This window comes from Hyaena hyaena, unplaced genomic scaffold, assembly GCF_003009895.1.
Source record: "Hyaena hyaena isolate Hyena2069 unplaced genomic scaffold, ASM300989v1 scaffold_926, whole genome shotgun sequence".
Lineage (NCBI taxonomy): Eukaryota > Metazoa > Chordata > Mammalia > Carnivora > Hyaenidae > Hyaena > Hyaena hyaena.
The window spans coordinates 612,241-756,419 of NW_024081559.1; the positions used below are offsets into that span (position 1 = coordinate 612,241).

At 40.4% G+C, this 144,179-nt stretch overlaps 1 protein-coding gene and 1 pseudogene across 7 annotated transcripts; both read right to left on the reverse strand.

Annotated features, from left to right (window-relative positions):
* Positions 1-56,151: 56,151 nt before the first annotated feature.
* LOC120222926 lies at positions 56,152-56,249 on the reverse strand (annotated as a pseudogene).
* Positions 56,250-87,312: 31,063 nt separating this feature from the next.
* Positions 87,313-118,830, reverse strand: ZWINT (ZW10 interacting kinetochore protein). 7 transcript variants are annotated; one of them, XM_039220952.1, is made up of 9 exons: positions 118,664-118,824; positions 117,892-117,982; positions 117,678-117,801; positions 117,386-117,552; positions 117,233-117,289; positions 116,578-116,720; positions 116,344-116,503; positions 116,150-116,253; positions 88,208-88,278 (listed from the first exon to the last, which is right to left on the reverse strand). In XM_039220952.1, exons 1-8 carry the CDS (start codon positions 118,702-118,704, stop codon positions 116,176-116,178), a joined length of 861 nt encoding a protein of 286 aa, XP_039076883.1. In that variant the 5' UTR covers positions 118,705-118,824; the 3' UTR covers positions 88,208-88,278; positions 116,150-116,175. The 7 variants fall into 7 exon arrangements, with proteins under 7 accessions (XP_039076879.1, XP_039076880.1, XP_039076883.1 ...); XM_039220953.1 differs by lacking the exon at positions 88,208-88,278 and adding an exon at positions 90,446-90,607; XM_039220951.1 differs by lacking the exon at positions 88,208-88,278 and adding an exon at positions 99,541-100,004.
* Positions 118,831-144,179: the final 25,349 nt, after the last annotated feature.

Sequence of the window (144,179 nt, forward strand, 5' to 3'; positions counted from 1 at the left end):
GGTAATAATATTAAAAATCATACAATTTGGTCTAAAAACTGGTATAGTCAGAATGGAGAAAAGCTAGCTAAACAATAGTTAATATGAAAAGGTTAAAAATTAAATTTATGCAACATGATTCAGAAGCATGATAAATCCAAGCAATGGTTGTCTTAATTTACATTCCACAAGAGATGTGATCATCCTATTATATACCAGACAGAAAGGCCATTCACAAGATTTTGTATTTCCTTCTGGATAGTACTTAGCAGGACACAATCTACAGCACGTTTATATTAAGGTAACAAAAACAATAAAATGAGAAACTAAAAGACTTGTTTACTTGTAAAAAAAATGCTGATGAATAAGAAGATATAATAATTGTGACAATCAAGTATTTCATAAGCCTTCAGAAGAAGAGTAACAATGATAAATGACATCGATTTTGCACAAAGAATCTAGGCTGAAGCAAGAAAGATTTCATCTCAATGACTGCGTGGATTTTTATTATGGAATCACTTGCAGGTGTTGCAGCATTAAAGGTGCAACTTTTCAATCAAGCAAATAATCAGTAAGACGTGGTTCTGTCACTTAATGAATGTGTGACCGTATAAAACTGAGGCAACTGTCCAAGCTTCAAATCACCTCCCCGAGAGACCCAGCAAAAAAAGAGAACTACAGGCCAATATCCTTGATGAATACAGATGCAAAATCCTCAACAAGATACTTGCAAATCGAATTCAACAGCACATAAAAGAATTATCCACCATGATCAAGTGGGATTCATTCCTGGGTTACAAGGCTGGTTCAACATTCGCAAATCAATCAATGTGATACATCACATCAACAAAAGAAAAGATAAAAATCATATGATCCTGTCAATAGATGCAGAAAAAGCATTTGACAAAATACAGCATCCCTTCTTAATAAAGACCCTCAAGAAAGTCGGGATAGAAGGAACTTACTTAAACATCATAAAAGCCATCTATGAGAAGTCCTCAGCTAACATCATCCTCAACGGGGAAAAACTGAGAGCTTTCCCCCTGAGATCAGGAACACGACAGGGATGTCTACTCTCACCAGTGTTGTTTAACATAGTGCTGGAAGTCCTAGCATCAGCCATCAGACAACAAAAGGAAATCAAGGCATCACAATTGGCAAAGAAGAAGTCAAACTTTCACTATTTGCAGATGACATGACACTCTACATAGAAAACCCGACAGACTCCACCAAGAGCCTACTAGAACTGATCCATGAATTCAGCAAAGTTGCAGGGAACATAATCAACTTACAGAAATCAGTTGCATTTTTATACACCAACAATGAAGCAAGAGAAAGAGAAATCAAGAAACTGATCCCATTCACAAATGCACAAAAAACCATAAAATACCTAGGAATAAACCTAACCAAGGATAAAAGAGATCTCTATGATGAAAACTATGGAAAACTTATGAAGGAAATTGAAGAAGACACAAAGAAATGGAAAAACATTCAATGCTCATGGATAAGAAGAATAAATATAGTTAAAATGTCATTACTACCCAAAGCAATCTACACATTCAAAGCAATCCCAATCAAAATTTCACCAGCATACTTCTCAAAACTAGAACAAACTATCCTAAAATTTGTATGGAACCACAAAAGACCCCAAATAGCCAAAGTAATATTGAAGAAGAAAACCAAAACAGGAGGCATCACCATCCTGGACTTTAGCCTCTACTACAAAGCTGTCATCATCAAGTCAGTATGGTATTGGCACAAAAACAGACAGATAGACCCATGGAATAGAACTGAGAACTCAGAATTGGACCCAAAAGTATACAGCCAACTAATCTTTGACAAAGCAGGCAAGAGTATCCAATGGAAAAAAGACAGCCTCTTAAACAAATGGTGCTGGGAGAACTGGACAACAACATGAAGAAGAATGAAACTAGATCATTATCTCACACTATACACAAAACCAAACTCCAAATGGATAAAGGACCTGAACATGAGACAGGAAACCATCAAAACCCTAGAGGAGAAATCAGGAAACAACCTCCTTGACCTCAAACGCAGCAATTTCTTACCTGACACATCCCCAAAAGCAAAAGAATCAAGAGCAAAAATAAACTACTGGGACCTCATCAAGATTAAAAGCTTCTGCACGGCAAAGGAAACAATCCATAAAACTAACAGGGAACCAACGGAATGGGAAAAAGATAGTTGCAAATGACATATTAGATAAAGGGCTAGTATCCAAAATCTATAAGGAACTCACCAAACTCCACACCTGAAAAACAAACAATCCAGTGAAGAAATGGGAAGAAGACATGAACAGACACTTCTCCAAAGAGGACATCCAGATGGCCAACAGACACATGAAATGATGCTCAGCATACCTCCTCATCAGGGAAATACAAATCAAAACCACACTGAGATATCACCTCACGCCAGTCAGAGTGGCTAAAACGAGCAAATCAGAGAATTCTAGATGCTGGTGAGGATGTGGAGAAACGGGCACCCTCCTACACTGTTGGTGGGAATGTAAACTGGTGCCACCCTTCTGGAAAATTGTGTGGAGGTTCCTCAAAAAATTAACAAGAGAACTCCCCTAGGACCCAGCAATAGCACTGCTAGGAATTTACCCAAGGGCTACAGAAATGCTGACGCATAGGAGCACATGTACCCCAATGTTCATAGCAGCACTCTCAACAATAGCCAAAACATGGAAAGAGCTTAAGTGTCCATCAACATACGAATGCATCAAGAAGATGTGGTTTATCTATATGATGGAATACTACTTGGCAATGAAAAAGAATGAAATCTGGCCATGTGTAGCAACATGGATGGACCTTGAGGGTGTTATGCTGAGTGAAATAAGTCAGGCTGAGAAGGACAAATACCATATGTTTGCACGTATAGGAGGATTAGGAGGAACTTAACGGAGGACCGTGGTGGGGGGAGAAGGAGGGGTGAAATAGTGGGGGAGAGGGAGAGAGGCAAACCACGAGAGACTCTTGAATGCTGAGAACAAACTGAGGGCTGATGGGCATGGGGGGAGGGGGGAGATGGACATGGAGGAGGGCACTTATGGGGATGAGCACTGGGTGTTATATGGAAACCAACTTGACAATAAACTATTTGTAAAAATAAATAAATAAATAAAAACAAATCCACCTCTGTTAAAGGTGGACAACAGTATGTCTACAGAAGTATCAGGGGGATCAAATAGTAGCGTGGATAAAATAGCACTGTGCCTGTTACAACAGAGAACACTCAATGCATGGTGACTATTTTATAGCTGATGTAATTCAACAAATGTGCCCCACCAGTCAGAATTTCCGGTAGCAACAACAGCAACGTATGGACACTATTAGCTAGAATGAAGTCCGGCTACAAGTGACAACAAAATACAAATTCTAAAATCCCAGCTGCTTCGAGGTGTAACCCGCTAAACAGAGCCGTTTATTGGCTACTGTCACCCACTTTTATCACTTTTGCATCACTTATCAGCTTCCAAATAAATAGTAGACTGACACACATAAACTTATGTCAGAGTCTCTTACTGGGGGAATCCACCTTACCACAAGTCATACCAGAATTGATCCTAAGAATCAGAACCCTCCCATGGATTTAATGAAATCTGATGAAACCCTTGCATGGATCACCCTCTGAGCAGACAGTAACCAGGACCTCATGCTTCTGATGGTGTGATGGTAAATACAAAGAAGCCTGATTTTAAAGGCTTTACAAGTGTCCCCAGAGGTAGGGAAGAAGGGGGACCTTACAACCTAGGATGGGCTATTTGGTTGAATGTTTTGAGGAGTGCAAACCCCCAAATTTACCTGAGCAATCTGTGATAACATAAAAAAAAGAGAGGGAGGCAACCCATTAGAGACCCTTAAATACAGAGAACTAAGGGTTGTTGGTGGGGTGCTGGGTGGGGGATGGGCTAGAGGGGTGAGGAGCATTAAGGAGGGCACTTGTTGGGATGAGCACTGGGTGTCATACGTAAGTGATGAACCACTAAATTCTATTCCTGAAGTCCTTATTACACTATATGTTAACTAACTTGTATATAAATAAATAAATAAATAAATAAATAAATAAATGCTTATGTTCTTTATTCTTCTTTAAGGAGGTAGGGGAAGGAAAAGAAATTCTCACTTCTTGTGCTATAAGAAGCTGCTTCCTCTGGCGTGGAGACAACATAGAACTTCAGATGGTGACACCAGGACAAGACGGTGTTTATCCCCCTCGAGATCTGCCCTCCTCTCCCCCAGACACCTTTAGTCTGTGACTGATAGTCCAGTGTGTGCAGATAGCCTGATAAAAGAAGTGCTGTCCCTCCTTGAGAGGAAAGACATCGAGAAGCACAGTGGGCCACAGCTAATCTGTATCATCCGGATCTAGAACCGTATGCACAGGAGAGGGTGTTTGAGCCCACTGGAGCCAGGTCCCTGCGGCTCACTGGGGAGACACCAAATACAAACACCCCCCAACTAAGACCACCACCATGGACTCTGCATGACTTATAAATAGGTCTTATATCACTGTTATCCCCACCTTGATTATCTCACAACTAATATAAAGAGAATCTATGACTTAAACATACAGGTGACTCTAACACCATGGATTTGAACTGCGAGGGTCCCCTTACACTCGTTTTTTATAAGCACAGTGCAGTACTGTAAAAGTGTTTTCCTTAGGCATTCAATAACATTTTCCTCTCTATAGTTATTCTGCGAATACAATATATAATACATATAACATACAAAATATGGGTTGTTCCACTATTTCTTTTTTTTTTTTTTTTTTAATATTTTTATTTATTTCTAGGAGAGAGAGAGAGAGAGAGATAGTGTGAGCAGGGGAAGGTCAGAGAGAGAGGGAGTCACAGACTGAAACAGGCTCCAGGCTCTGAGCTGGCAGTCAGCACAGAGCCCGACGCGGGGCTCGAACCCACGAACCGCGAGATCATGACCTAAGCGAAAGCCGGACGCTTAACCGACTAAGCCACCCAGGCGCCCCTGTTCCACTATTTCTGCTATCGATAAAGCTTCTAGTGAAAAGTTAGTAGTTAGGTTTGTGGGGATTCAAAGTTACAGGCAGATTTTGGGCTGCAGGAGTAGAAGGGTACTCTAACCCCACGTCGTTCAAGGGTTAACTGTATACTGTCCTAAGCAAAGACTTGCAAGTTCATGGCTTGTGCAAATCTTCAGTGTTAAGAAGATACTGTCAACTGATTTAAAATAGTAAATGAAAATGCACCTAATTTGGTCATGCTCTGTTGAGATCATATACCCAGCACGATCTCCAACAATCGTTTATCTGTATTTTGCAGGTTTTATTTAGCTATAAAATTCCTGAAGATAGTTGAGACTCTGATCCTCTTTCTCATGTTTGAAATTATTTTCTCTGTCTTTTATGCACAGGTACTAAATATTTCCAAAATAAATACTCACAAATCATTCCTGAACTTCACACTGCTTAGCATAGATATGTGCTTCATAAATGTTCATTTGATAATGAGTATGTTTACAATTCCATCTAAGTTATGTTTCAATTATAGTATACTTTGATTATCTATTACAGAGGATATAAATATTCTGCACAGGAACCAGAAAACCATTACATTTTTTTTTCCATTCCTGAATACTGTTTTATCCCTTTTTTTTCCCTCCTTTTTGTACCTTTTATTTATTTATTTTCATTTAAGAGTGATCAAATAGAAAGCATTTGATGGTTTCGTACTGTTTTCATATCTGTGTTTCTTTCACTTATAAGAATTTAAGTTCCATGTGAGCAAATATTTTGGACCATGTCATTCACTCTATTTCCTTGGAGCCTAGAACAGTGCTTGGAACACAGCCAGTGGTTGATAAGCGTCTGTTCAATCAATAAGAGAAATGTAAACTGACATGGGGACAGGAGAATGATATCAGAATTCAAGATTACACTGGCAACACCGCATTCCTGTAGTCGTGAAGCTGTCATGGTGGAACCAGAGGATTAACTGTCCCAATCTCTCTTACTTATGTCAAGTAGTTATGCCAAATGTGGCCACAGCATGCTGCCAACAAACTGTATAAATCTAAAGAGCAACGTTTGATCAACTCGACGTATGGCCACACCTGTGAAACCACTGCTACACCGAGATAATAAACATATTCATCACTCTGCAAAGTACCTCATGTCCTTTGCTACCCTCCCTCCTGCTCCCTCCTCTCTACCCACCACTAACCTACCTCCTATGTCCAACCAGTGATTTCTCATCCATCACAAAGATTCATCTGCACTCAGTAGGATTAGCTAGCATGTATTGCCAGCAGTAAGCATTTATTTGGCTCACAACTCTGCGGGCTATTGAAGGGTTGACTGGTCTAGGATAGGCCAGTATCTGCTCCACACATCATGCATACTCCTAAGAAGACAAGGCAGCCCAGGTAGGTTGCCCCTGGTGGTGGCAGTGGCAGAAAGGTAGAATCCCAAATCCGCAAGCAACTTTCAACCTCTTAGTCAAATCACACCCAGTAACATTCCATTGGCCACAGCAAATCTTTTTTTTTTTTTTTTTTTGCTTTTTATTTTATTTTATTTATTTTTTTTATTTTATTTATTTATTTATTTATTTTTACAAATAGTTTATTGTCAAATTAGTTTCTACATAACACTCAGTGCTCATCCCCAAAGTGCCCTCCTTCATGCCCATCCCCCCCTCCCCCCCACATCCATCAGTCCTCAGTTTTTGTCAGCATTCAAGAGTCTCTCATGGTTTGCCTCTCTCCCTTTCCCCCACCATTTCCGCCCTTCTTCTCCCCCTTGGTCCTCCGTCAAGTTCCTCCTAATCCTCCTATACGTGCAAACATATGGTATTTGTCCTTCTCTGCCTGACTTATTTCGCTCAGCATAACACCCTCAAGGTCCATCCACTGGTACGGCCACAGCAAATCTTACAGGCAATCCAAAGTCAAAGGGTGGGAACAACTGCTTTTCCTCTTTAGTGGAAGAAGCTGTGAAACCACTCGGCAGAGGATGTTGATTCAGAGAAGGCAGAGGTTTGGCAAGTGAGGAAATGTGATGTTAATACAATAAGCCACACCAGGAGACAGACTGGCTTACTCAATTTTGCGAATTCCTGTACCTTCCACAAAATGTTCTTCCTTGTTTTTTTAAGAAATTTTTTAATGTTTATTTTTGAGAGACAGTATGAGTGAGTGAGGGGCAGAGAGGGAGACACAAAATTCAAGCAGGCTCCAGGCTCTGAGTTGTCAGCACAGAGCCCGACGCAGGACTCAAACCCATAAATCATGAGATCATGACCTGAGCTGAAGTTGGACGTTTAACCGACTTGGCCACCCAGGCGCCCAAGAATGTTCTTCTTAACTTATCCTAGTGATCTAGTAGTTCTTTGTGCTGAACAGAGTCTACAGAGACTTTCCAAACTAAAATAAATTACCAAAAGGTTTTGTTCTTCTATAACAAGCAAGACTATCCAACTTTCTTCCCAGTAATATTCCATAAATTTAGTTGATTTACTTTTAAGTCTCTAATTCCCCCAGAACATGTTTTAACACATAACAATGAAAGACAAAGCAGTAACATGTGATGAATAAATGAAAGGACATGAGCTAGCTTTCATTCATTTTTTAAATTTTTTTTAACATTTATTTATTTTTGAGACAGAGAGAGACAGAGCGTGAATGGGGGAGAGACAGAGAGAGAGGGAGACACAGAATCTGAAGCAGGCTCCAGGTTCCAAGCTGTCAGCTCAGAGCCCAACATGGGGCTCAAACCCACAAACTGTGAGATCATGACCTGAGCTAAAGTTGGAGACTTAACCGACTAAGCCACCCAGGTACCCCTAGCTCTTACTATCTTATTTCTTCATAAGCATTTTAATAATCTGTGACTCTAAGTAAATTTACTAATTCCAATTATGACTTGCCATGATTATCATGTCTTTTGGTGCCAGAAATAATCTTCCGTGCCTATGTTACCTGTTTTTCACTTTAAATTGTGCTTCCATTAGTATTTTTTAAGTCGTCTTAATTTTCTTCCAGTAAGCCAACCAAAGTATACTTGCTTATACAGATTACCTTGCATATCAATGTACAAAATGGCCATATGTAAAATTTAAAGAACAACTACTGAAATATACAAAAATGTCATGTAAGTAGGTGCTGGTCATCATGTATCAGACACATTAGACCAGTTTAAGAGTTAAAAAGCACATACTTTATATTTACATTTTGGAAAGTATTTCAAAATATTTTAATCTCCAAAAGTCAACAGTCTAAACTTCATTGAACTTTTGCTATTACATAAACTTAACATCCAAACTCATCACTGTTTAATATTGTTTTTTTAGAGTTCTCATAACTCTATGGGTAACTACTTAATTATAGTCTTTTACATAATAACAAAAGGTGACTTCTAGAATAGCAACCCAAAACTTGCCTTTCAAAATAAAGCTAACAGGAGTCTTTAAAACTCAGCATTATACCTACTCATATCACACATAGGACAGATTATGATTCCAGTTAAATTAAATATTGGCCACTATGTGTAGTATTTAACTTGAATGAGGAGCAGAGACAAGAAGAGAATGGAGTTCAAAGGAAGGGCTGGTATTCAGAGAAGTTGAATTTCTTGTAAACCAAGGAATCTTTTCTGGAGGGCTGAGCCCAAATATGCAAGGGGTGTGTGTGTGTGGGAGTGTGTGTGTGTGTGCGCGCGCACATGCATGCACGTGTGTGCTACACAAAGCATGCCACAGTTTCAGGTAATACTGTGATCACAGAATTTCTTAGAACATACTAGATTTCACTGCTTTGCCTCACAGTCTGCAGCTGCTCTCTCCAACCAGTGACCACCAGACACACATGGCTACTGACACTGAAGCTGTGGGCAGTGTGAATGACATGGACTGTAAGGGTTAAACATAGTGTCTATTTGAAAGCCTAGTGCTAAAAAATAAGGCACAATATTGCACTAATAATTTTATACTGCTAATGTGTTCGAATAATAATATTTTAGATAAATAATTAATTTCTAATATTAACACAAGCAAATACATGTATGGTTGGTATTTTATATATATACATATATATATATATATATATTTTTTTTACCAATAGTTCATTGTCAAATTGGTTTCCATATAACACCCAGTGCTCATCCCCACAAGTGCCCTCCTCCATGTCCATCTCCCCCCTCCCCCCCACATCCATCAGTCTTCAGTTTGTTTCTCAGCATTCAAGAGTCTCTCATGGTTTGCCTCTCTCCCTTTCCCCCACCACTTCCCCCCTTCTTCTCCCCCATGGTCCTCCGTTAAGTTCCTCCTAATCCTCCTATATGTGCAAACATATGATATTTGTCCTTCTCTGCCTGACTCATTTCGCTAAGCACAAATATTTCTAATTGACAATGCTAGACCAGAGAGGGCTAAATCCTCCAAAAGAATTCTTTCCCTGAGTAATTCATGTGATTCCAGATGTACGTAACAAAAATATCAGTAGAGGTATAAAAATATATGTATTCTACTAGTAGCCCCATAAAACTGGAGGAAAGATACATATTCTTTGTTTGAAACAGGTTCATCTTATGAAAAATTATCCTAATAATTGCATACAAATTTTAAATGAGGCTTTTTATAACGGTTATTAGAATAAGTAACATTTATATACTAAAATTTATATTAGTTGGTAAAATCAAGGAATTCAACTAACATTTCTGATTGAATATTACACCACAGAGGCTAAGACAAAGTTCCATCATGAATTCAAGAACTCTAAGAGAGCCAAACCCAGAAATGTAAGATTTCAATAAAGCAAACAATAACTTAATGCAAACATCATATGTAATGTAATCCAGGTATGAACAATTTAGGCCACAAAGTAGGAAAGTCTCGTTAGTTTCACTTGAGTTTCACTGTGAGTGATGTGGTTCATTTGATCTTGAAATACAGAAGTTTTAAACCCAGGAAAATCAATTCTGGAAAAAGCCTTTAAAGAGGACGATTCATGTTTTACACAGTTATGGTTGATGTGCTTTTGGTTTAAGGTAAGAACATCTCACTTCTCTTGGTTTATGGCAAACTTCCTCATCTCAATTTTCAATAACTTATATTTTCTCTCATTTTTGGAGACATATTATTGGTTGACTTTATTCTAACCATTTAATTGATGAACCAGCTATCAGTTTATCACTTAATTTTATAAACACATGCAGATGGCCTAAGTTTTCCATAAGTGGGTATAAATACGACTGAACAACTGAACCAAACATAACTAAATCATGCAGGTAAATAAAAATGTGTTAATAAAGAGGGATAATGTCAAGAATATTCCATTTAAACACAGGCCATTCTACATTAAGCAACTTTGTTATTTTAAAAATATATAAACAGTGGGGCACCCTACAGCCAGAGGTAAGTTCAGATGTTAACTATCTGACACTGAACACTGAAAATGATCTTTCAAGCTACTAAAGTCTCTATGATTATACTAACAAATGGCATTCACATACATTTTTCAAATCAAGCTATGATTAATTAAAATTAAAACACAATTCATTTTTAAAACTGCTTCATGTTGTGCTTTGGGGGGATACAATAATTAGCACATGAATCCAGTATTTATTTCATAGAGAAGTAATGAACACTCAGATACCTGAAAATGTGTTCCTACACCAGCCACAAGCTTACCTGTGAGGCACCTGTGAACTCCCACCATGTAAGTATGGCTTGGAAGACAGCAGAACCAGGGCCAGCGTCAGTGAACGCTGTCCCCAGCACAGCTGTCCTCCCCAAAGCCACAAGCAACAGGAAATGTGTGTTTGTAACGTGGGCCGATGCCAGTATCCAAAACATCAGACCCAACAGGCAGGTGACCCACTGCTGTGCTTGCAAGCGCAGAGATGGTCAAGGTCTCCGGGTCTCAGGTCCAGTGTGAGGCAAGTGCACAGCCACCCAGACCGTATTCCTGTGATACTGGACGCTGTGCCATGGCTTATTTTAGCTTGACTGTGTGGTTCTGTGTGGTGACAAGATTAAAAACTGAAGGTCAACTCAACACAAGATTATCTAAAGGGTATATTCAACCTTCAACTGATTTCTTCATCAGTTCTCAGGAAGGTTGGGATGCAGCCTTCTGAATTCATTCGTAGAGGAAAGTTCAGTGGTCTGAAGGTCAAAAACCTGAATTGAAAGATTTCTCTCATCAATTCTTGATTCTATTTTCCCTCAGAAAACTAAACGAGGGCACCTACCCCTGTATACACAGCAAGAATGTCTACAAAGGGTATATGAAAAATTATGAAAAACTGCTTTACATAGGACAATATTTTACAAATCTGCAATTTTTGTTACTACTATTGTTGCTCTTGTGGTGATGACAATTTTGCTGCTGGACACCAGCTAATAACCCTGTTAATATTAATATATGAATTGCATGGACCTGAATAAATGTTTCATTCTATCAATTTTTATGCAGTAATTACCTATTTACCTTCATGTTTATGTGGGGTGGAGGAGGACACATGGCCGGCCTGGTGCATGACTCATTCTCAGTGTCCTTCGAAAGAGAGACAAGTTCTCTCCCTCACCACGTTTTTAGTGTCCAGAACCCAGCCACAGGACTCAGCTGCCTATTAATGGCTGCTTTCAGAAAATGTGATTAATAAAGAGGTGCCTCTGAATGATCAGTCATGTATCAAGATCAGTGATGACCTTGATACAGCACAAAGCAAGATCTGAGCTGAAACATATAATCAACTCATGTGACATCACAGATAAAAGGGGGGAAGACGCAGAGCGATTACAAAGGACTAGAGGAGGTACGAGGTGAGGAGAGGAGATCAGCTCTGGAAACTGCTCCAAGAAGGTGAACTCACCAAGGATGCTTTTATATGAGGCCCAACCAACTTCACTCAAACCTGAGGTGAGTTCTTTAAGGAGGTTACCCAGGGCCCACCAGACAGTATCAGATGCTCACTCAGCATGACAAATAGATCTCTCAAGTCAAATCCAGAGCCTTGCAAAAAACATCTAGGCTTTTTGACAACCAGAAGATTAAATATAAATATACTTCTAGAGAAAAAGAGATCACTTGACCTAAGTATTCCATAAGGGCACTCTGGGAAGTGAACTGCTTTCTCATAATCCAAACTTTGTAAAAGGATGTCTAAAATATATAATTTATAAACCTAAATAGATCACTTTGTGGTTGCCCAGGGACGTAAATAAAAGCCAATTCAATCCATTTTGGTCATCACAATAGCTATGTTTCTACCCTAACAAAATGTTTGGCTGGCACGGACAGGATGCAGAAATAGTAACAAAGATGAACCTTCACTGATCCAGCAAATCTGTTCTTCTGCATAAAATTAATGTGAAATTGTTTATCCATCTGTGACCAAAGAATGTAATAACCATAATGGTTATGACGAAAGTCTGATTACACAAAGGTCTCCCATGTTCATGGAACATTCTCTTTACGTATGCCAAGTACCATTATCTCATTTAGTCTTCCCAGATACTCTTATAAAGTAGTTTTATTTCCACCTCACACATACATAAATTGAAAGAAAAGGTTTTCCTTTCAGCAGCTCTGCTCTTGGTAAAGGATACTTCTAGAACAACAATAAAGGAACTGAAGGAATAGAACACCTAACTTAAGAATTACCTGTTAAACTTCAGTGAGCAACACCACATGTGGAGTACTAAGATTGTATGCAACAGAATTTTTCACACTATCTCTCTCTGTCGATGAACACAGATGACATTTCTTATGGAGGCGTCAACTAATACAACCATAGGCTGTTGCCAGAATATGTAAACATGGACCAGAGCTGTACTCATACCAAACATTTTAAAACTAAGAGCCTGCCAGAACTTAGCCTCTAGTACTCCAGCAACTCTGTCCTGTAGATGACCAACTAGCCCAGGTTGCTGGGACTGAGAGTCACTGTGAGTTCACAGCCTGAAAGCAAGTCTTGGGCCTGCAGGACACTGGCAGTCACTCTAGTGACATGTGTTGGTCAGATGCCTGTCCCATGAAATTAAGTCCCAAATATTACCTATAATTATGATGAGAAATGCTATGTGTTTTGCTTTGGTCCTTGCAAGCTATTTGATATGCCAAGATGGAGCTACCTGATAAAGTCAAAGATCTGACATGACATGCTCCAACAGTTCTCCCCAAGAGCTCTCAATTTTGGGTATTCTGAGTCGCTTGTAAGAACACTCATGAATTTTTTCCCTAAAGTACATGAAATTTCTGCCACATAATTATTACAAGTTTCATTTATGCAGGCAAGGGTCAGAATTAATTTACAGAAATACGCTAGAAACAGATAATATGTGTTTGATATCAAGAACCAGAATCAACAACTGACTGTAATCATAACACCCTATAACTACCCTCAATACATTTATCAGAAAGTTTCCTCCTCACTGACATTTTGTGTGCTATATAGATTTTTTCTATTAATCTTAAAAATACTCATGAATCTAAATAGCAAAATTTTGAGGCCATGCCTTGAACTATGTGTAAGGTATGACATAATGCATAAGGCATTCATTCAACTAGCATTTACGGGTCTTTTTCTCAGATCACTAGACTATACGTGATTTTGTGCTTGGCACTTAGTAAACTGCCCAATAGAGAGGAAGCCCTTGATATATAGCTATTGGTACAATAAATGCTTCCCAAAAGAAATACAAAAATATTTCTACTACTAACTTCATCTTTCAAGAGCTTACAGTTCCCCTGGGGAAACAAATCATCCATTAAAACCATGTTTTCTCAACTTCAACACAACTGACATTTTGGGCCAGATAATTCTTTATTGTGATGGGCTCTCCAGTACATTATAGGATAGTAGCATCCCTGGCCTCTACCTATGAGATGCCCACACACATGACCCAACCCTGTTCTGGCAACCAAAAGTACCTCCAAACGTTTCCAAGTGCCTCCTGGGTGGTTGAATTGACCCAAACTGAGAACCAATAGTATAAAAAGTGAGTCACAAAATCTGAGACAATACTAAGCACAGCTGTACTCCTACTGTGAACCTAAGATCAACCTTTAGAGCAACAGTGAACAGAGAAAAGGATTAATACATTTGTAGGACCCAGACAGAAGTATATCAAAACCAGGGGGAATAACCAATTTAATTCAAAATCTTCTTGGGCTAGGCAGGGGATAATTTAGTTATAACATCATATCTTCTGTGAGGTCAGGTTCTAAATTGATTTTGAAAAGGTAATTTTTCCATATGCCAAAATAATTCCTTTAGCAAAGAAGACGTGAAACTTTCGCTTTTCGCAGACGACATGATACTCTACATACAAAACCCAACAGACTCTACCAGAAGACTACCAGAACTGATCTAGCAAAGTTTCAAGGTACAAAATCAATGTACAGAAATCAGTTGCATTTTTATACACCAATCATGAAGCAACAGAAATAGAAATCAAGAAACTGATCCCATTCACAAATGCACACAAAAAAAACACAAAATACCTAGGAATAAACCTAACCAAAGATATAGGAGATCTTTATGATGAAAACTATAGAAAATTTATGAAGGAAATTGAAGAAGACACAAAGAAATGGAAAAACATTCTATGCTCATGGATCAGAAGAATAAATGTCGTTAAAATGTCATTACTACCCAAAATAATCTACACATTCAATGCAATCCCAATCAAACTTACACCGGCATTCTTCTCAAAGCTAGAACAAACTATCCTAAAATCTTTATGGAACCAGAAAAGACCCCGAATAGCCAACATAATATTGAGGAAGAAAACCAAAATGTGAGGCATCACAATTCCAGACTTTAGCCTCTACTACAAAGCTGTCATCATCAAGACAGTATGGTATTGGCTCAAAAACAGACACATAGACCCATGGAATAGAACAGAGAATTCAGAATTGGATCCAAAAATATATGGCCAACCAATCTTTGACAAAACAGGAAAGTGAATCCAATGGAAAAAAGACAGCCTCTTTAACAGATGGTGCTGGGAGAACTGCATAGCAACATGCAGAAGAATGAAACTAGATGATTTTCTCACACCACACACAAAAATAAACTCAAAATGGATAAAGGCCCTGAATGTGAGACAGGAAACCATCAAAACCCTAGAGGAGAAAGCAGGCAACAACCTCCTTGACCTCAAACGCAGCAATTTCTTACTCGACACGTCCCCAAAGGCAAGGGAATCAAGAGCAAAAATGAACTACTGAGGGGCACCTGGGTAACTCAGTCGGTTAAGCTCAGGTCATGATCTCAGTTTGTGGGTTCGAGCCCCACGTCAGGCTCTGTGCTGACAGCTAGCTCAGAGCCTGGAGCCTGCTTCAGATTCTGGATCTCCGTCCCTCTCTCTCTCTGACCCTCCCATACTCACACTGTCTCTCTCTCTCACATACACACAAATAAATAAAAACATTAAAAAAATGAACTACTGGGACCTCATCAAGATAAAAAGCTTCTGCACGGCAAGGGAAACAATCCATAAAACTAATAGGCAACTGGTGGAATGGAAAAAGATAGTTGCAAATGACAGATCAGATAAAGGGCTAATATCTAAAATACATAAGGAACTCACCAAACTTCACACCTGGAAAACAAATAATCCAGTGAAGAAATGGGCAGAAGACATGAACAGACACTTCTCCAGAGAGGACATTCAGATGGCCAGCAGACACCTGAAACAAGGCTCAACGTCCTTCATTATCAGGGAAATGCAGATCAAAACCACAATGAGATACTACCTCACACCAGTCAGAGTGACTAAAATGAAGAAATCAGGAGACTCTAAATGCTGGCAAGGATGTGGAGAAACAGGCACCTTCCTACACTGTTGGTGGGAATGTAAACAGGTGCCACCCCTCTGGAAAACAGTGTGAAGGTTCCTCAAAAAATTAACAATAGAACTCCCCTATGACCCAGGAATAGCAGTGCTAGGGATTTACCCAAGGGATACAGGAGTGCTGATGCATAGGGGCACATGTATGCCAAAGTTCATAGCAGCACTCGCTCTCAACAAAAGCCAAATCGTGGAAAGAGCCTAAGTGTCCATCAACTGACGAATGGACAAGATGTGGTTTATCTATACAATGGAATACTACATGGCAATGAGAAAGAATGAAATCTGGCCTTGTGTAGCAACATGGATGGACTTTGAGGGTGTTATGCTGAGCAGAATAAGTCAGGCAGAGAAGGACAAATACCATATGTTGCACATATAGGGGGATTAGGGGGAACTTAATGAAGGACCCTGGGGGAGAAGAACGGGCAAAAATAGTGGGGGAGGAGGAGGGAGGCAAACCATGAGAGACTCTCAAATGCTGAGAACAAACTCATGGCTGATAGGGGTGGGGGGCAGGGGAAGGGGTGTGATGGGCATGGAAGAGGGCACTTGTTGGGATGAGCACTGGGTGTTATATGGAAACCAACTTGACAATAAACTATTTAAGAAAAAAATAAAATAAATTATTCTCAGAAATACTCTAGAAAATTCATACTCTAAAGACCAGTATTCTATACTATCTTTCAATAATCTAACACACCCAGGGGTGTCTGGGTAGCTCAGCAGGTTAAACTTCTGACTCTTGGTCTGGGCTGAGATCTTGGTCTCAGAGTCATGAGTTCAAGCTCCACAGTCAGCTCCACACTAGGTATGAAGCCTAAAAAGAAAAAACAAAAAACATAAAACATCTAGCACAGCCAGGCTTTTTTCTCAGCATTGGTGCCTTTTACTCTTCTCCAAATATCTGTACATAAAGTAGTTGGCATGTCCTTAGAAGTTATGCTGGATTTAAAATTACAGTTACATTCTAGGGTGTAATCCACATTATTTGACAAACGTTTCATTCTTTATTTTTTTTCTTTATGGCTAATGACATGAGGCTGCATTTGTGCAAATAACTTAAGTGTGCCTTTGAAGCAGCTTTTCTGCACAAGATACAGAATAAAAGGATATAATCTAGGCCAAGAGAGAGCTCAACGCAGAGGGTGCCACGTGGACACTGAAGGGACTCCAGACGTTGGGAAGATGTTGAGGAGCTTAGGCAGAGTTGTGTGGGGGAGTGGTAAGCAGAGTGTGCAGGGGCGTGGTCAACTTTCTGCTCAGGTCACTGTCACAGTGCCAGGAGCACAGGCAGTTCCAGGGAATGAGAGCAGGGCGCAGAGGGCAGGGAGCTACATAGGGGAGCAGACGGCTTGCTCAAGTTCTGCTGGATGGGCTTCCAAGGGATTCAAAGTTAGGTTATGAAGAATGTGCTGGGGAAAACTTAAGAAAGACCTGCAAATCCATGGGGAGGAGCACATGTGGGTTTTTTGGGAAAATCATCGTAAGTGGGTTTGGAAGGATAGGGTGAAAGGAAAATGTTTTGCCAGACACTAAAACTAAGATAGACATTACTGAGCTACTGCAGTAGGGATGAGAGTTCAGCACAGAACTGAGCTCAACTCCACAGGTGGACAGAGTGAGGGAGGCGGTGGTGGGAAAACCACTCCAAGGAACAAGACTGGACATCAAGTCTGCTCAACTGGTTGGGTAGAACTCTTCCTAAGGAGGCCAAGGGGTCAGACATCCGCCTACTGGATATGCAACTTTGAGTAAGTTACCTAAAATCACCCTGACTGTTTTCTGCCCTGCAAAACATGGGTCACATCAAGCGTTTCTGTGGAAATACAGTCAATTACATTCAGGACTTAGAACTTGATCTGTATGAATAAAAAGAATGGCAGCATTTATTATTTGTTTTCCTTTAGGTTCATGGCCAATGTTTACAACTATGTAACATGTTCATTAAAAGCAGAAATTTATCTCATCTGACTCAAGACAGTTAAGTACATGGTATTTTCTCACAAAATATTTACTGGTCTGCATCAGTAACTGATGCACAGGACATCAGTTCTAGAAACAATTTAATATTACTTCTTAACTCTAAGGACATCACAGGATGGTGCTAAAATCATTTCCTACATATATACCTCTGAAACACTGAACCCTAAAATGAATAGTCTGTTTTCCTGAAAGCAGAAATTGGCCTCAGTGCTATTTTACAATTCTGGCATCTTGCAGTAATGTTCACACTCTCATTCCCTGAAATCACATGCCATCAATGCTCTAAAATTAATACAGTCCTCTAAAAATCTCTGCTTTTTACCGTGAAGTAAGATCAGAAACAAGCATTTTTGCTGGAGAATTTAGAAGAGTAATAGGTAAATTTAAACAGATTAATGTCTTAATTTCACATACAGCAGTGCATATAAGCACACCAACACCACACACATGAGGAAATTTTTTTAAGAAATAAATTATATTGGGTTCCCAAGAAGTGGGCCTATGAAGAGCTCTTAGCAGAGAAGCCGCTTGCAGGAGAAAAGCGGAAAGGAGTGCTGCACCACGGAAACCACGGAAACCACGGAAACCGCAGTGTCCCAGTCTGCAGAGAATGTTGGCTGCTAGAGGCTATTCCTACACATGGAGCCAGAGCTGCCCAGAAGCTGAACCAGGAGTCTGCCAGAAGGGGTGAGCTGGGGCAAGTTCACAGACTTACACCCGAGGAGAAACACAGAGAAACATTCAATGAAATGCCTTAAACTGGAAAATGGCCACATGCCTGGGCAAAGATCCGGTCCTTCCATTGTAAAGAGAGAAACAAACAAGCTCCTCTCTGCCTATTACTGCCTTTGCCCGGAGGAAGCCAGAAATGGCAGGGGCTTAGAGAATTCAGGTATGGATCTCATTAAAATAACATTTTGGTGAAAGAAAAAGCCTTCAGCATGAAAAATGCAACCATGCAACCTAGAAAAACAGTAACTGTCCACCTTGGAGGAAGACATACTACATATGTAGTGGGAAAGAAATCACTAAAAACCCGGGCTACACTCCCATCAAACACTAAAGGGAAAGAAACACCTCTAATTTAGTGTAACCTCCAAAGACACAGAAATCGCTTCCACATATTCTTCGACAATAATCAGACCAAGCAAAAACAATTATGTGAGGAGAAATAGATTCGTCAATGAAGTACAGTCACACCCTAAGGTAAGGTAAAGGTATGGTAAGCAATGAGCAATGAGGAATGGGGGCGGGGAACCACAAGTGAAGAGTTAGAGACCTTTGTATTCCCCACACAGCTTCTGGACATTTTCCAGCACTGCAGAATTGTGTCTTAGATACAGCCTGTTTTCAGAAACACCTGAAACCACTGTCCTCACACTGGCCTGACTGGACAAAATATTTTTCTCTTTCTATAAATCTATCACCAGCTTTATGACTATTACTTTATCCTACTGAAAGTTGGCCTATGCAATCCACAAACCTCTAAGAATGGTCAGTAAAATGATTAAAAAAACAAAAACAAAAACCTGTGTGTGCTCTGTTAAAATCCAATATCTTCAGTTAAAAGTAAGGATGTATGTTTGCTTTCATCCTGCCAGAACGTCTCAGCACATCCCTAATTTATGTCCCCGCACATTAGGCAGTCCACAATGGCCTCACAGGAAAGGGCCATGTCCAAGCATGTCCACCCTCTGACATTGCTAAGCTCTCACGGGCGTTGTTTCATTATCAATTTCTCACCTATGTGGTCAACCGCGTCTCTTCTAATGTAATGACTCTTTGTAAGCATAGAAGAGTGCTTCACAAACTGGTGTGTATAGCAAGATCCAAACATATTCCGCCATGTTTTATTTCATATTCTGGACGAAGCTCTTTCCCACAGAGATGTGGGTAACAATTCTAATACCACTATAAACGTGCACTGAAACTTAACAAGTACGTATGAATGAAAATAGAGGAGCAAAATCCACATTACTGGAGAGGGGAATCACAAGTAAGCACACAGAAAAGGCTAAAAGCATCTTTGTAGTGGATGGATCAGAACTGGAAGTATTCTCACGAACTCATGTTTAGCTTTACGGCAGTATAGTCACACATAGAAGTACATACAGATGCCTGTATATTCACTGGCTAATACACTCACATGTATTTTCTTGCTCTGTCATCTTAGAGGGACTGGAAGCAATGCCACTCCAGAAACAATGGACATACCCAGTACCCAGTTCATGGCTTCAAATGCAATTCTCCAATAAAGGGAACTAGGAGTCCTGGGGGAAATGGCTGATTCTAGAGCTGGGCAGAAAATTCAGAAAGGACTCAAACAGCATCCAGTAACAGCACACTGAGGAGAGCAGGTCAAATGCGCTCTGAGGCACACTCAAAGAGCTCTCAACCATCAAAGCTGGAACAATCTGAACGGCAAAATAAAGTAGTACTGGATTATAATCTAACAAATAAGTATCCACGAGCCCATACTGTTATCAGTAAATTACTGTATAGATAAATAAACTGCGGAAAAGGAATAATCTCCTGCCACAATGGGACATCACTTCACACTTTTTAAAATGACTATCATCAGAAGGACAAGAAATAAATGCCGGTAAGGATATGGAGGGAAGAGAACCCTTACCCACCATTGGTGAGAAGGTAAACTAGTGCAGCCAGTATGGAAAACAGTATGAGGGTTCCTCAAAAAAGGAAAAATAGAACTACCATATGCCCCAGAAATCCTAATTCTGGGTGTATGTCCAAAGGGAATGACATGAGCACTTCAAAGGATTATCTGCACCCTCACGTTCACTGCAGTGTTACTCACAACATGCACAGTATGGAAGTAATGCAGATGAATGAAAGAATGTAAAGATGAATGAATGTAAAGATGTGGTATATATGTGCAAGGGAATACAATTCTGCTTTAAAGGAGGGCAGAATACTGTCATTTGCGAGAACAAAGGTGAGAACGGAGAGCATCGTGCTAAGTGAAATAAGCCAGAGAGAGGAAAACAAATACTTCATGGTATCACTTATGCGTGGTGAGGAACACAGAGAGGGGCTGGTTAAAGACTACAAACTCTCAGTTATAAGCCGAATGAAGTCTGAGAAGCTCACGTATAACATGGTGCTATAGTTGATAACACTATATTATTTACTGAAATTTGCTAACAGAAAACTTGAATGTTCTCATAAAAAGAGGACATTAAAAAAAGTTAAAAAAATCTCCAACAGAGAACATCTCCAAATAAGTTATGAAGATACACAACTCCCAAAAGATAGATGACGCCTTTGCACTCTGCCTGAGTATGCTGCGCATAGGATGTCCTTCCAAAGAAGAGAATGGAAAGGACAATCATAAGGCAGAGAAACCTGACAAATGTTACCTGAGCCACATGTCAAGGTTACGTCCACAGTGATCAGTCACTGGGAATATTTACCTTTGATCTAATGTGATGAAAATGACACTATCTCTATTTTCTTCTCTGAAACACAACTCTATTCTAGTCATGAGAAAATATCAGACCTTCTACCAAATATCTAACCAATACTCCTCAAAGCTTTCAAGGTGATTAAAAAAAAAAGAAATTCTGAGAAACTGTCACAGTGAAGTGGAGCATTAGGAGATAAAAGGACTGCTGTAATGTCACATACTGGCTAGGATATCTCTAACATCATACCATGGAAAGAATGGAAACTATGCCCATGATAATCAAGATAATCATTTTGTCGGAAGCTCATGGTTTCAACTTACACCATTCAGGTTTTCAGTTTGGGGGTTAAAAGTCTCCTTAGCGATCCCAAGGAAACATGTAGACAGAGCTTGAAGGAATTAAGAATATTAGTGAACTAGTCACTATCACCTTAGCTTTTAAATTCGCTTAAATAAACTAACTGAAAAATAGTTGAAACTGGAAATCAGAGAACAAAACTGAAAGTATAATATTCACAGCAAACACAGTGTGGCAGAATAAAGGGAGTGCACATTGATCTAGATTGGAGAAAATGAGACATGTTAATGGTACCTTTTAACAGAATTTCTGTAGAAAGAAGCTATTTTTAGAGTGTGACTCAGTCAAAAGGAAGTAGAGGAAAGGATATACAAAATGACAAATGGCCAAATGCTCTCAAATGACAAACAATGCCTTACATCTCAATTTTGCCTGATGATGATTCTGATGAGACAGAAGTATAAATAAGGCAATTACTTTTATGAATGATAAAATAATAGTAACATACGATTAAATACATTTATAGTCCTATAGTAGGATTCATTACAATTTTATTTGGTAAAAACCTTTTGGAAGATGTAAGAACAACAGATGTATCTGAGTATATTTTAAATATTTGGTTGAGGTATTCAACTTAGCATGTTAAAGAAGTAAATTTTCCACTGGTTACTGGCAGATAAAACTAAATTACATTATATACTTATGGCCTCAAGATCAAAGTAAGCAGAATTTTCCTGGATTAAGTGTTTCTTGCCCAAGTTAATGATAATATAATGGGATAACTATCAGGTCAACTAATTAAACAGTGATTACTGACCAATCATTGGTGGAATAAATCCCACCCTTTATCCGATGGCTGGACAGGAGTCTAGGAGGAAAATGTCAGGAGCAGAGGATGACACCTCAAGCAGGTGTTGTAAGCACACGCTGTAAATAAAACCTGTCGCGCCTGTTCAGCTCCTTGAGAACGCCTTGGCAGGTGTACCCGTGCTTCCACTGACCGCACATGCTCACTGTAAAGACAACAAGCGACTGTGCAGACCCTTGTTAGACCAATTATTCTTGCTGTCAGTCTTGCTACATGGAAGGGAATGTGGTCGGAACCCCAACAGAAATACCTGTCTTTGGCCTCTGTGAAGTGTGAATACGAATTGCAAACACTGAACACTGCTGCATAAGCTGTTGTTCCTTCTCGCTTTTGCTGAGGAAGGTCAAGCCCCCTTCACAAGAAGGCTGTAAGGATAGAACTGGAGGTTAACCTGCTATAATTTTAAGCTTCGGTTTAAAAAGCACAAAAAGAACTCCTTCATGAGCTTAGGAAAACTGGAGAAATATACTCCAAGCACTCTGGGTTTCTAAAGTTCTTTTTTAGAAAATCAATAGCAATATCAGGCAGTACTATACTAAGAGAAATTTCTAAAGCATTTATAGAATCCTCTATCTTGCAATAGAGAGCTTTGATTTTAAGTCCCTGTCCCATTGATGCAATGTATTGATTTTTCTTCCTATTGTTCATGAGGTCCTTTTATTTGTTTAAGAATGTCACTACAATGCGTCCATCAATCAGGGGAAAAGGGTGAATATACAAACTATAGTCCAGAAAAAGCTTCACTTTGTAAAAATATAAACAATATAATCTATGTTTCCACACTTTATGGTAATTCTGTATATTGATGACTCATAAATACTGTATGGTTGATATATTAAGGAAATCATTACTTTTATCATTATTCCAGGATCAGTAACAAGAAAGGCACTATAGTAAAATAAAATGAAGTCTAGAAATTAAAGGCAAGTCTGTTGATCTAAGCCTTGCACTCATCTTCACCAGTGACCACAACTGAAGCCTTATCTAATTCCAACGTAAAAAAAAATAATTTTTTACTTGTGGTTTAAAGAGCTAGGATAGTTCTGATACCCTTATGTGAAAAAGATTTTCAAGCCTCTGGCTTAAATCATCCCTTCACCCCCTCATCCCTGTCTTTTTTTAATAAACCCAGAACCACAGGACATTTATCTGGGACTTACTCTTTTTTTTCTTTTTAATGTTTATTTACTTTTGAGAGAGAACAAGAGAGAGTGTAAGTAGGGGGCAGAGAGAGGGAGAGTGACCCAAGAACCCAAATAAGGCCCAGCAATGTCAGCGCAGAGCCCAACACAGGGCTCAAACTCATGAACTATGAGATTCTAAGTTGAAGTCGGATGCTCAATAGACTGAGACACCCAGGCGCCCTACTGGGACTTATTTTTGAACCATGTCTGAGAGCCAAGAGATGTTGACTAAGCTCTGTCCTATCCTCTGCCTCACACCTCTATTCTTCTATTTCTTCATGACCAAACTAGGAGTAATTAACATAAGATACTATAAGACTGTAATAAGATTTCTACTAACTGCCAGAAGATAACAACAGCCTTACTTGTTAACTGACCATCCTGTTCTCTGGTGGTCTTTCTCTAGAACCTTCAACACTGTGCTGACAGTTGCTATTGCTTAAAAAAGACGTGGTATAAAGATAAAAAAGTATGCATATGCAATGACCGCAGCTTTAAAACACAGCTTTGGCACAGAGAGGTTTTTGTCTATTGGTATCAGCTGAATTATATTCTTTCATATTGAACTATTTCTATTTCTACTTTAACACAGCAATTAAGTAAATTCAATTTTGAAGGACTAAATACTATTTTATGGAACTGTCTGATAGTTTCTTATAATAATATTTTTATGTTTGGGCATAGAGAATTTTTTTAGAAATTTGCACTAATTTAAAACTTGAATTTCATGAAACCAAACTTATATTTTAAAGTATTTTCATTTTAAATGGTATGTTTGAAAATGATAGAAAAATATATATAAAAAATTAAAATATGTTCATAACCATCCCAACTGGAAATAATTTTAAATGATATATTTTCTTGACAAATTTATCCCTTTGTATCTGTGACACAACGTTGGAAGTATGTTGAATATACATTTTTGAAAGTGGCTAATGTCATTTAATAAAATATCATGCTCTCATGTAATTAAATTTCTAAACCTTGTTTTAGTGACTGACATTAAATTTATACGGCTGTAACATAATTTTTGTTAACTATCATCTATTTTTACGCACTCAGTTTGTTCCCAAGTTTCCACCTTAAAAAATAATACTGCAGGGGCACCTGGGTGGCTCAGTTGGTTGAGCATCTGACTTCAGCTCAGGTCACGATCTCATGGTTCGTGGGTTCGAGCCCCGCATCAGGCTCTGTGCTAACAGCAAGCTCAGAGCCTGGAGCCTGTCTTTGGATTCTGTGTCTCCCTCTCTCTCTGACCCTCCCCTGCTCAAGCTGTGTCTCTCTCTCTCTCTCTCTCTCAAAAATAAATAAAACATCAAAAAAATAGTAATACTGCAACTTCCAGTTTCCAGTTCCTCACTTAAGGAGCTCAATAACCTCACAATGAGTCAAAAGCTGAACAGACGGAAAATCAACAGCTATTTCAGATCCCTAGGAGAGGGCAGGAACAGGCCAACAGAGAGAAAATCGACAGCTATCTCAGATCCCTAGAAAAGGGCAGGAACAGGCCAACCATTCCCCCGAGGCTAGAAAAACAGAGAGGTGAATACATAGAGTCCAGGCAAGATCCCTGGAGCAGAGTCTCAGCAGCAGAAACCATCCAGGGAACCAGTGCAGAGCAGGCAAACCTGAACTCTACCCAGGAAGCTGCTGGCGTTCGGGGTGGACCACATTAAAAGCTCCTGGGGAACTCAGTCACAGAGGGGCCCTCACAGTATTGGAGCTAATAAGCAATATAGCAGCTGACAGGATACAAGCTTGGTATACAATAGTTCCCTTCCTACATGTCAGACATGAACAAATGGAATCTGAAATTAAAAACACAAGGTCATTTACATTAGCACCAAAAAGTGAAATCCTTAGGTATAAATCTAGCAACGTACCTACAAGACCTTTATAACAAAAACTACAAAACTCTGATGGATAAAATCAAAGAACCAAATAAAGGAAGAGATATTCTATATTCATGGACAGCAAGACTCAGTACTGTCAAGATGTCAGTTCTCTTCCCAACTTGATCTGTAGAATCAATGCAATACAACCAAAATTCTAGCAAGTTTTTTTTTTCCATTCTCATGGGGACAATGTCTCCCCTTTTACTTTTTTAAGTTTTTATTTATTTGTTTTTTAATATAATTTATTGTCAAGTTAGCTAAAATATAGTTCTTCCTTTTGGGGGTAGATTCCCTGTGATTCATCATATACATACAGTAGCCAGTGCTCATCCCAGAAAGTTTCCTCCTCAATGCCCATCACCTGTTTTCCCCTCTCCCTCACCCCCAATTAACCATCAATTTGTTCTCTGTATTTAAGAGTCTCTTCTGGTTAGCCTCTCTCTCCGTTTGAAACTATTTTTCCCTTCCCTTCCCCTACGGTCTTGTTAACTTTCTCGGGTTCCACATATGAGTAAAAACATATGATATCTTTCTTCCTCTGACTTTAAGTCTAGCAAGTTACTCTGTAGGTAAGGACAAACTGATTCTAAAGGTTACACAGAGAGGCAAAAGACCCAGAACAGCCAACACAATACTGAAGGATAAGAGTGATGCTGTATCTGACTTAATCTTACCACAAAGCTGCAGTAATCAAGACAGTGTGGTACTGGCTAGAGAAGACATCACCACAAGTGAAGAGAAATCCCAGAAATACACATTAAAAAATAAAGCCAAATAGCTGTTGACAAAGGAGCAGAATCAAGGAAATCAGCAAAGATGGACTTTTTCAACAAATGGTACTAAACAGGTGACTTTCCACACGCAAACAAGAAATAATCTAGACAAAGGCTTAACTGCTTTCACAAAAATGTATTCAAAATGGAGTACGTATCTAAATGTAGAATGCAAAACTATAAAAGTTCTGGAAAAGAGGAGAAAACCTAGGTGGTATTAGATACGACAATGACTTTTTAGATACAACACCAAAGGCATGAGCCATAAAGAAATAATTTGTAAGTGAGACTTTATTAAAATTAAAAACTTCTGCTCTGTAAAAGACAATTTCAAGAAAATGAAAAAACAAAACACAGACTGGGAGAAAATATTTGAAAAGGACACATCTGATAAAGGAGTGTTATCTGAAAATACAAAGAACTCTTATAACAACAATAAGGAAAGGAAAACCAACTTAAAAGACAGGCAAAAGATCTTAACATACACCTCGCCAAAGATATTAAGATGGCATATAAGCATATAAGCAGGTGTTCCACATCATACATCATCAGGTAAATGCAAAGTAAAGCAATGAGGTACCACTTACACCCCTATTCCAATGGCCAAATTATTGACCACTGGCAATGGCAAATGCTGGTGAGGCTATGAAGTAATAGGAACTCTCATTCACTGCTGATGGGAATGCAAAATGGTACAGCCACTTTGGAAGATAGTGTGTTTACCTGCTTCTAGCAAAACTAAGCCTGCTCTTACCATGTGATAGAGCAATCATTCTCCTTGGTATTTATACCTGAAGGATTGAAAATTCATGTCCACATAAAATTCTGTACACGGATGTTTATAGTAGCAGCATTATTCATAATTGCCAAAACTTGGAAGCAACCAAGATGTCCTTCAGCAGGTGATGGATAAATAAACTGTGTTACATCCAGACAACATTATTCAGTGCTAAAACAAAATGAGCTATCAAGCTATAAAAAAGGATGAAAGAACTTTAAATGCACATTACTAAGTGAAAACAAGCCAATCTGAAAAGACAAACTACTATATGACTCCAACTATATGACAATCTGGAAGAGGTAAAACTGGAGACAATAAAGAGTCTGTGGTGAGGCACCTGGGTGGCTCAGTCAGTTAAGCATCTGACTTTGGCTCAGGTCATGATTTTGCCGTTCGTGAGATGGAGCTCCACACCAGGCTCTGTGCTGACAGCTCAGAGCCTCAAGCCTGCTTCAGATTCTGTGTCTCCCCCTCCCTCTCTGCCCTTCCCCCACTCATACTCTGTCTCTCTGTCTCTCAAAAAATAAATAAATGTTAATTAAAAAAAAAAAGTCAGTGCTCACCAAAGATTGGAGGAGATTAAGAACAATAAACAGGCAGAGCATTCGGGATTTTTCAGCTGTGAAAATACTCTGCATGACACCATAGATATGTAGCATTATACATTCTTCCAAACCCACAGAACATATACCACCAAGAGTGAACCTGACTTAATACAAACCGTAGACTTGAATGACAAGGTGTTGCTGTCAGTTCATGAATTGTAACAAATGTATCACTTTGGTGGGACTTGCGGATAATGGGGGAGACAGTGCCTGGGACACCAGGGTATGAGAGACCATTGTATCTTCCTTTCAAAGTTGCTATATAAACCTTACACTGCTCTAAAAGTAATCAAGTCTTTAAAAACTAATAATGCTGCAATAAATTTGATTTATTTAAAATTTACTAAACTTGTCTGATACTCTGCTAAAGTTCGATTATGGATTGAATTATGGCCCCTCAAAATTCATATGCCAAATCCCTGAGACCCAGTGTCTCAGAATATGCATGTATTTGGAGACAGAGCCTTTAAAGAGTTGATGAAGTCAGATGAGGCCATTAGGGTGAGAGACCCAAACTAAACTGACTGGTATCTTTACAAGAAGAGGGCATGTGGACACATAGACACACCAGGGATGCATGTACGCAGAGGAAAATACAGGTGAGGACACATGGGAAGGCACCTCTTTAATCCAAGGAGAGAAGCCTCAGAAGAAACCAAACCTGACAACACTCAGCCTCCAGAACAGTAAGAAACACAGATTTCCATTCTTAAGCCACATCGTCTGGGTATTCTGTTTAGGCAAACAGGTGTTATTTCCATAAGTGGTATCACTGCATGAAGCCCATACACTTATGAAACTCTGGATCCCCACTGCCATTTTGCTTTAGAAAGAGTGTGAAAATTCTTATTATATACTTATATAAAATACAAATTTATATTTAAAAATAAACTATATAAATTCATAAATTATAAACTAAATTATATGAATGTGTTTACATATTACTATATATTTATAATTTATATTTACTATTACTTATTATTATTTTATTATGTGCTCACAAAAACATTTGCTTATGTATGTAAAAGACAAAGGCAGGAAGGGAAGGGAGGGAGGGAGAGAGGGAGGCAGGAAAAGCACTGCTTTAAAAATAATTTCTAACTACAAACAGAGTCAGATATCTATTAGGTAAGATTCTATCTTTCCTGAAACATTTGTCCCCTACTTATAATTTAGCCCGAAACAATTTACTTTCTAGTAATAGAGATAGGAAGTAACTACAGGTTACTAGAATACGGAACGCAGGGCAAAGAGTGATAGAAATTTTCCTTCCTCACAACTACAATCTACAGAATTTGCAGAGAACAAGTGAAAGGTAACAAATGTTATGTGACCCTTCGATAGGAATCTCAGGAGGTGATCCAGTGAGACCTACCTTGCTCAGTGATAACCAGAGGTAAATTAACATGTAAAAGAAGGTCTTACTTTATACTATACTAAACTATGATTTGTCCTTTTCCAACACTATGAGAATTTAATGAATTATCACACCGACATTTTGTGCAAAACCCTATGATCTGAGCAGTGAAGTCCTAGAGAAAGGGGAAAATAACTAGCCGAGAATAAAACCTTAAAGGCAGGAAAGGCTTTTGAGAATATAAACAGACTGAATTTTTACAATATAATGGCTATACTTAATTATTTCTCATTTTCTTAATATGTTTATCAAATGCCATTGCTTTAATAATTTAGAACTAAATTTGGCAGGTAAGTGCTGTGCCGGCAATGTGACACCATCTCTAATTTTATAAAATCAATAATAGAACAGACATATTCAAATGAGTCTTTGAATTTCAAGAGGTTTGCTTGAGGGAGAATCTTTTTATATTCAAAAACTGATAAAAGCTGTTAATATATGTAATACCGGGAAAATGAGTTTGTGTTATACAACATTAGATCCAGATGCTCCAGAAGATGCTACATGATTACTAACAAAGTCCTAAGGCATGTTAAGTGTACGATTTTGCATTGCTTTATAGATTGTGATAAGGTAATTTTTATTTTTAAGTGACAACTATACTTAAGAGTAAGAATTTTATATTATTTTTATCATTTTAATAAAGGTGAAACAAGGTTTCAATGACAAATACTCATTGACGGTATTATTTTACATAACTTCACTTGGTTTTAATTCTATGCTAACAGGACAGAATCATACCTGTAGTCTTTTCTTATCTTCAACTCAGAGTATGTTCATACTAGAGTTATATATTATATACCATTTATAGCTGTAGAAAAGATTTATGTGTTTTATCAATGTTTAGCAAACATTTTTGCATCAAGTATTTTTACTCGGTACATGTTACACAAAAAAGGGCCCCATACACAAAATAATTTGGAACATTCTGGATTAAAGCAGTTAACCAATCTCTTTTTCCCCGAAGGCATTCTCAGAACCATTAACATGCTAAAATGCACTGGAAATCTCCAAGAAAGGTACACACTCGTCAATATTTGCCAAAGGTCAGACTGATCATGCTAATAACAATAAATATTTTTGTTCTAGCCCTTTTTTATTTTATTGCTGTTAAACACCTACACACAAAAAATAACTCTACATTCTAGCGATTTGGTTTTCATCTCCACGGTCATTATTTTGGCTCTGGCCCGACTTATCGCTACACTAAACAGCAGCCCTGCAAACACCTTCATCCCACTGACACTAATTCTTCCCACAAACGATGTTTCTAAAATCAGATCTCTGGTAGGCTTTGACACTCAGTATAGCGACCGGCATCGCGGCAACATGGCCTAGGTCACCTTCAGCAGCAGCATCGCCCCAGAGTCCGCCTGGTGAAGCCCATACTCTGGTCTCTGGTGCTCACTCACAATTCCCTAAGTACACACTGAACTCCATGCCTTTCTGCTGCTGTTCTGATACACCACGACCTCACTTGTCTCCTCAGATTTCAAAAGTGAGCTGAAATGGAACCATCTGATGTCTCCATTTTCATCCGTCCCTAAAATCAATTTTTACAACGTTCTTCTGTAGTATTTTATATTTACATTTATCCTAAGAAGAACCACAGAGGTGCATGCATCTCCTTGTATGCTTAAGAGGGTAACAGCCAGCCGACAGGGTATTTAAGGAAAATGATGTCTTTGAAAAACATCCAGTTTGTGCATCAACTATACTTCAAGAGTAATAAAAAAGGTTTTCTCAAAGGATGAGCCACAAAATAAAATAAAATAAAAGACATCCAGTTCATTATGAATTTTTACTAACTCTGTTACAAGAACATATCCTTAGTCTTCGACTATATTTGCACCTGCTGTCATCTCACACTGAAATGGCACTGCTGTCGCTCAGAAGACAAATTGCAGCCACACAACTGGGGCGGGGAGGTCTGGGAACTGGAAGGAGGGGATGAAGGTAGATGAACGTGGAGTTCTAACCATGCTGGTTTGGTTATTTATTGGGTGCTTGCTGTGTGCTGGGGAACTTGCTAAGCACTTTGTATCTACTATCACATTTATGAGGCACAGGGAGACTAGGAGGCACTAATAAAAGAAGTAAGATGGCATTATATTTAGGCCCTACATTCACATAGCCATACAAATTTCTAGCTTTCACTGTCAGACACAATGCCAAATTCAAGTGATACAAAAATGAATAAGTAATTCCAATTTTCATAGAGCACACACACTAATGCTACGGGCAGGCTGTTGCCTAAGAGGTCCATTAAAAATGCTATGAATAGGGGCGCTGGGTGGCTCAGTCGGTTAAGCGGCCGACTTCAGCTCAGGTCATGATCTCACAGTTCGTGGGTTCGAGCTCCACATCAGGCTCTTTGCTGACACGCAGCTCAGAGCCTGGGGCCTGTTTCAAATTCTGTGTCTCCCTCTCTCTCTGACCTTCCCCTGCTCACGCTGTCTCTCTCTCTCAGAAATAAATAAATATAAATGCTATGAATGACAATGGAGGTTGTATCTCCTCACAAAAGTGTGTTGATGCCCCAAACTCCAGTACCTCATAATGTGTACTTATTTGTCAACAAGGCAGTTGCATGTGTAATCAGCCAAATTAATATGAGGTCATATCGGAGTAGTGTGGCCTCCTAACCCAACGTGACTGACCTCCTCATAAGAAGAGAAACACAGAAATACACATGAGGGGGAATCAAATGACAAAGGAAGCAGAAATTGAAGAGCTGGATCTGCAAGCCAAGAAAGATCAAGGATTTCCAGAAAACCACCAGAGGCTAGAAAAAGGCAAAGCAGTCTCTCCTACAGCTTTCAGAAGGAGCATGACCTTGCCCACACTTTCATCTCAGGCTTCAAGCCTCCATAACTGTGAGACAAAGAAATTCTGTTGTTTTAAGCACTCATTTTGGGGCACGTTATAAAGGCAGCCCTAGAAAACATATGCTAAGCTCACATAAGGATAACACAATTTCCATATTGGAGCTAGCTTAGAAACTAGCACTCAAAGAGCAGACATTAAGTTTTCCATTAGGGAAATGGACATTCTGGTCAGAATAAGTGGAGAGCAGTTTGTGGAACAAGTCATTAGCTGATATGACAAAGTTGTGTTCACGCAGATTTTAAAATCGTTCTTTATTTTCTGGACAGAGCAACCCTCCCAATGCCTAGGAGCTTCAGTTCAGAAGAGACTGCCTGGCCCCAGACATAAAGAACTTCTATGAGCCTCCTGCCACACGCCAGTCATTTTCAGGCAATCTAGCATTCACAATGACGTTATTACAGTAATGGACTTCGAAGATTTTCTCTCATGTAATCACAACCTCACTAGTTACCGACACACGTTACTTTCTTTAGCTGCATCATTATATGGCAAACAGAAATCAGTCTGGGCACTAAATGGCCTATTTATTTTCAGGGACACGACACCTGTGTTGTGTAACAGCTGTGTCAATAATTGTATGTCAAAGGGTCTACATTTCAAAATGCTCAGCAATTCAAGAATTAAGTCCTGTCTTAGAAATCTTTCCCCAAAATGCCTACTTCCACACCCACATCTCCAATTCCCTTGAAATATATAGGTCAGTTCAGTTTCATTCTACTTTTTCATTTGTTGGTTTGGAAATGTTTTTTGTTTTTTGGTATTTTCTCTCTCCCAAAATGTGTTTTCCTGTTCAGGATTCTGGTGCTTGTTTTACCCCTAATGGGTAAGCATTTTTTAAAGGAAGACTGTAGGGGCACCTGGGTGGCTTAGTCGGTTAAGTGTCAGACTTCCGCTTAGGTCATGATCTCACGGTTAGTGGGTTCGAGCCCCGCGTCGGGCTCTGTGCTGACTGCCAGCTCAGAGCCTGGAGCCTGTTTCAGTCTGTGACTCCCTCTCTTTCTGACCCTCCACTCCTCACGCTGTCTCTCTCTCTCTCCTAGAAATAAATAAAACATTTAAAAAAATTAAAAAAAAAAAATAAAGGAAGACTGTAACCGAGGAGGACAGAAAATAGACTCAGTATGTAAGCCTCCGGGAGGCAATGGATCTTATCTTTTTATCAAGAGATTCCAGGAGATCAGTCCATTTGAGAAAATGATATGCTCCTCAGTTCTTTATCATTTTTAGTTTAATAATCTAATTAACATTTGAGAAATTCCATTATCAGCATTGTTCATTACCTTTGATTATCTGGCTGATATATTTATCAGAGTACTGCAAATCTTCATGTCTCCCCTCTCTAACACTCACATTGATCCATACCATTAATAACCATTTATAGTAATGAGAATTTCAATAGGACATTTTCTTTCCTACAGTCTCAGCTATATGACAACATTTAAAAACTGCTACATGAAATTCAATCTGCAGAAGCTTTTCTGCTTCCGAGACTAAAAAGTCTTCATTGTTATTTACCATGCCATTAATCAATGCAAGCACATATGGTAAGTGGTTATGGGCTCTTACAGCTTCATGGCTTTTATACAATTCTTATATCCACTGACACTTTGTGTTATTTTTGCTTCTTGTTTATACTTTATATTAACCTTTTGCTTTTGTTTCTGTGATTGTTTTGTTTTTTTAGAAATTTGCTTATGTTACTGGATACTGTTAGTATGCTTCATTTGTTAGTTCTTAAACCATCAGGTAACCATTACGAAAGAGAAAGAAAATTATTTAAACAGTATCATAACAGTGTCCATTTTAGAATGACATTTTACAACATCTTGCTTAAAACTGTGAACTGCTCATTCATCTCCCTCAAAGTGTCAAAGGTGAAATTAGAACTTGCTATAGTTTAGTAATGGCATAATTGAAAACATGTATTTCCATCCAATCATGGCATAAAGAAAGAGGCCTTCCTTGCTTAAATCACTTCAATTTAGCCCTTTCTAGAATTACACAAATGGAATCACACTGCATGCTGTGGTTTGTATCTGGATTCTTTCTCTCACCGCAGTGCTTCAAGCATACCTCTATTTTGTTGCACGTTTTAGTACCTATTTCCTCTTGCTGTCAAGTAGCCACCCCCATCTGATAGACACCTGCATCATGCAAGTTTAGGTTTCAGTAGCTTTTTTCTGGACTATTAAAGCAGAAGCTTAAATCATTGAGTTGGGTCTCTCTTATGCCATTAATGTTCATTACTATAAATATCTCCCACAATTTTGAGTGTTTGTCTTTCATTTACTTTCAATTATGAATATTTTAAAATTTTCATTATCAATGTTCATCATGGTTTATTTAGAATTAAACTGTTTCATCTCTTATGTTTAGGGATTTTTCCAGTTATCTTTTTGTTACTGATTTCTAAGTTAACTCCCCTAGGAGCAGAGAATATACACAGTATGATTTAATTCTTTTGATACACTGACACTTATTCCACGGCCTAGAGCAAGTCCCCTTCTGTTATCTTCACTGCATATACTTGCAAAGATTCAGGGTAATGCTGTTGTTGCTTGGAGATTTCTGTAAATGTAAGGTTATCACACCTGAGTGTGTTTTCAGTCATCATTTCTGATTTTCCAGAAACTTGTTTTTTTCAGTTATTGAGGGAGGTTTGTGAATTTAGTTTTGGGTTTAGCCTTTTTTTTTACAGTTCCATCGCTTTCTGTCCTACACATTTTGAATCTCCATGATTCGCTGCATACTAATTTATGCTACCAGGTCTTCTTACAGAATTAACCCACTTACCAGTATAAAATGAAGCTTTTTCTCCCTTGCTGTGAAATGTACACTGGCTGATCCTAATATAAACACTTCTACTTTCTTTGGACTATTAGCTGGCATATCCTTTCCCATCTTTTTCCCTTTAACTTCCTTCTGTGATATTTTATAAAGCGCATCTGTTGTAGACAGTATATTTTAGAATCTTTTTTTATTACCCAATGTGAACAATTTTTAATATGAATATTTAATCACTTTATAATGTATCTAAAAATAGTTATCATTTGGTTTACATTTACCAGATTGCTGTCTTCTATTTTCCCTTCTATTGTTTTGTTTTCCTTTTGTTCTGCTTACATTTTTCCAAATTATGCTAATCTAAAATTATTTTTAGCACCTCTATTATGGTACAGTTGATAGAACATAAGTCACATTTATTAAAAGTGAACAATTTGAGGAATGCCTGGGTGGCTCGGTCGGTTAAGCGTCTGACTTCAGTTCTGGTCATAATCTCACAGTTCATGAGTTCAAGCCCCGCATCGGGCTCTGTGCTGACAGGTCAGAGCCTGGGGCCTGCCTCAGATTCTGTGTGTGTGTCTCTCTCTGCCCCTCCCCCACTCATTCTCTCTCTTCTCTCTCTCTCTCTCTTGCCTCCCTCTCCCGAAAATAAACATTAAAAAAATAAAAGTGAACTATTTGATCACTTTTAACACACGTAAATACCCAGGAAGTCACTGCCATAATCAATAAGCTAAACATACCCAGCACCCCCAGGTTTTCCTTGTTCCCTTTTGTAGTCCAATCTCTGTTGCCTCCTGGCTTTACAGCTCTACCCTCAGGAAAGCACAGACCTGCCTTTCATCATTATAGATTAGCCTAGCTTTTCTGTAATTTCATATAAATGCAACTATGCCTTTTTTGAATCATTGAATTTTTATGATTCCATTTTATCTGCATTACTGGCTTGTTAGCTACACCTTTGTGTTTCTGTGTTCATTTATTGTGGTCATTCCACTTTTCTATTTTTGAATTAATGAAGTCACCAATTTGCATTCGTTCTTGAAAAAGAAAGAAAAATGACACTACTCTTCTTTCAGGACATAAAAAATATAAATTCATCATCATGTAGCTGCACTGCTTCTGACAAGAAATCCAATGTCATTCTTTTGTTTTGCTGTAACGTTTCTTTTTCAAATATTTTTTTCATCATCACTGGTTTTCAACAAATTGATGTTGTAATACTCACTAGTGTGACATTCTTCATGCTTCTTTTTTCAGGGGTTCTTCGAGCATTTTGGATTTGTGGGTTTACAGCCTTCATTAAATTACATCAATTTACGAGTGCTATTTCTTCCAGCGCTTTTCCTTCAGCCCCTGAGAGGCTAACCACACAGATGTTAGACCATGTGCTAGTTCCTGCATCCCACTGATGCTGTCTTTTCTGGTATTTTTTTCAGTGTTTCATTTTGGCTTTTTTTTTTTTTGGTTTTTTTTTTTTTTTTTTTTTTTGAGGGGGGACGCAGATAAAGAGAATCCCAAGCAGGCTTCACACCCAGTGTGGAAACCAAGGCAGAGGGATTAATCTCATGACCCTTGGATCATTACCTGAGCTGAAATCATACTCTCACACTGAACTACTGAGCCACCCAGGGGCACCCCTCCGTATTTGATTTTGGTACAGTTTCTAATGCTGTACCCTCAAGTTCTCTAAACTTTTTTTTTTATTTAAACCGTCTAATCTGCATTTAATCCCCTACAATGTATTTTCATTAAAGGTAGTGAGTGCACTTTTCATTTCTAGCAGTTTGAGTCAGGTCATTTTTATGTGTTGGAGTTCTCGATCATCATGCTTTTCTCTACCTTCTTGAATATTTGAAGCATGTTTGTAAAATGAAATTAATGTTGTTTATTTAAAAGTTTTATCAGCTGAGTTCTTTCTAGTTCTGATGGATCTTCCTCTAGGTTATGAGTTATATTTTTCAATTTCTTGTATCCCTGAAAATAGTTGGATAACATTTTTTTGAATTTTAACTATGGGTTTTTTCCTTTTTAGATTACTGTAATTTGATTTGGATTCTGTTCTGAGAAAGTTGTGTAGAATTAGTCTGATCTCTTCAATTCTTTTTAACTTTAACCTTGACTAGTGTGGATGAAACCTGATCAATGTGGATGCAGGACAGTCTGTAATCTATGGCTAATCTGCTATTTTTCTAAGGACTCTACCAGTGTGTATTACTCTCCTAGGGCTTCCATAAAAAACTACCACCTAGTGGGTGACTTAAGACAACAGAAATTTATTCTTTAATTGTTCTGGGAGACAGGGGTAAAACTTCAGGTGTCATAAGGGCCATGGCCTCTCCCCTAGCTTTGACAATCAATCAATGGAAATCCCTACCATTCCTTAGCTTGTGGCTGCATGACCCCAAGGTCTTCCTCCACTGCCACACAGCTTTCCCGTCAGTGTCTCTGTCCTCACGTGACATTCTCCTCCCTTTGTGTGTCCTTGTCTCTCCTCCTCTTATAAGGACACCCGTCATACTGAATTGCGAAACCCCTGTGCTCCGAACGACCTCTTCCTAGCTTATGTCCTATATTTGCATAGACCCTAGATCCGAATAAGGTTACATGCAAAGGTATCAGGGGTTAAGGATTCTGCATAACTTTCTGAAGGTCACAATTCGTCCCACTACATAGTTGTGCCACGTGTTAAGCCTTTGGACTCTGAGGGGTGTGAGATAGGGAGCTGTCCTGTTCCTTTCTTTGCGTTTTAGCCTCGCAGTGGCAGTTCATCAAAGCACCTGCGCAGATAAGGCTTCGGCGAAAGGCCTAAGAAAACCCCTATGCAAATCACCAGGGTTCTCTGCGCACTTTCCTTCCCTGTTTTACTGTGACACAAACTCTAGCTGTCTTGGCTTCCGGAACCCCAAATTCTGCTTCTCTGACTCAGCGAGACAGCCAGGCTCCTTTGGGGTTCTCTGGGTAATGCAACCCCGAAATCTTTTCCCGAGCAGTAGGCTGGGACACTCCCAGAGATCAATCAGTCCACTAATGTTCATGATCTCGGCTATGCTTCCAATGCGCCACCTCCCGTTGCCCTCTGCTTCCCACTGGACGCTCGGTGAGTCCCGGACCATCCCTTCCCTGCCCCCAAATCACATGCATGACCAGTCACTTGCCACACGCGCCCCCTCTGCCTTCCGGGTAACCCCCGTCTCCACTCACCTGAACCAGGCTGGTGGCAGGCCCCGGGGCATCCCCCAAGGTGCCCCGGAGAGCGTCTCCTGAAGCAGGAGCTGAGGCTCAGAGCGCCAGCACTGCTGCCCTGCAAAGAACAGAGCCCGGAGCCTGTCCTTCGGGGTGGGCGCTGGAGGCGTTGAACGCACAGGCAGCCTTGGTCGTGGGGACAAGGCCCTGACACGCCGCAGCCGCCGGGAGGCACCTGGCCCCAGAGACGACGACGGCCCACTGCGATGGTGCGCCCTTGCACGGCGGTGGACCACACTGGGCACCCTGCAGGTGCCTGCGGCTGGCACCAAGCCTTCAGGGCGACGAGAACTCTGCGTGCGAGCTCGCGGGCAGCCGAGCTCCTCCCACGCGCTCCGGAGACTGCGCCTTCTGGCTTCCGGCTTCCGCCCAGGCCGTCTGGGCTCCCAGGACTCCCTTCGGCCCGCGTGCTCGGAGCCAGACTCAGGAACCCCCGAGAACAAAGGGAGTGTTCTCTTGGGAGTGTGGCCGCCAGGCTGCTTCAGGCGCGGTGCCGCCATTGGCCCTGAGCCCTGGAGCTCGGTCCCTTCTCGCTGTCTCCCTGTCCCCGCGGGGATCCGCACTCACTCCTCCACACACCCGACGACACGCTGCTCTCCTGAGTGGCCAGCCACTCCCGGTGCTCCACGTGAGGCACACCTGCCGCCCGAACCTCCCCCCCCCCCAACCTGCCACCACAGAGCAGGTTAGGGTTTGGTGGGTGGACCAGCTCCCGCATCCGGGTGGACATCATGGGTGGTCCAGCTCCCACTTACCTCGGGACACCCTCAGCCCCTGTGTTTTCTGCATTTATCCTTGTTTAAGGTGGGAGACGCCCTGTTCCTCTTCCAGAACCATCGGTCAAGTTGTAAAGGCATTTAAGACAGATTTTGTCCTATCGTTTTTAATCACATTTATTATTAAACTTACATTTTGAATTATCTGTGATCAGTGCAAGTGTCTTCTTTGGTTTTATGAGATTTCCTTTAATAATTGCTCTACATGTTTATTAAAAATAGATGAATGTACCCCTATTTCATGTGTTAATAATGCTAATATCATTTGGTGCAGAAGATATTTAAATACTACTATGTAAGAATATTAAAAGAATGCAACGTTGTCACATGCTGATTATTTACGAAATACTTACCAATTTAATTCTTTACCCCAGTATAATGTTTCACATAATAAAGTTGACTAAATTACTTAGATATTCTCCTATTTACCAACAGTAAAATGCTGGTAACACCCTTTATATCTAGAACATAAGTTCAGTGAATCTCTTGTCACATAAGCATCCAGCCATGATACTGGCAATGAATGTAACAGGCTTAGATTGTCATGCATATATGGCTGAGCAATATGTATTAAAGGATAAATTGGTAATAAATATGAATCGATCAGATCAATTGATAGTATTTAAATATATACCTGTAAATGCATAGTGTATGTTTGAATTCCCATTAAAAATGGGAAATAATTTTGTTGTAAAGACTTTTGACCCAATAAAACAAATTTCACAAATCCACTTTAAAAATGCCAACATAAAATATATTTTTAAAAACTTTCATTTTAGGGATGCCTGGGTGGCTGAGTCAGTTAAGCATCCGACTTCGGCTCAGGTCATGATCTCGGGGTCCGAGGGTTCAAGCCCTGCACTGGGCTCTGTGCTGACAGCTCAGAGCCTGGAGCCTGTTTCAGATTCTGTGTCTCCCTCTCTCTCTACCCCTCCCCAGCTCATGCTCTGTCTCTCTCTGTCTCAAAAATAAATAAACATTTAAAAAAAAAAACTTTTATTTTAGAGACAGAGCATGAGCTGGGGAGGGGCAGGAGAGAGAAAATCCAAAGCAGCCTCCATGCTCAGTATGGAGCCAAATGTGGGGCTTGATCCTGTAACCCTGGGATCATGACCTGAGCCAAAACCAAGAGTCATTGCTTAACTGACTGAGGCACCCAGATGCCAAAAAAAATACATTTTTACGACTAAAATATATAGACCTCATAGTGTAGTGATTTGCTTTTATTTTGCATGCAGTGCTAATAAACTTGGATATTTGGTTTCCCACATTTCACTAAATTTAAGAGAGCTAGCTCACTAAAATTGCAGGGCAATTGAAGGATTAAAAACTGAGTTCTTAAAGTGAAACAGACTAAAATTTGACATAACTTTGGTACAAGAATCCCTATGGGATTTGAATTTTTTACCATAGCAAGAATCAGCTATGCTCATATTACTCTCCAAGACATCTCTGATTTTATCACTGGCACAATAGAGGGCTACAAAAGTATATATGTTCATCAGGGCAACTGAAGGGCTCAGTCAGTTAAGCATCTGACTCCTGATTTCAGCTCAGGTCATGATCTCACAGTTTCACCAGTTCAAGCCCCCCATCAGGCTCTGTACTGGCAGTGCAGAGTCTGCTCTGGATTTTCGCTCTCTCTCTCTCTCTCTCTCTCTTCCCCCCTTGCACTGTCTCTGTGTCTCCTAAATAAACAAAAAATTATATATTTTTATGGCAATGAATCTTAAAATATAAGTCATTGCCATTGTGCCCTCCTGAAAAAGCAATGATTGTTTTGAGAGAGAGAAAAAAAAAAAAAGCAATAATTGTTTCTGAATGACTCCTATGACAAGTTAAAAGAACTTTCTGGCACAAAAAAAGGGTAACATTTTCTTGTCTAGAAAACTTACATATACATCACTATTCAGGAAATACAGGGAAATATACATATATGTTTTTATATGTGTAGGGAAGAAGTAGCTAGATTACAATGTTCATGTTAGTAGATGGTTAAACTGATATAATTCTCACAGGCTCTTTAATAACTCCTTTTTTTAAGTTTATTTTGAGAGAGAGAGGGAGAGGGCACGAGTGGGGGAGGGGAAGAGAGAGAGAATCCCAAGCAGGCTCTGTGTTGTCAGAGCAAAGCCCAATGTTGACTTGAACTCACAAACTGTGAGATCATGACCTGAGCCAAAAACAAGAGTCAGATGCTCAACCAACTGAGCCACCCAGGTGCCCCTTTATAACTCCTTAATAAAGACCTCCAAAGTACTCATTTCTTTACATCATTAAAAATTTATAAAGCAACAAATCATACCCTGGCTTATTATCTAGGTTAACTGCATATGTATATAAATCCAAATTGAACTGCAGAACTGTATTTATTTGGTAAATCATCATTTTGCTGATGGAGAAACTACCCTTCTAAATTATCGTACTCAATATATAAGGTTTGCTGGTTTTCTTATTTCCCTGACATTCTTTGCATTTTAAATAGCATAATGTAGTGATATATGTTATTTCACTATTTCTGGTGCTCTTTTCCAAATATACTTTTAAAAGCTCATGGGCGGAGGGAGGGAGATTTGGAGGAAGGTGGTACAAAGGTCCAAACCCCAGCAGTAAGACAGAAAGTACTAGGGAGGCGGTGTCCAGCATGACCACAGCTAACCCTGCTCCAGGACACATAAGGAAATTAAGAGAGTAAATCCCAAGAGTTCTCACTACAGGGAGATGTTTCACCTCTTTATTCTCTTCTTCTTTCTTTTCTACTTTTTCTACCTATATGAGAAGATGAATGTTAGCTGAACCTATAGCGGACATCGTTTCACAATTGATGTAGATCACACCACCTGCTGTACTCCCTACACTCATGCAGTGATGTAGACCCATTGTTTCACAATAAAACTGAAAAAATTAAAAGAACAAAAATCACAGTGTTGTAAAACTCATAAATCGAGATAACATTTTTGTTTTAGGCTGATCTCACAATCTAAACTCTGATAATAGTTGGTGTTTCCAGTTACTCAGCCTTCTTTCATTGATAGCTTATAGCAGGATAGTCAAAAAAGATGCTAACTATAATATTCTAAATTTATTCTTAATCTTCTCATTGTTCTGCTAACATATCGGATTAATGCACTTATAGGATCTATTCACATTTTTCACCGTTTACCATTCAGTGAATGGCTATTATATATGAGGTTTATAAACTCCATATACCAAAGTGAAGCCTAGTTTTATGAGACAGAAGAGAAATACAGAAAATTTTACTCAAGTCATTAGTTCTCCCAGATTTCTTGGAATTTACTACCCAAAAAAATCACTGCACATGATTATTTATGGCACCTCTGTTTTTACACCGAAGGAAAACCATCCAATTATTTTGTTCCTCGCTAATTTCCCATGGCTCAATAAACAATAAACCCCAAATAGTAGTTAAATAACCTTCCTTCCAAATGAAAAGGTCACAGAGACTGCATCAGTACAGAGGATACACTGCGAGGCTTTGGTCATCTGCAGCTAATCATTCTGATGTAACTTATGACCAGGAATTTTCCAGGAGCTTTCATGAGCCTGGGAATCCAGACCATGGCTCCAGATATGAGCAATATGGCAAGAGCAGCCCCCAGTCCATGCATCTCATGTCCTGTAACTGATTTTTAGGAGTAACATGCTATTTAAGCTCGCACATTGTAAGCAATGCTACCCAGCATTACCGAAGTTATTTTCCATCCCAAATGGTTTCTGAGTGCTTCTAATGAGAGGCGTGAGCTGCTGTGAGCTCTTGGCAAACGATGTACTGGGAAGGTTGGCCAGAGTGTGAGCTGAGGGATGATGTCATCCTGAATGCCAGCCCCTCCCCCACTGCTCTGAGCTCACTCCCCTATGTTCATTTAGCCCATTGGCTTCCATTTTCTCAATCTGCTAATACTTTGTCCACCTCTCCTCCCCACCCTGCCCTAAACTGGTGGGTCAGTGGCATAATCTTACCCCTTTCACTTGTGTCTTTATTAGAAGCCTTGGACTCTTGGGGTGCCTGGGTGGCTTAGTCGGTTAAGCGTCCGACTTTCGCTTAGGTCATGATCTCGCGGTTCGTGGGTTCGAGCCCCGCGTCGGGCTCTGTGCTGACTGCCAGGTCAGAGCCTGGAGCCTGTTTCGGAGTCTGTGTCTCCCTCTCTCTCTGATCCTCCCCTGCTCATGCTGTCTCTCTCTCTCTCCTAGAAATAAATAAAAATATTAAAAGAAGAAGAAGAAGAAGAAGCCTTGGACTCTGGAGAAAGTGCCTAGGTGACGATTTAGATGGGACCTGGAGGACGTCCAGGGTGTGATGCATCTGCGTGGCCTCAAACCTGCCTCTTCCTCTGAATGCTAATGCAGGGGCTGAAAATATAAAGTTTGAAATTTAAGGTTATTTAATAGATTAAGTATAGCATTCCAAGAAACAGAAGAGGATCAACCACAGTGCAGACTGTGCCTCATTCGTGCAGGCAATGCTTGGGAGCTGCCTGTCTTCTCTCCCTGGAGGTAGGTGAGGTGCATAGCCTTCAGGAATCCATGCAACTAATGTGATGCAGAGAGAGACCACCGTTTCCCTGACACAGGACATCTGAAATGGCAGCTGTGGTCTGGGGAGAGCAGGAATCACAGAAGGACACGACCAGGTGAGAATAAAGGTCATGAGTGGTTTTGATAAGTACTATGATATCAGGACACTATGAGGAGCAGATGCTCTGGAGGCGTCTAGAGTCTACAGCTGGAAAAGGTGGTTGGGGTAGAAGTGGGTTAGCCATTTTACAGCCCTTCATCCATCTCATCTCAGTGGCAGGGACCCATTCTGTTGTGGTTATGGGTGCTTCTTTACCAGGAAACTCAGGGCGAAATGCTGACAATCCCAGCTGTCAGCCTACTCCCATTCTCTTTGACAGCAACAAGCGCTATAATGAAATCTAGATACAGTGAGTGTCTAAATTAAACAGAATCTTCCAAAGTAACCACTGTGTATCATAATATCTGCTTTTACCAGTAAGTTCTGATATCTGATTCTCCGCATATCACAGTCCTATCAGTGATTCACCTTTCCTCAAAGCCCTGACACAGAGGGGTCTCTTCTGAGATTCCCACATGCCCCCCCCCCCTCCATGAGACTGGGCTTTGCCCTATATTCATAGCCCATTGGTCATAGGCTGAATAATAGTCCAAAAGATGTCCATGTGCTGGCTGACCCAAGTGGGCTCAGTGCAATCAAGGGCACTTGTAAGTGGAAGGCAGAAGATGAAAGTGAGCAGTAGACCATGTGACCAAGAGGCAAAAAGCTGCAGTGACATAAGGAACAAGATCGCAGGCACAAGACAAGGCAAGGATACAGATTTTCCCTGGAAGCCTCCAGAAAAAATGCAGCCCCACAAACTCGATTTTAGAATCCTGACCTCCACGACTGTACGCAGATACATTTGTATTGACTGAAGCTACGAAGTTTGTGGCAGATGTGTTAGTGCAGCAATAGGAGACTAATACAACATATTAAACCATTATTTACACCCATCTCAGGTATTACCACAATCACTGTCAATGAGCCACTCAGTCTGGGCTAGTACATCGAGGGATCCCATGGTATTTACCATTCTTTGTAGACTAAGCACATTTTCTAGTACCCCATAGTCCCAAAGTTGCCTTTTTAGTACTGGAAAAGTAAATCAATGTGTATTTGGTAAGACCACCTGGTATTACTTGTGGGCACCATGGTATTTGTCCAAGGCTGAGTAATTCAATGGGAGATAGAAATGGTGCAGAATACCCTTGCTTTACATCCTGAGTGCTTAGAAGCCACAGTAGGCTATAAGACTGATTTAGATATAATCCCAATTTTTTTAAAAAAATTTTTTTAATGTTTTATTTATTTCTGAGAGAGAGACAACCTGAACAGGGGAGGGTCAGAGAGAGAGGGAGACACAGAATCCGAAACAGGCTCCAGGCTCTGAACTAGCTGTCAGCACAGAGCCTGACGTGGGGGCTCGAATCCACGAACCATGAGATCATGACCTGAGCCGAAGTCGGATGCTTAACCGACTAAGCCACCCAGGTGCCCCAAATCCTAATTTTCTGCACAGACTTTTGTGACAGAGACTCCTTCAAGTTTTGTTATTTGATCCTCAACCAATATATACTTTTGCAGCAAGAAGGGTGGAAAGGAAACTCCAGTACAGTAACTAACATTTTCTTTGCTGCTAAAAATGCACCTGAAATGGTAGAGGGGAAATTAACTCTATTTGATGAGACCATCATTCATTCCCAGTCTTACTTTTCAAAAATGTAAGTTAAGTGATATTCATATAGTACTTGGCATTCTGAGTAAGAAGTGCCATTCTATTCTAAATTAAAAGAATCTCTTTTTATATCTCCATTCAATTCTATATTAAATCATAAAATAAATTATGACTTCATAGAACAATCGTGTGTTCCAGCTGGCTTTGAAATAAGCAGTGATGGAAGACAAACTTGAGATTTTTATCTTAGAAAAGTTTAGAAAGCTCCTCCTAAGACAGAGAAAGACGTAGACACAGAGACAGAGAAACAAAGGGACAGAAAGAGAGAAATAGTCCAAATTGTGAATGCTTTCCCTTGTGGCCACAAGTATTACATGACAATTTAGAAATACAGGCTGTGTATTAAAACGCAGAGTCAAAAAAATTAGACACAGCCATATAACACAGAATGTATTCATATCACAGTGAAAGAAAATCCAATTATTATTATAGACACTCTTCTGCAGGAAAATCAATGTGAGTATCTCTTCAAAGTTCTACTAAAGTATGATTTCTTGGTTGTTCCCATCATTAAGAAACAAAACAGAAAGTGGACCTGAATATGAAGAAAAATTACAAAGTATGAAAAAAATAGATACATGCTACCGTACTTTTAAATTAAGCCCCTGGGGTGGCTGGGTGGCTCAGTCACTCAAGCATCCAACTTCGGCTTGGGTCATGATCTCACGGTTCGTGGGTTTGGGCCCCACATCGGGCTCTGTGCTGACAGCTCAGAGCCTGGAGCTGCTTCCGATTCTGTGTCTCCCTTTCTCTTTGCCCCTCCCCTGCTCACACTCTCTCTCTTTAAAAAATAAGTAAACATTAAAAATTTTAAATTTTAAATTTAAATAATTTAATTTAAAATTTGTAAATGCACTTCTTTCTAACTTTGGGTGTTGTTTAGTGTTAAAAATGTGACTTCTGGAACATAACCATCTAATTCATTTCCACCATTGACTAAGATACCTAGGTAACCTCAGATACCCCATTAGTAGAATTATAAATAGAATATTCTGTCATAAAGCTTATGGGCTTTTGTAAACATCAAGGTGACAAGTACCAGTCAGCTTTAGTTTCAACATTGCTATTTACTGAGGAAAAAAAGATATATTTTTAAATTAGCCATTTATATAATATTAGACATAAACAAAGCAGTAATTTGAATACTTCAAAGGTTTAAATTACAATACTCTTTCAGTTTTACAAAAATCTTTTTAATTATTATCTAAAGTTAAAATTAGGAGAGAGAAAATCAACTTAAAGATCCAAGGAATTTAAACATATCCTCAGCAAATATCTGCTGTGAAGGTCCCTGGTACCACTTAGATAAATCTTTATATTTCTCTATCAAAAATTTCAAAACTCCAGGGGTGCCTGGGTGGCTCAGTCAGTTGCGTGCCCAACTTTGGCTCAGGTCATGATCTCATGGATAGTGAGTCTGAGCCCCATGTCAGGCTAGGCTGACAGCTCAGAGTCTGGAGCCTGCTTCAGATTCTATGTTTTCCTTTCTCTCTGTCCCTTCCCTGCTCATGCTCTGTCTCTCTCTCTTTTTCAAAAATAAACATTAAATTTTTTTTAATTTTCAAAACCCCACCTGCTTTCTTGGAAAAGGTTGGATTTTTCTACTTTTTAAATTACCTGTAAATGTTACTTCTATTTTAAGAAGCATATAAGTATGGAGTTTCCTTGTCTCATATAACATGAAAATACATTTATTTCAATAATGAAGAAATGACTTCTTTCTGGCATTACTGCAAAATTGAATATGATCCTCAGAATCATTCCCTAAAGACAGACTAATTCTGGACCCTTAAAAAGTAAGCATCATGGGACAAAAGACAATGTGTATTTATATCATAAGGCCTTCCTGGATTCCTATTAGAGAAATCAATAATTTTAGAAGGTGACCTCATGTACAATGGACTATTACTATGTTTGTCTTAGACACGAGGAGGAACAGAATCATTGAGGTGAAGCTGGACCACCTGATCTGACCATGCAGCAAATGAATCTCTTTTACCTGAACACCAATAAGCACGTTCACATTCCATTTATTTGAATTGTTTGTGCAAGACCTTTTCCTTTTAGGAATAACAAAATGCATGGATTTTTATAGATTTTTTTAAATGTTTATTTATTTTTAAAAGAGAGAGATAGAGAGAAAGAGAGACAGAGACAAAGCACAAGCAGGGAAGGGGCAGAGAGAGAGGGAGACACAGAAATCTGAAGCAAGCTCCGGGGTCTGAGCTGTCAGCACAGAGCCCAACACGGGGCTCAAACTCACAAACTGCGAGATCATGACATGAGCTGAAGTCAGACACTTAACTGACTGAGCCACCCAGGTACTCCTAAAATGCATGTGTTTTTGTTAAGAAACAAGACTTTTGGACAAAGATAATTCAGAATTTAGATCCGGGGCATCTGAGAAAAAGTTACATTTCCCAAATGAGTTACCTAATCCTGTCAGTGCAGAATTGAGCCCTGCTTTAGACAGATAGAGAACATCTTTATCTCAAAGGAGAAATCTTGGACACCTACTAGCTACAAAGTGAATTGGTCCCCTAATTGTCCCTTTTAGCAAAATGTCATGGAGGAGTAAAGGCTCTGGGTGACTCAAAGGACAGAATAGAGACAAATTCCATGGCTGACACTTACGGACATCATGGATATCACGGAGTACGTGAAGCACTAGATAGACACGTTATCTCTTGTAACAGTGCATGAGGTCATGGCCATGAATTAGTAACCATGTCAATCAGCAGGGTCTCAAGTGGAATTCTCTCTGGCCCCTTACATACATACAATTAATGAGAAACAGATCTGTGCTTTCTAAACATAAAAAGTTTGGCATATTAAGTACTCTTTTCAAATTATAAAATATGGGAAAGAAACCAAGAGTAAAAAGGAGAGTTTCAATTCAATGGATACAGAGTTTCTGTTTTGTAACAAAAATACTCTAGATTTGTTACACAGCAATGTGTCCACAGCTAACCCTGATGGACAATACACTTGAAATCATTAGAATAGCAAATTCTAGCTGATGTGTTTTCGATTTCAGAGGAAGAAAAAGATAATAAAAGTACAGAGAATATTGTAACAAATATCAAGGTAGCTGTTAGCCAGATGTAGCAAATGTTAAATATCTCTTGTATATTGATTCAGTTTTTCTAAAGAAGCAAAATGTAATTGAAGTTGCTGAATTCCCCCCGCTCTCCCAAGGCATAGCCTTTCCATCTTCTGCAGAGGTAAACACAACCCCAAAGTACATATCAATATTTTCATCCCTATTCTTATAGTTTTGTTTTAAATGTGCATAACCCTAGGTATTAAATGAGATTTGCATTATACAGTATTTACTAACTTTAAAAATTATTCAATGGCATACAGAAATAAGAACAAATAAAACTTCCTGTTATACTTTATGAGGAATTGCTGCCTAATTTTCTAGGCTTAGGAGATGTATTTTGTCTCTTTTCTGGGTAGTTGCCCTGTTACTTCCTCTTAGACTTCCCGCCAGTGTGTTAGCTCCTTAGGGCTGCAGTAACACAACGCCACAAACCAGGGGGTAAAGCACAAGCTGCTTACTGTCTCCCTCCCGGTTCTGCCGGTCAGCGGTTGGGGGCGAAGTTGTGGGCCGAGTGGGCTCCTTCCGAGGACTCCGAGGGAGACTCAGCCCTGTGCCTGGCTCCCAGATACTGCTGGTTTTGTCAGAAATCATAGATGCCCCTCGGCCTGTAGATGTGCCCCTCAGTCTCAGCCCTCATTTTCACATGACCTTCTCTATCTGTCCCTTCACACCAACTTCTGTCTGCACATGTCTACCTCTGCGCCCAAATGTCCCTTTTTGTAAGGACAGCAGGCCCATGTCTGGCCTACTGTAGTGATTTCATTTTCCCTGGGGTACTTCTATAAACCCTATTCCAAATAAGGTCACATCGTGAGATCCTGTGGCTAGGGCTTCAAGACATTGAGCTCCTAACAGCCCACACTGACTTACTCCATAATTACGTGAGAGAAATCAGCCCAGGGCTGACACTTAATAGGGTAGATCTCCAACACCAAGGCATCTGCTCTTAAGGAAGACCATCTTTATATGTCACCAAAGTTCTGAGCCTGCCACAGGACATATACAAGTTTGCAAAGGGCATTTTCTAACCCATCATCATCCATCCTGAAAATCTTTCTGAAACAGGGCACAGTTTTCTCTAAGACATGTTTTCTCCCCTGGAGGGGCAGGGACTGCACATGTTGGTCAAGATGGGGACAGCACAGAGCGAAACCTCACTTCTACCAAACCTCACCGTCTTCGGGACTCTTACATGTGTCGGGAATTACATTGTGGCAATAAAACCAGAGGGATAAATAGGAGCCCCACAATTTATGATCCATTGGTCAATAAAGAACTACTAGTTAAGGAACTCAGCCCTAAATTCGATTCAATTATGCATTAAAGTAATAATTATCCAAAAAATTAACATCAAAAGCTTTTAAACTATGAAAATTGAATAGGCTTTTAAAACATCACTTTTTAAAATTCAGGCATAAAACTTTTTTTCTGTTGAAGTCATATTTTCTCTATTTCTCCCATGTGTCAAATGCTGAAGTCTATATAGGAATGCAGTTTTCATACACACTCTTGTATCATGTAAGAGAAGACTATTTCCAATTGTGGAAAGCTCTCACTGAGTTGCTATAAAAGCATTGTGCCTGGATGAATTCTCATACAAACAGACAATTTTGATTTCACTTAGGTAATTTTATGTAATTTATTTCACAAATGGTTTTAGTAAAGGTTTTTATAAGTGTATACTTTCAAATGTCAGATTTTAGAGGCATGGTCAGGATCTTTGACAACAAACCAAGTTATGAAAACCCTACACAGATACTGTCACAGAGGTGAGTATAATTAAATTGAAATTATCTTTTATTATAATCGATAATAATCACCAGAAGCTATCCATTCTTAATATGGCAATTAAATTATAGTTACTTGATGTAACTAAGATGGATCTTTCTCAGATTTGGTGACCTGTATCTCATAGCTGACAGGTCACAGGAAACAGACATGCTTACAAGATGAGGCTACGATTTCACTCATGAGCTTGGACTTGAATCCTGATCATTCTAAGGTGCAGACTATTTGTAAAATGAAGCAATTGAACCTAAGGATATTTAACTCCCTTGCAATCCCTGTATTTAGAGAAAGCCTAACTCCCAGATTATATCCATTTAGCTTCAGTCACCTGTCCAACCAGCTAACCATCCTTGCATCTGCCCTTTGACTCAATCATCAAAAATTTAATGATTACTCTGTGTCAGGCACTGTGCAAGAGGCCAGAAATAAAATTTTGGACACTACAAATGGCATCCCTTCTGTGAGAACACAGGCTTGTGGTTTTATCATGCCACCGCCGCTCCAACAGTCAGACCACCTATTGCATCGGCGATCTGTTCCAGCAGCAAATGGAAAATCACTGCTTTGAATGTACACTGGAGATTAGGCTCTGCCCACTCCTGACACCTGCTTTGCTCAAGAAAGAAATTGGTAATGGTTTCCAGGTCAAAGCAATGCTGCTTTCACTGACAGCCCTCATCACTTACTGTTGCTATTTTAACAGGACTCCATGGGATGCCTGGATTCCCCACTCTCTCCTCACGTCATAATCAGGTTTGAGTAACTTGCATACCCCTCTTTGCCTGCTGTTCTCCTCTTCACACAGGATCCCCTTGATTTTGGAATCTCTAAGGCCTTGGGCCCCATTCCAGGTACTGCCTAACTGGACGGTGCTGTGATCAGGCCGGCCGTCTCTGCTCTGTCCAATCACCCTGTGAACAAGCATGAGCCCTGATGTAATGCTTCACCAGTTTTCTTCTTGTTAGTCCATCTAGTCAGTCAGGTAACCTGTGCAAGGTAATACCAAAGGTATGATTATTAATGAGCAAACTTTTAATCTTGACCCACCGCTGAAGTGATATAAAGCAGAAGAAGTGAAAATATTCTCCAAAATTTAGATAATGCACTCACAGACTATTAAGAATGAGGTCACTTTTGGCTTAATGTGTCGTCAGTATTTCTATCAATCAGGTTGGATTCTGTTCAATTTCATATTCCATTATGTTGGGGGATAAATACGGGCCACGTAGCCTAAGTGTTCCAGAACCAAAGGCATCACAAGGCCCTTAAAATTAGGTTGCATTAACTATTTCATTAGAACGTGGTTGCTAAGGGCCAGAAAATTGTTTTTAATTTTTTTCTTCTGTTGATTATTATGACAGTGATTTGGGGACATTACTAGAATTTTCTGAGCTTCAGTTTCTTCATCCGTAAAATAGGGGCATTAGCATTTAGTTCATACATTTTCATAAATATATGGGCCAACATATTTGGATCTCTCACCAGAGGGCTCAGGAAGGAGCAGGTCATGTGTATGTGGCCCATGTCATCACCACCAGCAGTAGACACTACAAGTTTAAACCTTAAGGATTAATTTTTCTTTAGCTCTTCAAAGTTTGAAGCAAGGGTCAGCAAACCATGGCCTGCAGGCTAAATCCAGCCATCTCCCTGTTTGAGAACGTTTAATTGGAACACAGCCATGCTCTTGTTTGTATATAACCTGGCTGGATCGACGCTACAATGGCGGAGTTGAGTAGCTGTGACAGAGATGTGATAGCCTGCAAAGGCCAAAATATTTACTATCTGATGCATTCAGAAAAAGTTCAAGAAACCCTGGTTTAATGGAGAGAGGAGTTTCCAACATTAGCTTTTATGTCAGCCTAATAGTATGGGTGACCAGGAAGGGTAAAAACTCCACAGTCTGTTTCTGAGGGGAATGACCAGAGGTAACGTCTCTTTGAAAAATTATACTGATGGATCAGAAGTGGATCTTTTTGGCTATGATACTGATAGTCCTTACCATCTATAAAGAAGCAGGATTACTTCTCAACATGTATTACTAAATTGCTTCTTTTTCAAGAGAAAGAACAGAAATGAAAAAAGTTATATATGATAAGGACTTTGACGTTTACTGGGAAATATGACCATGGAGGTGACAAGTATGTATCTGTTACAGAGGAAGTGGTTCTGGCTTAATTCAAGAGGGGAAAAAATATATATTCTTTTGGATTTTAACTCAAGTGTTAGAGGGAAACTGTTCATTTTTGTGTCTGGGAAGAGGAACTAACTTACACGTTTTCATTAGTCATTTCCCCTCCCCATGTCTGCTAGTCACACCTGTTATCGTTAAGGGGTGTGACCAATGGATTATATGCATTCTGCGCCTTCGGAGGCTTAAAAATCCTGTTCTATTTTTTGTAATTTCTATTTTAATGACCTTAATGAAGTACAACAAACCTTAGAATACACCATATATTTTTAATCATAAATGTAATAAGTTCTGACATCTGTATACATCAGTGAAATCATCACCATAATCAAGATATACAACATATTCATCACCTGAAAATGTTTCCCCAGACCACTGCAAACTTCCTTCTTTCTGCCTTCCACTCGCTCGTGGTCTGTTTTCTGTCACCACAGAATAACGTACCTCATCCAGAACTTCTAAAAAACTGAAATATATAGTATGTACTTCTTTCCCCTTTTAGTTTCTTTACCTCTGAATAATTACTGAGAATCAACCCTATGTCATGTACTGATGGTACATCCCCACTTACCGCCAGGTAGCATTCCATTCCAAGAATAAGTTGTGGTACATCTATTCCTACACCGAAGGACATTTGAGTTATTACAAATTACAGCTTTGATTATTATACAAGTCCCTCTGTATACAAATAACTTCATTTTTCTTGGGCAAATATCCCAATAGAATGTTTAAATTTGTAAGCTTACTGCAGCACTACATATTCCATTCATACTGCATGAGTGTCCTAGCTCATGGATATGCTTGTAAAAACTGAGCATAACAAGTCTTTTAATTTTAGTGATTCTAATAGGTATGTAGATGTATTTCAGTTTGGTTTTAATTCACATTTACTTAACAAGATTGTGTTGAGCATCTTTTCATGGGCTGATTTGATCAATATATGTTCAGTTACATGTTCAAATCCTTTGTTTATTTTTAATTTGTTTATTATATAGTTTTGATAATGTATTATGGGTACAAGTTCCATATTGGATATATGAATTTCAAATTTTTCTAGGTTCAAATATTCTGTGGCTTTAATGTTCATTCACTTAACAGTATTTTTTAAAAACCCTTAATTTTGATAAAGCCCAATTTCTCAGTTTGTTATTTTATGAATCATGTTCTTGCTTCTAGGACATTTTTGCCTTACTCAAGTTCATGAAAATCTTCTCAGTCTCCTTTAAAAAATGTATTGCTTTAAATTTTATATTAAGCTCTAGCTTAGCTTACTTTTAACATGAATTATCAAAGATGCATTAAGGTTAATATTTGTTTATGGATTTTTATTAATATTTTCCATAACCAATTTTTCCAGAACCATTTAGTAAAAGGCTAATTCTTTTTTTAATTTTTTTGTTTTTTGTTTTTTGTTTTTTTTTAATTTCTGAGAGAGGCAGCGTGAGCAGGGGAGGGTCAGAGAGAAAGGGAGACACAGAATCTGAAGCAGGCACCAGGCTCTGAGCTAGCTGTCAGCAAAGAGTCCGATGCGGGCCTTGAACCCAAGTACCGTGAGATATGACCTGAGCTGGTCGGACACTTAACCGACTGGGCCACCCAGGCGCCCAATAATTTGTACTCTTACTGAATGTTTCTTTTATATGTTTTTTAAAGTTTTAATTTAAATTTCAGTTATTAACATACAGTGTAAAATTAGTTTCAGGTGTACAATCTAGTGACTCAAGACGTCCATATATCAGCCAGTGTTCAGCACACCAGTACTCTTCATCCGCATCACACATGTCACTCATCCCTCCACCCATCTCCCCTCTGGTAACCATCAGTTCATTCTCTGCAGTTAGGAATCTGTTTGTTTGGGTCTCTCTCTCTGTTTCCCCCCATTGCTTGTTTGTTTTGTTTCTAAAATTCCACATATAAGTGAAATCATATGGTATTTGTCTTTTCTCTTCTGACTTATTTTGCTTAGCGTGATAATCCCTAGGTCCATCCATATTGTTACAAAGGGCAAGATTTTGTTCTTTTTTATGGCTGAGTAAAACTCCATTGTGTGTATATGTACATATATACACCACATCTTCTTTATCCGTTCATCTATTGATGGACACTTGGGCTGTTTCCATAATTTGGCTATTATAGATAAAGCTGCTATAAACATCATAGTACATGTACCCCTCTAAATCAGTATTTTTGTATTCTTTGGGTATATTAATACTCAGTAGTGCAACTGCCAGATCTTGCATAATAACAGTTAACCTTTTGAGGAACCACCATACTATTTTCCAGAATGGCTGCACCAGTTTGCATTTCCACCAACAGTTCAAGAGTGTCCACCTTTCTCCACATCCTTTCCAACACCTGTTGTTTCTTGTGTGTTAATTTTAGGCATTCTGACTGACAGGTGTGAGGTGGTATCTCACCGTGGCTTTGATTTGCATTCCCCTGATAAAGAGTGATGCTGAGCATCTTTTCCTGTGTTTTTTGCCTCTCTGTATGTCTTCTTTGGAAAAATCTCTATTCATGTCTTCTGCCCATTTTTTAATTGGATTATTTAGGTTTTCAGTGTTGAATTGCATAAGTTCTTTATATACTTTGATCACTAACCCTTTATCAGATATGTTCTTTGCAAATACTTCTCCCATTCTGTAAGTTGCCTTTTAGTTTTGTGGATTGATTCTTTCGCTGTGGAGAAGCTTTTTATTTTAATGAGGTCTCAATAGTTTATTTTTGCTTTTGTTTCCCTTGCCTCAGGAGACTTACCTAGAAAGAAGTTGTTGCAGCTGATGTCAAAGAGCTTACTGCCTGTGTTCTCCCCTAGAATTTTTATGGTTTCCTGTCTCGCATTTAGGTCTTTCATCCATTTTGAATTTATTTTTGTGTATGGTGTGAGAAAGGGGTCCAGTTTTATTCTATTGCATGTAGCTGTCCAGCCTTCCCAGCACCATTTGCTGAAGAGACTCTCTTTTTTCCATTGCATTTCCATTCCATTTCCATTGCATATTCTTTCCTGCTTTGTTGAAAATGAATTGACCGTACAATTGTGGGTTCATTTCTGGGTTTTATATTCTGTTCTATTGATCTACGAGTCTGTTTTTGTGACAGTACCACACTGTTTGATCACTACAGTTTTGTAATATAACTTGAAGTACAGAATTGTGATGTCCCCAGCTTTGCTTTCCTTTTTCAAGATTGCTTTGGCTCTTTGCTTTCTTTTGTGGTTCCATACAAAAGTTAGGATTGTTTGTTCTAGCCATATGAGAAATGCTGTTGGTATTTTCTTTTTCTTTTCTTTTTTTAAATGTTTATTCACTTTTTTGACAGAGAAAGAGAGAGTGTGTGTGAGCAGGAGAGGAACAGAGAGGGAGGGAGACACAGAATCCAAAGTAGGTTCCAGGCTCTGAGCTGTCAGCACAGAGCCTGATGCGGGGCTCAAACCCACAAACTGCAAGATCATGACCTGAGCTGAAGTCAAACACTTAACCAACTGAGCCACCCAGGTGCCCCTGCTGTTGGTTGTTTTTTTGTTTTTTTTTTTTGTTTTTTTTTTCTGTTGGTATTTTGATAGGGGTTGCTTTAAATGTGTAGCTTTATAGACTTTTTAATATAATATGTAAGACATATAATATAGGCATTTTAATAATATTTGTTCTTCCAGTCCATGAACATGGAACATCTTTCCGTTTCTTTGTGTCATTTTCAGTTTCTTTCATCTGTGTTTTATAATTTTCAGAGCACAGGTCTTTCACCTCAGGTTTATTCCTAGATATTTTATTGTTTTTGTGCAATTATAAGTGGAATTGATTCCTCAATTTCTCTTTCTGCTATTTCATCACTGGTGTATAGAAATGCAACATTACTAAATTCATGTATCAGTTGTAGCAATTTTTTTGGTGGCATCTTTTGAATTTTCTATCTAGGATATGATGTCATCTACACATCGTGAAATTTTTATTTCTTCCTTACTGATTTGGATGCCTTTTATTTCTTTAAAAATACAGAACACCTCATGAATTTACAGGTCATTCTTGTGTAGGGGTTGTGCTAATTTCTGTATCGTTCCACTGTATGTGCTGGTGAGGTGAGCACTATTCATCTTCCAGTGCGCTTGGTAATCAGTATCTTTCAAGGAATTTATCAATTTTGAATATACAAAGTTTTAAAATGTATTGGGATAAAGGTTTTTATAGCATTCTCTTAACTTTATACTATCGGTATATTCTCTAGTAGTGTCACCTTGCTCATTCCTGATATCGGTTAAGGCTGTCTTCTACGTTTTTCTGATCAAAATGGATACAGATTTATCAATTTGATGCATCTTCTCAAATTTTCAGCATTTACTTTCACTGACTTTCTCTACTATTTTTCTGTCACATTTAACTTATTTCCACTTTGATCTTCATTGTTTCTATTCGTCTTGGCTTCAATTTGCTCATCCTTTCCCAGTTCCTTAGAAGAGGAATCTAATAGCACTGTTTTAGAACTTTCTTTTCTAGAATTAACATTTAATTCTAGATGTGCCTCCAAAGTATCACTTTATCAGCATCACACACATTTTCATATGCTATGTGTCTGTTTTTACTAAGCTCAAATATGTTTTTAACTTAATCTTTGAATTTTTTCAGTGAACAATGAGTTATTTGGAATTGTATTATTTAATTTCCAAATTTGGGAGATCTGCCAGAAGTATTCATTTATTGATTTCTAATTTGGTTCTACTGTTTCATGGAAGGGCACTTTCTATGGTCTTAAATCTTTTTCATTTTATAGAAGCTTGTTTTAGGGCACAGAACATGATATATCTTGATCAATGTTCTGCGTATACTTGGAATACAGTAATAATAAGGGTTATAATGTGATTGATAATTGTATCATCTGTGTCAGTTTTGAGAGACAAATTTTCTCTTTTTATGGTTTTACTTTCTTTCTTCCAGGCAGCTTAGTAATTGTTAATAGGATGCCAGTCAGTGGGAATGTTATCTTATTCATTGCTGGACATTTTAGAAACATAGTCTTAGTTTGTTTTCAGGCACAGTTACACTAGTTTTCCTTTGGAGTCTTGCCTCTCAGATTTGCAGGGAAGGCGGGAGCCGTTTTCTGTCTAGCGCTAATCACTCTCTTCCCTTAGGCCAGACCCTTCTTCATACCCTGGCCACTGCCTGGTCAATCAAAAGGTCTTCCAGACTAATGGTTGGGAACAGGCCCTGCTCCAAGTCCTGCACCTCTGGGGGTTGATACCTTTATTTCTTTTTGGTGGTTCTTTCCACCACCTTGAGTGGTTTCATTTAACGAACATGTTAATATTTCACTAAACACCTGAGGGTGTTTCTGGAGACCTCTGGAAGTCTATCTTTGTACTAGTTTCTCCTCTCAGTTACTTTGCCATGGAAACCCTGGTGGTTTGATGCCCCCAGTCTCTTGGCTCAGAGTCCTCAACTCAAGGAGCAAACGTAGATTCACCCAGGCCCTTGCTCATTTGCCTGGGCCTGGAAACGCTCTCACAGCTGCGTAAGCAGAGGGCTTACCTCATCTCCTCCTGAGTCCTCCAGGCAATGATGAACCGCACCTCGTTTTTATCTCTCATCTCTCAGGAAGCACTGTCCTTTGTTACCTGACAGACAGCATCCTGAGAAGTGTCAGTTCATATACATGGCAGGTTTTCAGCAGCCCAGTAAGTTCAGTCCTTAATCATCTATCCTGCCCGGAACTGGAAGTCATATCTTATTTGTCAATGCTTGAGGTTGAGATACACTTTTGAAACGATTCCACTTAAAGTGTGAAAACGTGGAGAGAAGCTTCACTCTAAAAATATTACTCCAGTAACTTCCCTTATTCCACTAGACTAAGGGGTGGGAAGAGGGAATTAATCTAATGAGTTAATATGTTTCTATCTCTTAGCAATCAACTGTATTAATCTTGCATTGAGTATAAAAGAAATTATGTATTTTACAAGTACTTGGTATTATCTAATTAGATTCAGTCTTGATAATAAGCCAAACCATGAACATCTTGTTTATGTGTTTCCTACCTGAGCACATCGTTATATAGCCTGAAAACTGGTGAAAAGCACTGATTGTATGTTAATTGTATTCCATTAAATAAAGTATAATTATCTACTTTTAATTTGTATCATTTATATTAAAATAATATATGCATAATGCTTTTTAATTGCTTATTGACTTCGTGACTATGTATGTTATTGCTAGAACAATTACTAGTATTCAGATGTGGGTAAATTTATTTTAATACGCCAAATGAATTCAGACGTTGAAGCAATTAATGGTAATCAATTTTTTCCTTTAGAAATTAAAATAATCATATCTAAATAAATAAAATGTATGAGTTTCAAAGCTTCACTAGTTGCGTAGTTTTGCTACTGCGTCTTACCGGATATTATGAATGCTCTTTTGAGAAAGTCAGTGTGATTTTCGGTAACATGAGACAACAAACCAGAGGAAAAGTGAACCATGTTTGTTTGTTGAGGTTTTGTTGATAGTGTTGCTGCTGTTTTTCTTATTCCTATTATATGCCAGAGGACTCAGCCAAATAGCTGCCTCAGCTGAAAAATGGGAAGTGCAAACGATTCCACCTCAGTCAGAAAACTGATATCCCACAGCACATTTGACCCTCTTCTCTTCCCGTGTATGGACAGTTGAGTAGGTCAGCTCTAAAAGCTAAAAAGAATCATGGGAACTATTAATAAGCCTTAGTAGATGGGGAAAATCATATAAACAAACTTACATAAATAAATAACAACTTAAGTAAATACTGAAGCATGGTTTTAGTTGGTAACTTGGAATATTATTTGCCTACTGAATACTCATAACTTGAATTCAAAGCATCTAAAACTCTTGAATATCAAGATACCAAGACTCTTGGGAAAAAAAACAACTTTGGCATTAAAAAATGAAACGGAAATACATACAGACTTGTGAATGTGCTGCCGATTCTTAGAGTTCAGTCCTTGTGCGCATGTGGTTGTGCCCGTTTGTCCCTTTCTTGCATGTAGATCATGTTGGTGTTTGGAGTTTTGTGCTATAATTAAGTCAAAAATATATAAGATAGTTTAAAGACTTTCCTAAAAAGAACATAATTTTGTATCACAAGAATAATATAATTAATAAATTCATTCAACAATTGTTTTCTGAAGCTTGATATGAGTTCACATATTCCATATTAAATAATTCTATCTCTTATGAATAGTTTAATATGCCATCTAAAATGCTTCTTTACAAGTACCTTGAAACTACTATATTTAAATATTTTCACCCCTCTTCATATAAATTTTCTTTGTATTATCTTTAGCAAAAATACCTACCATTTACTAAGTGCCTAATATATGTCAGAAGATTCTGTCTAGACCTCAATTCATCTTAAAAATGACACATCTTACAGAAGAGGAGAGAGAATAAGATTGTGTCTCCATTGGATACCATGTAGGGTTCACAACTCAATTCATATCTGCCAAACCCTGAAGTTTTCTTGGACAAATCAAACAAAGTGCTACATATAATGTTCCCTAATAAGAAAATACTGAATGTTCACTACTGTTTTCTTTACATTAAACTTGACCTAACCTTATTTGTCTACAACCCAGATTCTTGATTGCTGTCCTTGTCCCCCTAACAACTGTAACTTCACAAAGAATTAGGGTTCTCTTACTGTCTCAACAGTTTGGAATGTACATCATATTAAATCTACATTATGGCAAAAACCACTTTAGTGTTGTCACTTTTGGGGAGTGTGCTGTTGACAAAGTTTTTCACTTTAAATATTTAGATAGTCTTCTAAAACTTGAAAATGTTCAATAAAGTAAAAGCCTCAAAGAAAATACAATTTCTTCCCAAAATGAGATGCACACTGGAAAATAAAACTCTTGCTCTTGGTTATGTGCTGATTGTCCAGAAAATGGGACATCGACTGTACAATGTGGACTCCCAAACCAGGAAGGGTAACGTACGTTATGCTCCTGGTGCATCATAAATCTGCCTGTGCGCACCAGCAGCGAGCTCAGGTGCAGACTCCTGCACACTCGGGGGAGGGCGGCACCACAGCGCTTGCCTTCGGGGACAGGCCCACATACAACTCTGTCCACACCCCGAGGGCTCAAAGGTGTTCTCTTCCCACATACGGGGCTTTCTGTTCTCCATCCAAAGTCACAAAAGCAGCAGGTCTCATTTTAGGACTTGTAATTTCATTTCCCTGCTAGCAGAGAAACCCTTATCCGCAAGGGCTAAATGCAAAAGCAACAAAACATTTTCATAAAAGTTAACCAGCCACAGTACCAAATAAATCCAACAGGCAATCTTTAACCAGGCTGCCAGCCACAGGCTTACCCACCCAGAGGCCTGGTCACTGTCTGTATAAAGAACCATACATTACACCCTGGAAAGATCACAGCAAACTTTCAAAATCTGTCCACGTGGTCTCCAAGCTCTCTCCTTGTGCTTAGTATCCCCAGGCGGCACCTTGGGAGACACCAAGACAATCCGGGACAGCTGACAGAATAATCAACCTGCCTCATAGTGCACGGGGACCAGGAGAGGATGACACGAAGACAAGAGAGGGTGACATGAGGACAGGGGAGGGTGACACAGGACGGGACAGGACGACACGAGGACAGGGGAGGGTGACACGAGGACAGGACGGGGTGACACGAGGACAGGACAGGGGGACACGAGGACAGGACAGGACGACACGAGGACAGGACAGGGTGACACGAGGACAGGACAGGACGACACGAGGACAGGACAGGATGACACGAGGACAGGACAGGGGGACACGAGGACAGGGGAGGGTGACACGAGGACAGGACGGGGTGACACGAGGACAGGACAGGGGGACACGAGGACAGGACAGGACGACACGAGGACAGGACAGGGGGACACGAGGACAGGACAGGATGACACGAGGACAGGACAGGATGACACGAGGACAGGACAGGACGACACGAGGACAGGACAGGGTGACACGAGGACAGGACAGGGTGACACGAGGACAGGACAGGATGACACGAGGACAGGACAGGGGGACACGAGGACAGGGCAGGGTGACACGAGGACAGGACAGGGTGACACGAGGACAGGACAGGGTGACACGAGGACAGGACAGGGTGACACGAGGACAGGACAGGGGGACACGAGGACAGGACAGGGTGACACGAGGACAGGACAGGGTGACACGAGGACAGGACAGGGTGACACGAGGACAGGACAGGGGGACACGAGGACAGGACAGGGTGACACGAGGACAGGACAGGGTGACACGAGGACAGGACAGGGGGACACGAGGACAGGACAGGACGACACGAGGACAGGACAGGGTGACACGAGGACAGGACAGGACGACACGAGGACAGGACAGGATGACACGAGGACAGGACAGGGGGACACGAGGACAGGACAGGGGGACACGAGGACAGGGGAGGGTGACACGAGGACAGGACAGGGTGACACGAGGACAGGACAGGACGACACGAGGAGAGGAGAGCATGAGGACAGGAGAGGGTGACATGAGGACTAGGCGAGCATTCACTGTGGAGAAGCTTTTGCCATTGTCACAATTTTTTTCATATATATGAAATGAAATATTGTGACAGACAGGTGTCAACAGTGAATGCCAAGTAATTGAGGATCTCTGGGCTTCTGGAGTGAATTTATACTTGAGAAGGAAGGAGATCAGCAAGGACTTCCCCCTCCATCCTCCCAAGATGCAAGTATCTCCAGGTTTCAACACGTCACCATCGCTGTGGTGTCCAAGCTGCAATTGGCAAAGGCCCCTGCATGGGGCAGGCTGGGCCTCAAGATACAGTGTAGCTTCCCACTTCCCTGGGTGTCTCAAGATGGCATTAAGCACTGTGGGATCTGCTCTGCCATCTCTGTTTCTTTCACGCTGCACCCGGGGCCTCCACATGCCCGCCAGTGATGTACCAGTGCTGCAGTGTTAGCTGCTGCTGAGGGCGCCGGGAAGCATGTGAGAATTATTTTTTCTCACTGTAGAGTTTATTTCCTCCCAGTCGTTATTAATAAGGTGTCGAGTACTATACTGAGCAATGTGAAGCCATATTCTCATTCATTCCTAACGTCTTTAATCATACAGTGATTACTATAACCTATATTTTATGAACGAGAAGACGGAGGATGGATGGATTCAGTGACTGACATCAGGTCACATGGCAGAAAATGCCGAAGCAGGTTCTGAATATGAACATCGAACTCCAAAGTTAACCTCTTAAAATTGACATACTGTTTCACATTTTCTATGATACTCACTGATATTTTCTTAGGCACATTCCAAAATTCTGTGTCTATGATTCCCAAGAATAAAAAGTTCAATAAAGACCCTATCCTAAAAGACATCTTTAATTTTGAAAAATATAATACAGTCCAATCAAGTTATAGCAAATGGCAGGATTTCCGTCTTTCTCATGGCTGAATTATATTCCACTGCATATATGGTACATTGTTATCTGTTCATCCGCTGACAGACACTCAGGTTCCCCTTCCTTGGCTGTTGTGATTAACGTGGCAATAAACATGGGAATACAGATATCTTTTCAAAAGCCTATTTTTAATTCCTTTGGATATATACCCAAAAGTCAGATTGTTGGAATATACAGTAGTTCTATTTTCAGCTTCTTGAGGAACCTCTATACTGTTTTTCATAGTAACTGAACCAATTCACATTCCCACCTAGTGGGAAAAGTTTCCTTTTCCTCTACATCCACACCAACATGTTATCTCCTTTTCTAAGGATGGTCATTCTGACAGGTATGAGGTGACACCTCACTGTGGTTTGGACTTCTATTCCCCTGATGCTCAATGATGTGGAGCATCTTTTCATGTGTCTGGTGGCCATCTGGATGTCTTCCTTGGAGAAGTGTCTATTCACTGTCTCTGCCAATTTTTTAACCAAGTTCTCTTCTCATTTGTATGAATTCTTTGAATATTGGGGATATTAACCTCACATCAGATATATTATTTGCAAATATTGTCTCATTCTGTAGGTTGCTTTTTGATTTAGTCAGTGGTCTCCTCTGCTGTGCAGAAGCTTTCGGGACTGATATAGTCTCACCTGTTCATTTCTGCTTTTGTTGCTTGTGCTTTTGGTGTCATAGCCAGGAAATCACTGCCAAGACCAATGTCAAGGAGCTTTTCCCCTGTTTTCTTGTAGCAGGTATATGGTTTCAAGTCTCATATGGAAGTCTTTTTTATCCCTTTTGAGTTAACTTCTGTGGGTGATGTAAGATAACCACTAGATTTCAAATGTTCTCACCATGAAAAGGATTGATAACTACGTGAGGTAGTGGGGTATGAGGGTGCCCTCCAATGGAGATCATGCTGCAACATATCCATGTATCAAATCAGCACACTGTGCACCTTATACCTACTTAATGTTCTGTGCCAATTATAGATCAGTCTTAAAAAGACATCATCAGCTCAGTAATCTTACCTCGTTTCTCAGATTTAGGGCCTCAATTTTTCATTTTGTAAAAAAATCAGTTCCTTGGGTGCCTGGGTGGCTCAGTGAGTTAAGTGTCCAACTTTGGCTCAGGTCATGATCTCATAGTTCAGGAGTTCGAGCCCCACTTGAGCCTGGAGCCTGCTTCGGATTCTGTGTCTCCCTCTCTCTCTGTTCCTTCCTGGCTCATGCCCTGCGACTGTCTTTGTCTCTCTCTCTCTGAAATAAACATTTAAAAAAAATCAGTTCCTTAGTAATTTATACTAACCTTTGTTGGAGTTAATGTCATGTATTTTAAGAGCAACAGGAGATCAAAACCACTGACTGTTTTTAAAATACAGGAAATTTTAAGTTAAATTTAAATCTTAGGTGTCCTGCGCTATCACAAATGAGTACTACATTTCTCTTAATTATAAAACCTGATAAATGATTCTGAATTGGAAGAGTCTCTGGCAGTTTGTTTGTAACTCAACTGAGCCCAAGAGCTTACCTGGGTCAAGTGAAAGTGAGCATTACATTATTGGAATCATTTTAGCTCTGTATGCAAAGTAATAGTTTTGCTCAGAAGGTAACACAATAAATATCCAGTAGCTCTGTATGCATAGGACAGTGGTGTCGCCTTGTAAACAAAGCAGTTGTCTGAAATAGTTGAGCTTTGGAGTAAAGATCAAGACACTATCACATTTCATTGTATCTCTTATTCTGGTCTCTATTAGGAACATTATGTAGAATCGCATGCATACAGTTCATTCTTTTTGTCCCCCTTGATGTTGCTTTCATCTGAACTTCAGTAAACATCATCAGGAAAAAGTATCCTGTGGAGATGGGTATTGATGACTAGATGAAGAAGGCGGGTGGAACGTGGAACGTGTGACAGACAAACATTTCTGTGAAGGAAGGAAGGAAGGAAGATAAAGATCAAGTGTGAACAAGCTAAGCAGGAGTCACGCAGAGACACAGAGTCACGCAGAGACCCTCCTGCTGTCCTGACAGGTTTTAGGGTAGGGCTCCGCTGTCAACAAAGAAAGGGGTACTCTCTCTCAGCTCATCTATTGCTTCCGTTCTTAGGCAAGCTGAGGAAACATCACTGAAAGAGTTAATGGTCTAAATGCCTTGAAGCAACTCAACTGTTAAAGAAACTCAACACATATCACTAGGCAGCTATAAGGGGGACTTGAAGGAACACAAGGGGTTGGAAGAACATGGGTGTCTTCAAATTACGGAGGAATTTTCCTCTTTGTGACTCTTGAGGACAGAGGTAGATTTCATTAGTTATATGAACTTACATGGAAGCAATTTTTGAGACCAAATTAAAAAAAAAATCTCAGAATTTTACTTTTGTTTTCTATATGCACTTTTACTATCACCTTTATATAAATTATGACATTTAATACCCAAACAGTTCCATAAATGTATTTTTTCGTATTTTTTATGGACAAGAAAGATGTAGTTCAGAGAGGCTAAGTAACTTGCCAAAAGTCACACAGCTTTTAAGCACTGTTAGTGAGTTTGTACTACCTGTGTCCTGTTCCTTTCACTACACAGAACTACTCCCCGCCCCCACTCCCCCCGGTAGAGTATGGTATACTCTGATGAATACTGTATAGATATTATTTTCCTTTTAGGTTCATAAGAAAAGTCAAAAGCCTACGATTTCTTTTTTTTTAATTTCTTTTTTTTTTTACTGTTTCTCTTTGAGAGAGAGAGAGAGAAGGGGAGGGGTAGAGAGAGAGAGAGGAAGAAACCGAAGCAGGCTCCAAGCTCTGAGCTGTCAGCACAGAGCCCGATGTGGGGCTCTGACCCATGAATCACAAGATCATGACCTGAGCTGAAGTAGGACACTTAACCAACTGAGCCACCAAAGCACCCCTCATGTGATTCTAACTAAAACAACATGACATGACAAAAACATAGTGATTAAACCGTGTGACATGGCTGTATAACCCTGTATAACTCTGATCTAAATTGTATGGGGGAAAAAGGCTAACCTGAGGGTAAACTAACTGAATCATGTATCACTATAGAGTCAGAGTTTGGATGCACAAAGCTTCTGAAATCCAAAGCTGCTAGAGATCAGCACTGTAGGACAATAGCACCCTTGTGTTACATAATGTACATTCTCCACACTCCCTGGTCTTCATAAGGCATACCTAAAGGGCCAGGTACTTCTGGGAACAAAATACACTGCATAATCCATCTGAAAAAATGCCACAAATTCCAGATATCTGCCCAGTCACATAGATTAAGCCACAGTTTATACTTGAGATTGTGAATACATAATACCTATATTTAGAACTGTGAATCTAGTAGGTTGTGTTATGCAAATAGAAACTATTTATGTATCATGGGGCACCTGGGTGGCTCAGTCAGTTAAGCGTCTGACTTTGGCTCAGGTCATGATCTCGAATTTTCTGAGTTCAAGGCCCGAGTCAGGGTCTGTGCTGATAGGCTGAAGCCTGGAGCCTGCTTCAGATTCATTCTCTCTCTCTCTCTCTCTCTCTCTCCCCCCCCCCCCCCCCCCCCCGCTCACACTTTGTCTCTCATTCTATCAAAAATAAAAACATTAAAAATGTTTAAAAAAGGGGCGCCTGGGTGGCTTAGTCGGTTAAGCGTCCGACTTTCACTTAGGTCATGATCTCGCGGTTTGTGGGTTCGAGCCCCGTGTCAGGCTCTGTGTTGACTGCCAGCTCAGAGCCTGGAGCCTGTTTCAGAGTCTGTAACTCCCTCCCTCTCTGACCCTCCCCTGCTCATGCTGTCTCTCTCTCTCTCTCCTGGAAATAAATAAAACATTAAAAAATTTTTAAAAAAATGTTTAAAAAAGAAATACGATAAAGAAATTTATGTACAATTTTTAACTGTCAAATACGTTAGGTTAGAACTTATCCTGATGATTGAACAGAAGGTCCATAATTTTACCAGCAAAAGAATAAAAGCATCGATTTTCATCTAAAAACATAGCAGCCATCAACAATAAATTCATAAAATCCACTATAATATAAAAAAGCAATTTTGTGTTTATGTCAATATAGGCTATACCTAAATGTGAATCTGTAGCAAATCTTGAAACAGCCTGTTATAATTACTATGACAGCATATTTACACAATCAAACATATTCTTGGACCATCAATGGCTGTTTAATTTTAGTTATCTTTACACCTAAATCAAATATTTATGGAACAGAGTTTGGCATGGTGGAGACTTGACTGTGATAGATAGAATTCTAAAATGGCTCTACCCCCCTGGTATTTTTCTTTGGTTATATTATATCACAAGATAGAAGACATTTTCCAGATGTAACTAGGGTCATTTATCAGTGAATCTTAAAAAAGAGAGAGTGTCTGGGTGGCGCTAATCTATCCCATGACCCCTTTCACCAGTGAGCTTTGCCTGGCTGGTAGTGGGTGAGGAAGTTTGAGATTCTAGGCATGAGATGGATTTGATGTTTTGTCTTTGCTGCTGAGATGGAGGTAGACCAGATCAGGGAAGTGCAAGCAGCTTCTAGGAGCTGAATGGAGTCCCCAGCTCACAGCCAGCAAAACAAGGGGGACTTCCATCCTAGAACTTCAAGGAACTGAATTCTGCCAACAACTTAAATGAGACTGACACAGCGTTCTTCCCCAGAGCCTACAGCCATGAGCCCAGCCTCGCCAAAACTTTGCTTTGGGCGTCTGGTCTCCCAAACAGGGGCCATGGCCACACCATGTGGGCTCGCTGACCTACAGAACTGGGCACTAACAAATACGTGCTGCTTCCAGCCACTTCTGTTGTGACAATCTGTTATGCAGCAATAGAAACCTTTATGGAGTCTCAATTAATTGTAATATAATGTGTATCTTATACCTGATTATCTGAAAATTCCTACACAGACACACAAAAAAAATCAAAATGTCAGTTAGAAAAAAACACTTGTTTTGGAAACCTGACTCTTGCAATTCCAAGATCCTTACATGATTTTGTTCATTCATCCATTTATTCATCCAACTATTCTCTCAAAAAATTATGGAGAATTGTAATTGTCTCTACAAATTCAATGTTGAACAAATCACAGAGACAATTCCTACCCTTAGTGATCTTATAAAAGTGAGTTTTTTTTGCTCACCTAAATATGAGCCAGATGTGATAACTGTATTTTTAGTAATATAAATTATATGGAATTTCCATAATTTTGAATTTAATTGTGAATATATTTTGTAGCAACATGAATATTGATAAATGCCAATATATATTTTTATCATTAGTGATTCAGCAATGTCATTTTATATTAGAAATGCAGAAAAAATTATTATGAGCTGGGGCAGACATACACATAAAGATGAGCTTGGCCTTTTAGGCAAATTATTTGGGAAATAATGCAATTTATAAATAATTCAAAGGGCACCTTTGAAATAGATGAACTAAGAACACTTTAATAGTCTAATATCTCTCTATACTAAAGAAAATTAAGAACATAAGAGTGGAATCTTTAAAATGTTTTTCAGAATTTGAAATGTGACATATTATTGCTAGATTCCTGGAGAAGGGCAGAGCAACTAGGGGATATTGTGATACGATAAACCAGATCTATTCAGAGAGGTGAACAAGATTCTAGGAAGCAAAAAACCACTTGCTGGAAGACATCAAAAAGTTCTGTGACGCAGTGTACATGCTCATACTGCCAGCCACCTCACCTGCTATAACTGGTGAGAACCAAGGACAAAAGATGATAAGGATGGTGAAGAAGAGGCAGAAGACCAAGTAGGTAATGTTATTTATTATTTTGTGGAGATTCTTTTACGGGCCAAGATCCCTGGTAAGAACCATATGCAGGTTTTGTTTTTTATTCCTCACTATATAACAGTGAGTCAAAAAACAGTTATTCCTATTTTAGAAATGTTCCTATTTTACAAATGAGCAGCATAACTGTTAAAGAGTTTAAACAATTTGTCCTGCTTTTGAGTAAAAGCATTCCAGCAAGGATTTGAACAAAGGACTATGCTAACATCTATGTGGGTAACCTCAGTTTCAAAGAGTCTCCCACAAAAAATAATAACCATGAACTTCCATCTTCCAGAGCCAGTCCTCTAAGCAGATCCATCCAGATTGCCTGTATCCACTTTGTGAGAACTGAAAAGGTCTCCAGCTCTAAGACAGGGAGTAGAAACTTGAGCAGACCAGCTTCAGGCCCAGATGAAGGTCTGTGGAAATCCCGGACCCATCTGCAGCCTTCTCTTCCCTTCAGGGAATCTTTGTCTGCAGGACTACCTTGTTTCAGACTTGTACACTCCACTTCAGACTTGTACACCCCACTGCTTACCAAAGATCTCCCCCTCAGTTTACAAAGTCTCAGCAGAAAGTATCGCCTTCCCCCTTTATCTTTGCTTCCCTGCACTTATGCCCTGTCTCTTCATAAACACAGTTTCCCAGACCAGCTGTGTGGGCCCATTCTCCCAACGTCTCCCTTCCTGCCCCATCCCTCCCATCCACCGGCCAGCCAGGCCTAATCTTTCTTCCGTGGGCTCCTCCCAGAGCCTTCTGATGCACCCTCTTTCCCCAGCCTCCTGGAGCTAGGACCCACACTGATGCCACAACGGCCCTTCCAGAATGTGCATCCAGTCCTCTGCGCGAGACCTCTCCATGTGGAGAGTGGCTCTCACAAGGTTCAATGACACGTGCTTATAGCACAGCACAGTTCATGATCATCTTCCATTCTCTTTACACTCTCTCCCATCATCCCTGCAAACTCACTGCTTCCTCCCATTGTACCTTAGATCCTGAGTTTGGGGGAAGACTATGTGTTTCACAACTTGGTGGTTTTTTTTTTTATTCATTTGCTCCTTCTCCTTATCTCCTTTGCATTGTCTGCAATGGTCCTTATTCTCCTACACTGTAGACATCGGCTTATTATTTCTCTCTACCCGTGGATACTGAGTCTCTTGAGGTTAAACTAACACCATGCAGTTTGATATATGTGGTTACTTATCAAATATTTGAAGAGTCATGAAAAGAAGAGAGAAGGAAAAACAGTATTTACAATGAGCTTTCTATTATAACAAGTATTTTCAATTTGCATAATTGGTACTTTGAAAGAGAGATTCAAGCAAAGTATCATTACAGTTCTGAAACAGAAACAAAGATGTTAGAATAGCATTCATAAGAGTGGTAGACAGTGACCTAACACCAAAAAAGAGCGAATTTTTAGTAGTGTGAGTGATAGTCTAGGGCATAGGCAAAGGTGTTGTTAGGAAAGCATAGACTGTGGTCAGAAATACAAATCTAAATTCTATTTTACTGGGCATTTACACATGGTTTTGGGTGACAATGAAAGTTCAGGTCACGACATAAAACACTTTTAGAAACAAGTGACTGCTGAGGCTAAGACTCCCAACACTGTCTTAAACAGCAGTGGTGAGTGGACATCCCTGTCATGTTCCTGATCTCAGGGGGAAAGCTCTCAGTTTTTCCCCATGGAGGATGGAAAAGTCTATAATTAATTCTGAAAGCAATAGGGAGTTGGTAAAGATTACTTCTGATTTCTTTGAGACCTAATTAAATCTCTCTTTAAGAAGATCATGGAAAGTTCTCTTTTATGTTTCAAAAATGAGATTTATCAATATCCAAGCTTCCAATCGTATTTCAAGTTATTACTATCACTCAACTATATAAAAGAGTCGTATGCTTACTTAGCCCCACTAATGAATTATAAGCAAGTTGGAAAAGAAAAGTATCTTACCTTTTTCTCCAAATCACAAAGTACATTGCTATGTTCAGAAAGACAGCTAATAAATGCTTGCAGCATTAAACAGTCATCAAAATATTGGCAATCAACAAAATATAGTTAACTCAGGAATGAACCTAAATCTAGTTTATTCCTCTTTTTAAATTTCTCAAGGCACTTTGCAGTCATCTGTATAATCATTGTAAAGACCAATTCTCACTCTGTAGAATTTTAAAAAATGCATATGTGAGATATTTTTTTCCTGTTTTCACTTCTCTCTGAGAGAGACAGTGAGCAGGGGAGGGTCAGAGAGAGAGAGACAAAGAATCTGAAACAGGCTCCAGGCTCTGAGCTAACTGTCAGCACAAAGCCCGATTCGGGGCTTGAACTCATGAACCGTGAGATCATGACCTGAGCCAAAGTCAGATGCTTAACCAACTGTGCCACCCAGGAGCCCCTCCTGTTTTCAATTCTTAATTCATTCAGTGCTCAGTAATAAAAGTCTGTTCAGGGTTCACCTCAAGTCAGACCTGTACTTACCAAATATTTCCATTCAGATTTACCTTATTATACCATATATGTAATCCATTTAAGAGGCTTTCAGTGTATTTATTATTGCACTAGACAATTCCAAGAGTTTTCTGTTGAAAGCACCAGCTTACACGTTGTTTAGAAGATACCTCCTATACTGTTGTATTCTGTTATCCCTGTAAGTGTTTTTGTACTTGTTTATCTTCTGTGCATTGTTGTTCCTAGCTGTTAGAAAGCGGGAAGAATGATATATATATATTTGCATCATAGCTATACAAGGAACTTGGTAGCTATTTTACAGTTAACATAACTCTTATATTTTCAAATCTTCTGTGCTCTTGGCTGTATTGTACACAGGATGGTACAAGACAGGGGACACAGAGGTTTACCTACAAGAGACAAGACCGGGTATGATCACTTGATAGGATCCCAAACATTCAAATAGTTCTCCACATGCAGATTATATAATCTTCCAGGGGGTCAGTGTCGCTTCATTAACTGATTTCATTACATAATCGCCATCATCAACTAATTAAATGAAAAAAATCAAGCCAACAAAATTTATTGAGCACCTTTTATTGTGCAAATTACTTTCCTGGGCACCTGGAGTAAGATGGGTTTTCAAACAGGTAGAAGAATATACTCTCTCCTCTGTTTTAACTACAATTATTTTCAAACGATCACTCTTATATCTTTAAGTCTCTTTATATATTTTCACATTTTCTTGTGACCAAAGCTTGGGTATTTATTTAAGAGAGTCCAGTTTAGTTTATTGAGGATGTAACATGGCAAAGAAAGTGGCAGGTCTTTTTCTTTCCCTGCCCATCCATCCACTGTGTCTCGACCACTATGTTAACAGGCCGATGAGTTGAATGAAATTCCCAGGACAACACGCAGAGCAAGTTGCCCAGTGCTGGGCGACTTCAGAGGAAACACAGGAAGCACAAGAAGCTGTTTATCCCCGCAAGGTGCCTGCCATTACTTGTTACTGCCATGGAGCACTTAACTTGGGGTAATGCATTCCTTGACTGAACTAGTATCCTCATGTTATAGAAGCCATAACACTCTCTTCTTTACAGGTAGGAGGGTTACAGAAGTAAACGTCTAAAGGGCCGGCTGCTAGACATCAAGTTTCCAGCCTAGAATTCAGCTCTGTGCTCAGCTTCCTATAACAAACTTCCTTCTGGGTCTGGAGCCAGAATGAAATGAGCTGGCAGCCCCACAGTGCCCAGGTACCCCATTCACGGTACATTGTCACACACACACACACTCTATTCTTTACCCACTCAAACATGAGACAGGTCAAGGAAAATCAAATCAAAGGATACTCTGTGTGATGGCAGTAAGAGCTATAGTCAGAGAACAGCCTGGAGAGTTTGGGGAAGAGTGTAGTTTCCTTTTCGACCTGAATTCCAGGAGAACTATCTGGCAGCTATAACAGCATCCCTATGAGAAATACTGGAGGTTTGCATGTTTTACTGAGTCTGAACTCAGTAAATATGAAACCCCTGGAAAGGCATGTTTCTGTCATGTGTCGAAGCCCAGTGGGTGACAGGTCTGATACTAACAATTAGAAGAGCTGGCCGTTCTGAGGATTTCCGTCCTGCATTAACGTGGTGCCATCATCTGCTTCCTACACTCATCTGCAGTCACCAACTGTTATGGGAGGTCTTGCGTTTAACACCAGGAAACATGCATCTGGACACCAGATTTCCTGTAGTTTTGTTGTTGTTGTTGTTGTTGAATGTATGCAAATTATTTTATTGACACAAAAAAAAAACTTTAAAAAACTAAGAGTTTTCAAATTCTGGAAGGATCACATAGGGAGAAAAGATAAATATTTTGATTCTGTTTATAAAAGAATAATTTACTAAATTGCTGTAAGTTTTCTTCATTTTTAAAAAAAATTTTTAAATGTTTATTTTTGGGTTTTTTTGTAGTTTTTATAGACATCGATAATTTACTATTAGAAAGAAGAGAATCAATTCAGTTTTAGTTGTAAAATTGCTTCACAATATTTATCATGGATTTATTTTACATGTATGCTTATGTGAATATGTTTGTGTATGTCTGTAAATGTGTACATACATGTGTGTACCTGTAACTTTAGCTTCCGATGGCTCCTCCAACCCGTAATTCATAATTCTTCATTGGTCCTGAATTATAGTCAGTGAAATAAAAAAATATAAAAATAGAGATTGCTATAAATGACTATAATATAGTTTATGTATTGATAGTCTTCTATTCTCTTATAATGAGTTCATCAGCAGTTGTGAATTTTCTATATAATGGAAAGCAAAATCTTTCATGGCTACTACTACAATTTAACTTTTTCACTGGAAAATACATTATAATAGATTCTTGATATTCTTAAGGGAATAGATACTGGAAACATTGTTAAACTTATATTTTGTTAACACTTTGATAAGTACTTAGCTTATGTAAAGGGTTAAATCATTTTATACTTACCACTTGAAGAAAAACAAGGTAGCACTGAGTTGTGGATTGGACAACTGGACTTATTCTCTTGCTCTGCCTCATCTTTTAAATATTAATCTTGTTTAGATTTTGTGTTTCAGTTAAATGCCAAATAATTACATAGTATTAAACTCCAACTCCAGCCTTGCACAATAAATTCCACGTTATATTAAAGCTGAAAGAAGTACTCTGGCTGTTTCTATTCTTTTCAATCATTTCATAATTTTGAACCATGATCTACAAGCTTTAAGTTATGATCACATAACCTTTAAATAAGTATCGTTACTCCAAACACATTACAGACTAAAAATTGTTAATTGGGCCATTTGTGAAAAAGAAGGGCTGAGGAATACAGTAGTCTACGTATATCCTTAAACATACAAAATGCTTTAAAGAAATTTAGTATAAAATAATCTGAGAGGCATGTGTATTACTGAAATTATCATGATCTAAAACAGTATTTCTTAGTCTTCCACAGAAGCCAAAAATAAGTTTTAAAATGACTGGAAATACATCAACTAAGAACTATTTACTAATTAAGTATAGTGATTAAAGCTTCATAACATAGTGTTAACAGAAAGGCTTTTAGAGTCAAGCAGACATGAGTTCAAATTCTGATTTTAGTTCTCCTTTGCTGTATAACACAATATTTCGACATCTTTAACTCAGTTTCTTTATGTAAAAATGACAATATAATTATACTTTCAACATAAGGGAGATTGAGAAGTGTTAGAGAGAGCCCAGCACGCCAATATCTGCTTATGAAATCCTCTGTTTATATATATATATATATATATATCAGGTATATATGTGTATACCAGAGAAAATTATTAAATAGTAAAGAGGAGAGTTTTAACTTGGCTAATATTGCAGTGTGACCAAGGAAGTAAAATAATATACAAGATACAACTTATTATATGCTTAGGAAATATATGTGAATAAAATAATTAAACCTTAGCATCTATCTTTCTACACAACTGCCATATTCTCCTTCTTTTGAGGCATGGTAACTTCTTATTTATAAATTAAGACCCTTAGTTCTCAGACCAAAGACGTATTAAGAGAGAACTCAACAAAGGAAAACAGAACAAGAATATAGGATTTTCCTATAATCTCTTATTTTCTTGTTGAAGAATAATTGACATATAAAATAGTATTATTTTCAGGTATAAAGCATATTAAAAAAACTCACAATGATTCAATTTTTCCCTATATTGCTAAATGATCACCACAATAAGTCTAGTTAACATCTTTCACCAACATAGTTACACAATTTTTTTTCATGTTGTTTATCTGAATATTTATTTATTTATTTATTTATTTTACAAATAGTTTATTGTCAAATTAGTTTCTACATAACACTCAGTGCTCATCCCCAAAGCGCCCTCCTCCATGCCCATCCCCCCCTCCCCCCCACATCCATCAGTCCTCAGTTTTTGTCAGCATTCAAGAGTCTCTCATGGTTTGCCTCTCTCCCTTTCCCCCACCATTTCCGCCCTTCTTCTCCCCCTTGGTCCTCCGTCAAGTTCCTCCTAATCCTCCTATACGTGCAAACATATGGTATTTGTCCTTCTCTGCCTGACTTATTTCGCTCAGCATAACACCCTCAAGGTCCATCCATGTTGCTACACATGGCCAGATTTCATTGTTTCTCATTGCCATGTAGTATTCCATGGTATAGATAAACCACATCTTCTTGATCCATTCATCTGTTGATGGACACTTAGGCTCTTTCCATGTTTTAGCTATTGTGGAGAGTGCTGCTATGAACATTGGGGTACATGTGCTCCTATGCCTCAGCATTTCTGTATCCCTTGGGTAAATTCCTAGCAGTGCTATTGCTGGGTCATAAGGGAGTTCTATTGTTAGTTTCCTGAGGAACCTCCACACTGTTTTCCAGAGGGGCTGTACCAGTTTACATTCCCACCAACAGTGCAGGAGGGTGCCCGTTTCTCCACATCCTCGCCAGCATCTAGAGTTCTCTGATTTGCTCATTTTAGCCACTCTGACTGGCGTGAGGTGGTATCTCAGTGTGGTTTTGATTTGTATTTCCCTGATGAGGAGGGATGCTGAGCATCGTTTCATGTGTCTGTTGGCCATCTGGATGTCCTCTTTGGAGAAGTGTCTGTTCATGTCTTCTGCCCATTTCTTCACTGGGTTGTTTGTTTTTCGGGCGTGGAGTTTGGTGAGTTCCTTATAGATTCTGGATATTAACCCTTTATCTGATATGTCATTTGCACATAGTTACACAATTTTTTAAAAATATCTTTTTATATATTTAAATATGTATTCTCTTAGCAACTTTCAAATATGCAGTAAAGCACTATTAACTATAGTTACCATGCGTACATTACACGTACATTACATTACATCCCCATGGCTTATTTATAACTAGAAGTGTGAACCTTTTCACCCCTTTCACTCATTTTGCCCAACCCCACCACCTGCCTCTGGCAATCACCATACATGTTCTTTTTATCTATGAACTCGTTTTTCATTTGTTTTTAAAACTGGACATATAAGTGACATCATACAGTATTTGTCTTTCTATGTCTGACTTATTTCACTTGGCATAATGAGCTCAAGGTCAGTCCACATGGTCACAAATGGCAAGATTTCTTTCCTTTCATAGCTGCATAGCATTTCATTGTGTACCACTTACACAAACACACTTGGGTTGTTTCCATATCTTGGTTGTTGCAAATAATCTGTGGTGAACATGGGGGTGCACATTATTTTTCGATTTCATTGTTTTCATTTCCTTCAGATAAATACACAAAAATACAACTGCTGGACTATGTGGTGGGTCTATTTTTAATTTGTGAGGGACCTCCATATGGTCTTCCAGAGTGGCTGCACCAGTTTGCATTCCTACCCGCAGTGTGAGAGGGTTCCCTTTTCTCCACATCCTCACCACCACTTGTCATTTCTTGTCTTTTTGATAATAACATTCTACCAGGTATGAGGTGATATCTCATTGTGGCTTTAGTTTGCATTTCCTCAATGATTAGTAATGTTAAACACCTTTTCATATAGCTGTGGACCATTTTTATGTTTTCTTTGGGAAAAAAATGTCTATTCAGGTTCTCTGCACATTCTTTTACTTTTTTTTTTTTTTTTGCTACTGAGTCTTATGAGCTCTTTATCTACTTTAGATACTAATCCTGTAAAATACCTATAATTTGCAAATACTTTCTCCCATTCCATAGATTGCCTTTTCATTTTTTGATGGTTTCCCTTTGCTGTACTTCAGAAGTTTTTTATTTTGATGTAGTCCCACTTGTTTATTTTCGTTTCAGTGTCAAATCAAACAAACAATCATCACCAAGATGGATATCACAGAACTTTTCCCCTATGTTTTAATCCAAGAGTTTTATGGTTTCAGGTGTATACCCTAGTCTTTAATCCATTCTGATTTGAATTTTTGTTATGGCCTAAGACAGTGATCCAGTTTCATTCTTTTGCATGTGACTACTCAAGTTTCCCTACACCATTTATTGATGAGACTGTCCTTTACCCATTGTATATTCTTGGCTCCTGTGTCATAAATTAATTGATGATATATGCATGGGATTATTTCTAGACTCTATTCTGTACCACTGGTCCATGTGTCTTTTTTTATGCCAGTACCATGCTGTCTTTTATTACTATACTTTTTAACGCAGTTTGAAATCATGGAGCATGATGCCGCCAGCATTGTTCTCCTTTCTCAAGATAACTTTGGCTATTCAGAGTCTTCTGTGGTTTTATAATCTCTTCTGGAGAGGATTATTGAATCCTGTCTGTCTGTTACTCATCATGACCGCTAATGACAGCAAATCCAAAGTAAGCATTAATCTCACCTGTCCCAGTCACATAAAATTTGATCAACAATTTTTCCATCCATCCTCATCTGCCAACAAGTGGAAGTATAATATAGTAATGTGTATCAATGATGAAAAACTAGGAGACCAGGTATTATTTTTAGTAGTATCCTTTAAAGTGTGCAAAATCCATAAAGATTCTCCTAAATAAAAAAATAAAAATTACAAGAACCCCTAGGGTCATCCTCTGATTCCTTTCTTGGCTTCACTCTAGTTGCTGTTGCCAGACCATCAATGACCACAGAACACTGAAACAACATGGGGATGTAAAGCAAGGTCTTACCCGGCCAAGCCCACCCAAGCTGGTATTACTATCTATTTAACATGCAAGGTATTCCTGTGGTGATAATTTAAAAATAATCATTTTTGGGGGCACCTGGGTGGCTCAGTCAGTTAAGCATCCGATTTCGGCTCAGGTCATGATCTCACGGTTTGTGGGTTTGAGCCCCACATCAGGCTCTGTGTTGACAGCCAGCTCAGAGCCTAGAGCCTGCTTCAGATTCTGTATCTCCCTCTCTCTCTGACCCTCCCTGCTCACACTGCCTCTCTCTCAGAAATAAATAAAACATTAAAATTTTTTTAAAAAAATAATCATTTTTGTTTAAGTGAAAAGTAGTTAGAATTAGAGTTTTGCTTTCATTAAACTCATAAAATGGAAAAGGCAAAATTCATCATCAGTAAGGGATTCTGTAAAATACTAAATCCTTTTTTGGTTCATAGACAGGTACCTGAATGAATGCCTATTTGGCACTGGGGGGTAAGGGGTGTCCTGAAAAGCTGTCAGAATTTGAAGTGGACAGAACACGTTTGGTAAGATTGTGACATCCTAGAGGAGAGAGTAAGTTACTCCACATAAAATGACGTAGTTGTGTGAAGTAGAGAGAAAAGGAGGATGCTGATAAAGGTGATGGATATTATATTTAAATCTAAATTGCATTATTCCAAGAAATTTATTTATTTATTTTAATTATTCTTTGTATGTTTATTTTTGAGAGAGAGAGGGAGACCGTGAGCAGGGGAGGGGCAGAGCGAGTGGGAGACAGAGGATCCAAAGCAGGGTCTGCGCTGACAGAAGCAAGCCCAACATTGGGTTCTAACGCACAAACCACGAGATCATGACTTGAAATGAAGTCAGATACTTAACCGACTGAACTACCCAGGTGCCCCTCAACAAATTTATTGATAGTTATTCACATTTGATTGCTAAAGGAACTATATCTCAGAGAGGTTGAGTCTTTCCTTATGGAACTGGTCACATCTAAAAATGAATTCTAAAATCTACGATTATAACACTGGCTAGAAGAAGAATTTCAGTGGGTCTATGACAGTTGAAAACTACTGGGAAATAAAGCTCATATATCCATATGTCTTTTTTTTTTAAATGCTTATTTATTTTTGAGAGAGAGAGCGAGAGAGAGCATATGCACGAATGGGGGAGGGGCAGAGAGAGTGGGAAACACAGAATCTAAAGCAGCTCCAGGCTCTGAGCTGTCAGCATCAATAATATGACGCAGGGCCTGAATGCATGAACTGTGAGATCATAACCTGAGCAAACAGGGAGTCAGATGCTTAACCAAGTGAGTCACCCTGGCACCTCTCCATGTGTCTTTATGAACTCTGTATTTAACAATGTATATTTGAAAAGAGTATCGGATACAAATGAAAGACATTTCATGCTTATGGATTAGAAGAACCAATAGTATCAAAATGTCCATACAACCTGAAGCAATCTATGAATTTAATGCAATCCCTGTCAACATAGCAACAATATTTTTCACCAAACTAGGACAAATAATCCTAAAGTTTGTCTGGAACCACAAAAGACCCTGAGTAGACAAAGCAATCTTGAGAAAGGAGAACAAAACTGTAAAGTATCATGATCCCAGATTCCAAGATATATTACAAAGCTGTAATAATCAAAATAGTGTGGTACTGGCCCCAAAATAGGCCAATAGAATAGAACATAGAGCCCAGAAATATCTAACTCTATATGGTCAATTTATCTACAACAAAGGGGGCAAGAATACACAATGATGAAAAAGCAGTCCTTGCAATTAACAGTGCTGGGAAAACTGGAAAGCTACAAGCAAAATAATGAAACTGGACCACTTTCCAACACCACATATAAAAATAAACTCAAATTAAATTAAAGACTGAAATGTGAGAACTGAAACCATAAAACTCCTAGAAGAAAACATAGGTAGTAATGGCTCTGTGTCAGCAGTATAATCATTTTTCTAGCTATGTCTGTCTCTTCAGGCAAGGGAAACAAAAGCAAAATTAAACTACTGAGACTATACCAAAATTAAAAATTTTGCAAAGCAAAGGAAACCATCAACAAAACAAAAAGGAAACACACTGAACAGAAGACATTTACAAATGATATATCTGATAAGAGGTTATCATTCAAAATATATAAAGAACTTAGACAACTCAACACCAAAAAGCCCAAATAATCCAATAAAAAATGTGCAGAGAGCCTGAATAGACATTTTTCCAAAGAAGACCTACAGATGGCCACTAGACATATGAAAAAATGCTCAACATCACTCATCATCAGGGAAATGCAAATTAAAACCACCATGAGTTTTATTCTTATTCTTACACCTGTCAGAATGGTGAAAATCAACAAAATAAGAAACAAGTGTTGATGAGGATGTGGAGAAAGGGGAACCCTCTTGCACTGTCGGTGGGAATGCAAACTGTGCAGCCAGTGTGGAGAACAGTATGGAAGTTAGTCCAAAAGGTTAAAAATAGAACTACCTTATGATCCACTAATACCACTATTAGGTATGTACTCAAAGAAAACGAAAACAGTAATTTGAAAATATATGTGCACCTGTATGTTTACTGCAGCTTTATTTACAATAGCCAACTTATGGCAGCAACCCAAGTATCTATCCATGGAGGAATGGATAAAGGAGATATGGTGCGCACACACACACACACACACACACAATGGAATATTACTCAGCCCAAAAAGAATGAAATCTTGTCATTTGCAACAACATGGATGGAGCTAGAGAGTGTATTTTTAAGTGAAAAAAACATCAGTCAGAGGGAGATAAATGCCATATAATTTCACTCATCTGTGGAATTTGAGAAAAAAACACAAATGAACAAAGGGAAAATGAGACAAATGCAAAAAGACTCTTAAATATGGAGAGCAAACTGATGGTTACCAGAAGGGACGGGGTAATGGACTAAACAGGTGATGGTGATTAAAGTGTGCACTTGTCGTGATAAGAGCTGAGTAATGTACAGAGAGGTGTTGAATCACCATACCGCACCCTTGAAATGAATATAACACTGCACGTTAATTATACTGAAATAAAAAACAAAGAGAAAGATAAAAAATGAAAAAAAGAGATTAACTGATAATATTGGAATTAATTAATTAATATGCTTATTTGCTGACTGACAGGTCACTTCTTTATTTAAATTGATTACTTCTATAGACTACTTCTTACCCGGTGAGATATAGAGTAGCTAAGATAAGTCATTTTGCCAGCTAAGGTCACTTTTGACCGGTTCGTAAGCAACTGAACATTTGAGGGCCATGCCCGTTTTTATGCCTGTTATTTCAGTCCTACAGGTAAATTATTAACATGTAATGGAAATTACATAGTTTTGGCAGTTAGGTAGAGCGGGATCTGAATCCTGGTTGAGACTGTCACTTATATGTGTGACTTAAAATATTTAATTTATCAAGCTGAGGCAGGGGGAAACGAAGTGTCGTACATTCACAATCCACGTCTGGCATTTTTTTACTACTAGGATAGACTCAGTTTTTGTGTCTAATGTTCTATCTCCCAGTGATACAACTCCTGCTTGTAGCCTCACCGCAGTTACATGGAATCTTTCCTTCTCCATAAACTCTTTTCAAACTGATTCTGTGGGGGCTGGACTGTGGTTCCCATGCGCTCCACGGTATTAGGCTTCATGCTATATGTGGACTGCTAACCAAGGTCCACGGATGACTGTGATGACTGTTGCTGCCTCTACCATCTCTACCATGATGTCAACCTCAAGCTTCACGGATATGGCATGTTTGACATACAAGAGTCTTACTTTCCTCATCTCTTCACTGGGAACAACACTATTAACTCAATAGGTTGTTTTAATTAAATGTCTATCACCAAACATTTATCACAATGTCTGACACATAGAGACTATTCAAAATATGGTAGCTACAATTATAAGTTTTGTTAGTATTATACACGAATGGATACTGTAACATTCCTAAACCAAGTTCAGGCCCCTCATGTCCCTTTTTCCCTTAAGCCTTAGATGAGCAACTGCCATAATAGAGGGAAACTCCACCTTCCAGTAATTTTCTGTGTGCCCTTACTCCATTTGATTTTGGTTCTTTATCCTTGTTATTCATGCATATTTGTAGAACTGTCAGACTGTAGCTAATTTAAATAAAGCATTACATCTTGTGCATTTGGGATTGCTCTATAATTCTCATGGTAGAAAAGAGACTTCCAATATGGCGCCCAGTACAGTGAGACTTTGCCCCACCACAGACCATCTGAATTTGTTAAAAATAATTTAGCTGTGATACCTTAGATCTTCCAATGCAAGTCAATGGAATAGTCTATTCATGAAATTCTAATATTTCACCTTCATATATTCTCAAAACCTCTGTTCTTTTGTAGCTGACTGAAATCAGTCCCTGGAATTGTGACAGAAGCACTGCTGTGAGAAAAGACAGGGAAGGAAGAGTACCCACCCATCCATACATATGGTTCTTTGATCAGGTGTATGACAAAACATCTGAATGATGTTAGTGTTTGCTCCACAAAGTCCTAGATTTGGAGGGAGTAGGGTATAGTCTTTGATTCTTCCTATGTTTCCCTTCATCAGAATGCTTGATCGAGAGCACTGATGGCCTGCTGTCTGCTGTTCCCCTCAATTCATGCTACATTGATAATGAGGAGTCTAGAATGATATGCCTGAGTTCTAATCCTTTCCGAAGGCATATTTTCTATGACTGTATGTTTTAGCACTCTAATTAGCTTACCTAATGTCTGTGATGGCAAGTAGAAAATAAAATGATGATAAATTTGAATCTAAAATGTAAAGTGATGAAAGTAATTGTTTAATGTATATCTTGAGGTCTTGTTTTCATAGCTGAATGAATTAAGTCTTACTGTACCAAATTAATGTGATTTGAGGACCTAATTAGTCTTAACTATCACCAATTAACCAGAACCATGTTAAGTATAATAAACCCCACTCCTTATCGGGATTTAACGTCAACACATGTAGACTTGAGAGTCTTTGGATTCAACAGGCATCACCTATAATGAGACTGGCTCTGTACAAATCACTGCGTTAACCAGCTACTCGGTGCACTTGTATTTTAGGTCATTCAAATTATTTTAACCTTATAAAACATGTTGTTTATTAAGAAAAATCAATCTAATACAAAAGCTTCTCTACATCTTTTCATCTTTGCTCCCATTACATGAGCATCAGTCATATACTTTCAAGGGATTGTGGCTGCGTGAACTAAATTGTAAATTGCATTTACACAGCTCTCACTTGGGTGGTATCACTGTAACTAATAAAGTATTCTCTGTACATTGTCAAGATTACCCTAAAATATTTTAATATTAAATAATGGTAAACTTATGGAACATATTCTTATATTTTTAGATACATTTTTCCAATAAAATATCCATATTACTTAATTACACAGGTGGCATAATTCTTTTTGCTCTGGAGTGAATTCTTCCTTGCAAAGAGATGTGATGAACTCCTAACCCCCACCACCTCAGAATGCAACTTTACTTGGAAATAGGGTCTTTAAGGAGATAATCAAATTTTGAAGTGAAGTCATTAAGGTGGGCCCTAATCCAATATGATGGTGCCCTTATGAAAAGGAAAAACTTAGATATGGATATGGATACATACAGAGGGAAGAACCCAGATACAGACAGATATGGATACATACAGAGGGAGGAACCTGGATACAGATAAGGATACACACAGAGGGAGGGACCTGGATACAGATAAGGATACACACAGAGGGAAGAACCCGAATACAGACATGGATACATACAGAAGGAAGATGATGAAGAGATACAGAGAGGAAACCAGATGAAGGCGGATACAGAGATCAGGGCTATGTTGCCACAGACAATGAATGTCTGGAGCTCCCAGAAGCTGGAAGACGCAACCCTGTGGGGTCTGGATGGAGTACAGCGTAGAGCCCTATCAACACCTTGGTCTCCCAAATCCTGAGGGAGCAAGTTTCTGTTCTTCTAAGACAACCCAATTGTGATACTTTGTTGCTGCTGTCACAGGAAACATGTGCCCTTCTTCCTCACTTACTAATTTTATTGTGTAACACTTGGTAATGTGTCTATGCTTTTACAATTAGAGCCGATGACGACTTACAGAATTCCCTTTCTAAGTGCAAGGTTATGTTTTAAATGTTTTGCATATACAAACTCAACACCTACAACAATTCTTTGAAGTAAATGCCATTATTTTGTCTTTTATAGACAAGGGTGCAGACTCACACCAAGGTTAAACAATGTGCTCAAAAAAACACAAAACCTTCCTGGGTAAGTTACTTCTGTTTGCCTTTCATATTGATGGTGGTCTGTGTTTCCCATGGACTTCACTTTGCTTGGTAGGTTAACAACCACTCAAAACAAATGTGAATTACTTGGGAGTCAGGTTGCTTCATCAAGGTGGTTACCACCTCCAAGTGTGACCATGTAAACACGGGAAGTGATGCCATCTTGTTATAGTTGGCATTCCCCACTAGCTCAGAAAAAGGGACCAGTGGAAAGAACTGAAGAAGAAAAGGAAAAGTCAGTCCTCTTTATCCAAGATGCTATTACTTCCTGCCACTTCTTATATGTTGCTATGTCCCAGACAGAATGGTAAGGCAAGCAGTAAAAACATTCCTCAAGATTTATTTAATGTTTAAATGAATTTCTTTCTATGCATTGATGTTAAATTTGACTACCAATGCAGGGAGTGTGCCAAAATGGTTCCTTCATTCCATTTATTCCCTTTAAAGAGATGTTAGCATCATATGTCATAGCACACCAATGTGGTCTAAAACACCCTTTTTACGTAACTGTCCCACATTAATAATGATTCAAAACCTATAGAAGAAACTTATTCCAACTAATAATTCTATTCAACCTGTGTTTGCAAATTATTTGCAAAAAGCACATCAAAACTGTAAAAATTCTGAGATTTTACCCTACTTTTAAATGAGAATTTAGTCTGCCACAGTCTCATGAACACTGGCAGAAAACATACGACTCCTTGGCCAGAAACAGAGGATTTTATTACTCTCAGAAAGAGCAGGAGTCAGAATACTAACAGTTTATTGTGCTGGTTCCCTGGAGGCTAATTCCCAAAGGGCTACATGGAAAGGGTCAGATTACAGGTGGGTACAGATACAAGAGAGGAAGGCTGAAGTCAGACAACCCAAGTGTTTTATAAAGGGCAGTACACATCCCTGCCCTTTGCTCTGGAGACAGACGTTATCTGTATCTTCCAAGATTGTAGGCAAACATGCCCTTCACTTTAAATACAAGATCATCTCTGTCTTCCAAGGACCATCTCCACGCAAACATCTTAGAAAAGATAATCAAGAAGAAAAGCAGTCAGTGCCTCTGCTCACATGACATGCAGAAACACGACAACCCCGGGAGCTGTCTCCCCAAACAAGCCTGCGATTAATTCACCCTGAGTGATCCTTAGAAATAAATTACTTAGTTGATTTATGGAGGTTTAGTCATGTATTTGCTCAATTCCACTAACAACTGTGGAACCAATAGTAATGATGCTATTGAAGAAACACGCATAACAGCAGTAAGAACGGGAGGGCAAAACGATGGGTCTTCCACTTCTGGCTGAGACAGACTAACAGGGATAGGAACCACCCAGAACAAACAAACAACTGCACAAAGACACAAAACAACAGCTGTGAGACCATGTCCTCTGAGGAGGGGAAATAAGGACCATTTCCCCTGAGGAGGGGAAATAAGGACGGTGTCCTCACGAGTGCCTCACCTGCTGCCTCGTGACAGCTCCCAGGTTGTGGCCCCAGGGCCATGGAACACCCAGCCCACAAGCCCCCCTGAACTGAGGGGATAGCGCCAGAAGTCCAGGGAGCCTGAGGAAGCTGGGCCCATAGGGAAGAACAGAATACTGGAGAGGAAAGAAGCTAGCAGAGAGACACCGGCTTGGGGATGTGAGCAGAGTCTGTTCTCCTGTCTGTTGAGGAGTTCTGAATAATGTGTGTGAAGAAGCCACTGGCCTCCAGAGAAAGAGCCACATGGGGCTAAGAACAGCCGGGCCAGAGACAATATTTCCATTGAGCAATGATTTCTTACAGTACCAAATGAATGGACCATAAAAAGAAACAACTGATCAATCAGAATGCATCAAAGCCAAGAATCTCTGCTCTTAAAAAGTGAAAGGAATGAAAAATAAAACAAGCCACAGACAAATTATTTTCAGATAGTATATCTAATAAAGAACCTGTATCCACAATATATAAAAGACTCACAAAATGAATAAGACAAACCACTAATTTCTTATAAATAGGCAAAGGATTTGAGCTGGAACTTCAGCAAGTAAGACACATGATGGTCAAGACACACTTGAAAAGATGCTCAACATTAGTAGCTGCAAACCAATTAAAGATTCAAACCTCAACGACATACCTACAAGAACAACACAATCCCCATAAATATGTCTAACATTAACAAATTTACCAAGTGTCGAGGGCAAGGAACAACCGGAATTCCCTGACCTTAGTGTGGGATTGCAAAGTGGTAGAAACACTTTGAGAAGCTTCTTCAAAAGTTCCTCACACTTCAATGTAATTGAACTTGTACAATTATGGGGATTTGCCCTTGATAGATACGAGCACGTGCTCACACAAAGAACTGTACAGGAAATGTCACAGTAATTTTATTCGTGGCTAGAGCCAGGGACAACCCACATGCCCACTAACAAGTGGTTGAAGAAGAGAATTGTGACATGCCCATATAATAAATTAAAAATAATAATAAAAAAATCAAATAGACCAAAATGCAATGAGCAAAGAATCCACACAATGTGGTGCCTCAAAGTGACTAAGCTGAGTGGAAGCCAAACAAAGAGAGAGTAGGTATTACATGACTCAGATTATATAAAACCCTAGAGAATGCAAACAAACTCAGGGTGATGAACAGCATGTCAACCGTGCCTGGGGACAGGGTCAGGGGCCGGCGAGGCGGGCTGTGAAGGACAGTGCTCTGCGTGGCACGTTAGTCATCGTGACCATCAAAGTTTCACGTGGGGATGTGGATGTGAAAATCAACCTGACTGTACATTCTAAATATGTGTCGTCATCTGTTCAAACGGTTGCAAAAAACCTAGGCCAAAGGGTCCTACAAACAGCCTTATTAAAAAACAGAAAACGTAAACAGCGAAAATGGTTCACTTCGTAAAGTTTAAAACTATGATATCCCCTTTATATTTTACTTTTACATGATCTCAGTTTAGATAATATACATATTTTTAAGCCAGATCCAGAGAGGGGAAAAATATTCATTTCCCTGCCAAAAGTACTTTAATGGGATTATCATGATGACTTTAGAAAAAAGGTATAATACACATAGATATAATTAGGGAGTTTTCAAAGCAAATTACTATAAAGGACTTAGGAAAATTGAAGCAGGTAGTAGGAATGTACAATTTTGTCTTGTGTGAACTTACATCAGAGAAGATCTGCTTACACGTATGATAAATGAGGTTAAAACTCTTCATGGTATCCTGATCCTGGATCCCAAAAATACACTGTTTCTCTGACTTATGTGTGAGACCCAGGCTGGGTTTGTGTCAGGATCCCCGAAAATACACTGTTTCTATGACTCATGTGTGAGCCTCAGACTGGGTTTTTGTTGCCATTGTTATTCCCTGATAGTTGTGCAGGGCTCTGTTTTAACCAGGGACACCTGACACACAAAAGGACACAGACCACCCAGGCCCAGGCCACGGGGCTGCCTGGAAAACCAGCTTCTCCTGAGGTGGGACAGTAAGAAGTCTCAGCAACACAACATGTGCTGGGTGCCGGCACTTCTCAACAGCAGGTGGGCAGAGCAAGGAGACAGGCGTCCGGAAGTAAATGAGCCAAAATTCACGTTTCATCATCAGAACTGTCGGCTGAAAGGAGGAAAACTCTGGTCTAACCCAGCCAGAGAGCCAAGCCTGTGCGGGTCCACACTGGTCCGACTGCAGGAACTCTGGAGGCAAGGGACCGGGCCAAAGTCCGTTCAGCTGGGGACACACATCATGGGACACAGCCCATTAACGTCAGAGCTTTGAAGAGTAGCTCCCAGAAGTGGGACGGGACAGAGACAGAAAGTGGGGCCAGACCACCCGCTGTCGGGGGAGTGAAGGTAGCTGTGTAAGCACTCCAATTTCAAGTGCGGAAGGATCACCTGGTGACTTTGTGAAACTGCAGCTTCCAAGACCTAACTCATACTCCCTGCCTGGGGTCTGACTCATTAGCTCTGGACTGGGGCCCAGGAATCTGTATTTAGAGAGGACGCACATCACGTGGTCTGAAGTCCACATTTTGGTGAAAGTACAGAGTGGCTATGGTAACTCGGTGCTTCGGTCCTGGCCGTGCAGCACCCCAGCTGTGGGGGTAAAAGCAGAGGTGCGCTACCCACACTCCTTCACCTTCAGTAAAAATGGGTGACTAACCCAACTCCAAAAAATTAAGTATAGAATGTTAAGTATAGAATGTTAAGCACAGAGCAGGGCCCAGAGAACACAGAGAAATTATAATAAATGAGCCTCCTTCTTATCATTACAGAGGGAGGACCAGGCAAAATTGGACAACTATTGGGTAGTGAAATAATTGTGAAATGTTGTCTCATTCTGATCGGGCAAACGTAACCACTTGGTTTGAGGGCATGAAGGCAGGTTACAGACCATACTGGGAACAGTGGAACTAGAGCAGGGGTTGGTATCCCGGGGGAGGCCCAATGGCTCCCGTTTTCCTGGACGGCTCACTGAGCACACTGGGCTGAGAGACACAGTTGTAATGAGATTATTCTAGGGGAAAAAAAAAAAAGATTGAGAAACTGAGTTCTAAAGGAAAGGATAAAAGCAATCTGTATAGATTTGTGAATTCACATCATGAAGGAAACAGACAAGTTCTAGATGTTTTCTGTAACCTAATTACATCCTATTTATGCATTTCTGAAAGAATGGAGCTCAAGCTTCTGCTAGTGTGCCTCCGAAATTCTGCCGATATTAATAGCAAATGCAAGAGAGATAGTTGTACTGCTCCAGAAGAAAAATAAACAGCTTTTAAAAATAAAGGTGGAATTGTTATTATACTCAGTCTGTTTGTAAAAACTTTAATACCTCAAATAACTTCAACTATATTTTAATCAGAATCCATGATGATTTTTTAAAATTATTTCAATCATGCATCATGGTCGTTGATGGTCACACGTGTATCATTTTTTTTTTTTTTACAAAGGCACCTTTCAGCAACTTCTTAACTGTATTCAAAATAAAAGATAGTTTGTAGAGATCTATTTTGTAAAAGCACCACTGAAATGCCAGTGAAGACAAGAGGTCCTTCTGCCCTCGAAACGTAACCGCCAGTGTTGCATTTACCCAAACTGCCTGGAGACTAGGTGCTGTGTACGCTTCGTCACTCCACGTTCCTAATTTCCACAGAGCACTAAACAAGGCCAAGCAACAGACGAGCTTTGCCAAATAACAACAACAATTAAAAAAAAAAAAAAAAACTATTGATCACTAGGTAATAGTGACAAAAGATTCATGTTGTCAAATATATGAGTCCAGGTTTTTGAAATAAAAGTGTCATGAATACAAATTTGTGTAAAAGGAAGCAGGCAGACTATATTTTTTAGAGATTTTAACTTCACAGTAAAATTGAGTAGAAGGTACAGAAGTTGTCTTTTTCTTTCCAAATAATGTAAGAAACTGACATACTTGTAAAAAAATATATAATAAATGTGAATTAATTAAAAAAGAAAAAAAACAACCTTCAGGTAACATTAGTGGAGGTCAAGGTTTGTAATTTGTGTGTACACGTAATTTCAGTCCAAATAGTTTTTGTTGTTTGTAGACTCCCACACGGGAAAGTGCCTGTTTTGCCAGTATATTTTGATGCTGTTTCTGAGGTCTCTCATCCAAGAACACAACCCATTTTTAAAGTTTGCATTTGCTATGGACCTTGAGATTCTGATAAAAGTTATGTTTTTCAGATGTATTCCCTTTGAAAAGCCACATCCTTTATGGTTAATTTTAATGATTACCTCCTTCTGCTTTTTATGGCTACTTCCAGAACCTTCCTCGTTCCCCCTCTCCATGCTCCCAGGTTACACACAATTAACCCCGCTTCCTGTAGCTGCCCCCGTGACCCCCTTTCCCCACACCGTGGTAATGTCATCTCCTGCCTCCACCACGGACTCCCTCATGACTCCTGAGGACTTAAATCTTCACGCGCTTGATGCTCCTACATCTCAGCATTTCTGACCTCGCCCTTCACCTGACCTCAGCCATCCCCTCCCACACACATGCCTATTTCTCGGAAAGGACACACCAGACTGCACTGTGACAACAACATCACCAAACTCACCACAGCTGGAAACAAGAGGGTAATTTCTGTTCTCATAAAATTTTCTGTCAATCGAAGTACTTAGGGTGGCTCTCCCCCTGCTGTAGGTCAACATCCGAGGCTACCTCAGCTCAGACCAGGTCCTTCCCAACATGACACTCAGAAGGCAGAAAACTACTCCCAGCTCTTCCTTTGGCCACAGCCAGTCACATGGTCACGCCTGTCTCCCAGGGAAGTATTTTTTCAATCATATAGTTTTCTTGTTTGAAACTACAATTCTGGTTAAATTCCATCGTTAGCCCACGATACATTTGTCTGTAAGCACCACACATGTGCAGAGCATGGTCAATCAGAGTAACCTGGAACCCTCACTGAGGCGACCTTACCACATCCCAGGATCCAACAATCCTCATCCGTCCTACACAACATCTACACACCTTGATCTCTTCTCAAATCTCCAGCACACCCTTGAATTCTCATTCTCGGCAGAAAAATGCCTATCTCCAGGACAATACATTTCCTGTTTTTTTCACAAACTCAAAGATAGACCAGTCACTGTGGAAAAGAGTGTTGATCCTGCCCCACTGGACAAAGAAAAAGTCTCAGAAGAGACCCTCCCTCCCTCAGCACCCACCTTCCTCCCGTGCCCTTCAGTGGCCACCCAGCAGATCGTCTGTGCCCAGATCTTGTTTCCCATCTTTAAATGCTGGCATCCTCCTGGATGGTGCTCTTTCCTTCCTTCAGCAAGGGCTGCACATCCACTCTTATGGCTACAAATGGGATCCACTGCAGAAGCATTCAAGATTTTATTTCCATGTGAACTGTACCCCCGACTTGCAGACCTGAAATAGCAGCTGTCAACTTGTGAGTCCCTGGACCTGAAACCCAAGCCGCCCAAGTTGAGGTGCTGGCAGGAGGTACACATCTTCACTCCACACTACCTGCCACATCTTAGTGTGAGACGGTCCCGTCTTTCCAGCACCACCAGCAAGACAACTGTCAGAGGCCCCATTTAATGCTTCTGACCAGAACCCACTCCATGATGATCCTCTTTAATCAGGACCCTACCCCATGACAATCTCCTTTAACCAGCACTCACCCCTATGATGATCCTCTCTAACCAGCAACCCACCCATGAGGATCTTCTTTAACAAGTACTCACCACATGATGATCCCCTTTAACCAGCACTCACCCCTTGATGATCCCCTTTAACCAGCACCCACCCCAAGATGATCCCATTTAACCAGCACTCACTCCATGATGATCCCCTTTAACCAGTACTAACCCCATGATGAACCCCTTTAACCAGTACTAACCCCATGAGGATCCTCTTTAACCAGCAACTCAACCTCATGAGGATCTTCTTTAACCAGCATCCCACCCCAAGACAATCCCCTTTAACCAGCACTCACTCCATGATGATCCCCTTTAACCAGTACTAACCCCATGATGAACCCCTTTAACCAGTACTAACCCCATGAGGATCCTCTTTAACCAGCAACTCAACCTCATGAGGATCTTCTTTAACCAGCATCCCACCCCAAGACAATCCCCTTTAACCAGCACTCACTCCATGATGATCCCCTTTAACCAGCACTCACTCCATGATGATCCCCTTTAACAAGTACTAACCCCATGATGAACCCCTTTAACCAGTACTAACCCCATGAGGATCCCCTTTAACCAGCAACTCAACCTCATGAGGATCTTCTTTAACCAGCATCCCACCCCAAGACAATCCCCTTTAACCAGTACTCACCCCCATGATGATCCCCTTTAACCAGCACCCACCCAAAGATGATCCCCTTTAACCAGCACTCACTCCACGATGATCCCCTTTAACCAGTACTCACCCCATGATGATCCCCTTTAACCAGGACCCCACCCCATGACAATCCCTTTTAATCAGGACCCTACCCCATGATCATCCCCTTCCTCATCTGGTAATCCTCTCCACCCCCCACCCCCTGCTGTATTTTTATTCACAGCACTTTTGCTGCTATGTTTTATTTATCAGTCTGTTTCAACACCTGCACTGAAGTGTAAGCAGCAGAATATGGGAGAGGAGGTAAGAAGTCCTGAGCACATAACTACCACACAGGGAGTTCAGTGTAATGGGTTCCTTGAATTAGGAAGTGACAGGAACAAGGAAATACAGCGGAAAAACATGAAAAATAAAAAAACAAAATCACATTTCTGCAATGGTATTTTTGCCTCAATACTTGTTGACTGGAATTCCTTTTATAAAGTTATACGTCACATAGAAAATACCAGGAAAGCAAATGGAATCCAAAAACCAACACCACATGATGCCAATACTTAGAGTTTATTTTATGCAGTTACCTCCATTTTGCAGTATTTACTTAGGTCCAAGACATTTTGGGGAAATTTTTTCTGGCATTGTAAAAAGAATGTGAGTTTGAGGAAAACAAATGCTGACCTTCTCTGCATCTGACTTCTTTAACAATTCTGAAGGCAGGCTCTCATCTGAATTACTTTGTAAATGGCTGCCAGGAGACGTGTGTGCTATCGTGTGTGATTGGCAAGGAAGCGTGTCCCGAGATGCTGCACAAATGAGCGGAGTCCAGTGCAAGGGGGAGATGATGCGCGTCAGACATGCCGAGAGCCACCCTCACGGTCGCTCCTCACTTGACGGGGAGACCTCATGTCCCTTGCACACCTGGTGTCGGCCTCTGATGACATGCCAGGTTCTCCTCAGCAGGATGGCTGATTGTGCCGCAGAGAGAGAGGGGCTGTACGGTAGGCATATTTATCTGTGAGTTTCTAAACATGCCTCCGTTTGTGATGCCTGCATCACTACTAGGCATGCAGCTCCTAGACTGCCCACACTGAGGAGACACAAAGGGACAAACTTGGCTCTTCTTCTTAAACACTTTGAGGAAATGATGCTCAACATTACTCATCGTCAGGGAAATACAAATCAAATCAAAACCACAACGAGATACCACCTCACACCTGTCAGAGTGGCTAAAATCAACAACTCGGACAACAACAGATGTTGGCGAGGACGCAGAGAAAGAGGAATGTGTGTACACTGCTGGCAGGAATGCAAACTGGTGCAGCTGCTCTGGAACACAGTGTGGAGGGTCCTCAAAAAGTTAAAACTAGAACTACACTATGACCCAGCAATTGCACTGTTGGGTATTTACCCCCAAAATATAAAAACACTAATTCAGAGACACATGTGCCCCGATGTTTATAGCAGAGTTATTTACAACAGCCAAATTATGTAAACAGCCCAAGTGTCCATCGAATGATGAATGAAGAAGTGTAAAGCATATGCAGCGGAATATTATTCAGTCATGAAAAAGAATGAGATCTTGACATTTGCAACAATGTGGATGGAACTAGAGTGTATTATGCCGAGTGAAAGAAGTCAGAGAAAGACAAATATATCATTTCACTCAGATGAGGAATTTAAACAAACGAGCAAAGGGGGAAGAGAGAGAGGGGCAAACCAAGAAAGAGACTCTTAACTACAGAGAACAAACTGAGGGTCACCAGAGGGGAGGCATGTGGGGGTTGGGGGAAACATGGGATGGGGACTGAGGAGGGCACTGGTCCTGATGAAAAAAGCACAAAAACAAATAAATACAAAGGGGAAAAAAAGAACTCAATTTGCACATTCTCATTTTTCATTTTCTCAAAACCATGCAAAGGCAATGAAAATGTGAGGCTGTAAGACTTCAGGGAAATTGTAGCCATAATAATCTGATTCTAAAAGTAGATGCTTGACAAGAGTTTATATTTAAATCAACCATCAATCAGGATATAATTTCTAAAAGTAGTAACATAACCTTTCTAGTTTAACCTCCCAACCACCATATGCATAGAATCATATTTTTTACTAAACAAGGTGCATTATTTGATTTTTAACCATATAAACACCTTGGGACTATGTTCCTTCAGCCCAAAGATTACATGTTAAATACCAAAGACAATTCCTTCAAGATGGGGAACAGTGCTGGTAACCCACATGCTGAAGGGTGAAGAGTTAAACATCGAGAATAATTTTGCTGTGTCAGCAATTCCAGAAATACACAGCTAAATTCTCTCTCTTACAGTAGATTTGGTACATGGTATATACTTCTGTGCATTGTCTGATATTTGAATACAAACATTTGGCTTGGGAAAATTTTGTTATGGTCTAACACTCAAACTCTCGAACTTTGCATGAGTTTTTCCAAAAATCAAAATAAAATTTTAACATATATGAGTAATAAATGCAAATAGTCAAATGTTTGGATCATAACAAAGATCTAAAGATAAAAAGGCTTTGATGAAGGAAAATAAAGTTTTGAGAAAAATTTTTAATCCTGATGATACATCTTAATGTGTGGGTCACATGGGCCCAAGGGGAAATAACATTGCCTGCCCTTAAATATCACACACTTCATAGGTTCTGAGGATTTTGAGGGAAATTCTACCAAATGTCTAACTCCTCACAGTGGAGGCAGCCTTTGTGAAGTAAAGTTATCATGGGAACGTTAGAAATCTGCAAGAGAAACTAAATGGTGATCTTTTCAGGAGGAAAATCCAAAAGAGGTAATTTGAGAGTGGCTATTCTTGTTTGTCCTGAGATCAGAGATGAGAACTGAGTTTAATATAAGAACAAGAAAAAACTGTACTTTTCCTCACAAAAATACATTTCTAGGAGACGATCAGAAAACAAGTTTTACTGTGAGCAACTTTGACAATTACTGAATATCCGGCTTTTCAGAGACCAGCTTCTTTTCTGTCCAGACCTCACTGCTGCCCACAGCACAGGGGTTAGGGCCTCGAGCTGGAAGCTCTCCTCCATTAACTAGTCATTTTCAATATGACTGAGCCTCAGTTTCTCTATCTTTAGTTTTTGTTTTAAATATTTATTCATTTTTAAGAGGGACAGAGACAGAGACACAGCACGAGTAGGACAGAGGCAGAGAAAGAAGCCACAGAATCCAAAACAGGCTCCAGGCTCACAAAACCAAGCTCTGATGTGGGGCTTGAACCCATGAACTGTGAGATCATGACCTGAGCTGAAGTCGGACCCTTAACCGACTGAGCCACCCGGGTGCCCCTCCCTATCTTTAACACAGGGTAAAGTATCAAAATCTGACTCTTAACAGATAAAATGAAAGCAGTGTATTTAACACTGCTTTGGGTTCACTGATATCAGCCTGGATTAACAAATGTGAAGGAGGACTTTCATTTCTGGTTTCAAATTTCCAACTAGGAGCAACATGGCCAACGATGGCTGGCTCTGCAAATTACTCTGACAGGGCACTAATTATGGAATCAGCATGAGGGAACAGGACAGCAAGGAGCCCAGCGGCCACACGGGACGCACACTGGGGGACACTCCCTTCCACTCTCCACTCCCCCACACGTTCAGTCCTGCAACCCAGTCTACCTCCACCACCATGAATCGGTCTTGTTTCAAAAACTATTTAACCAGACCCACAGAATGTTAGAGCTGGAGAAACCTTTGGCTGCCCCAGCATATAGATGAGGACAGTGCAGTTGTGACGACCTAGTACACGGATGAAGACGGACGCTCACATAACCTCAGGGAATTGCTAGGAAGGAAGGTAAGTTCACGACAGAGCTAAGACCTGAACAAACCAGAGTTTGACCGTGTTACAAGGTCTCCAGGTAGCTGTGCTCCTGAGTAGCTACACATAAAAATATTCTTATACTCACTTATATAGTATCAAATTTTAAGTTATCATCTACAGTATAGAACCACAGAGTTAGAGCCTTTAAAAATCAGAGGCTTTAAAAATCATTTAACATTTTCATTTTACAGATAAGACTAAGTCTCCAAAACACTAGTGTCGTTATTCACCGGGTTTGGAACATGTGTCCATGTGTCTCAGAAGCAGAGTCACCACTCCCTGCACTAAGACATGGGCCTTCAGTGTGAAATAGTCTTCAATCACGGCAAGGGGAGGGATACGTCCTAGTCCTCAATCTCCGTGATGTAGTCATATGTATGCCACGTGAAAAACGGAAAGGGAACAGCGGGCTGGAAAGGAAGGAAGCTCCTCCTACATGAACGGCAGTGCCGCTGCCGATGATTTCCCGGACAGAACACAATGGAAACAGAGTGCAGCAGACATGGTATAAGCCAGACAGGAGACTCGGATGTTCCAGGCCCTACCTCCCTCCCGTAAACATTAAAATACCCCCACACACTACCAAGACTGAATCGTTAGGAAATAAATCTGAATAATCTCTAATTAACAGGTTGATTGAATCAGTAATCAAAACCTCCTCCCAACAAAGAAAAGCCCAGCCCAGTGTCTCCAATGGATTCTACCAAACATTTAAAAAAGAATTAAGCCAATCCTTTCCAAATTCTTCCAAAAAAATTGAAGAAGAAACACTTTTGCTAGAGATTGCTTGTGTCCTCCTAAAATTCATATGTTGAAATCTTAACATCCAAAGTAATTGTATTGAAAGTTGGGGCCTTTGAAAAGTGATTAGGTCATGACAGTGGAGACCTCGTGAATGGAATTCTTGCCCTTACACAAGAGAACCCACGGAACTCCCTCATTCTTCTACCACATAGGGACCTAACAAGAAGGTCAGGGGTATGAACCAGGAAGACACTGAATCTTCTGGCACCTTGATCTCAGATTCTCCACTCACAAGAACTGTGAAATATAAATTTCTATTGTTTATAAACCACCAGTTGATGGTATTTTTGTTGTAGAAGCTTGAACTAAGACAATTTCCTAACTCATTCTATGCAGCTAGCAATACTCTGATATCAAAGTCAGGCAAAGAAAAACAGTAACAACAAAACTACAGACCAATTATTTCTCACGAAACCAAAATTCAAAAATATATTAGGAGAACTCACAAAACCAAGTAGGATTAACTCCTGAGATGCAAATATGGTTTAACATATGAAAATCAAACAATGACATAAACCACACTAACAAATTGGGATAAAAAAAAAATGATTACCTCAACTGATGCAAAAAAAAAAAAGGTTCTGACAAAATAAAACACTCCTTCATGATAAAAGTACTCAACAAACTAAGAATAGAAGAAAACTTTCTAACATAATTAAGGCCATATATCAAAAATGCATGGTAACCATCAAATTCACAGGTAAAAATGTGAAAGCTTTTCCTCTAAGCTCAGGAACAAGGCAAGGATCCCCACTCTTTGTGCTTTTATTCAACATAGTAATGGAAGTGCTAGCCAGAGGAATCGGACAAGAAAAAGGAATAAAAGGTATCCAAATAAAAGAGGAAGAAATAAAATTATCTTTGTTCACAGATGACATATTACATGCAGAAAACCCTAAATATTCCATGCCAAAAAAGAAATTTTAGAATAAACAAACTCAGCAATGTTACAAAAATAAACTCTCATCACATATATGGTAAAATATCAGACAATGGTGCCATGACCATTCAATGGGGAAAGGGTTCTTTTCAACAACGATGTTGGAAAACCAGATATCTGCATGCAGAAATTAGACTCTTACCTTATACCATTTACAAATTGACTCAAAGTGGATCAAAGGTTCGAACCTAAGAACTAATTAAACTATGGAACTTTTAGAAAAAAACCCGAAGGGAAAGCTTCACTACATTTGATTTGGCACTGATTTCTTAGATATGACACCAAAATCAAGGCAACAAAAAAAGAGGTAAGCTGGGTTTTATCAAAATTAAAAATATCTGTGCCTAGGTGGCTCAGTCAGTTAAGTGTTTGACTTTGGATTTCAGCTCAGGTCATAATCTCATGGTTCATGAGATCAAGCCTGTGCTGTCGGCACAGATTCTCCCTCTCTCTCTCTCTCTTCCCCCTCTACCCTACTCTCTCAAAAGAAACATTAAAGAAAATACATATTTGTGCATCAGTGGATACAATAAAGAATAGTAAGTTAACTTGTGGAATGGCAGAACGTATCTGCGTATCATATATCTAATAAGAGACCAATATCAAAAATATAGAGCCCCTACATTCAGCAAGAAAAAAACAAAAGACCCCATTAAAAAAGTCACAGGACTGAACACACATTTCTCCTAAAAACATGACCAACTAGTAAATGAAAATATGCTCAACACTGGTAACTGAGAATTGATAGGGAAATGCAAATCAAAACCACGAGATACTACTTCATACCCATTAGGGTGGCTATTATCAAAAACACACAAAAAAAGTTAGAGAATAAACAAGTTTTGGTGAGGACATAGAATAATTAGAATCTCTGTGCATAGCTGGTAGAAATGCAAAATGGTGCAGCCACCATGGAAAACAGTATGGTAGTTTCTCCAAAAACTAAACCTAGATTACATTATCCAGCAATTCCACGTCTGGACTTTCAGAATAAGTGAATGCAGGCACTCCTATGGAGATCTGTATACATGTGTTCATAGCAATGTTGTGCAAAAGAGCCTCAATGTGAAGCAACCTAAGTGTCCACTGATGGATGGACAGACAAAATGTGATATAAGCATATAGGAGAATGTTATTCAGCCTTAATGAAAAAAACTTGACACTGAAAATACCGTGCTAAAAGCCAGTCACAAAGGAACAAGTATTGTAGGATTCAACTTACATGAAGTCCCATAGAGGCGTCAACTTCATAGAGACAGAAAGTAGATGGTGGTTGTCAGGGGCTGGGTACTGTCACTGGGGGCAGAGTTACAGTCTGGGAAAAGGAAACAGCTCTGGAGACAGACGGTGATGATGTCAGCACAACAGTGCGAATGTACGACATGTCACTGAATTTGTAACTTATAGTTAGAATGGTAGCTTTTGTTATGTACGATTCTCCACCATTAAAAAAAAAAAATTCCAACATCTGAGACGCTTAGTGGCTCAGCTGGTTAAGCGTCCAACTCTTGATCTCAGCTTAGGACATGCTGTCACGGTCCATGAGTTCAAGCCTCACATCAGGCTCTGTGCTGACAGTGTGGAGCCCTCTTGGGATTCTCTCTCTCTGTCCCTCCTTGCCTCTCTCTCTCTCAAAATAAATATTTTTTAAAAATTGCAACATCTATATATTTCAAAATGTTACACTGTGAACAAGCCTCTCTTTCATTTGGAGATTTCCTGCAGGGCTCCATTGGCCCTAGTTCATGTGCAATCTTAAATAGATCTTGACATGGTGCCTGGCTTGAACTGAATCCACGGCCCTGAGACAAAAGGCTCAACGGTTATAAAAAGAATAAGCAAAGAACAATCCTTGGATACCTGTTATGCGAAGGACGGCGTATTTTGTAGTAAGAGTGTACAAATAAAGAAGAGAAAGGGTTAGCGATACCTTCCCTAAAACATGGGGAGTGCCAGGTAGGACTGTCCATGCTCCAGGTGCTGAAGGCCAGAGAACTCGGTGCTCTGCTTTGAGATGCACCAAAGAGTGCTATGGTAAGAACAGCTTTTCAAAGGTTTGTCAAAGCATCGCAAATATATTGCATATTTTTAAGATAACAATTATAAAGCTGTGATAGTCTTACTGTCTATAAAACAACTTCCACCTGCTGATAAATACGTACTCCATTGAAGTGTTATGAAAACATCCAGAGGAAATGCTGCAGAGGAGAGAGTACCAATTAGGAACACACCATCAAAACATTTCTAACTTAAAGTTTTCTTGCATTTCCAGTTAACAGGTTGCTATGGCAACCCAGTCATCTGGAGATACTTGAGGTTAGATTAAAACACCATACTGTTCAAGGTCAACATTTTCACTTTTATTAATTAACTCTTAACAAAAAGATGACAATTATTTGAGATTTGTTCATTTTTTTAAAAGATACTATTAGCAGGTGTTGTTCATAGGTAAACAGTCTTCCAGACCAATGAGATCAGAAAGAATAAACGACAAACGGCCACCCCCAAACTCTCATCACCCTAAACAGCTCTCACCCGCCCCCTGGGCGCGGGTTGGATGGGGGTCGGGTGAGAGCAGAGGGGGTGGGAAAAGTAACAACAAACATTAAAAAGCAAACTCAGCAAGAGGACGCGTCACTGGCGAACACCGGAACACCGGAGTGCGGGTGAAGGAACTGCTCTCTTTCGGAAGCCTTCAAGGGAGCAGGCAATCCGGAGGGCACCTGAGTCCAAGGAGGCAAGGAGACCCGTGAGGTGGACCTTGTGGGGACTCGCTGCACTTCTCAAGGTCCTTCGGCGGCGCTCAGGAGACGGGGGGACCTTTGGGGCAGAGGGTCACAAGCCCCACAGGAGCGTACCTGTGGCACCGCACGGGAGACGCAGCAAGGGAGCAAGCCTGGGACCTTCTGAGGCATCTGACACTTTGTCACAGGGGCGTGTCGCCAGGGCCCCAGGCAGCAGATCACATACCAGGTTGCAGGGCTGGGCCAGGCTGGGAGGCAATGGGGCCCAACTGTCCCAGCCTGTCCGCTCCCCTGGGACGTGGGGACATTGTAGGACCCACGCGCTCCCAGCCACCTCCAAAAGGACAGGGGTGAAGGTGCCGTGGGGGCGCACCTGAGTGTCCAGGTGAGGAACGGACGGTTTTTTAGAACCACAGCAGCATCGGAGCCGAGAGCTCCAGCGCTGCCCGCAGGCTCGGTTCCCAAGAGGAAGATGCTCCGACACGTGGCGGTCTCCAGGCGCACGAATCTGTAACTGTCACAGGTGGACCCATGTCCGGGGACCAGGAGCAGATCCAGATGGTGTGGGCCAGCAGGACCACGTCCCTGTCACCTGACACAGCTCTGTCCTCGCCCGAAGTGGTCCAACAGAGCCCCTGCCCCAGCCGCGTCCTTCACGTGACCCCAGGCCCCTCCACCGAGCTCAGCGCAGAGATGGAGTGGGGCTGTGCGGCTCACCAGCAGGCCCGGAGCTCGCTCACACCATCTCTGTCCCTTTCTCAGCGTGAGTGTACCCGCGGGGCCACACTCGCTGCAAACGACGGCAGAAAGTCAGCACAGCTCTGCATCCGGGTACATCTCAGCACCTTCTATTTCTAATTTACGATAAACTTAGGCAAATCAGCTCTTCGGAGACGAAAACATGCCTCCCCTAGTTTTTTCACTGTGGGAGCAGAGCAAGGAGGTATACCCATCCTGCAAGATCCCCTGGGTGTGTGCTTTACACACATGAGCTTGCACAATCCTGCTGTCACACCTTCTCCAGCACAAGTCCCACTTCCAGAACATTCCTTCCCTCGGGGCTCCCGTCCTTTCCAAAATGGGTCTGTCCAGGGTTGCAGGGTGTCCAGGACGGCCACACAAGTTGGTACCGCGGTGAGTGCTAAGATCGTCATGGGAATAATATGGTCTTTCTCACAAAACGGACCCTAAATCCACTGGGTCATTGTCACTGGAAGGATTTGGTAAGTTTACAAAATCTGAACAAGGAATTGGGAACTGGAATCTGCAGACGTCAGTCTGCTGCACATCACACTCTGAGAACTGAAAGGTTAGCTATCTATCTCCCCAGATAACACATCTGGGTCATAACTGTGTGTCCAGTGACTCCTGGGAAGAAACTGAGCACGACGGCCCCAAATATCATGGCAGCAGCTACAATTGGCTTGTTTCTTTAGGCAAAGCCATAGATCCTCAGTTATTTACACTATAATCGGTAATAATACGATTTAACTAGTTAATGCCTAAAACCACTAAGTGTCTATTACCTATGCATTGACTAATAACCCTGGTTTAAAAATTGTAGACTGACAAAAATCTGAAATTTCACTAAGATAATCTGAAAGATGACAAAATCAGTATGAAGATAAACAGATAATAGTTTAAATATGTATTTGCTTTTGTCGCTAACCTTCCAACTCCTTTTTCTAAAAACTTTTTTAATATTTATTTTTGAGAGAGACAGAGAGAGAGAGAGAACGAGCAGGGAAGGGTCAGAGAGAGAGATTCTCCATGCTGAGTGTGGGGCCCACGACCCAGGGATCATGACCCGAGCAGAGACACCCTGGCGCCCCGAGGACGGACAGTCTTCATCCACAGTTCTGGCAGCATGTTTACTTCTCTGAGGACAGGGGTGCCTGGAGGAAAACAGATTTTTAATTTTTCTATGATTTTTTATTATATATAATTTCATATACTTAATCTGGGAAATAATAGACAAGCTTCACTTGACACTGAACAAAATGTGCACTCTGTTCTTAATACAAAATCTAAAATGAGCCAAGCCATCCATTCAGCTTCTGTGCAGATAAACTGGATTTGCAGATAAAAGATAGCAGGCTATGGATAGCAATCAGTCCCACAATAAAGTGAGAAAGGTATCCCGGAGCTTCCAGGTGTCTTCATGATGGAGATAAATGACTCCTTAAGAAATAACACAAGAGGGGAGCCTGGGTGGGTCAGTCAGTTAAGCATCTGACTTCAGCTCAGGTCATGATCTCACGGTTTATGGGTTCAAGCCCCATGTCGGGCTCTGTGCTGACAGCCAGCTCAGAGCCTGGAGCCTGCTTCAGTTTCTGTGTTTCCCTCTCTCTGACCCTCCCCTGCTCATGCTATCTCTCTCTTAGAAATAAAAAAAACATTAAAAAATTTTTTTGAAAAAAAATAACAGAAGATAAAATTAAACTATAAAGAAGGGAAGAAAGGACAATGGCTGCCTTCAGTTTAGAATATATGTAAATGTACATACGCTTAAGAAATAGGACACTCAAGATACCTTGCCAGAAAAAACAAAACACAACATTAAACAGCTTTATAACTTAAGTTTCCAAACTAAAATTAAATATTATAACATGTCTGACCAAAAAACTGATTTTATGGAAAAGTCATTTAACAAAGTCATTTCCGTTAAACAGCACTCTAGTGACTGGGAACTAAGTTCTAGAGACACAAGTACTGCGAGGCAAAGGCCACACCTTCTCACTCGTGGGGACAGTGACGCCTGCCACAGCTGTTCAGGCTCCAGAAGAGGGATCCCTCCCCATCTCCAGCAGCACCTACATATCTGAGGATGACTCGTGACTGGGGGAGGGACGGGACGGGGAAGGGAAAGGAGGCAGATGACAACGGCAAAGCGTCGTGAAGAAATGGGCCTGCTGCCGTCTGCAGGACTCAGGACGTCATCAGCAGGACTGCACCCGGGCCTCTGGACGTGCCCACTTGAGGATGCCACGCCAGGCCCAGAGGCCCCAGAGCCCCAGGCGCCTAGCCCACAACTCCTCCTACTCCGCCGCCAGCTCCCTGTGCACACCCAAGTGCATCGGCCAGAGCCAGCTTGTCAAAGGAGAAACCACACTTGAGCTACAGAGCCACCTTCCAAGAGAGCAAGGTTTCTAATGGCCACACTGTTGAACTGTACAATCCAAAGTCAATAGAAAACACTACTTTAGGAAGGTGACTGCTGCTTCAAAGGCTGAAGCACAAGTGCGTGTCTCTGAATGCAATGGACAATCACAGACACAAGGTTTCACAGAAAGACAGTAATCCTCCAGCAACTTAATTCAATGGTACGGAAAACTGTATCCTAATAAAGAATTGAGAACAGTGGTCATGAAGAAATTCAACAAGCTGCAAGAAAACTCAGAAAGGCAATTCAGTGAACTCAGGAACAAAATTAATGAATAGCGCACTTCTTTACCAAAGAGATTAAAATTACGAGGAAGAACCAAACAAATTCTGGAATTGAAGAATTCAGTGAATGAGGTGAGAAAGGAAGCAGCACTCCAGACTCCAGATGGAAGAAAGAATAAGGTACTTGCAGGATGGGAATATAGATACAGTTCAGTTCAATGAGGAAAACTAAGATTGTAAAATAGTGTAGAAACCTTGCAAGACCCATCACTTTCAATCAAAAACGTCAGAAAGACAAATGTAAGAGTAATGGGTATACCAGAAGGACAAGAGGAGAAGGGGATAGTCTACTTAAAGAAATAATAGCTTGGAACTTTCCAAACCTGAGAAAAAAATTGGTACAGGTCCACAAAACTACTGGAACACCCTATTTTTTAAAATTTTTTAACATTTATTTATATTTGAGAGAGAAAGAGAGTGCGCACGCACAAGCTGGGGAAGGACAGAGTGAGACAGGGAGATAAAGAATCCCAAAACACGCTCCAGGCTCCAAACTGTCAGTACATATCCTGATGCAGGGGCTTGAACCCACGAACCACGACCTGAGCCGAAGTCAGACGTTCAATGAACTGAGCCACCCAGGTGCCCCTCAATGATACAGAACCTTAGAGACAGCCAGGGAACATAACCTTATAGGGACTCTGTTAGGCTCTCAGTAGATTTCTCAGCAGAAGTTCTGTGGGCCAGGAGAGAGTGGAATGACATATTCAAAGTGCTGAAAGATCAAAATGCCCAGCTAAATATACTTGACGTGGCAAAACCACTTTCAGATACAACACAAAAATAAAGGCTTTCCCAGATACATAAAAGCTGAGGAAGGTTACCACCAGGAGACGTGACTTACAAGAAATGCTAACAGGAGTTCTTCAAGTGAAAATGAAAAGGTGCTAATTGGTGACACAAAAACAGGACAGTGCACTGCACTGGGATAGGTGTAACGTAAACAGCCAGAATAAGAAAACTAACTCTGTATTAGAACAGCACTGAAGCCACTTAAATGCAGTAAAAATGCTCTATTCCTTTAAAGAGTATTTAAAAACTACAGCTACTATAATTTAATAAATTCATAGCATAAAACAGGTAAACTGTGACATTAAAGACATAAAAGAGGAGGAGTAAAAGGGTGGAGCCTTCACAGGGGAATGAAGATAAGCTGCTTTCAGCATAAAAGAACTTTCATCTATGAGATGTTTTACATAAACCTCATGGTAACCACAAGGCAAAAATCTAGATTCACAAACCAAAGGGAGCACTGAACACGTAACCATGGAAAACACCCAGAAGGAAAACAGTAAGATGCCATTTCCAAGTCCTTAAAGGTCAGTAATCGCTCCAATGTAAGTGGACTGAATTATCCAATCAAAAGACACAGAGTGCCTCAATGGATAAAAATACCAAACCCCAACTATACGCTGCCAAGAGAGACTTGTTTCAGCTCCCCACACGAATATGCTCAAAGTGAAGAGATGGAAGAAGATTTTCTGTGCAAGTGGAAATCTAAAACAGCGAAGGTAGCCATACTTATGTCAGACAAAACAGCTTGCAAGCCAAAAACAGTAACAGGAGACAAAAAAGGCTGCTATATTATGATAAAGGGTCAATAAATCAACAAGATAAAACTATCATAAACATATACATACCCACCACTGGGACACGTAAGTACATTAAGCAAAAACTCACAGATATGAAGGGAGAAATAGACAATAATACAAAAATAGGAGAGAACTGCAATACTCTACTGTCAGTAATGGATAGATGATCCAGACAGAAAATCAACAGAACAAATACTGGAAATGAACCACACTTTAGACCAAATGACTTAACTCATACAGATACAGCATTCCATCCAATAACAGCAGAATACACGTTCTTCTCACACACACATGGAACATTCTCTGGGATAGATTATTACAGGACACAAAACAGATGTTAGCAAACTTAAGGACACTGAAACCATATCAAGGATTTATTTTTTTAACCACAATGGTATAAAGTAAAAACCAACAAGGGAAAAGGTAGAAATTCTACAAATATGTGTAAACTAAACAACACTTCTGAACAACCAATGGGTCAAAGGAAAAATCAAAAGGAAAATAAAAAATTAGCTTGAAACAAAGGAAAGTAGAAATATATCAAATCCTATGGGATGCTGCAAAAGCGCTTCCGAGGAAAGTTTAGTGTCAAATGTATGTATTAATTAGAAAGATCTCAAATAAACACCTAATTTTACAACTCAAGGAACTAGAAAAATTAGAACAAATTAAGTACAAAGTTAGCAGAAAGAAGACAATAATGATCACAGCAGAAATAAGTGAAACAGAGTCTAGAAAAACAATGGAAAGGATCAATGAAATTAAGAGCTGATTTTTCAAAAAGATACATAAAATTGACAAACCTTTTGCTAGACTAATTAAAAAAGAGAGAAGACTCAAATAAATAAATTAGGAATCAACTGACACTCTACAAATACAAAGGATATTAAGAGACTACTGTAAACAATTATACGCCAATAAATATAACCTACAAGAAATGGACGAATTTCTAGTAACACAATGTGCACAAAGACTGAATAAGGAAGAAGTAGAAAATCTGAACAGACCAATAACTAGTAAAGTTATTGAATCAGTAATCAAAAACCTAACACAGAAAACTCCAGAACCAGGTGGCTTCACTGATGAATTCTACCAAACAATTAAGATTTAACACCAAATCTTCTCAAACTATCCCAAAAAATTAAAGAGCAGGAAACACCTCCAAATTCATTCAATGAGGCCAAAGTTACCAGGTAACCAAAGCCAGAAAAGAACACTACAAGAAAGTAAAATTATAGACCAATATCCATGATGAATATAGTAGCAAACACTGTCAACCAAATATTGACAAACCAAATTCAAGAACACATTAAAAAACATAAAGATGATTATACACCATGGCCAAGTGGGATTTATTCCTGGGATGCAAGGATGGTTCAAACATACACAAATTGAAAAATGTAATACAGCACATCAACAGAATGAAAGATTTTAAAAATCACATAACCATCACAATAGATGAAGACAAGGCATTTGACAAAATGCAACATCTTTTCATAAAACCCTCCACAGATTGGGTACAAAAGAAACACAATATATTAAAGGCCATATGTAACAAACCCATAGCTAACATTATACTCAATACAGAAAAATCGAAAGCTTTTCCTCTAAGATCAAGAAAAAGACAAGGATACCCACTCTCAATCCTCTTACTCAATACATTGCTGGAAGTCCTACTTAGCTACACCATTTAGTCAAGACAAATTAAAGGCATCCAAGCTGAAAAGGAAAAAGTAAAACTGTCATTATTTGTGGATGATTTGATTCTGTATATACAAAATCCCAAAGATTTTACCAAAAAAAAAAAAAAAAAACCTGTCAGAACTTCAGCAAAGTTGCAGGATTTAAAATCAACATACAGCAATCAGCTGCAATTCTACATACTAATGATGTAACATCCAAAAAGGAAATAAAACTATCCTATTCACAAAGCTTCAAAAACAATAAGATATCTAGGAATAAATTTAATCAAGGAAGTGAAAATCTGTACATTCAAAAATACAAGACCTTGCTGAAAGAAGCTGAAAGAACACACAAATGTAAAGACATCTTGTAGGTGGATTGAAAGAATTAACAGTTAAAATGTACATACTACCCAAAGCCATCTGTAGATTCAACAAAATCCCCTTCAAAATTCCAATGGCTTCAAGTAAAGTAAAAAGAAAAAAAAATCTTAAAATTTGCATGGAACCACAAACGAAATGAAGAGCAAGCACTGCTGGAGAAGACCAAACCGGAGGCATCTCACACTTCCTGCTATACTACAAACCTCAGTAATGAAACACTATATAGACACACAGACCTCGAGAATAGAGTATAGAGCTCAGAACTAAACTTCCACAAGAAGAGAGGACAAGTGTGGTGAGGATGTGGACACAAGGGAACTCTTTCTGCTGATGGTAGGAATGTACACTGGTTCGACTCCACCTCTGTATGATGGGAAGGACGTGAACACAGGGTGTCAGGGAGAGATCTGCACTCCCCTGTTCACTGCAGCATTAGTCACAACAGCCAAGATGTGCAAACAACCTAAATGTTCAATGTTGGACAAATGGATAAAGACGCATATACGTCACATGTCATATGTAACAATCCCTACATATGTTGTAGATATTCAGGTACATGCACGTATTATACTTTTATTCAGCCACGGGAAAGAACATCTGCCATGAGACAATGTGGATGGACCTGGAGCAGCTCTGCTAAGTGAGGCAAGTCAGACCAAGGCAGGTGACATATGGATCATTTACACGTGGAATATAAAAACACTGAACTCGTGGAAACAGAACAGAAATATGACTACAAAGGATGGGGGTTGGGAAAACAGGACAGACATTGTTTAAGGGGACAGACTTGAAATGGGTAGTAAATAAGCCCTAGAAATCTAATGGACAGAATAACGAAATCAAACAAACTGTCATATAATCACCAAGCTTGCTAAGAGACTAGAACTTAATTATCCTAACCACTGAAAGGAATGATTATTAATGACAGAGGTGCTACTTATGGTGCCTACACATGACGATGGCAATCATACTACAGTATATAAGCATATCAAATTAACATGCTGTACACTTTAAATGTATGCACTGTTATCTCAAATATATTATCAAATATGGAAGAGTAACTGACGCATAAGTACTCCGAAATGTTTTTAAGTTCATGATCAATAAACACTCGCAGAACACTACCAGGAAGTTAGTACAATTCTCAATCTGCATGTAATTAACAACTTAGTCTCAAAATATAAAGGAATGAACGAACACGACTGGGTATGTGTGTATGCACACACACACACACATCATTTCAGAAAAAGAATAAACATGGCAAGAAATCTGCCAGAAACTGTAAACCTTGTAGAGAAAATCTCACCACCATCGGCCAGACCATCCCCTGTTCGAGCTGGACGACGGGACAGCGGACTGCAGGTACAGTGTCTCACAGCAGCGTCTGGGTTACTGGGTAATATCGAAAACAAGCAAACCCAATTCCATTATTTAGGTATAAAACAAAACTTTTCCCTTGAGGCACATGGAACTCCATAGTTTCAGTGTTTCTCCTACATAAAAGATACACAACACGTAATAACGACAATTAGAATTACCTGAATATCTACCAGCTCGTCCTTTCTGTTGTCATAGACATAACATTGTTTTTCACTGCCTATTTCTTGAGGCCACCACCACCCTAGAGTTAATTAGTTCATTAGGTCCTGAAAACTAAAAATATCCTGAGATAGGATAGAGATAGATGGAAGGAGTAAAACAGAAAATCTCTCATGATGGCAACCAAACTTTTGTTTTAATCAAAGAATATTTGTCTTATTCTTTCTCAAAAGAGTAAGCACAGCCTGCTGCTGGCACCGAGGATGACAAGGCTCCTAATATAAAACTCTGCACATCTTTACGTTCCAGAAATCTCCGAGTGTTGTTCAATGTAATTGTTAAAACTAAACGTATTATGGTAGTCACAGGGTACTATTTAAAAACCACAGTCCTTTTGGTAATTGATGGGAAAGAGTTCACCATTCTTTATCATAAACATTTTAAATTATGGCTGAGAGATTTTCCCATTTTCAACTGTAAGCCCCTAAAACCTTGATAAGGAGAACATCACGCAGGCAGTCAGTGATTCTGCACAGTGATGCTTTCCAACATTCTCCTGGAGTCGTGAGACTCCAGCAAGTAACACACTCAACAGCGGTGAGCGTGGGAAAGGCCGTCCATCAGTCTAGTTGTTCTGCACTTGTCCTGACTGGTAACTACCACCAGCCAAGAGCACGCATGTCACTGAGCTGCTCTAGTGACAGTTTTCCTGGGTGTAACATGAGTGCTCATAATCGTGATCACTACTGCACTTAGTGTTAAGTGCCAACATTCTAGAACAGAGGTCCATTCTGGAGCCTGCATGGATTCCAGCTCTGTGCTCGCACCCTATGGCAGGTCCAGGAACAGGCAATGGAGAGAGACTGTTGCCCTCCGGATGGCAGAGACCGTGGTTACCACCTGCTACATGTGCATCTGCCCGGATCCATAAAGTCCTCACCAGGGGCAGGTCTTCCCTAAGAGTTTCTGTTTCAATAGGTTAAAAGTACTTGGATATTTTTTGCCAAAGGAGGAAAAATCCTTGTTCGGCAGGTTTCCTTGGCTTCTGGGTAAAGGCTTGGCTTCCCCACAGCCACTGGGGTGACAGCCTCCCTGACAGTGTGATCCAGGCTCTGCCTCTTCTGCTCCTGAGGTCGCTGCTGCCACTTTCTTTGCTTGGGGAGGACAGGGTCATCCCCAGAGCTGCCGAGGACATGCCCATCCCCGGTGCTTCCGAGGGCAAGGTCATCCCCGGTGCTGCCAAGGGAGAGGTCATCCCCAGTGTTGTGGAGGGTGAGGTCATCCCTGGTGCTGCCCAGGACAGGGTCATCCCTTTGGCTGCCGAACACACCAGCCCTCACTCCTTAGCAAGAAGAGTCAGCACTGCTTGGTAGGCTTAGTTTTTACTTCCTGTCTCCAAATGTAAACTTAGATTGTCTTTATCATCTTTTCTTTCTTTTTTTTTTTTCTTAATTCTCAAAACATGTTGAGCACACAACTGACATTCAATAAATGATGAAATCTGCCTCTGGATAATTGCATGTGTTTGAAATGGAGTTCAAGAGGCAGTTCCCTGAGAAATCTTCCTTGAATATAACGCAATGAGCATTTCCTAAGTCCTTTTAAATTACCAGGGCACTGGTGTACGTTCATTTGTGGACGGAAGTTACGCACATACCCGAACAGAGGAATCAGGGGCAGTGAGAACGACAGGACCTGTGTTGGAAAACAGCAGCCTGATACCACTGTCCCCGTCATCCACGTGCTCTCCACCTGTCTGCTTTAGGTGCACATGTGTACCCGTCTCCATGTATCCGTGACAAGTGTTAGGAACTCTGAACACACCCCTCCTTCTCATGTTGAAAACAACACACCAGAACAAGGCCAGCATATCAGCCACCATCAAGAGCAGAGTCTAAACACGAAATCTGATCGTCTTCCCCACTCTGCTGTCTTCATGGTGACCAAGTGAAGCAACCAGAGATAACGCTAAACTGCACTAAATGAATTACTTTAACTCCCTCTTTTATTTCTATAACATGTGGCCCAGATTGTCCAGACCTTACAAATATGGAAATGGTGGACTAGCCTCTGTGCCCAGAGTGTTTTCCCTCAAAGATATGCAAAACATAACTTCTTGTCCACTGGTAAGTTATATGAAAAACTTGAGAATTTAATGTATCTCCTTTTTAAACTAGTATTTTAACTAATGAAACATAGGCTGTTTATGATTGGTTAGTAAGATTAGAACTGAAGTTTTTGCAATGTAATTTCATAACACTGAGAATCATTATTTTAACTCTTTCATAAAACAAAAATATTTTAAACTCATTCTTTCATAAAACAAATCTCTCAAACTCACATTAGCTTTTCCTATGATTTTTCCACAGTATGTGTAAATAGAACAAACACTTCTGTACTAGAATACATATACCTATATATACTTTTATGGTTTAATTTTTCTTTAAAATTTTTGAATGTTTTATTTATTTTTGAGAGTGAGAGAGAGAGTATGAGCAGAAGAAGAGCAGAAAGACAGGGAGATAATATCTGAAACAGACTCTAGGCTCTGAGCTGTCAGAGCCTGATGCAGGGCTTGATCTTGTGAACTGATCATGACCTGAGCTGAAGTGAGATGCTTAACCGAGCCACCCAGGCGCCCGTGGTTTAGTTCTTATATAATGTTTGTATGCGATAATCTCCTATTGCCAACATTCTTGTTATTCTGAAAGCATAGTTCTGGACTTACTCCTTTTTTCTATTTCAAAATGCTATTTTAGGCGTACAGTAACCAATCCATTTAAGAAACCATCAGCTCCTTCACTAGAGTGTAAATACAAAGAAATACACGATGGGGGCACCTGGGTGATTCATTGGTTAAGCGTCCGACTTCAATTCAGGTCATGATCTCACGGTTTGTGGGTTCGAGCCCCTTGTCAGGCTCTGTGCCGAAAGCTAGGTCAGAGCCTGGAGCAGGTCTTCAGATTCTATGTCTCCCTCTCTCTCTGACCCTCCCATGCTCATGCTGTCTCTATCTCTCTCTCAAAAATAAATAAAACATTAAAAAAAGAAATGCACAATGAACTGAATCATCTGTGCCTCTCATAGGTGTGTCTGCGGGAGTCCGTCTGACAGTTTAGAAATCACAAGCACACGGAACAGGCACCCAACATAATCTGGCATACTGCAGAGCTCTGTGAAGATTGACAAGGTGTTTTTCTAACTGTCAACAGTTATATAAATTCAATTTAACATAAATAAAAGAATGTACACACCTTCAAAAAACTGTTTAATAAGTCCTGAAACCAAACTAAAAGACGTTGATTTCTAAGAGACAGAAACAGAGACAGAGCATGAGCTGAGGAGGGGCAGAGAGAGGGAGGGAGACACAGGATCACAAGTAGGTTCCAGGCTGAGCTATCAGTACAGAGCCTCATGTGGGACTCAAACTCACAAACTGTGAGACCGTGACCTGAGCCCAAGTTGGTGGCTCAACTGACTGAGCCACCCAGCACCCCTTACCCTCTGTATTTTAAAAGTTATGCATAATTGCCTCAAAGAGGACACATAAAAATTATAATACAAAAAGCTGCAGAGGGGCGCCTGCGTGGCTCAGTCAGCTGAGCCTAGGTCTGTCTTCAGCCTAGGTCATGATCTTGCCGGTCCCAAGTTCCAGCCTTGCATTGAGCTCTGTGCTGACAGAGCTCAGAAGCTCCTTGGAATCCTGTGTCTCCTACTCTCTCTCTGCCCCTCCCCCACTTATGCTCAGTCTCTCTCAAAAAAAAAATTAAAAAAATAATTTAACTTGCATAAATTCTGTAAGATAGGAATGGGGTCTATTAACCACAGAAAGACTGTAGAATGGCCAGAATAGCTTTCTTTAATTATTATATAATTTGTTATTATATAACACATATCATATTTTATATTCTTTTATTTTAAAATAGCTTTCTTTTCACTGTAGGGTAGAATATTCAAAGTGAAATCTTGGTTTTACAAATTATAAAATTGTAAAGATAGAATGAAAGAGATTAACTTTGCTGAAACCATCCAAGTGTTAACCAGAATATCTTCCTGGAGGAAATAGTCACATAAAAATAGAATTCAATAAAGAATTGTAGGATGGAACCTTGGAAAGGAGGATAATGAAAGAACATTAAAGCAGTATTAACACCAAAAGCTTGTGCTTTTGAAAGAGAAAATAAAAAAAAAAGTCTTCGAGAAATAGGAATGAAAAAGAGAGAAAACCTTCAACCAGCAAGAATGAGAAATAGGAGATACAAAGAACATTAAGGTGTCCACCAGCGACTGACAGAAAACACAAACCCTCTCAACTCTATAACCAGCCACAAAGTATTTGCAACAATGAAGTTCAGTAAAAATGGACATTTCCTAGTCAAACTACACAAAGAACAAGGAGCAGATGATGAAGGTAAGGATCCAGGCAGGCCAGCAAAGATGGAAATTATGATCCCTTCCAACACAGGGGACAGAAGACCAGTACATGTTCTATTAGGGTCATAAAGGATCAGCTCAAACTGTAGGCCAGAATAACAACAAAAAATCCAAATAATGTAGACTGGGGTCTAATAGATCTGCTTAAAAATTAATGATAAAAATTAAGAAATGAATGATTATCCAATAGGTTAGTAACATACAGTTAACAAAATAGATTTAAACAAACTAAATGCATTCTAGAGAGAAAAAATAATTATACATAGGTACGAAAGTTTATATAACATGAAGAACAAAGTTAGAAAATCTAAGTGATGTGTACCTGGTGTGGAAGGAGCTTATATAGAAGGGTATACGTTGAACATACTACTGAACTGTTGAAAGACCAGCAACTTCAGATTTTGGAAGCCCAACGAGCTGCAAGCAGAGTGAATGAGTGGACAGACGACCCAGGAGTATAGGAAGCACTGCTGGCAGCCAGCAAAGGCAAGTAGTCATGTTCTAAATGAAAGCACTAGTCTAAGCATTCTCCACACAATGAAAACCTCTTTTCAGAATGAGAGCAGAATAAAAGCATTTCATAGTAAGAAAGTGAAGAGTTGCATAGCCTACCGACCCCGTAACTAAAAGAAAGTCCGACACAAGTATTTCAGATGGGAAATCACCCCATGTGAAAGCTCTGACATGTAAAATCAAGCAGGGAGAAAAGCAAAGTGAATGAGTAAACATGACCAGACTGTGTAGACAAGAGTGAGTCGGCTTTGCAAGGAGAGAACAGGCTGAAGTAATGAACTGCACAGAAACATCTTACTAGGTAAGCGTGTGCTGACCCATCAGTGGTGAAGTCTAGGCTTCCTTACTTGTTCAAGATGAAGACTTTTTACACTTAACTTTAGACGTTATTAGCTAAGAAAGCTAAATCGGGGTAACAACCAGGGACGAACTTCAGAAGAAAAAACAAAAAGGAATGAGAAAAAAATGTTAAAACAATAAAAACCAGAGGCTGAAAAATTATTAAACTAGCTTTGAAAAACTCATGCTTTAATGTGGTATAAAAGTGATAAACATAAAGAGGGGCACCTGGGTGGCTCAGTTGATTGAGCGTCCAACTCTTGATTTTGGCTCAGGTCATGATCTCACAGTTCATGAGACAAGGCCCCAAATTAGGCTCTGTGCTGACAGCTCGGAGACTGCTTGGGATTCTCGCTCTCTCTCTGCCTCTCCCCTGCAGTTCCTTTCTCTGACCCTCCCAAGCAATCGTGCTCGCTCACTTGCTCTCTCTCTCTCTCTCTCTCTCTCTCGTGCTCTCTCTCGAAAAAAAAAAAAAACAAAAAACCACAAGGATAAAAAAGGTTAAACCTCACAAGGCTGTAGGAGAGACCGACGAGGAAAAGGTAAACAGGGAGCTGCATTTTCTTGGTACGGACGCAGGCAGAGTGCAAGGCTGAGGGACACTCGCCCAGTGACAAGGCTGCTACAGGGTCGTACAGCCCATCTTAGAGGCAAGACGCACGTGTAAACTGTGCCCTAGCACAGTAAACTCACTAGCCACAGGGCATGGTAAGCAAAATCCACCAGAACTATGAGGAGATCATACTCAGAGACCTGAACACACCTGTCAGGAGGTGACATTCAGAAAACAAAAAATTAGTTATCAGAAGACAAACCCAGAAAAAATAACAAGCATAATGTGACAGACATGCAGAAACCGCCACAGGGGACAATTCCAAAACAGACATCCTGTCAAATCCATGTGAAGCACAAAAACAGAAAAAACAAAACAAGAGACCACATTCCTGGCTCTAACTGCATCCCTCAGCAAGTTCCAAAGATTTACTATATAGATGACATTCTCTGGCCACATTGGAATCAACAGAGAAAGATTACCCTCCCACCCAGAGGAGAAAACCACAAAATCACTTTTCTAAGAAACTCATGAATCAAATAATTATAATGGGAAACAGAAAATTCTATGAACTGAATGACTGTGAACATATTTAGAGAAAACTACAAGTAATGTGTAACCTTACATTTTAGTTGAGAAAACAAAAGAACCAAATATACAAGTTTATCATCTCATAAAAATTAAAAGTTCACAAAACAAGTACATCTTCTCCACCTAAAATCAAAAGGTAGGAAATGGCCAAGCCAGGACTAGGGACCCAAGAACCAGAACAGACACAAGCAAGAGCCGATCACAAAAGGCAATTCTGAATCTTTAAATAGTTGAAAATGAATGAACCTCAGCCTCACATGCGCACTGACACAGTCCACAACTCAGCCCACATTCCCGAGGGAAATCTGCTTCCCAGAAGTTCAGGTGTTCGTCTGCCCAGCCCTGTCCTCATACTGGGGAGGTCACTGATGTCTCTCAGACACACTCCCAACAGGGACGTGCTGTCCCCAACACAGCTGTGTCCCCCGGTGTGCCCACACCAGCCTCACACACAGGGGAACAGAAAGAGTGCACACAGACACGAACGCAAATGCGAGCGGAAATAGGAGCTCAAGCCGGCAGACGGCTTCTCCCTGCTCTCACTCTGCTCTTTACCCCGGTTATTCCCCGTTGGACCACACTCTGCAGTCAGGTACTGACCTGCTGGCTCCGGTGTGTGCCTGGCCTGGGAAGACAGAGGCTGCCAGAGAGCTCACAGCAAGGGGCCAGCCCCTGCAGGGACACCATCACTATTTCTGGCACCACCCCACATCCAACCACCTGCAAGAGGCATCCACCTCCTTGAAAGAATGCGTTTGGTAAGCTTGATTCCCATGGATTTGGACACGCGGCATCCGGGCTGGAGGTCAGGCCCCTCCTGACTGCTCCCTCTTATCCACACCTGCCATACTGCTTGCCTTCACCTGTGGCTCTGCCCGCAGGCAAGTGACGATGGACACAAAACAGGGAACAGACAGGGCCCCAGGGCTCGAAAGCCTGCCCCACCCAGGTCCCGGCAGGAGCCCCGGCGCACACTGCAACAGGGGGTAGGGCAGACAGACAGGGGTTCGCCCAGGGCAGACTGGGCGCGGGACAAGGTGTCACAAGACGAATCCCTGCTCCTTCCCACCTCCCATCCCTCATGGGAAAACAGCTCAGCCTCACAGGTAGGTGGACTGACCCCCCTCCACCCTACCCCATCCCATACCTGCAGTCCAGGGATGCTGACCGGCTCTAGCTTCCTTTCCCAGGGCGCTGCCCCTCAGGAAGCCACAGCGAACCCACATCAGCAGCAGGCAGCGGGTCATCAGCCTTGGGGACACACGGTGTGGTTAGTGGGTGGGTCAGGCCCCTCTCCCAACTCCTTTACCCATCTCCCTGCCCCCGGCCCATCTGGCTCACTTTGGAAGGCACAGCCCCGTCTCTCCCCATGGCAACCCCGGTGTTCTTCTGTTGGGGCTCATCCTCAGCAAGATACGGCTTTCGTGGGGGGTCTGCCTCCACCTCAGGAAACGGCAGCTGACCTTGCAGAGTGTGCAGCAGTTGGAGGAAGGTCTGGTGCCTGCAGGGAAGAGGCGGCTTGTGAGGCAGGAAACCGAACCACTGGGGGGTGTGAAGCCCACTCTCCAGCCTCACCTCTGCAGCCTCTGCAGCTCCTGCCCGGCCTGCTGCCGTAGGGCTCCAAGCTCCTGATGCAGCCGCTGCAGTTCCTGCTGGGCTCCCGTCTGCCGCAGCCTCGCTTCCGCAGAAGCATCCGCCAGCTGCTGGAGTCGCTTCTCCTACCAGAACAAGAGAGTAAGCGCTCAGCAGGTGCCAAGGTCCTGCAGCGCACTCTTAAACCCCAGCCTAGACCCAATGTGGGGCGCAGACCCACAGAGGGAAAGAGGAACTATACTCATTTTAGGGGAATCAAGAATCTAGAGAGGACTAGGGGTCAGAATGAACTATTTCAGGGCGGAGCGTTGGGAGGAAAGAGGCACAAAAATGAACATTAGTCTCGGATGTGCCAAGTATTGTTGTAAGTACTTGCTATACTGATGACGTCATCCACCTGACTTTATAGAGTAGGTGCTCATATTGCCTCCATCGCACAAACGAAGAAACAGAGCACAGGAAGTCAGGAGAAGGCCAAGGTCTTAACACTGTTAGTGGTGAGGCTGCAATATACCTCCCTGCTGGTGCCCAGCGGTAAGGCCTTACAGAGAAGGGAATGGAGGTTCTTAGGACAGAGCACTTGGACCCTGCCGTCTGGGGGTGGGGAAAGGACACTCCCCCAGGGGCCTGGACCCACCTGGCACAGCTGCCACTGCTCCTGGGCTGTCCTCAGCTTCTCCATGGCCACCTGCTTCTGCAAAGGAGGGGAACAAAGTGTTTCTCTGGTGGGACTTGGAAGGTGGCCAGGGGGTCCAACTCAGCATGCCTGCCCTTCTGCTCCTGGCTGCACCTTGGCCTGGAGCTGTTCAAGGGCCTCCTGGAGCTGTGCCCGCTTCCTCTGGGCCTCCTCCATCTTGGGCAAGGCCTGACTCAGGACCCTGGTGATGGCCTCCACGTGCTCCTGGTAGGTGGCCTTCAGCTCTTTCCACTGCTCCTTGGCTGCAATTGCCTTCTGCCCTGAAAGGAGCCACCGAGGAGAGAACACAGATGAGACTGGCCTGTGTGCCTGCCACCTGGGGCCTCAGTCCTTCCATCAGCCAAAGAGCTGACCTGACCTCCACCCTAACCCCCTTCCTGCTCACGGCTGGTGTCTTCAGAAGCCAAGAGCTCTCCTCCATGGGAAGTGTCCTCCTGAGCCAAGAAGTTCTGCAGGAAGTCCACCACCTGCAGCTGGCTGCATAGCAGCTTGTCTTTCTTCCGGGAGTCCTGTTGAGAGAGAGGGCAGAGTTGGGGACGTCTGCCATTGCCTCCATGAGGGGACCCCGGGGCTCCCCCAGCTCCCATGCTTGCACGTACCATCACAAACTCTGCCAGGAGCTGGGCCGGCAGCTCTGCCTCCTCTTGTAGGCCTGTAGGCTCCAGGACACTTGCCAGCTTGGCCAGGGCCCTGCAGGGGCAAAAAAACGGGGAAAACTGCACACTCTTGGGCGCTAGTCCTGGACGACCTGTGTGCATAGACGAATTCGCAGATGTGCATCCACGCTGGGTCATGCCCTGACCAGAATCTACAGGAAGGCTTGCAGGGTTGTCTGGGGGCGGGAGGGAGAGTAAAAATAAGCAGAGCAGGGGGAGTCAGGAGAAGTGGCTGCGATCTTAGGCAGGGTCTCAAGGAGAGGAAACACTGGTGGAAAGGTGGAAAGGTCAGCAAGGAATATGGGACAGGGAAGGAAATAGGCAGCACTCCGATGGGCAGCGTGGGGGGTGGGGAATAGGTCGCAGGCAGGGGACACCTCGGGAGGGGACTCAGTGAGCTGGGTACGTGGTCTAAACTCTGCGAGTCCCCCCAGCAGCAGGCGGGAGGGCGGGTAGAACAGTCCCCCGGGGAGTGCGAGCTGACACACGCCAGACCGAAATTAAGTGACCCTCCCAGGCATTTGGTGCCTGGACAGTGAAGGGACGCAGGGTCCTCAGGGACGGAGCGACCCCCTGGACCCAGCCGGGGTGCGTGCGGGGACAGGGGTGGTGCCTGTACGCCCCGCGGAGAGGTCCAGGGACCCCCGGCGGTACGCGGGGCCCTGCAAGGTCCTCCCAGCCGGCCCCCGACGGCTACCCGGCAGCACACGCTTACTCCAACGCGGGGCCCCGCACCCCGGCCTCCGCCACCTCCATCTCGCTGGCGGCCAGCTTTAGTTCTTCCGTCTTCAGCCCTCAGTGAGCTTTGAATTCGTCGCCGTGGGCGCCGGGGCAGGCGATTGGCTGCCGGGCCAGTAGGCGGGAACCGAGGGCCAGCGTGTACTCTGATTGGCAGACGTGGAAGGGCGGTTGGAACGACGACTGTTTAGCGCCGGCGCAGTCCATGCTGGGCGCGCCGCACCGTGCTTTGCTGAGCTCTGCGCCTGCGCATTGCCCGTGGGCGTTGCCGGAGCCTGGGGGCGTGGCGTGGGCTCCAGCAGTGCGGTGGGGCGGGTCTTCGTCCTTGGAAGACCAAGGTGAAGTCGGAGTTTGGGATTTAGGGAGCCTCTCGGCAACTAAGTGGCTCAAATTATGTTGGGGTGGGGAGAATCCTGGGTTTGCCCCCGCAGACGCTTGGCCTCAGTCGTGAAAAACAGACTTCTTGGGGGCATAGGGGCCAGGGGCTCTCGGGCTGGGACCGGGGGCCGCCCTGGAAGTGGGGTTCTGTCAGCCAACCGGGTGGGGTACGCCCCCGTGCCCCACAGCCACGTCCGAGTCTGCCAGCCTGCACTGCTAGGCTGAACACCGGCTTCCCGCAGGCTCTCGAGGGTCCGCTGAGTTCGGGCCGCCCAGGGCCCCACTGGCCTGCCCGAACCGGCTTAGGGAACCTGGAGACGCGGAGAATCAGCAACCACGGCAGTTGCCTCCCATCAGGCCAGGAGCCTCACCCGCCGCCGGCGCTGAACAGAGAGCTCAGACCGGTGTGCCTCCGCGGCAGGGAGCAGGTAGCGCTAGACTGCCAGCACGTCACCAAATACTTGCAGGCCAAAGCACAGTAATACTTAAAGAAACAAAAATATCCAGCTGCCAGTAACGTACAATTAACAGTGTCCGGCATCAAAATAAAAACTACCAAGTTTGCAAAACAGGAGGAAAAGTAAACCCGTAATAAAAAAAATAAAATCACTGATCATAACAGAAACAGAAGTTAGAATCAAACAGGAGAGGATATTGAAAACAGTTATGTTCAAAAAATAAGCAGAGTTGTAATGAAAAGATGATAAATGGTGACGATGTGCAGAAAGTGGAATGTTCACTTGTTGCTGATGCATCTGGTGGCGCCTGGGTGGCTCAGGGAGTTAAGTGTCCCACTCTTGATTTCAGGACAGGTCATGATCTCACAGTTGGTGAGTTCCAGCCCCACCCTGACCTCTTTGGATTCTGTGCCTCCCTCTCTCTCTACCCCTCCCCCACTCACTCTCAAAAAAAATAAACATTTAAAAAAACTTAAAATGATGCATCTAGGGGGCGCCTGGGTGACTCAGCCCATTAAGCATAGGACTTCCAGCTTAGGTCATGGATCTCATGGTTCATAGGTTCAAGCCCTGCATGGGACTCTGTACTGACAATTCAGAGACTGGAGCCTGCTTCAGATTCTCTGTCTCCCTCTGTCTCTGCCCCTCCCCCGCTGGTGCCTGTCTCTAAAAAATAAAATAAAACGTTTTTAAAAAACTTTTTTAATGATTCATCTGCCTGGGGAAACAGTTTAGCTGTTCCTCAAAATGTTAAACACAGAGTGACCATATGGACCTTCTTGTAGGTATATATCCAAGAGAAATGAAACTGTGTTCACAAAAACTTAGACACATGTGTCCACAGAAGCATGATTTACAAAAGCCAAAGACTGTTTCTACAACCAGAATGTCCACCAGCTGGTGAATTGGAAAACAAAATCTACATCCACTCAGTGGGGTATTTTTCAGTAATAAAAGAGAATGAGGGATACATACTGAAGTGTGGATGAACCCTGAAAACAGTGTGCTAAGAGACAGAAACCAGTCACAAAAGAGTATATATTATGAGTCCATTTCTATGAAATGTCCAGATTAGGAAAATCTAAAGAATCGGAGAGTAGACTAGTGGCTTTCCAGGGTGGTGGGGTGGTGGGGGGGGAGGATTGCTAATGAACTGAAATAAACTGCAGGACGACATGGGTTTCTTTTAGGGGGTCAATGAACACTTTTTCTAAAGTATGGAGAAGGTTACACAATTGTGTATAAAAAGCTATTCAAGGGGCACCTGGGCGGCACCATCTGTTAAGCATCTACCCATGATTTCTGCTAGGGTCACGACCTCAGGGTCTGCTAGGGTCACAAAGGTTCTTGGGTTTGAGCCGCTTAGCATGCTCTGTGCTGACAGTGCTGAGCCTGCTTGGGATTCTCTCTCTCTCTCTCTCTCTGCCCCTCCTCCCTGCACTTTCTCTTTTTCAAAATAAACTAAAAAAAAAAAAAAAAAAACTATCCAAAGACATAATTGCACAGCTTGAAATCGTTGATAGGAGAAAATCTTGAAATCAGCTTTGGGGGATGGGGATATGTTATATACAAAGGAAGAAAAATAAAGGTTGCAGTAGCTTTCTAATTGTAAACAATGGAAAAAACATGACACTAGAGCAACATCTTCAAAGTCCTGCTAGAAAAAATATAACTAAGTAAATAAGTGTATCGTTAAAGGAAACATAACCTTCCAAAAACAAAGGTTAAGTAAAGACACATTCAGACATAGAAAAGCTGAAGGAATTGGTCATTAGCAGATCCACGCTACAAGAAATGTGCAAGAAGTCTTTTAGTTAGAAGGAAATGACATTAGATTGAAATCTGAATGTATACAAAGACATGAACAGTGCCAGAAATGGCAATTACATGAATAAAAGTGTCTTTTTTAATACTTAAATCTTTTTAAAACAATAATAAACTATATTCATAAAAATAGCAATCGGGTGGGAATTATATGCAAAAGTAAAATGTAGCACAAAAAAAGTGTGGGGACAAAAGAAATACAAGTAAATTACACATCTTTGTTGTTTACTTAATGTTGTATATCAGGTGAAAGTAGACTGTGCTAAGATAAAGCTGTACACCATGATCTCTTTAAGAAGTGGTGTGACTCACCCCGGAGCAGCCACCAGTGAGTCACTCTCAAGTATAATCTGTTTGAATGGGGGGTGAAACCTGTGACTTGTTTCTACACATCAGAATGTAGTACTGGTGATGGGGTATCAATCTGCTGATTAGGCTGCACTAAGCGAATCACATTAGTCCTATGATGCCCTTTCATTGTATATTGCTTGGCAGCATACTGGGGAGAGAGCTCTCCTGTGGCCTTGAGGAAGCAAACAGGCAGGTCCCAAGGCCAGCGATGAGGGTAACGTGGGCTCTAGGGTGGGAGAAGAGTTCTAGCAGATAGCGGATAGCAGGTAAGATAGAGCCCTCCATCACACAACCCCAAGAGGCCGAATTCTGCCAACAGTATAGAGAAGCTTGGAAGGAGCTTCTTCCCTAATTGAGCCTCCCGAGAAGAGCACTGCCTGGTTAACATCTTAATCGCAACCTTATAAGCCCCTGAAAAGAATGTAAAAATCCTGTCCCACAGAAACTGCCTGAAATCCTGACTTACAGAAACTGGGAGCTGACACAGGAGTATGGTTTCCAGACGCTCAATTGTGGTGATTTGTTGTGCAGCAATAGGAAACAAGTATAAGCAACTTCTAAAATATGAAAGTAGAGTCACAGCTAATAGGCCAAAAACAAGATAAAATTGAATCTAAATAATATCAAATTCAAAGGAAGGCAGAAAAAGGAAAAGAGGAGAAGAAACGATGAGGGGAATAGAAAACAAATAGCAACATGTTAGACTTTAAACCTAGTAATAGGAATAGTTACATTAACTGTAAGTGCCTTAAAAGGCAGAGATTATCAGATTGGATCTAAAAGCAAAAACAATTACATTAAGAAATGCACTAAATATAAAGATAAATAGATACGTAAAAGAGGGAAAAACTTTGCCATGCTAATGCTAATTAAAAGAATGTAGGGGGTGCTTATTTTAGTATATATATGTATATTCAGAGCAAAAAAATACTACCAGAAATATAAAAGGTGATTAGTGGTCAGCTCATCATTTGAATGTTTATGCACATCTAATAAGAAACCATTAAAACATATGAATCAAAAACTGGCTGATTTGCAAGAAGAAATAAACAAATCCATAGTTACAATTAGGATGTCAGTAAGTCATTTACAATACTTGATAGACTACTACACCTAACAGGAGAATGTCCATTCTTCCGCAGTGCACATCAAATGATCAGACAAGCCCATATTATCTGTCATAAGATGCATCTTATAAAGATAAAAGAACTATGCAAGTATATTTTATTTTTGTAAAGGATCTCAGTGAATTCCTCTACATGTTTCAAAAATGGGATGATGTACTCTAAATTAAAAGTAATTTTAATTTTTTAAAATTCAAGTTAACTCTTAAACTTTCTTTAGATTTCTGCTCAAAATCCTTCACCTATAAGCCTAGATCAAGCCTCTTTATCACAGGTTCACAAAACTCTGTGGACTTTTTAATACTGCCTACAGTTGAATTTTTACATTTCATTATAGAATTATTTGAAAATTTTTTAACGTTTATTCATTTTTGAGAGAGAGAGAGAGTGAGAGAGAGCATGAGCAGTGGAGGGGCAGAGAGAGGGAGACCCTGAATCCAGAGCAGGCTCCAGGCTATGAGCTGTCAGTACAGAGCCTGATGCGGGGCTCAAACTCACCAACTGCAAGATCACAACTTGAGCCAATGTCAGATGCTTAACCCACTAACCCATCCAGACACCCCAAATTATAGAATTATTTGATAGGTATCTTTCTCCTTTCCTAATCAGCAAGCTAACTGAGGCCTTGAAATGAAGATATGTTTGTTCATAACTAATGGTAAGCAATTAACAATAATTTGTTACATGCATATTGTAAGAGAGGTAGTTTATGCCAGGTCTTAGTAGGCTGTTTTAAGGATGCTGGTTTTACCCTAAGAGTTATTAAAGGTTATTGAAGTTTTCTTGGTTATTAGACTCCAGATTTGTGGAGTGTATGACTCTGTCTGGGGCAGGGGCAGTGTAGGTGGAAATAACTTGATGGGTTCAAGTGGAATAAACTATACATGTTATGATTGAGTGGGTCTGGATATACTGAAATTTCTAAACTGTGTATCAAGTATGAACTTAGATTTCTCGCTCTGCAACTGGATGAATTATGTTACAATTTCTTAGATAATGACTAACAAGAAGAGAGTCCTATGTGGGAAAAGAGAGGGAAAAATCCTTGAATTATTCCTGACGACCTTCTAGGCATGTTGGTAAACCAAATGGGTATTTTTGAGGCACATGGACAAGTAGACTTAGAATGTGGAAGAAGGTTAGAACAGGAAATATAAGTTTCATAATTATAAATATACATGAACTTGAAACCATGGAGATGGATGCCATTCTCTAGGTTGACAGTATGTAGTAAAAAGGAACAGATGGCTGGAACTAATATAATTGAGTAACTCTGGTAGCTTATGATTTATTTATGGATTTATGGAGGAAAGGTGGCTTTTAATAAGAGAGAAAAGTCTAGAGTGATAAAAGAAAATGCATTCAAGTGTGCCATGCTGTTAACCAAGGAAAAGAAGGTTTCCAAAAAAAGAAGATACACTGAGAGGTCAAGTAAGATGCAGTGGAAGTTACCAGTGGGATTTAGTAACAGGGTCATTATTAGTATTTATAGATAGATGTTTGATAAAAATGGTAAGAACATAGAAGCCGGATTAAATAGAGTGACTAGGAAGCAGATTATATAGAAGCATTAAAGCAAATAAATGGAGGTATGTAATAAGAAATGTTCTCAGAAAAATTTTGGCAGAATACATTAGAATGCATTCATGCCAACTACAAAATCAGTAGTTGTACACTGAAGTTTTAATAAAGCTCCCATGTAGTTTGTGTTATGCACATCCTTCTAGTCTAATGAGAAATACTTTCCCTGCACTAGCAGTAAGCAGTCTCCTGGGGTGCCTGGGTGGCTCAGTGGGTTGGGCATCTGACTCTTGATGCTGGCTCAAGTCATGATCTCACAGTCATGAGATCAAGCCCCACATCAGGCTCTGTGCTAAGCACTGAGCATGGAGCCTGCTTAGGATTCTCTCTCTCCATGTGCCTCTGCCCCTTCCCCAAATCATTCTCTCTCTCTGTCTTTCTCTCTCTCCTCTATCAATCAATAAATGAATATTTAAAAACATTGACTTTTGAATCATTTTTTCCAAATATAATAAATGACCTCACTTTACATCTAAATTTAAATATTGTAGGGTAAACCAAATAAAATTAAAAATTGAGTTTCTAAATCACATTAGCCTCATTTCAATGCTCAGTAGCAATGTATGCCTAATGGTTGCTTTACCAGACAGTACAAATTTTAGAATCTTTCCATTGGTAGAAAGTTCAATTGGAAAGTGATGGTTCAAAGAAACTTTTAGGCAACTACCTTAGATATGTATATCCTGAATTTTATGTACAAATAATTTACATTTACATTAATTTCAACATAACCAACAGGTTAAAACAATTCCATAGTTTAAAAAATGTCACATTTGCAGCAAAGAAGTTGCAAATATACAAATCACGTTTATATGTTTAAAGAGTGCTTGTTTGGGGCTAATCTAACTCTAATGTGCTCCATAAATTATATATAGAAATTTTGTGTTACTCTTCCTCTGTTGCAGAAAATAGTAGCACAACTAGGAATGAAATGAATTCCCTTCCCATATAATTGATATGGGCATTATATTTTCATTATTAAGATGGTAACATGTATTCAGTCACTAAACAAGTGGAAAATTAAAAAATTAACTATATATTCCTGGAAATGGAAAATTTTCTCACTCATTTTGAAGCTTTTGTTGTGTAGCGCATGTGAAATGGTTTTGAAAATTGTACTTATGTTAACATTCAAATGGAACATCAACTGTTTTATTGGGATGCATGAAGTGATTATGGGGCAGATTCATCTGAAATTCACAGAGCATTAAGTAAATAGAAGTAATGTCATAAGACAGATTTTGCAATTGTGTACAGAAAAATGCCTCTAGTACTTGATAAAACATTAAAGACAATATATCATGGTTTAGGAGTGATTTCCTATTGCACAGAAACTTGGGTTGCTATATCCAGCTCTCTCAGCAGTTTTAGGACTTAAGGTTGTATTTCCAGACTTTCTCTGCCCTGTGGCAAGTTCCTCTAAGTGAGGCATGGGAAATCCAATGAAGAAAACATTATATATAAATAGCTATGTATATTCATAAACATTCATGTATATTCATATATACATTATCTATTGATTGATCGATCTATCTCTATCTTCACACATCTCTTTATGTGTGTTTGTATATCTTACACCATAAACATTAAATGAAAACTAATACTTTAAAATCCCTTAAATTTTCTCCTAGAATTTTAACACTAGACTTTTTTCTCTATAGAATCACTGAATACTTTCCACATCACAATCACACACAGATTACTAAAATGTAATACTGCTGTGATATGTATTAATTCAGAGGCTACAGTAACAGTGATTGAGCTAAATAAAGCACATGTGGCAGCATATTTTCAAAAAATCCTTAAATACGTATTAAATTTTATTCATTATTGTGATAAAACTGTCAAGAACATTTCCTCTTTCCTATCTGCCTAAACATAGGAATATTTCTATGTTTATATCATTTAGAGCATTGGCTAATAGATTTTTTTCTAGGTCTTAAATATTCTCCAAGAAGGACTTTAGAACTTACATAATTTAGCTTGCTGAATTTTTAAAAAGATTTTTTGGTAATAATAACTTACAGGGTGTTTTTCAGTAGCTTTTATTATGAAATGTATAATGGAAATTTTATTTAAAAATTTGATAAATAATTATTCCTTTGGTGTAGGTATTTTAATGTATATTTTAATATATTTTAATCATATACCTGGTTGGAACATCTATCTAATAAGCTAATATGGCAGTCATTACAAACAGTTAATCTAAAGGTATTCAAAGCAACTCAAAGTCTTCAGGAAAACATTTGTGTTTATCAACCAATGAATATATCTGAAGTGTGTGTGTGTGTGTGTGTGTGTGTGTGTGTGTGTTCACTTTTGCTATAGGAATAAGGACTTCCTATTGGTTTATTTAATTTTTAAAATAGCTTTATTGAAATATGAATTATGAATTATAAATGTGAAATTCAATGATGTTTTTATATTTAGAGTTGTACAATCAGTTTTAAGTCATTTCTTTCAGCCCTAAGAGATCTATTTGCCTGTTTGCAGTGAATCCCCGTTTTTGCCCATAGTCCCAGACCAACAGTGATGTATTTTTTGGCTTCTATAGAGACTCGCCTGTTTTGGAGAGTCCAGAAACATACAATACATAGAGTTTTCTTGCACCTGGCTTCTTCGCCTTAGCACAATGTTTGGAGGATGCTCTATAATGTAGCATGCATCAGGAATGTGACCTTTTTTATTGATGAATGTATTCTAATATGCGGACACCCCACATGCAGTTTATCTGTTTACCAGTGGATGGAAAAAGGATTGTTTCTAGTTATTGACATTTATGAATAATGCTGCTCCGAACATTCCCTACAAAGTTTTTATGTGAACTTAAGTGTATATTGCTCTTGAGTAGATAACTAGTAATGCAGGTGTATTCACTAGTTTTGAGTATAACCATCAAGTGGGTGTAAAGTGGTATCTTGTGGTTTTAATGTGCATTTCCCTCTAAAGACTAATTGTGATGACCATCTTTTCATGTTTATTATCCATTTGCCTACCTTCTTGGGTAAAATATCTATTCAAATGTTCTGCTCATTTAAAAAAATAGTTATTTTGTTAATGTTGAGTTGTAAGAGTTATTTCAATCCTACAAAGAAGTCTTTTCTATCAGGTATATTATTTGAAAATATTTTTTCCAGCGTGTGGCTTATCTTTCATTTTCTTAACTGTGTCTTTTAAATGATTAAGAATACTTCACCTAGCTGAAGTTATGTATTTTTTTTTTCTGTTTTCTTCTCAAAGACTTTTAGTTTTAATCCTTGCATTTATATTTATGATTCATTTTGAGTTAATCTTTGTGAACAGTGTGTGGTGAGAGTCTAAATTCATCTGTGTAAACGTGGACATCCCAATTATTACAACACCACTCATCAAAACAACTATTCTTTCTGAATGCAATTGTCTTGGCACCTTTTATGAGAAAAAAAAATGGCTGCAATGTATTGTGTTTCCTGAACTGTCAATTCTGTTTCATTGATCAGCTTTCTTATTGTTATATTGGCACTACATTGTTTGGGCCATCACATCTTCCTAATCCATTGTGAAATCAGGAAGTATAGATCTTGCAGCTTCTCCTTCCTTTCCAGAAATGACTTGGCTTTTCTAGACCCTTTGTGTTCCTAGATACCTTTTAGAAATGACTGGTCTATTTCTGCCAAAAGGCCTGGTGGGACATGTTATGGATTGCATTGAATTAGGTTGGAAGGTATGTGGTCTAGTTCCCATTTGCCTGGGTTTTTTGTTTGTTTGTTTGTTTTTGGGGTTTTTTTTTTGTTTTTACCTTTGTTTTTACCTCTGTGTAACATTTCAAAGCTTGACTGCCAATAATTTTTAGAGAAGACTTACTTAGTACCCTTACTCATAAGACACTGGACCAACTGTGACCAGGTGTCCCCAGAGCTGGTGACACCAAATTCCAAGCCAGTATATTTTTCTGTTTCCAGATGAATATCTTAAACACAAACAGGGTTGAACCAGTTAGACCTCTGGAAAGAATTTTATATTCAAATCAAAGAGCTTGACACATTTACTTACCTTGTTTAAAGGAAAATAAGGCACAGGGGCACTTGGAGGGCTCATTTGGTTGAGCATCTGACTTCAGCTCAGGTCATGATCTTCTGGTCTGTGGGTTTGAGCCCCCTGTCAGGGTCTGTGCTGACAGTTCAGAGCCTGGAGACTGCTTCTGATTCTGTGTCTCCCTCCGTCTTCCACTCATGCCCTGCCTCTCTGTCTCTCTCTCTCAAAAAATAAAATAAATAAATAAATAAACATATTAAACAATTAAAAAAAGAAGGAAAGTAGGCATGAAGATTGAATACTTCAGTAACAGGACTATATTGACAAAGTTAAAATAATTTGCTCTGACACATTAGGTACTTTTTTCCTTCATAAAAATGTAAGAAAACCTACCCTCTCCGAAAATCTCAGGAGCCAATCATCTTGGTGTTTTGAAAAGAACAACAGCAAATTCTAAACTGAGGCCCCTATTTCTAGATTTGGAAAAGGAACTGGACCACACCTGGCATCTTTGGATACTTTGTGCAGGATGGGTGAAATTCACATAGTGCTATTCATCCGAAAGCACTATCCTAGGATTTAAAAAGTAACAAATACGCTCTCATTTAACTGCCCCTCAGAAGCTCTGTGAACTAACTTTTATTATTCCAAACAAATAGAAAGGACACAGAAGTTCACCAAAGTGTAACCAAAGTAACCTAATCAAGGCCACAGAGCTAGTAAGTTGCAAAGCTAAATCTGAAACAAATCTGTGTGACACCAAAGTCCACTCTTTCTCTTAGCTGCACTCAGTGGAGTTACACCCAAGGGGTTTGGGCAGCAAATCCAGCCTTTATGGAAGACTGTCCTCCCTCAAGGAATCAGCATCTTAACTCGCTCCCTGGCTCTCAGTAAATGGTTTAAAGTGGATTTGAAGTTGCTTTGCTCTTTTGTTCCTGTCCCATTCTACGTACATGCATTAGCAGTGCTTTACCCCCTGAAATACACATGCCTTATATTTGTGATTTCTAGAACTTTAAAAAACTTTATTTACTGATAGATTCAGACATTGAGAGAGTTGAGAGGGCTTATGTTAATTACCCATCATTACAGTGCCCCAATATTTTACATCTTCAACTATATTTTCTATACATTTTAGATGATTAAAGATATTTCATCAGAGGAAATGGTTGTTCCCTGATGGCGCTGAAAACCAGGTTTCTAATAGCACAGTTCATAGCAAAATGCAAAGAAAGTGGTCTTTGTACTAAGAGATTGGGATTCAATCTTAGTTTAACTATCTAGTAGATTTGAGACCTTGAACAATTTAAGTAAGAATTTGATTTCCTCATTTATTAAATAGGGATAGTGATGAGCAGCTTTCTTGTGAAAAACCAAGTTAAATAATTTTTGGAAGATATTGTGATGTATGTCTGACAAATAAAGGCTAATATTAACATCTGAGTTCCCATTTCCATGAGCCTCTTTTGAGAGTCATATTTACAAAAAGCCAGAGCATGGATGGCTACAGGAACTCTTTAGAACAGCCTGTCATATGTAAGTGCTCGGTAAATGCTTAAGTGTATACAGCATGGATTAGACTTGTTTGCCAGGAAACTCTCTCTCTCCCAATTGCATTAATGTTTAGCATGATTTACAATCTTTAACTTCTATGGTTTCATTTTCTTAATGTCGATTTGGTCAATAAACTTAGAACTCAAATTTGGGTCTCATTAAAATGGCAATTAAGAAATAACCTTCCCTGGGGCGCCTGGGTGGCTTATGCAGTTAAGCATCCAACTTCAGTTCAGGTCATGACCTCACAGTCTGTGAGTTTGAGCTTCGAATCAGGCTCTGTGCTGATAGCTCAAAGCCTAGAGCCTGCTTCAGACTCTGTATCTCCCAATCTCTCTGTGCTTCCCTCCTTGTCTCAAAAATAAATAAACATTAAAATATCTGGGGGGTGGGAAGGCTTTCCTTCCCAAGCCTTATCCTTCAGCTCATAAAGCTATTACTACTTGCCCGTGAACTGTGATTTTGAGTCAGTGATAGTCTGAAGTCAGCTACAGCCGGGCTTTGTTGGAGTTTCCACATCCACCACAGCTTATCCTAATAGAAGCTCCATGTTCAGCATCTAAATCGAGCCTCATAAGGCAAACCTTACCTTGGTTTGCTAGTTCCAGATGGATAGATTCTGACCTGCACCCTGTTCTGTCCCCACTTTTAGTCTGTCATTCTTCTATCGAAGCACAGCATCCATGCAATTTGGACACGGACCATCAACCAAACTGCGAGACCTCCATGAGGAAAGATGTCCCGCTAGGAGCAAATGCCCGTGAAAGGCTCTTGAATCTTTTCTAATCATGATCTAACCCTCCAGCTTCTTACTCTTTGTTTTCTGACAGTAATGAACCAAAACACAGTGATGAAAGCCTGAAAACTAAAGGGACTATTTTGAATTCTCAGACTCGTGTTTATGGTTCTCTTGCACTTCTAATCATGTTTACATTGTCCCTGCTGCTTTCCCTCAATTTTCGAGGGAGATCATTTCACTTAATATAAATCCTTTCCTTTCAGTTTAAGAAGAGTTATCTGTTTCCCTTCACAGATGAAGCTGAGTGCTAAGTTGATTTGGTTTTTACCACTCAGTAGCCATCGAGATTAACCTGGGGATGGCTGTGTCCAGCAGGTGTGAAAGCGAGTGGTTTGGGGAAGCATAATTCAAGGATTTCCCTCATTTCATTCATACCCATCACTGTCCAATATTGCAATATTTCCAAAGAGATTACTAATACCTGTGAATTTTTTTCTGTGCATTAAGTATTAAAGCTGAAGTCACACATGGCTGTTTCCCTGTTACACGTCTCTTTGTATCACAAAGATACACGATTTCCAAAACCAACATGATGTGGACAGATTTTTGGTTTCCAAGTGAGTAAAAATGTTTAAAAATCTGTGACTGCAGTACAGGCTTTCACTATTTCACAATGTACCGCGCCATTTTAAAGTAGCAATTTATCAGTATTTTGTCAGTTCTCAATATATGGATACCAATATTTTTTAAATTAAGATATACAAAGATACTTATTTCCTGTATTAAGTCTTAAATGAATACAGGTGCATCAAAAAACCCTCCACTCATTAAAAATTTCCCAATTATTGTATTATTTTAATTCTATTTCCCTTGGTATCTAGTAAGATCAAACATTTTTTCTTAATTCTATGAACGATTTATGTTTTCCAAAGAGTCAGTTATAGCTTCTATTAAGTTATAGGCCTCCCAGAAGGGATACTCCTTGCATGAGATTTTGGGGAATATTAAAGATATCCGAAGGACATGAGCACACTCTCCTTTGTAACGTGTCAGATGAAATATTTTGCCTATTTTTAAAAGCTGGATTTGACTTCCTATTGAGTTCTGAGTGTTCTTTATATATTCTAACACCTTTGTCAGATGTACGTTTTTTTAATTACCTTCATCTGTTACTAACCTTTGCAGTTTCTTTGTCTTCCTTTTTTTTTCTTAATGTTTATTTTTGAGAGAGAGAGACTGCAAGGGAAAGGGGCAGAGAGAGAGAGACAGAATCAGAAGCAGGCTCCAGGCTATGAGCTGTCAGCACAGAGCTTGACAAGGGGCTCGAACTCATGAATTGTGAGATCATGACCTGAGCTGAAGTCAGGGGCTTAACTGACTGAGCTACTCAGGTGCTCCTAGTCTTTGCATTTTCTTAATGAGGTTCACAAACAGTACACTTAACTGAAAACCAACTTGGCCTTACTCCAATTTATCCATTTTTTTAAAGTGACTTGTGCTTTCATAGGTCTCATTCCAGAAATATTTGCTTAAGCCAAGAATACAAGGATTCTTCTCAAATGTTTCTGCCAGAAAGTTTGACATCCCTCATTTTTACCTATGATCCATTTCAAGTGAATTTTTGTGCAAACATAAAGTAAGGACTAAGATTCGTTGTTTAATATATACATGCCCAATTGTGTTGGAACCTTGTGTTGAAAATAATTATCTTTCACCTTTGAATTACTTTGGCACTTCAGGAAAATATAAAAGGGTTGGGACGCCTGGGTGGCTCAGTAGGTTAAGCTTCTGACTTAAGCTCAGATCATAATGTCACAGTTCGCTAGTTTGAGCCCTGAGTCAGACTCTGTGCTGACAGCTCAGAGCCTGGAGCCTGCTTCAGAGTCTGTGTCTCCCTCTCTCTCTGCCCCTTCCCCACTCGTTCGTTCTGTCTCTCTCTCTCCTCTCTCTCTCTCTTTCTCTTAAAATTAAAACAATAAACAATAATTTAAAAAATGGATCATATCTATGTTGGTCTATTTCTGGACTTTCTATTTGGTTTTATTCATCAATCTGTCTACTCTCACGCAAATACTAGAGTCCTGACCACTGCAGTTTTACATTAACGCTTGTAACGAGAGAGTATATATCCACTAGTTTTATTCATTTTCATAGATGATTTTGGCTCTTTCAGGTACTTTAAATTTCTATTTAAATTTTATAATTGACATCATTTCTTTAAAAGATTTCCAGGGGCACCTGGGTGACTCAGTCAGTTAAGATACCAATTCTTGATTTTGTCTCAGGTCGTGATCTCAATGTTCGTGGACTGAAGCCCTGCATCAGGCTCTGTGCTGCCAGTGTGGAGCCCGCTTGGGGTTCTCTCTCTTTCTCTCTCTCTGTGCTCTTCCCTTGCTCATGCTCTCTATCAAAACACATAAATAAATAAACATTTTAAAAAATCTTTAAAAAGGTAAAAAAAATAAAAGATTTCCTTAGATTTGGATTGTGTTTGCATGAAACGTGTAGATAAAGGATTGCCACATTAACAGTATTGAATTGTCTAATCCATGAACATGGGTAACTGTCTGATTATCAATGTGTTCTTCAATTTTTCCAACACTCTGTAGGTTTAATTGTACAGATCTATTCATATTTTCGATTTTTCTTTCAGTCAGTGTCAATAATTCACATTTTTTCAAAAGTTTTCTCCATTTCTTCTAGGTTATCTAACTTATCAGCATAAAGGGCTTAAGTTTCTCCTTTCGTCTGATGTCTTGAGCCTCCATAATGGCTTTCTCCCCCAATGACCCTCAATTAGTCTAGCAAGAGTTCTATCAGTTTGTAGTGTTTTTTTTTTTCTTTTCGTACATGGCTTTGGGTTTATCAATTTTTCTCTATAGATTTCATGTTTAGTACCATTAAGGTAAGTTCCAATCTCCATTATTTCATGGAGGAGCCCTCACATGTGAAACAAAACCTCTCGGTTGCCAGTGTTGCCCAAATGCCCCTGTTCTGGCTGCCTTCTGGCTCTGTCATGCCCCCTAGGGCTGCAGGTGGAATGGGGAGACCCCACCTGCCCCTGTGGGTTTGTCTCCATTCAGCACCGCCCTTTTCCCTCATGTAGCTGACACTCTGGTGTTTGGTGCACACACATTTAGGACCACTGCTTCTTGTTGATGGATTCATCTTTTTATCATTATGTGATGTCTATCTTTGTTCCTAGTCATTTATTTGCACTTAGAACTATTTCTCATCATATTCATATAGGCCCTGTTGTCATTTTCATTAGAGTATGCATGATATTTCTTTTTCCATTCTTTTACTTCCAATCACTTTATTTTGTTATGTGTGGGGTGACTGTCTTGGATACAGAGCATAGTTGGGCCATGAACTTTTATCTCTTCTGCCAATCTGCCTTTTAATTTGTCAATGTAGACATTTTATTAGAAAGTATGTATAGGCTGGGACTTAATTTTGTCATTATTTGTATTTTTCCTTGTTTATTGTTCCTTTGTTTTTTTTCTTTTCCATCTTTAGATTGATTAAATATCTTTTAGAGTTACATTTAAAAAATTTTTTAACATTTATTTATTATTGAGAAACAGAGAGAGACAGAGCGTGAGCAGGGGAGGGTCAGAGAGAGAGGGAGATACAGAATCTGAAACAGGCTCTAGGCTCTGAGCTAGCTGTCAGCACAGAGCCCAACGTGGGGCTCAAACCCACGAGCGGTGAGATCATGACCTTAGCCAAAGTCAGACACTTAATTGACTTAGCCACCCAGGTGCCCCTTAGAGTTACATTTTTATTTATTTATGTTGATTTTGAGTATATCAATTTGTACAGTTCTTCTAAGAGATTGTTACAGATTAGATATACAACTTATCACAAGCTCCTGGTGCCAATAGTTTACAACTTAGAGTGAAGTCCAGAACATTTGTTTCTCTTTAGGTCCCTTTATCCTCCACCTTAAAATTTTAATTGTCTTAAATATTCCTCTGCAGACATTTAGCACCGCATCAGGCAGCTGTAACTTTAATGTCAGCCAAAATATTTCCAGAAAGAAACTCATTCAAGGAAGAATTGCCCATTATATTTACTTCTGTGTTTATCTATCCATTGTCTGTTTTCTTTTCTAAAGATTCCTGACCTCTTCTTTTATCTCTTCCTTCATGTTTAGAGGGGTTCCAGTATCCAGAATTTAAGGGTAGATTTGCTAACAATGAATTATTTTAGTATTCCTCTGACTGAGAATGTCTATTTCCTCCTTATTCCCAAGGGACAGCTTTATTACTGGATGTAGAATTTCCATTTGTTGTTTTTGATTTTTGTTTCTTGTTTTATTTTGTTTTTGTTTGTTTGTCTTTTCAGACAGTGTCCACAAACATGTGGTGCTACTTCGCGTTTGCGGAGGGGAAATCCACTACAATCCAGACTGGTGCTCTCCTGTGGGCAATGCATTGTTTTCCAGTGTTTTTAAGGTGTTTTTCTTTTTATTTAATTTCTAGATTTTTAATTACCGTATGTCTTGGTGTAGGTTTCTTCTGGGTTATTACAGGTTCTTGCAAATTTGAATTGGTAGGTTTATGACTTTTGCCCAATTTGAAAAGTTTTCGAGTACTTGAATACTTTGTATCACATTCTCTTCTGTATTCTGAACTTGTGCTCTTTTAAATGTTTCCTACAGACACTTGAGACTCTATTAATATTTTCTTTATGTTGGTCAGACAGAAGGGGATCTACTGACCTATCTTCCATGATTCTGTCCTTTTCATCCACACTCTATTGAGAACAACTAGTGGGCTCTTCACTTTTTATTTTTATTTACTTATTTTTACAGTGAGTTTTCTTTTAAAAAATTCAGGAATTGCAGTTTTCATTTCTACAGTTTCCTTTCAGTTCTTTCACCTAACTTCTATTTCTCTGCTGAGATTTTCTATTATCATGTGTTTCAAGAAATCTGTCATTGATTTATAAAGCATTTTTAAGACGGTTGTTTTTCAAATTCTTGCTGGATAACTCCAGTATCAGATTAACCTTGATGCTGGAATTTGTTGACTCTCTTTTCTCATCAAGTGGTGACTGTCCCGTTTCTTGGTGTCATGAGTGATCTATCGTATCTCCGGCAGCCTGTTTACTTTGGTAGGACTCTTGTTCTCAGCGGAGTATTCTACCTTAGCAGACAGTGCCCTGTTGATGTTTACTGTGTAGATGATAGTCTACTTCTCTGAGCTTTCATTCCCAAGAAAGTTTTGTTTTTGAGCCCATGCGGTGTCATTCCTGTCTTCTTTGTCCTCTGGTGATGCTGGCACTCCTGCTCAAGCCCTACAGGGCCATCTGTGGGGTCACTGGTGGCCTCTGGGTGAGGTAAGAAGCCACTGAGGGTTCCCAGTCCCCATTTATGCCACTGCTGGAGGTCAGGGGCCCTCAGGGCTTTGCTACTGGGCCTCCCTGGGTCCCTGGCTCTGGACAGGGTCAGATGGCCAGGACTCTTTTTTTGCAACTACCAGAGGCTCATGCCACTCACTGGGCCTGAGTCATGAAGCAGGGCTGGTGGCTGACACTTTGCTGCTGGGACTGTTGGTGACGTGGGTCATCAACAGAGACCCCATGATGGGGGTAGGGAGTCAAATATGTGGGCTTCCCACCCCTTTGGTAAGAAAGAGCAGGTGCTTTCTTGTTTTTCCCCTCTCCTTTCTTTCTTTTTGTCTTCTACACCTTCTAGTTCCTGTATGCAAGCTGCTCTGTTACCCAGTCTGGGGCATGTGGCCAAGGAAAAGAAACCAGGGAATGCACCACAGTGTCATTCCTCAGCCTGCACTCTCTGGCCCCAACACGTTCCTCCTTCCAGCTGTCACATCCCTCTTCTGTTATCTGTGATGTAGTTTCCAGGGCATGTAATTAGAGCTGGAAGGAACAAGGGAAAGTGAGTCTATACCACCTTGTTCCTGGAGTCTTTGCTATTATTTTTTACAGTCATGGTTATAACTTATACTTTTATGTGATTTGCATTTTGCAATGATCTTGAATATTTTAGGTGCTTGGAAAAAAAACTGAATAAATGAATTAACAATGAGTGGTTGCCAAAATAAAAGGAAGGAAGGAGGGAAGGGAAAAGAGAAGGAAGGGAAGGGAAGGGAAGAAAGAATGCTGTTTTCAATAGACTATTGTAATAACAACATTATTATACATTGGAAAGAACACCAGCCTCACTTGTGTGAATAACCAACGTAGAATCATTGACTATCAATTTATATTCTTTAAACTTCTGTGTTCTTACTTACAATGGGTGATTTCCAGTTCAGCACGCTGTGGCTCTCGACAGTTTTTCTGAAAGTCACAACTGACGTCCACTCACAAGCTGTCTGTCTGAAGCTTGTAGCTGTGAGCCCGGGGGCAGTGCACAGACCGTCTGGCACAGCTGTGTGATAGAGGGACCAGCCACTAGCCACAGGGACCACTGTGAAACAACAGGGATTCTGCACATTTCCCCAGTCGATGGAGCATGCACGGCCCAAGTCAGAGGCTCAGCTGCCAGACGCAAACGCTTCACTCCAGCTTTGACCTGCAAGCAGCTGGTCACATGCTCTTGGTTTCCCAAATATGTTTGCATATTGAGAGAAAACCACCCACTGGCCATTATCTCTGAACATCAAGGACAAATGTGTCTCGGGTAATGCCCATCCAACTGTTAATGCAGGCTGTGCCTTTGTGGGAACTGCTGTTCCCAGCTGGATGGATATTGCATTTAATCAATGACTGGCTTTCAATATGCCATTGGCACCTGAACTCTTCATGTGAGAAGTCAGTCACTAGGAATGTGCTCAGGTGCGTGTTTCCTTTCTTGGCCCCAGTTCACCAATTGCCATATCTGAAGGGTGTTATACAACTCGTAGAGGAGACAAGAAAACTGTCAACAGGGGAGAAACATGTAAATGCATCAATGAAATACCACTCTGCTAAAGTCACAAGCATATTCCATGCACACGCATGCCTGCACAGTTGCAGGTGTGTGCACTGCTCTAACATGTGTGTGGTGTGTTTTCATTATGCACATGGGGCTGTGCTCCCTCTGTTCTGGTGCAAGGACAGGGCCGCCCAGAGGTAATGTTGTGATCATCTCTTATAGTCCCTTTGTCCAAATGTAAGCAGACTTTCTAAGATGCAAACATGATCATATATGTATATTACTTTAAAGTCTTTCTGAGCATGTTTATTGATTATCTAATACCTGCATGTGATGTGAGACTACTGAGTATTGTGCCCAAGGTCATCTTGTGGAAGAGTCAGAATTTCTATCTCTGATGTCTTGACCTACACACTCCATGTTAACCGCTACTGTAGATGGCCGTGTGTGGATGCTCAATGCTGTTTCAACCCTCGGAGGCATAACCTGGCTCCTTCCAGAAGGAAGCAATAGGACTCCCCTAAGGTACTCTTCCACACCCCAGCACTCCTTCCTCTCTGTCCCACAAAGCGTGATGTCTGCACAGTAGCTGAGATGCAGGAAGTCATCTAAGGCAATGACGTGTTCAATTTGTACAACATTCCAGAGTTAAAAGATAGGGTCAGAGGTTCAATCTCTCCTTTAGCAAAGCAATGCTGAGTTTTACTTTATCATATAACAAATAGAATTATGATTTCTATTTCATGATCTTCATGTATGATATCCTATCCTGGTCCACATTCTCACATGCTTAGAAAATTAATGGTTTCTACACTCATCCTTAATCAGCCACCTCTGCCCCTCAGGTGTGTTATATTGGATCTGAGAACTAGATTTAAAAAGTAGTTCTTAAATTTTGAATGTTTCCTTATTTTTACCTGGAGAAAATGATGAATAATAACCTGATTGTCAGAAAATGGTCTAGGTATAAAGAAGAACGATCTTAGTAATAATAGTCGGTATAAATCGGCACAGGCAAGCTCAGGCTCTGTGTTATAAACTGTGTGCAAGCCTTAGGTCATTAATTCTTACAACAGCCCTAAAAAGCGGCTTTCCACTTACATCTCGTTTTACAAAGGAGAAAGCTATTGCCAAGAGCAGTCAAGGAACTTGGGTTTGAACCTCACCATGTTTATTTCTAGAACTTGACTTGCAAATATTATATCACCCGATACCCAAAACTCAGACCATCAACCAAAATGAAGAAATAAAGAAACAACAACAAGCTGGAAGAAAAGGTACTCTCATTCCCAGTTCCATATTCCATACACATTCTAGTAATTCAAAAAATACCATAGGATGAAAGGAAAATTAACTAGATCAATGGCCCCAAAGCCAATGCATTTGCTTAAGGTCAATGCATGGCAGGTAACTGTACTGTGTGTGGTGTTAGTAAAATACACCATGGCGTTGCTCAAAACACATCTTTAAATGTTTGATAAATGAAGAAATATCATAGTGTGAGCTACCAACTTGCTTTAAGTGAGTTATGAATAAGAGAGGAACCTAGAACAGGAAAAATATACTATGATAGCCTTCCAACCGTTTAGAAAAATTACATACAAATGAAATCTAGATAGAAAGGCTGCCTTTCCTAGACTCCCAGCCAATTAATCTATTACTGTCTGTGGAAATGAATCAATAGTCTATTGTCATAGTGCTTTAATTTCTACAATTAAAATTTTAATTTGTTGTATTGAAAGGCCTTATCCTTTAAAAAGAGTCACTTGGAAAAATATACGAAGAAAGGACAAGGTTGCTATTTCGTAGGAACTAGTTTATCTTCCTGTATTATTCCATTGAGAGCTGAGACCAGAGTCCCAGTAAAATGGAAGCACCGACAGAATGAGTTACAGGCATATCTGGAGGTTTACAACTGGTGTGGGCCGTGGGTAGGGCTGGGGTTGGGAGTAGGGTGCAGGGCGTGTGGAGATAGAACTCAGGGCAGGGGGAGTGCGTTAGCATCTGGAGAGCACAGAAGTGTCAGTTCAGCGCTGTATAAATTCAGCAAAACAGAAACAAGCTTTCTGTTGTTCTCCAATGTGATGCTGTTAATCGAAGTGGCTGAATTTTATGGGGATGGACAGGAGGAAAATCGTAGTTAAGAAATATATACAAATGCCTGATACATTCGTGACACTGGGCCAAATGCAATGAGCAAAGATATGACTTTTAGAGATTACAGGTCTCTTGAGAGTCCCATACATTGATAACAGTTTGGGAGTGAAAGTTGGCCGAAGCACCTGCCGTGTGTGCTGAGGGCCCAAGAGTGTGCTGAGCTGTTTTATTTTTTTTTTTAATATTTTATTTATTTTTGAGAGAGAGATAGAGACAGCATGAGCAGGGGAGGATCAGAGAGAGAGGGAGGCACAGAATCTGAAACAGGCTCCAGGCTCTGAGCTAGCTGTCAGCACAGAGCCCGATGCAGGGCTCGAACCCACGAACCACGAGATCATGACCCAAGCCGAAGTCAGATGCTTAACTGACTGAGCCACCCAGGCGCCCCTGTGCTGAGCTGTTTTTGTGGATTCTCTCACAAAGTGCTTACCTCCTTACTCTGGGGTAAGTACTTTTATATTTGACAGATGAGGAAATAGGTATAGAGAGACTGAGAAACTTGTCTGAGACCACACTGCTAAGTGGCACACACAACATTCAATTCCTGGTCTGAGTGAACAAGCTCTCTATTAACTGCACAAACAAATATGTATGTCTACCTCGAGAACAGGGCATTTGCCTGTCCTATGAGTCAATAATGCAAAGAGTAATTATAGGGCTATCTTTGCACTTGATTCTGGTACAAAGTTGACTTCATGATACTTTAACTCTGGTGTGTAAATATTGACTATATGACATGTTTTTTAGTATTAACCTCTTTAAAGTGTCCTACTGATTAATGCTGCCTTTCTGATGATATATCGTGACCCAGGAAGTGTTCCAGTCTTTTCAAATAGGCGGTGTGGTAAGTAAGTGTAAACAGAGCTAACAGATGAGTCAGCTAAGCCTCAGAGGGTTTAAGTACAGCCGGGTCGCATGGCCATCGTGTAGAGGCCCTGGGTTTGGACTCCAGCCATCTGTCAGTTCTGATCTCATCTGTGCCTAAGCTTTCAGAGTCACTGGGGAGCATGCACATGTGCAGTGAGACAGTGTACAGCTCCAGCAACTGCCCGAGTCTTATCTTGCTCTGGGATTGAACAAAAGACAACCTTATGACCTGAAAACCATAAAGACAATAATCCATAGGGGAATCTTATGACATTCTGAAGCAAGATTTTACCAAGCCTTCTAGATTAGAGCCGAAGGGGAGCAAAATACACCGCCCCAAACATGCCACTTTGGGGTGGCATATTGATCATTTATTTGATTTACTCTTGTGAATTAAAATTGCTTAAGAAACAGCAGGTGCAGGAAGGACACTCAGACCCTCTTCTGTCCCCTGAAAATAGGAAATAAATCTCTGGAGTAGAAGGTCCTCTCCCTGCACTAAGAGGTAGAAAGACATCCTTGTCTCCAGAAGAAGAGGATTCAGGGGTGAGAAGGCTGTGTAGACAGTGGGCTTCTTCACTAGCCAGCCCAGCCCAAACCCCTTTGTCTTCTCAGTGCTCTGCAAGTTTTGTTTCTTTTTCTTCGCAACAGCCAGAAAAACTGCCCAATTTTTGGCTTTTCTTTGAGACTCGTATCTTTGGGCAACCAGACACATGAAAATCAATTGGTTTTTCTCCTGTTAATCTGTCTTATGAAGATTTAATTATTAGGCCAATGGAAGAGCCTAGAAAAGGAGAAGGGAAAGCTTTCCTCCCCTGCGATGTGCTTGCATATTCTAAGCAGTGTCTCACCACACACAGATTTTCTGTAGAAGCAGAAACGAGCTTAATTTAAGGGGGTGCACACGGTACTTGGTGCATTCACTGTGCTGGTCGGCTGCTGCTGTTACTGTGGCCAAACTTTGTAAAGCTTCTCTGAGTGTCTTTGAAATTCACTTATAACAACACGACTGGTAACAATCTGCTGTGAATGTTTTCTAAGAAATTCAGTTACTCAAGTTCCCTACCTCCCAAAGTTTATTTCCATTCTGTAGCTGTTTATCTTCTGAAATAATTTCAATGGCCCAATCTGCTTAATTTGTGTGACTCTGGGAACATGAGCCAGATGACAAGTCTCAGGGTTCAATCCATCAGGCCCTGGGGAGAGTATCTGAAGAGGCCACGCAAGCAGTGAGGACACTGGCTCCAGAGCTCCAGGATTTAGAAGTTAAAAAACAACTATCTCTAGGGGGAAAAACAAATCTTGACAGCTCCCTGGGTAACTGGGCAGAGAGAAAACATAGGGACCTGGAGCTCAGGGGCCAGCGCTTTGGTCCGCCCAGCAACAGGGCAGAGCAGGGGCAGGCTGCCATCACCCTCACCTCCTCCTGAGCATGAGAGAGCAAGCAGATGAAGGCCCCCCTCCCCACGCCAGATGAGGAGGAGACCTGCAGCTCACAGGCTTTTTGGAGGCACCTGTGTGTCTCTGGGCTCTCCCCCTGAACAGATGCACTAGCTTGCTCACTGGTTGCTGGAAGGTCCTGACCTCTTAAACAACAAAACACTGAGGATGCAACAGAAAGTCCCTCCCTGATCCACATGCTAATTTGAAAGATTTAAATTGGGGTTCATTATTTTATTTTAGTACAGAAACGTGTTTCTTTTGCAAAACACGACATCATAGCACAGAGCTGGTAGAGCTCTACAGTTTTCCTTCACAAAGGCAGAGGCTCTCACGCAACAGTAACATCTAGAAACAGAGGTTTCTGTGAAAACACGGGGCATGGCTTTTCCGGGCTGTTTGGACAGGCATTAACGGCATTTTGGTTTTTAGCCTTGGCAACTCATCCACGTGGGCCTCTGACCGTGGTCACTTAGGGGTGCAACTCACTTGAGTGCAAGTGAATGTGCACGTGATATTAAAGTATGCTGTTGCATCACATCACTGCTGTGACAAATACGTGGACTTCAACCAGATGTTGTAGCAGCAGTTCAGGTTCTTGGGAAAACCTGTCCAAGGTTTTGACATGCATGAGGCAGGTCACGCTGTGTGCCTCAAGTCACCTGCTCTGAACCATATTCCTCCCAGACCAGCTGGCAGTGTGCACAGCGTGGGCACCTGTGCTTTCAGTCTTCCGTTCCTTCAGCCACACATGGGATGATTACTGTGACCCCTCCCTGGGGCTGATCCCCAAGGCTACTGGACCAGCTCCCTCCCCCCCCCCCCCCCCCTGTATGGCCCTCCCTGCCTCACCCCTGTCCCCTGTAGGCCCGATGCACCTGCAGGTTGCCTTGTCTCTAAGCTCTGGAGGCAGCCAGAGTTCCAGTTGAGTTTATAGAACATCTCTTGTCACAAGGCTAAAAATTACAGAAAGAACTCAACGCTATTCCTCTTAGCATAAAGACAACAGAGGTGAATTTTAATACTTCCCCACAGAGCTCTGCTTCATAGAAAGCCCAGTTTTGTAAGCATTAATCTGGAGTAAAGGGACTTGGCCGCCAGTGTTGGTTTCACCGTGAGCCAGGTGGCTTTGTGGTTTATTTTGCCTTCTGTTAGTCCCCACCTGCGGGTGAGATGGAAAGGCCTCCTGCTCGCTGTGATGGTATAGGTAATAGGTACACAAACACTCTAGTTTTGTTCAGTGTGTGAGGGTAAAAACCCTTGGCATCAAAACTGGGTGTGGACGATACCTACCAAGAGGCAAGTATAGCCATACATTATACATCAGAATAAGGGATAAGAGCATTGCACACGCCCCCAAATTTCTCTGTGATTATTTAAAAAGCAATAAGAAGGAAAAAGATACTGGGAAGTTCTTAGCAACCACAAAGCTCATCCTAACTTAATGATAGTGGCTATCGTGGCCTTTACGTGAAAGGATTATTTCCCTTCCCTGGAAATGTCAATCCTGGAGGAAATTTTAGGATAAAGTCCTAAAGCTGGAATGAGTTTCCACTGCTCACTCTGGCTTTTTGTTTGATGATGTTTACCCCAAATGGGTTAGTATTCCCGGAAGAGGAAAGAGGCAAGTTAGCAAAGTCGGGGAAGGTCAGCAGAGCGAGGTGGCTAATACGGGTATTGTTTAGGGAGAAGGGCTGATGAGTGTTGCACATGCTACAGCATATCAAGTGTCTTCCCCCTCTTCCATTATCACCAAAGAGGGGAATAAGTTTAATGGTATTGAAACAAGAAAACAAATCTTAACTGGATTAATTAGGTCTCCTGAGAACATGCTGACAGATATACCCATTAAATCATAGGGCAAACCTGCCAACGTTTTTGTGAAATGGAAGAAGTGTGGAAGAAACAAGGTTTTAAGGGAGATTCGTATATCTCCCAGAATTGGTTCACGTAACTTTTCCTTCCTCCAAGCCCTTCACGGCCCTGGCCACACGTCCTGATGTCACAAATACAAGGCTGGACATTGTGGCCACAACAGTTCCGACAGACAAGGAAACAGACAAGATTGCTTCTTACCTTTTCACGTGGCAGACTTCCCTCCTGATCTAGAAGGACTAAGG

Coding starts and splice junctions, on each gene's coding strand:
- ZWINT (XM_039220948.1), bottom strand. CDS start 118,704: ATGGAGGTGGCGGAGGCCGGGGTGCGGGGCCCCGCGTTGGA. Junction 117,553..117,677: donor GGCTTCTGAAGACACCAGCC/GTGAGCAGGAAG, acceptor GGCTCCTTTCAG/GGCAGAAGGCAATTGCAGCC. Junction 116,504..116,577: donor GAGCTGCAGAGGCTGCAGAG/GTGAGGCTGGAG, acceptor TCTTCCCTGCAG/GCACCAGACCTTCCTCCAAC.